The 144179-nt window shown below is 34.8% G+C and overlaps 8 protein-coding genes and 1 long non-coding RNA gene across 11 annotated transcripts; 6 read left to right on the top strand and 3 right to left on the bottom strand.

The window, feature by feature from the left end:
• Positions 1-8187: 8187 nt before the first annotated feature.
• Positions 8188-56016, top strand: LOC142613577 (uncharacterized). Of its 2 annotated transcripts, none has more exons than XM_075785971.1 (35): positions 8188-8495; positions 8958-9051; positions 9947-10044; positions 10160-10668; positions 10792-10984; positions 11109-11420; positions 16134-16287; positions 16429-16566; positions 20596-20677; positions 23183-23451; positions 23570-23683; positions 25032-25294; positions 32753-33001; positions 33099-33254; positions 33849-33986; positions 34090-34335; positions 34730-34857; positions 35261-35384; positions 37875-38036; positions 38124-38271; positions 38363-38463; positions 39024-39185; positions 43352-43399; positions 43769-43876; positions 45213-45287; positions 46504-46554; positions 47637-47780; positions 47878-48008; positions 50628-50715; positions 52359-52418; positions 52485-52725; positions 53810-53961; positions 54385-54455; positions 55056-55212; positions 55575-56016. In XM_075785971.1, the coding sequence occupies exons 1-35, from the start codon at positions 8319-8321 to the stop codon at positions 55737-55739; spliced, it is 5508 nt and encodes a 1835-aa protein (XP_075642086.1). In that variant the 5' UTR covers positions 8188-8318; the 3' UTR covers positions 55740-56016. The 2 variants fall into 2 exon arrangements, with proteins under 2 accessions (XP_075642086.1, XP_075642087.1); XM_075785972.1 differs by having other exon boundaries at positions 34093-34335.
• Positions 56017-64988: 8972 nt separating this feature from the next.
• Positions 64989-66316, bottom strand: LOC142611971 (uncharacterized). The gene is made up of 3 exons (XM_075784113.1): positions 66300-66316; positions 65741-66033; positions 64989-65050 (listed from the first exon to the last, which is right to left on the bottom strand). Exons 1-3 carry the CDS (start codon positions 66314-66316, stop codon positions 64989-64991), a joined length of 372 nt encoding a protein of 123 aa, XP_075640228.1.
• A 6001-nt stretch (positions 66317-72317) lies between these two features.
• On the top strand, positions 72318-77183 carry LOC142613857 (glutamate dehydrogenase 2-like). Its single transcript, XM_075786370.1, has 10 exons — positions 72318-72438; positions 72545-72663; positions 72751-72864; positions 75060-75281; positions 75357-75431; positions 75528-75644; positions 75768-76018; positions 76264-76339; positions 76432-76518; positions 76731-77183. The coding sequence occupies exons 2-10, from the start codon at positions 72556-72558 to the stop codon at positions 76914-76916; spliced, it is 1236 nt and encodes a 411-aa protein (XP_075642485.1). The 5' UTR covers positions 72318-72438; positions 72545-72555; the 3' UTR covers positions 76917-77183.
• Positions 77184-82884: 5701 nt separating this feature from the next.
• Positions 82885-86036, bottom strand: LOC142613403 (light-harvesting complex-like protein 3 isotype 1, chloroplastic). The gene is made up of 3 exons (XM_075785760.1): positions 85476-86036; positions 83432-83569; positions 82885-83325 (listed from the first exon to the last, which is right to left on the bottom strand). Exons 1-3 carry the CDS (start codon positions 85876-85878, stop codon positions 83078-83080), a joined length of 789 nt encoding a protein of 262 aa, XP_075641875.1. The 5' UTR covers positions 85879-86036; the 3' UTR covers positions 82885-83077.
• On the top strand, positions 85972-90783 carry LOC142611972 (protein FAR1-RELATED SEQUENCE 5-like). Its single transcript, XM_075784114.1, has 6 exons — positions 85972-86088; positions 87690-89891; positions 89980-90063; positions 90163-90228; positions 90322-90384; positions 90487-90783. Exons 1-6 carry the CDS (start codon positions 85972-85974, stop codon positions 90517-90519), a joined length of 2565 nt encoding a protein of 854 aa, XP_075640229.1. The 3' UTR covers positions 90520-90783.
• A 516-nt stretch (positions 90784-91299) lies between these two features.
• On the bottom strand, positions 91300-92985 carry LOC142612928 (uncharacterized). Of its 2 annotated transcripts, none has more exons than XR_012840204.1 (2): positions 92576-92985; positions 91300-92252 (listed from the first exon to the last, which is right to left on the bottom strand). It is a non-coding gene; the product is annotated as an uncharacterized LOC142612928 (long non-coding RNA). The 2 variants fall into 2 exon arrangements; XR_012840203.1 differs by having other exon boundaries at positions 91300-92269.
• Positions 92986-96517: 3532 nt separating this feature from the next.
• Positions 96518-111238, top strand: LOC142613605 (ATP-dependent Clp protease proteolytic subunit-related protein 4, chloroplastic). The gene is made up of 7 exons (XM_075786026.1): positions 96518-96875; positions 100727-100930; positions 105236-105291; positions 106519-106645; positions 106953-107030; positions 110755-110868; positions 110950-111238. Exons 1-7 carry the CDS (start codon positions 96627-96629, stop codon positions 111019-111021), a joined length of 900 nt encoding a protein of 299 aa, XP_075642141.1. The 5' UTR covers positions 96518-96626; the 3' UTR covers positions 111022-111238.
• An 11745-nt stretch (positions 111239-122983) lies between these two features.
• On the top strand, positions 122984-125089 carry LOC142612932 (expansin-like B1). The gene is made up of 4 exons (XM_075785105.1): positions 122984-123231; positions 123407-123513; positions 123770-124081; positions 124580-125089. The coding sequence occupies exons 1-4, from the start codon at positions 123093-123095 to the stop codon at positions 124775-124777; spliced, it is 756 nt and encodes a 251-aa protein (XP_075641220.1). The 5' UTR covers positions 122984-123092; the 3' UTR covers positions 124778-125089.
• An 8446-nt stretch (positions 125090-133535) lies between these two features.
• LOC142611973 (uncharacterized) lies at positions 133536-136640 on the top strand. Its single transcript, XM_075784116.1, is given in 5 exon segments — positions 133536-133730; positions 134731-134833; positions 135961-136031; positions 136115-136285; positions 136287-136640. Coding segments are annotated over 5 exon segments (894 nt in total).
• The last annotated feature ends 7539 nt before the right edge of the window (positions 136641-144179 follow it).

A 144179-nucleotide genomic window follows, 5' to 3' on the forward strand; every position in this document is an offset into this window, starting at 1 on the left:
AAACTACTCTACCAAATACCTCATTTTATGTCTCAAAATAAGTATAAAACAAATTTCATCTCAAACAATGTGACTGGTGTGCGCAAAGATGATGGCTTGGTGCAATGGTGATGGTGGCTAGTGGTTGTTGGCTAGGCGGAGAAAAGAAGGGGAAATAGACTTCTCTAGTAGAAACATTTAGAAAAGATTAATGCTAGTGTCACAACTCGCTCATGTGGTAGGCGAGTTGTGGCACTAGCATGGCTCTTTAGAAAATGTAAAAAAGGAGAATTTTGAGAGTTTGGTTATGGAGATAATGTGTGTTTTGAGGTGGCTTAAATTATTTGGTGTATAGGTGATATGGCTTTAAGGGATTTGGTGGGAAATTATTTGGTACACACTATACATATGGACTATGGAGTGTGAACGATGTACGTAAAATATAGTTTGAGAGAACAATTAATCTTGCGTCTATATGTCATTCTAGTGTAATCACAACATTGAGAAGGACAAAAGTGGATGCCACATGGTAGATTAGGATGGGTGGGAGACATTCATTGATAGTTGGGTTTGTCTATACTACTATTTAAGAGATTTTCCTGTTTGAGATCTCATTTTTTTGGATTCAAAACTGTCCCTACACCCATATATTTAAATATGGACAAAACTAGATGACAATCTAGTAAAAATACAACTCTAACTCCCACTAAAATATTACCTAAAAAATAGGGTCACTCTCTTATATTATTTAAGAAAACTAGTCTCATCACACGCAATTCGCACGTGCAATAAGATTTTTCTTTTTTTGGTTTAGTGTTATAATTTTTCACTCATTCTAATTTGAGATTTATATTTTTATTCCACATAAACTATGCATTTAAGACTACTAATATAGCTAGAAGTGTCATATGGTTAGCTACAAAAAATGAAAAAATCCACGCAAAAACATCTGATTTCAATGCTATTTCGATGTTCATTTTTTGTAGCTAACCTTATGACCCTTCTAGCTATATTAGTAATCTTAAATGCACAATTTTTGTGGAAAAAAAAAATGTAAAGCTCAAGTTAGAATGAGTAAAAAATTATAACACTAAATAAAAAAAATAAAAAAAAAAACACATCACACACGCGAAGCGCATGTGATGAGGCTAGTATAATGAAAGGTAGTCTCCTTCTAATTAAACATCTTCTATATAATTTTTTTTTTGGTCTAAATTCGCGCATGCATAGTATATTGAAAGGTAGTCTCCTTCTGATTAAACATAGTCTCCTTCTGATTAAACATCTTCTATATAAATTTTTTTGTCTAAATTAAACACCTTCTATATAAATTTCTGTCTCTAAATTTAACTCACGTGTTTCTTACTTTTTATCAAACAAAAAAATGTACAATTGCAATTGACTTCTAATCATGAAGCAAGGGATAAATTTGCTTTAGTAAACATGTACATGCATCTTCAAGAGCAACATACTTATTTCATACTCACTACACACTCGCTATATTAAAATATTATTCCATTCCTCAAATCCTTTTAGCCGAACCTGTGTACAATGTTCTTGTCAGCACTACCACCTCCATCTCCCTTGAATCTCCCTCACTAGTCACCGCCATAATACTGGGGAAAAAGAACCACAATCAGATATAAAATTTCCTGAGGGGAAAATAAATCAAATATAACATTAGGATAGTGAATTATTATAATGAATAAATTCATGATAAATTCTTTTTTAAACACCCCCCATAAGTAAGTCAATCCCTATAAAACATGTATAGCCTTAGATGTCTTCACAAAAAAGAAAATAAAAGAGATGTATAGCCTTAGGTGAAGAATCCTTACGCTAACCCAGGGGGTTGGCTGAGTTGGTAGAGCTCTCAGTCTCAAAGTGCTTGTACTGGGCTCGACTGGGTGTGCTCCCTAGTTCGAGTCTTGCTACCTGCACTTTGAAAAGAATTTCCTGGGCCAGTGCTTTACCCCTTCGTAGGGCTCTCCCGGCACGAACAGTGATTAGTCTCTGGTTGAAAGCCTTGAGGATACACTGTGGGCAACCAAAAAAAAAAAAGAATCCTTACGCTACAAATTAATATGACTACAGTGAAATAGTAATTTCATAATAATTTTTTAATGTTTCCTGATTAAAAAAATCTCGTGGCCAAGTGAAAATTCAACAAAATTTGGCCATTCAAGTCAAAAAGCTAATTGGGCATATAAAAAATATAAATGAAAATTACATAAAATCATGGTACAAATTTTTTATAAAAATTGTAATATTTACGAAAGCGTTTTTCAAAATAGATTTGTCAGATCTATAGATTAATGGTTTCAATAGCTTATTGAATTTGGTTTCAAAAAAAAGAATTTTTAACCAAAGATTTCAACATCTAAAATTACATCCAATTGACATTGGTGCTAAACTACTAATAACACAGTACAACTTTTTACAATGGATTTGTGTGACCTATTTTCAAGGGTGAGGAACGGAGCAATTAACTGGTGCGGATGATTTTTTTTAAAGGAAAAAAAAAACAACAAACGTATAGTTCCTTCGAAGAAGTGGGTTAGTAGAAGAATGATCCTATTTTTTAGGAAATGTTTTAGGTGATAATTAGAGATATATTTTTACATTGTTATCCTCAAGTTTTGCCCCTACTTAAATGTGTTTGTGTGGTTGTTTGTTTTTTGTTTTTTTTGTTAATGAAAAATATCAAACATGGGTTGCCACTTGCCAATATGGATAATAGTGCGTTTTGAATTTTACAATGGATTTGTGTGACCTATTTTAAAGGGTGAGGAACGAAGCAAATTAACTAGTGAGGGTGATTTTTTTTTTAAGGAAAGAAAAAAAACAAACGTACAGTTGCTTTGAAGAAGTGGGTTAATGGGAGAGTGATCTTATTTTGTAGGAAATGTTTTAGGTAAGAGTTAAAGATATATTTTTACATTATTATCATCAAGTTTTGTCTCTACTTAAACATAGGCTTTAGGGGTATTTTAGAACAAAAAAAATATAGGGAAGCCCTTAAATAGTAGTATAGAAGAAAAATGTTACATCCACAATATTTTCACATTAAATCACAGGTGATTAATTGATATTGGTTCAAATTTGAACCTAATACTAAGATTACTTTTTTGCCCCAACAATAACAAACAGTAACAACCTGCCACTTAGGATTTATTGTAAAAATATTGTAAAATATTGTGAACATATCATTTCTCTAAGAGGAATGCTACGTTCACAATATTTTTACAACAAATCTTATGTGACAATTTTTACAACAAATCTTATTTGACATGTTGTTATGTGTTGTTATTGGTGGGGTAGAAAAATAATTTCAGTAGTAAGTTCAAAAAACCTTGAAAATGTTTATTATGAGTTGTTTTTTGTTGTGAAAATGCTGTGGACATAATACTTATCTTTAAACAAGTGACAAGACTCAAGAAATCTATAATTTCAAGATCTATATTAAATTGAAAACGTTCAAAGTTTGGTTAACTTCATAATATTGTACCACATAAGCATTTAACATACTAATATTATAATATATTTTTAATCAATTGAAAATTTATTCTCTAATTAGATCCTCAATTAGATAATATAGTTTCATAACAAATACTATCATTCCTTCTCAAAAAAAAAAAAAAAAAAAAAAAAACTATCACAATAAATGTCTAGTACTTTTTTTTTATAGAAATAAATGTCTAATACTTTGAATGTATAATTTTATATATAAACACACTTATGAAAAATACCTATTATATAATGGGATAATTTATATATATATATATATATATATATATATATATATTAAGAAGATGATGTGATAAAATATTGAGAGTATTCTAGGAAGTAGAAAAAGTGATAACTAACTTTTCCTGTCTATTAATAGTATATAATATAGTATATTGTGTAGTATATTATTATAATTATTGAATTTATTGTATCTAAATATATATATATATATATATTAAATTTCATATATTAAAAAATATTTGAAAAAAATTATATTATATATTATGTTTTTGTGCATGGTACGGTTATTGACTACAAAGTACTAAGTTATAGGCTAAAAAATACACATGAAATAGTTTTATTCATGTAAGGGGAAATGTCTATTATACATTAAGTCGTAAGATTAAAAATTTTAAATTAAACATGAATACTTTTATTCACATAAAGGAAAATGTCAATCGTGCACATAATCACACACACTCAGGGTGTGTTTGTTTAGAGGTGAAATAGGATAGATGAAAAGTTTTAGAGAGAAAATGAGAAGAAAATTTTTTGGAGTGTGTTTGATTGGATGTGGAGAAATGAAAATAAATGGTGAGGCCTAAATGTTTTGTCTCTGAACCCACAAATTTTTTTTTTTTCCCAACATAGAGAGAAAACTTAGGAGGGGAAATATGATAGCTGAATAACAAGAATGCTTATGTGCAACTTGCACATGGGCTTAACATTGCTACTGCTTTTATTAATTTTTTTAACAATAGCCTTTGGCTTAAGTTGCTGCTTCCTTTTTTTTTTTTTAATAGCAATTTGCTTCACTTGGCGTTTTTTTTTTGTTGTGGCATGGTGCTTTTTTTTTTTTTTTTTTTTTAATTTGGTTTAACTAGACATGATTTTTATTTTTAATATAATTTGGGTGATTGCTTTATTTTTATTTTTTTGGTTGCTTGTCACTTTTTTTTTTTTTAATTGTGTGTCATTTTTTAACAAGGGTATATAAGTAAATTTATATAAACTCACTTTTTCCATCTTTCCATTTTTTCACTCTCACCCAAACAAAAAGGAGATAAACTAAAATATTTTCTGTCGTTCCACTTTTCTATCCTTCTACCATTTTCTATCCTCTCACTTTTCAACCTCTCCAACCAAACGAAACCTCAATATTTTGAGCTAAACTTGCACTTGGTGATTTCCAAGACATTGTTAATCATGTACGAAGCTCCAAACCATTTGTTTTTACAGCAAAAATATGGGTTAATATGGTTCAAAAATTTTCAACAAAATACCACATTTTTTTAACTCGATTTTCTATGTAGAACCCAGTTGCAAATATATTTTGAGTTCCAAAAGTAAATTACATAGAACTTGATTTTATAAATATCAAGTTTCCCGTGACATTTTTTATTAATAAAAGGCACGTCAGGTAGCATTTTTTTATTATCATGGAACTCAATATCAATGAAAATGTGGAACTAAAGTTTTACAAAATCGAGTTCCAAAATGGTGGTGTTCTACCATATAGTTTGCAAATAATGATATTTTGCTAACAAATTTGAAATTCGAAAATGTGGTATTTGGCCGCCCAAAAAAAGTCATAAACCCAGGCTAGATAATAATATTTTACTTCTACCGTGTGTGTGTGTATATATATATATATATATATATATATTAGCTTCTAAGCATGTGCTCACGCGTGTGCTCATAGGCTTTTATATTTTTTTGAATAAAGGTTAATACATAATAATTTGCATCTATTATAATTTAGAATTTTTTTAAAAATTTTTCAAACAAATAAAAATGATAAACTTTAGAAATAAGTACTAATTGTAATTTCTTTTTTGAACGTGAATGAAAAAAAAAATCCTAAAATTTAGTGTACCTTTGACTCCAAATTAAAAAGCTGGCTTATTTTACTATTCAACTTATTTTTGCTACTATTCATGGGTCTCACTGTACTTTTTAGTACTATTCATTAGTCCTAATGTACAACGTATTTCAGTTAACTTTTACCTTTATCTATAGTACTTTCAGCAAAATAAGCAGATCCCAAACAAACCCTTAAGAGTTCTCTTTTTGAATTTAAAATGAAATTTGTTATTTGACATTTAGAGCATTACCATCAGCTCTTCTATCTCAAATGCCATTTTTCACACATAAAATCCTACTTTTTCTATTTTAACACACCATTTTACAATACCCCATTTATCAGATATTCTATTTTTTTTTCCTTTTAACGCATTAAAATAATATATTTAACACATTAAAATTAAAAAAAAAACTTTTACACACATATATATACACACACACAAAATCCTCCACCACCCATACCCATAGATCAACTGCCACAACCCACAACCACCGACCACCCCCACAAAATCAACCACCAACCACCAATATCAACCACAACTACAAAAAAAAAAAAAAAAAAAAAAAAAAACTCAAACAAACACTACAACCAATATCAGCCATTACACCAACAAAAAAAAAACACCATAACATTAACCACCACAACCAATATTGGCGGCAGCGCTGGTGAGACCCATCCACAACCACAAATCTCTCACCCACAACCCACAACCCGATCTGAGACCATCCCAAATTTCAAACCCATCCCAAATCTCACACCCACAACCTGATCAACCCACCACCATCAACCAATATCGGCAGCGACGCTGGTGAGACCCATCCATAAATCTCACACCCACAACCCGATCTCACACCCACAACCTGATCTGAGACCATCTCAAATCTCGAACCCATCCCAAATCTCACACCCACAACCCGATTAACCCACCACCATCAACTAACCACCTACAATCAAAACAACCAACCACCATTACAAACACTGCCACAACCACCAAGAGAGAGAGAGAGAGAGAGAGAGAGAGAGAGAGGCGAGGTGTGGAGAGAGGAGAGATCAACAACTCTTGGCAAGATCGGTAGGCAGCGGCTCCAGGCGAGATCAGCGACACGGCAGCGACTTGAAGTCGGCGGAGTAGAGTGAGGATGAGAAAGGAAGAGAGTGAGAGATAAAAAAAAATGAGAGTGAGAAAGAAACAGGGAGTAACATGAGAGATGGAGACTAGAGAGGAGAGAGAGAACTATGTTGCAGACGGAGAGAGAAAGATATGTGTTGGGAGGAGAGAGAAAACCAAATAATATAAGCAAATTTTTTTTTTGGCATTGATGTCTGTACCATCTTTGAGATGGTACTGTAGCGGTGTGACAAAATTTTTGAGATTTGAAATACCTAATGAAGATTGGTTTTTGGTGTGCCAAATGTCAAATTTTTTGCATTTGGCACACCTGATGGTAGTGCTCTTAGAGCATTCGCAGCTGGGCATGAATATGTCAAATGTAAGATGGGTTTAGCAATAAAGGTCCCAAAAACCCCCACAGCTAGGCTTGTAAAAAGCAAGTATTGCAAAAAAATTTGCAATACCGTTACAGTTGCAAAAAAAAAACTAATATTTTATCAAGTTTTCACTTTATCAATTCCTCTCTCTCTCACCGGTCACACTCTCATCTCCACTCTCTAACTTTTTTTCTTTTTCTTCTTTTTCAGTTCATTCATTCAATCCCTCCCCCTTTCTCGTCCCTCTCTTCCTTTTCATTTTTTTTCCTCTCTATTTTCCCTTGAATAAAGGGTTTGATGTGGTGGCAAATGGGTTTGATGTGGGTTTGATGTAGTGGAGCTCATGGGTTTGATGTGGTGGGGATGGGTGATTGACGGTGACAGTATAGAGCTTGCTGTCCAGCGTGGTGGAAATCGGCGTGTTTTTTTTTTTCTTCTTGTTTCGTCGATTTGGGTGGGTTGATATGGATGATGGAGGATAAATGAATGGAGTTATGTGGAAGAAGGTGATGGGTTTTGTAGTGATGTTGGCGGTGTTTTTTTTTTTTTTTTTTCACTGATCTGGGTGGGTTGATATGGATGATGGAGGATAAAGGAATGAGGTTGTGGAAGAAGGTGATGGGTTTTGTAGTGATGTTGGCAGCGTTTTTTTTTTTTTTGTTTCGCTGGTTTGGGTGGGTGGATATGGATGATGGAGTATAAAGAAATTGAGTTGTGTGGGAGAAGGTGAAAAGTAAAGTTAATGAAGGAGTCTGAAGCGTGTGGAGGAGAAAATTGGGAAAAAACAAGAAAAAAAAATATATTTTATTATGTAGAAATATTATTTTAATGAGTAGAATAGGAAAATAAAAGTTGAGATGTTGGGATAATTGTAAAATTGTATTGTATAATTGATAAAATAGTTTTTTGAGATGATAAAATAAGATGGGATAGAATTTTCAGCTGTGGACGCTCTTATAACTCTATTTCTAAATTAAGTTACTCTTTACCTTGGGTATTTTTAAACCACAAAAAAATTTAGTAGAAAGAGGAGAAATGGGGAATTCTCTTATTACGTACATATTACAGAAAAATTTCGAAATTCGAAAATATGTGGTATATGACCGCCCAAAGCCGGTGCAAATGCAAAACTCACTGTACGGAACCAAAAGAAAAGAAAAGAAAAGAAAAACCCTACACTAGGGTTTTAGGGTTTTTCTATTTCAGCACCGTTTGAATTGAATTACACCGCTTCTTCTCAGAGACTCTGTACACGGATATGTCTACAACAGAGAGCGACTCCATGGACCCTGTAATCGCTTCACTGTCCACGAGCTTCGGCCAAGTGCCTCCGGCGGCTATTCCAGCGATGTTAGATTGCATATTGGCTTCCACGGGCTTATCTCCGCCGTCTCTCTATGCCTCGCTTCTCGATGCTTTCCCTAATCTCATTAAGGTATCACCAATTTCATCAAATACCCAGTTCGTAAAACCCTCTAGTTCTGTGTTTGGTTGCTGAGAAAATGCAATCACAGTAAGATAAGTATTTGCATTTCGAAGGGTTCTGGGTTAAGAATAGAGTAATAATGATATATTCTGCAAAGTAAATGAAAGAAAAGGGCTTAAAGCTTAATGGGGGTGATGGGTTTTCTTTGAATCACCAAGTAAACGTGTTTGCCACCTGGGTTTTATGTAGGCATTTTGAGTTGTTTATATGTTCTTTTTCTAATGCTGTTTGCTATAATTGTATATTTGAATATCTTTTCATTATTAGAGAACGAGGAAATGACATTAAAGTGTGAGAAGCAAAAGTGGGAATTTCTTTTATTTTCTGCACTTTTTTTCTTCTTCTAAGGAATTAAAAACAGGGTGATTGAATTTCGGTTGATGCTTAGTTGGGTTTGACTGTTGTGGATAGGACGTAATAAAGGAGGATGAGAAGTTGGGTTCTGATCGATGTAACTATCTTACATCATTGGTGGGAGCACTTTGTCACCTTCTAAAGAAATTTGGTGAGTTATCATGTGAAGTACAAGCTTGGAAATCTTTTATTTGAAAACGTTAGCGCATTTCCTCGTTCTTTCATACTCTGTTAGGTTGCAGTTACTACCTTTTACATGGAGTCGTTTATGTTCTGTTTGGTCGCCATGACATTACAGGGAAAATTTATTAAATTTTCACTTATAACTTCCATAAATCTACTTTCTTCCTGTGTCTTTTCTTTGATCAGGTTAGCATGTCCTGTCATGTAATCTTGATCTGTACTAATTTATCTTCTTTTGAGCCTATTATATGTAATTATGTAGGAGAATCTCATGTACATCCGGTGTACATGAGGTGTCTCCATTCTAATAAAATCTCATTACTTAATTTTGCAGTAAATTTTAAAATTTTCTTGAAATTAAAAAGGGTGAATCCCAAATAGGTGGGAAGTATAAAAGAGCTACGCAATATAAAGCCTTAAGTTATGGAAATCAAGGAACTCCATAAAGGAAGAATAATTAACCTTCTCAATGTTCTTTAACTAATCAAAAAGAGATCTAATTAAAATGAACTTCAATTGAAGCATTTCTTATAACACACACACGCATATATAATTGGTAAGTTACATACTCACCATTGGTTTTAACCCATGACCTCATCTCCCCATTTGAGCTAAAGCTCTTTGGCACTTTTGACTTTTGAGCTGTATGTGCTCTTACAATTTTGGTTTTCAACTGTCTTAGTAATCTGTGGGGTTATACTTACTATGCATATAAGCCGGTGGTCTTTGAACCAAGTGACATCTCTTTTCCCAATATGTAGGAGCCTAGGAGGTGGAGGGCTTAAACTTGTATGGGTGGATGAGTTATATTTACCTATGTAAATAAAATAAACATTTAAAAGTTGAGTAAATTTCTATTGCAGGGGCCAATAATAATAATGCTTTGCAATCATTTATATGGAGAAGTTTTATTCCTTTGTTGAGGATGGTACATGCATCTGATCGTGAAATGCGAAACCAGGTAGAATGTCTATGCAGGGTGCTGTCATGTTTACTGGGCTCTTATTAGATGTTTTACCTGCCCCTAACTTTTCTTTGATGTGATCATTCTTGGCTTCATGTGATTTTATATTCAGATTGCTGAATTGTTCGTTGATGTTGTGGTTGAGACTAATTCCTGGGCTGTTGTGGAAGTTACCTTGGTGCCGTTTTCTTTAAGATCTGTTGGTCTTTCTGTGGGTGTGCTTCAAAGAAAAGAGTCAGATGTCTTGGAATGCTCAATTTTCCAGGGTTTAACTGACCAGGTAAATGATTTGGGAATGGTAAAAGAACAAATGCTATCATCAGGTGGATCCTTTCCGTTATCAATATCATGTCATATACTAAACTTTATGCTGGATGCGGCCCTTCAAAGCCTGCAAGCAACTCCAACCTCAGAATTGATGGTGGCAAATGGGTGTTATGCTGACAATTTTGTGGGTAATTTGATATGGGATCTTTGTAATGTGACTGAAAAACTGCTTCTACAAAGTTTGGAACATCGTTCCTGCATGATTGGAATTTTTCTCCCAGTTATTTTCAAAGCATTAGTTTTCCATCGCTCTTTTGACATCTCAATTCATGGGCAAACATGTACACTTTCCAGGTGAAAACCTACAACTTTTTCTAAATATGTGAGTCTTACATCTTGGTGTCCTGATTTCATATGCATTCTATCTTATTGATTTAGCTTTCTATAATGGATGTATTTGATTTTCTTTTCTTACAGGAAGTCTTTCCTTATGAAAATTTGGAATTGCTGCAGAGCACTGTTTTCTCTTGGACCTCTAGAGAGAAGAGATGCATATAATGTACTCTCTCTGTATTTGTCTTTTTTCCCTTGTACAGAAGAATGTGAAGATGCTGAAGAATTTGACATAAGAGCTGAAAAGGAATTTTGGGACGAGATTAAAAGAGGATTGGTACTTGAGCTTTATTTTCTACGTTTGTTAGACCACACTGATTTTCAACTGAACATCAAACTTCTAAATCATTCTAATTCTTATTTTATACATTTGGTCCCTTTTTTTTGGTGGGGCTTGTCAGGTTGATAAGGAGGGCTTGGTGAGGAAGCAATCCTTACAAATATTGAAAAATGCACTACACATAAATGGAGGAAGCCCATCCTCTTCTGGTGTTTCAGAGATAAAATTGTGTGAGAGAGAGTCAATACCTCGAGGTATGACAAAGAGGGAACAGTGGGCTGACAAGGAAGCGAAGTCAATGGGTGTAGGGAAAATCTGCAACTCAGATGATCTCCATTTGAACAGCCACCAGCAATGGGAGGCATTCATACTTCTATATGAGATGCTTGAAGAGTATGGTACTCACTTAGTTGAAGCAGCTTGGAATCATCAGGTGTGGCATCATGTTTATTTTATTCTTGATTTCAGTACTGAATCCTAAATTTGGTGTTTGAATGAGCCATTATTTCTTAATGGCTGTGTGAAGTGGCTATATGAGGATTCATTTGCTTCTGAAGCCATGTAGGGTTTCTTTAAAAAAAAAAAAAATTTATAATAATTTTTAACAAACAAAATTATATTTACAATCTTGCTATAGGAATTCTGAATTCTTTTTTGAAATCACTTTATATTTCTTTTTGAGTACAATATGAAGAATATATTAAAAGAAAGAAGCATATAACAAAAGGAGATCTCCAAGGGACAAAAAAGGGGTAGAAAGCCTGAGATCCAATTATACACATCATAGGACCCATGCATCTAAAGGAGTAGCTATCTACCACTCATCCCTTTTCACCATGCTGGTAAGTGTGCTAATAGATTGGAGAAGCTACAATGTGCATAATTATAGGGGGGGATGGGGGAGGATAAAAGGATTGACATGGTAGATTGGAGGATAATATATTTACCTATGAGCATAGAAGGATTGGGTATTAGAAAAGTGAGCACTTTTAATTAAGCATTATAATTGAAATATGGGAGGTTGGTGGTAGTTAAATATGGGGAGTACGAAGGGGGTTGGACTTCGAATTTAGTGAGATCAGCAAATGGGATGGGAGTTTGGAAGGCAATCAGAATAGGATGGGATTCTTTCTTAAGTTATATCAAATTATAAGTTGATGATTGGAGAATAGTGAGCTTTTGTATGATGTATTATGTGTTTATTCAGTAAGCATGGACATGCCTAAAAGCCCAGTGTGTTTGTGGCAGACATGTGTTAGACATTGACATGGCTGGGACATGGCTGCTTGTGTGTTTGCAGGGTGTTGGGAGAAGAAAAATAATTTTTTTTAAAATTTCTTTATGGCATGGTTGCGACACGGTGGCAACACAGCAACATCAAAGTTGAAAAATAAAAATAAAGGAAATAGTGCTGTTTCTGCCTTGATTGTACCTCTGGATCTTAGATCTCCCTCTCTCATTTATTGCTTGCTCTCTTCTTATTTCATTTGTTTTTTTTTGCTTTTTTGCCTTTGCTTATCACTCTCGTTGATCTTCCTTGACGCTTCTTGTCGTTCTCAATCTAACCCACATGCTGGCAGGGTGGGATGGGTTTTGTATATTTATATTTGGTTAATGGCTAGTGGCGTGGGTTCTCTCTACAGTGGGTTAAAACGAAGCAGACATTAGCTTTTTTTAATTTATTTTCTTGGTTTTTTTAGTATATTATTGCTTTTAAACATTTATTATTGCATTTACATTAGTTTTAGATATTTTTTCAAACTTTTTGATGGATTGTTAGTTATTTATAAAACCTAAAATAAATATAAATTATGCCTAAAAGATATATGGAAAATGATTACCTCCAAATTAGTTTGGAGGAAATTTCCTTCATCCCACTACGTAGCGGTTAAGAGGATCATCCACTAGAACTTTTAGTCACATGATTTTTATAATGAGTCATGTGACTTGTTAATACATGTGGATAGCCTTTTGAATTGCCACATAATGAGTTGAAAGAGATTATTCCAAATTAGTTTGGAGGAAAACTTTGTCCAAAATATATATTAATTGATTAACTAACTGTTGTGTCCTAGTTTTTCTATATTTGCTGTGTCGTCGTATCATTTATCATGTCATGTTCATGCTGTGCTTCTTAGGTGCTAATGAAGCATTGGTGTCTTTATAACTTGTAATATTCTGGTTAGAGGTGGATAAACATGTTAAAGTTCATGATTGCATCAAGATTAGAGATGGAGCGGTGTATTGAAATCTAATTTTTTTCAAGACTTGCCCAACGCTAGGAGTTGGAGTCAATTAATGTCTTTTTTGAGCTGTTATAATTAGCTAAGATACAAGGTACAACAGATAGATTTGTTTTCTTCTCTGGTCGTTCATCACTTCATCTAATAAGGCTTTTAGATGGAATATTAGAGTGGATTTTATTTAGAAAGCCATTTGGATAGTGAAAGCTCATAAGGTCCTTTTGCTTTTGTTTCAATTGCAATGTTTGGGAGAAAACTAGTGGTAAGATAATCTTCTAAAAATGAAGAGGGTGATTATAGACTAGTGTTGCATGTGCAAAAATAATAGGGAGAAATGTGGATCACTTACCATTCATAGCTATGGAGTGGTGAAATTATGTTTTTATGGTTTTGGGAGTAGATGGTGATGCCAAAAACGGTGTATGATATACTTCGATGATTGAGGAGAAACCAGTCTCATTTAATAACAGGGTGTCAAATGTAGTTCCTTCATGTGTCATGTGGAACATTTGGAGGGAAAGAAATAGAAGAATGTTTAAGGGGCATGAATTCTCTGTGGAGAGAATAGAGTCTGGGTTTGCTAGTTCTTTATCTTGGATATCCTTAGATGACTGTAGATTCTCTAAGGTTTGAGATTTTGTGGATTCATTATATTGCTGGATTTTTTTCATAAAGGGTAGTTAATATATAGACTGTATATTTAAACTACTGTCCTGAATCATTGTACAATTATTTTTGATTAACACAGTTGTTCCTAGTTATAAAAAAAAGGAAATATGCAAAAAAATCCTTGTACTCTGGATCAAAATCAAATTGACCCCCCTATTCCTTAAATTTGAAATTTGAAGCCCCTAACATCATGGTAATGATCAAATTGGTCCTGTCGCACTTCTATTGGTTAAGCAATGAAAAATGCTATCATGTGATGGCATTTTAACAAATTAATTCTTTTTAAATAAAAATTGACTTTTCTATTGTCTCTCCCTTCTTCTTTTTTATATTTCCTTTCTTTTTTCTCTCCCCTCTCATATTTGGAATTTAGTTTAAAGTTGGTCACTGCGAAGCTTGCCTTGGCTATGAGAACGACAATAATGAAGACTTCCCCTGGTGTTGGTTGCCAAGAGTGTCGCTATAGAACCTGACCCATCTTGGCAATCTTGCACTAGCCCACCACAAGTCAAAACGCACAAATAAAATCCCCACATGCTGGCAGCTACCCTTTAACCAAAATGCTGATCAAACCCTAATAACTACATCATGTGAAATGTACACGACCAATCAACTACAAAGCACAAAGCCATCAATTGGTGGCTTGATGTAATCATGCATTGTGGAAGATAAAAGAAGTGTGGCGTCTTTTAATCAAGCTTTATTAGGAAAATGGCTGTGGAGGTATGGTCATGAAGTTACCCATCTCTGGCGGAGAGTTATTTCCACAAAATATGGTGAGGGACAAGGGGATTCAAGGCCCTGCGTGCTCTACGTCTGGAGGATTTGCGAATCCCTACTTCTTATTCTAAAACTTTCCAAGGTCTGCCTCATGGCATCCAAGTTGAGAGGGATAAATTAAACAAGTATGGCCGCCCCCTATTAGGATGTACTATTAAACCTAAATTGGGATTATCTGCTAAGAATTACGGTAGAGCAGTGGAGTACTAAAGTATGCAGGAGGGCTCATGGACGTGGTCTTTGGCGAAGCATTTATAAAGGGTGGGAGAGCTTTTCTAAGCATTTATCTTTTGTAGCGGGTGAAGGTACTCATATCCGCTTTTGGCAATGTAGGTGGATTGGGGATAATACCCTTAAATCTCTCTATCGTGAGCTTTACGTGTGTTTAGCTGACAATGATGCTTGTATTTTTGAGGTTTTGTGGCTTTCGGAGCGGGGTACTGATAGAGTTTGGAATTTAAGGTTTTATAGAGATTTTCACAACAGGGAGTTAGCTGCATCTTATTCTCTTCTTGAGCTTATCCAATCTCATATTCTTGGGGGTGAAAGGAGTGATACTCTTTGTTGGCGTCTCAAAGGAGATGGTAAGTTTGACACTCTTTTTACCATGTGATTCGGGGTGCTCAGAATTCTGTTTCCTTGGAAGGGGGTTTGGAAACCAAAGGTGCCTAAGCGAGTTGCTTTCTTTTTGTGGATAGCTGCTCATGGTTGGATTCTTACTTTGGATAACCTCATGCTTAGGGGTCGCTCTTTGGCAAATCGGTGTTTTATGTGTCGATGTGATGGGGAGTTGGTGGACCACCTCATTCTTCATTGTCTTGTTACATATACCTTATGGACTTTTATGCTTCTGACCTTTGGTCTTCATTGGGTTATGCCAAGATCAGTGGCGGGATTATTGTTTTCTTGGCATCAATGGCTTGGAAATCATACTCCGAATATTTGGAATTTGATTCCAAGTTGCTTGATGTGGATTACTTGGTTGGAATGAAATCGTCGTTCCTTTGAGGACATTGAGAAGACGTTGGAAGAGTTAAATGTTTTATGCTAGCATAGTCTTTTTAAGTGGTCTCGCTGTTGGGGTTTTACTTATTGTTCCTCTCTCTCTGAGTTTATGTTTTCCCTTAGATTAGTTTTCTAAGTTCCTCTTTTTTTGTAATTTGTCTTATCCTTTTCTTGTAGCTCATCATCATGAACAACTTGTATTTTTCCTTACTATTTTCTTTAGTAATATTTTCCTGATTACCTATAAAAAAAAAAAAAAAGTGTCTCTTGAAGAGCTAGTTTGTTCTATATTTTCTCTAAGCAGCTTAGCTTTCTAAAATAGCCCACCTTTCCACCAATTCTCCATCATGTAAGGATCTCCTTGGATGGTTATTATTGCGGCATACAAATTTTGATATGTCCTCAATTTTATTCTGCCTATTTTGCTTGAAACTATTGATTCCTTGCAGGTATCATTGTTGCTACAATTCTCTATATCACATGTTAATTTTGCTAGCCTTGTCAATGGAGGAGTTCATCAAAACCAGATTCAAACTTCAAGTGAAATCTTTAATTGGCTGTCAATTCTTTGGGAACGGGGATTTTGTCATGATAATCCTCAAGGTACCTGTGACTTCTTATTATAATTATTTATTAATTAGTTTACATTGCTGTAGTTAGTTTACTGTAACCTTGTATTATAGCTTTTCACTGGATATTGCTGACATAATGCATTTTCCCCCTTTTATTTTATATGTAATGCAGTGAGGTGCTTGATTATGCAGTCATTTTTGGGAATTGAGTGGAAAAGTTATGGAAACTATGCAAAATCAGTGCCTGAAACCTTTGTCCTTGGTCCATTCATACAAGGGTTGAATGACCCTGTGCACCACAAAGATTTCGGTTTGTTCTCAATTTGATTGTTTACTACACTAACTTCACTCTTCTACAATATTTGATACTATTGTATTCTATTATAGGCAATTACTTGTGATAATTTTAGGAAGTCATTGATAAAAAGAATGGGCTTGTAGTAGAAGGTTGGAGTAATTTATTAAATTTGTTATTATGTACACTGTACTTGATGCTATGAGCATGACGCAGCACCGGACTTGGCAACATGGCTGTGAAGGTCTAACATTTCCATAGATGATGACTTATAACCATTTTCATGCTAAGTGTTGTGGTGCCTTGATATTCTATCTTTTCTTTGGTATCTTATGGGGTACTCCAGCATGAGCTGGTGCATCAGAAGTGTAGATAATACAAAGTTTTCTTTTAACTTAAGTCTTCACCTGCAAGACCATTAGAAAATATTGTAATGTCCAAATAGTATTAATTTTTAATGTGGCAGTGATTAGAACCTTCAGCTTTTAAACAGTTTCCTATACAAGTTTCATTTGTCTATATCAGAAATTTCCCTTTTTTATTTAATTTATTTAAAAAAATTCATTATTTTTAAAGAATATTGACCTCATTTAATCATTTAATTGAGACTCTTCTGTACTCTCTTCCCTGTACAATGATCTGGCCTAGACAACAATGTTGAATACATATATCATTTCATGGTTTTTCTTTTCTTCCTTAGTCCATGCCCTAATTAAATAATTTACATCAACCTTTTTCTTTACTGTGATTGTTGGTCCTTCATTCATGTGGATGAAAACCATCTTTATTATCTTATGTACCCAACTATATATGCATATTGGAAACTTACAATTGCACCCGGTGGGTTTTGAACTAACTACCTCACCCTTTTGTCGATTGGAGGAAGTGCCATTTGAGTGAGAGCTCATTTGGCATATTTCATCCACAAATAGTTCTACCTCTAGTCTCTTATAGATTCATCGAGTTTAAGTTCTTATATATGTGTGTGCGTGTGCGTGTGCGTGTGCGTGTATGTATGTATGTATGTTACTTATTTGTTTTAGTAATCTCACTCAGTTCTGCTTTTTATTATTATTTTTAGTCTATTATGTTTTACATGCTTAATATTTTAAGAGTGATTAGCTGGTTTTTTAGTTGTGTACTTTTATATTGAACTACTAGATATCTGGTGAAGACTGGGGACTTTAGTGATGTCTTTTTCATCCCATTTGCTTTGATGTTGTTACCGAACATGCTTTGCTTTCCCTTAGTGAAACTTAGATAAAAAAAAGAAGAAGATTTCTATTTGCCATCTTTCTGAAAAATAACTTGTTTTAGAATAATTTTAATAATGCTTACTTTCTGCATATTCCGTTAGTGTCCTGTTTCTTGCAAAATCTTATGGTATTTATGAAGCAACTTTCAGTCATTTGGTATTAATGATGCAAATTTAATCTATAATGATTAGGGAATAGTTTGAAGCATAGTTTCTCGAGGAATGAGTATGACTCTTCTACATCTTTTATCTCTTTTTCAACTCTGAGTTCCTTATTTTCCTCACCTTTCCTATACCTTTCACAAAGTTGTTGCCATTAAAGGCCCCATGCCCGTAACAAGCATACACTAGATATCTACAACCAACAACTCCAGTGCCCCTGCCCCCCTCCATCATCCTCACAATCTGCTAATCCTCCATCATCTACTAACTCCAATTTACTTCGTGTTGCTCTTCAAAAAAGGTACACATTCCTGTTAAGAATCTATAGTTGATCCCAATTATATTGAGATTAAGGCTTGGTTGTTGTTGTATGCTCCAACTTGAGGGGTGTGTGTTAGAAAGAGAGAGAATTGTATCCTTCTAGAAATATACCGTTGGTGAGATGTCCCTTTTTTTTTTTTTGATAGGTAAGAAAAAGTTTTATTGAAAAAGAAATAGCATGAAAAAATACAAGATTCACAATAGTGAACAAGTAGAAAAAAGAGATAAGAACAGCAAACAGGCATTAAGCTATTCTTAGAGACAAAAGAAAATCCGTGATAGTAGAAAAATCTGAGAGGCCCCAACACCGAGACCAATCAAAGAGGGTTCGTCTGCATAAATCTAGCAACTGATCCAATGATTTTGCCATATCCTCAAAAGAACGTCGATTCCGTTCAATCCAAATATTCCACATTAAACAACCCGAAACCTGATTCCAAATATCAGAATTATGTTTCCCAAGTCACTGATACCAACAAAAAATAAGTCTATAACGGAACCTGACATGACTCAATCAATCCTAAACAGCCGAAGCATATACATCCACAAAGAATGAGCAATTGGACAGGAATTAGCAGGTGATCCACAAATTCCTCATTACAGCAACACATACAACAACAATTTGCCAAAGTTCGGCCTCGGAGCATAAAATTATCCAAAGTAAGGATCTGATCATGAGCTGCTATCCACATAAAGAATGCCACCCTTTTAGGAACATTTACTTTCCAAATGCCTTTCCAAGGGAAAGAAGGAAGAGTTACATTTTGAATCTTATGATAAAAAGACCGAACATCAAACTTCCCACTTCCATTAAGGCACCAAGAAAGTCTATCACTACCTCCACCCCTAGGAATTCGAGTTTGAATGAAGTAAAGAAGGGAATAGGAAGCCGCCAACTCCCAATCATTAAATTCCCTATAAAATCTTAAACTCCTTACTCTATCATTATCACCAACTGGAGGACTTGACACTTCAAAAATACAAGCTTCCTTATTGGTTGAAAACACAAATAGCTGAGGATAAAGAGATTTGAGAGAATTATCCCTAGTCCACTTATCATGCCAAAAGAGAGTACGGGAACCATCCTCCACCAGAAAAGGCAAATGCCTAGAAAAACTTTCCCACCCGTCACTAATACTTCGCTATAAACCACAACCATGAGCCCTTCTACAAACTCTAGTGCTCCAACCTCCTTTCCCCTTCCGATATTTCATGGCTATAATCCTCTGCCATAGATGAGTAGTTTCATATCCATATCTCCAAATCCATTTTCCTAATAGAGCCTAATTAAACGACACCAAATTTCAAATTCCCAACCCACCCAGCTCACGAGGTAAGCAAACTTTTTCTCAAGCCACCAAAGGGTATTTGAAACACTCAACTGAAGAACCCCACAAAAAATCTCTCTGAATACGTTCCAATCTCATTGCCACAGCTTTAGGAATAGTAAAAAGGGAAAGATAATAAGTCGGAAGGCTTGACAATGTACTTTTCAACAAAGTGAGTTTGCCACCCTTTGACAAATAAAGCCGCTTCCAACCTGACAACTTCTTCTCCATCCTTTCTAGAATCGGATTCCAAATAGAGGTTGTCTTATACGAGGTACCCAATGGCATTCCCAAATAAATTATAGGCAAACTGCCCACCCTGCAATGAAGAATGTTAACCACATTGTGAATGTTGCTCACCTCCCCAATAGGGACAATTTCGCTTTTCCCCACATTCACCTTCAAACCAATAAAAGCTTGAAAACAAGTCAAAACCAGCCTAATGGATAGCAACTGCTCCCTAGAAGCATCACAAAAAAGAATGGTGTCATCAGCAAATAAAAGATGAGAAATACGAATACCAGTAGAACTAATAGGTCCCACATGAAAACCCTAAATAAGACCACCGTCCCTACCAGCTGCCACTATCAGAATTTTATTTATCATATTTTGTAAATGCTTTTCTAGAAAAGAATACATGTGGTCGACCCTGACTAGTCTGTTAAGAGTCCATGGCCGATCCCACAAAGGCTTGGTCGTTGTTGTTGTATATGCTCCAGCTTGAGGGGGAGTGTTAGAAAGAGAGAGATAAGTATCCTTCTATAAATATACCATCAATGAAGTGTCCCTATTCTAGTCTCTTCTATAAGATACTATTGGTGAGGTGTCTCTACTAGCTGCCACTAGAATGGATTGGGTGAGGGCAATACGGAGAAAACAGCTGCTCCCTTTCTCAATTTCTTCATGTTTGCATCACCTTATGTGCAAAGAATCACTTTGATTATCATGTTACAGTAAGTTTTTTTTTCCTTCTGACAGGTGTAAAAGGAATCTATTCATCGAGGACAATTGAAGGTGCATCCCTGTTTTTACAACAATATACAAGTTGTCTGAATGAGAGGTACATTATCATGTGCTTGATAAAATATAATTTGGATAAAAAGTACTAGCTTAGTGCCGCTAGAATGATTTTTTACTAGAAATCTGCAAATAAAACCTTACTAGGCTGATATGAATGCATCATTTAAAAAATTATTTTTATAGATAAGAGAGGTTTACCTTCTCATATTTTCTCTCACAGTTCTCATATTTTCATTCAGTTGATAGAGACTACAAGCCACACCTAATGGCCTGTTTGGGAGTTAAAAAAAGGAGGGGGAGTAGAGTAAAGGGAGGGAGATTAATTTCATTACCTTGTTTGGAAGTTTTTTAAGGAAAGAGGGAGAGGGATTTGGAGGGATTTAGACTACCTCTAACCCTTCATTTTTAATTCCTTCAAATTGGAGAGATTTGGAGGGAGAGCAAAATAGACAAATTATTGTTCTCCAATATACCCTTTCTAAATTAACAAAATCACAAACCAATATTCTTTTTCTTTGTTTTGTTTTGTTTTTTTTTTTTTTTTTTCACTGTAATCACCTACGCTATAGTGAACTGGTTGAGACTTGAGAGAGATCACTGTGACCGTTAGATATTTTCCAGATCAATGGCCAGCCTTTCGTCGGAGGAAGCCTCTGGCTCCGGTTCCAGCTCCAGCTCCGACTAGGAGCAGAGCGAGCAGTGTGGCAGCTACAGCCTGAGCGCTGACGTCAGCGAGTCTGAGAGCTGTAGCTGTAGCTTCTCATGCCGGCGGTTCGAAACTTCAAGCTTCAAGCTCGATAACGTCATCTCCTCGTCCGGTGGCCGTTAGTTTCCTTTTTTTGGCGCCGGTGATCGAAGGCAAGGACACGGTGGGTTGGGACGAGAAGAAGCCCGAGAAACAGGAAATAGATTTGTCCAGTACATTCTATTTTTCATTTTTATTATTAATTTTCAGTATTTACTATTTATTCGGTATATTCTATTTTTGATTTTTATTATTTATTTTCAGTTTTTACTATTTATTTTTGTTTTCTAAATTACTATTAATTACTATATAAGTAGGTAGTTGAAAATCTTGCAGTGAAAAAAAAAAAAATATATATATATATATATATATATATATTACTAATAAAGAAGAAAAAAAATATTTAAGAGTTGAAATCCTGAATTATTTTTTTTCTTGGCATCCAAACAGGGAAAGAACAGATAGAAACAAAAAAAGATTTTGCTTTATTAATTAGATAAAAAAAAGGTTTTCAAATAAGGGTAAATTTGTCTATTTAAATTATTTCCTCTCATTTCCATCATAATTTTTAAAACATCTAAACAAGAGAAATGACTAATTACTCTCTTCTCCCTTACTAATTTTAAAAACATCCAAACAAGATCAAGAGTAATCATTGCCCTTTACTCTCCTCCCCACTACTCTCCTTCCCTCTACTCCCTTCTACTCTCCTCCCTTCCTAAACTTCCAAACAGGCCATAAGTTCTCTTACACATTCTAGACAGAATTTAACTTCTTCAATAAGTTCTTAAAGAAGTTAAGAGTCTACTAGGCTAGATGGCTGCATTATTGCATTTTCAGTTTCCAGGAATGATGAGACTGTCACTAACTCAAGGCTCTAATCACTAGACTGCCAATAGGAAATTAAACCACCTAGTCTTTTCCAAAAGCTCCTGGAAACTAGAATGACAGGGACACCATCATGAAACGAGTGTTACAAGAATTGCTCCCCTCCCCCTAGCCATAATTTTGATCAATTAGCAACCCAATTTGTGGTATTCTTGCAATCTGGGTCTTCAGTTTTGGCAATACCAATTTATATTAAACTAATTTGATCATAATATAAAAAAGAATAATCATTTAACTTGATTTTAATTTTTTTTTCCTATTCTAACATAATATAGATATATGATTTGATCTCATGGGAAAATATTATTTTCCTTTTTAAAGTAATAGATTTTTAGAATTATCAACTATTTAATATGGTCTGGAAATTCCAGGAAAAATGGAAGGGTTTATTTGAACTTGTCATTTGACTTTTTCTTTTTTAAATTTCAAAAATTAAAATAAGTATCTGAAATAAGGTAGTTGGATATCACAAACATCACCCCTTTTAAGAAAGAATTTTATTTTCTATTTTAAGAGCAGAATTGCAAAACTGTCTGTGTGTGGTACTTGTACATTACAGCTAAATGACCCAAGAATGCATGCCGCTATGTACCATGAACGAGGTAGCAAACCATGCCTACTTCTATTTTGCCACATACTGGGAATAGGAGTGTATTGACCATGATCCCCAAGGTACCACTTTTCTTGGAAGGGACTTCAAAAATGACTTTGCATTGTACAAAAGCTACTTTGATTAGTCTTAAATAAGAGGGCCACCAAATGATTCAGACAGCTCAAACGCCACTCCTGCCAAAAAAAAAAATGAGAAAAGGAAAAAGAAAAATTAGAGGAACTTGTTAGAACTCTGTTTATTGAAAAGTTATTGTTGGAGCTAAGTGGTTGATATATCCTATCCATTCCTTATGGTTACAGGAAACGAATTGCATTTTTGAGCAATTTAGCATCAGTTGCGAAGCAGCAATCTTTCTGTAGAGCTGGGTTGATGGGTCTTGCTGAATGCATTGCTTCAGCTGCCCGTAGACTTGACAGTGAAGCAGAATGGGGTGAAGATGCTTTTCTGGTCAAATTGGAAATTGCTTCGGAAAGTTTTCCTCAACATGATAAAACGACTTTACTGGATGTTTTGAGATTTGTTATTGAGAGCAGCAAACAACATTTCAATCCTAATTATCGTTTTCGAGGTCTCTAATCACTAATCTGGTTAGATTATGTTATTTTCTCTTCTACAGTTAATCTTCTTAGTGATATTATTAACAGGCCAGATCATAACTGACACGATTCCTTTTCTATGTCTACTAGTTTGTGAAAAAGTCCTTGAGGCTGCTGCTTCAGTGGTGTGTACATTTGAAGTGCCCTTGCAGATACTTTTGCACTTCATTTCAACTCTGCCACGAGAATTTACTGATTATGGTGGTAAGTGAAATTACCGTGGCATACTGTATCTACTGCTAGCTTCCACCTTGCCTTTTTGATATTATCAGAAAGAATCAGAGAGGCATTCCCTTCTTAGCTAGTAGTATGCCTACATTTTTCTAAGTTATTGCTTTCTGATTGGTGGTCGATGTGCTTGCGAACTCTTGCTTTTGCCATTTTTGATTTCAAAACTTGGAATTATTTCCTAATTATGGGCACAGAAAGCTAAAAATAAGCCTTAGTCGAGATTTTTATTTTTTATTTTCTGCTTTTTGCAGTAGATGAATCCTTCATTGGAAGAAAAAAGCCTCAGACTTCAGGCATTTGTTTTGGTGACCTAATGAATTGTCCATTTGCTATTCAGTTCTGTTTAGAACCATGATAACTGCTTTAATGAGTTTTCCCTAGAATCAATATGCAATTGATGCTTAAGTCAAATTTCTTAGACAAAAAGTGATACAACCGCTTTGCTCAATCAAACTTAAAATGTATATCTAAGCAGCCCATGTTTGGTTACATGAATAATGTTTAGAGCCAGGATTTTTTGCATACTTAAATATGTACAAATGTTGTATGTATTTCTGCTATCTTTTATAAGCCTAAAGTTGTGCTATAGAAGGGGATGTAGAGCATGAGGTGGTATCTAGTGTTTCGGATGCATGCAGCATCATACTTACAACATTTGGGGCCCACAGATAATGAGCGTGATGCTGTATACATCTGAAACATTTGATACTTTTTCATAGAACAGGGGCCACATGTGCTTTGGATGAATACACAATCATTGCTGTAGTGAACGTGATAAAATGCTTGGCCAAATGCCAATGAGCTCTAGCTCAACTAGCACTCTCTCCTATTGTAAAAGCAAGGTGGAGGGTTAGGTTATGGGTTTATGACCTTCAAGTGCGAGTATAATTTACAATTAAAAAAAAAAAAGAGCCAAACTGCTTGAAGTTGGGTGCATTATAACTTTTTATCTATTAACACCTATTTAGAGCCACTTCCCTTTTTGGATTCCTATTGACCAGATTTGACCGTATGTTCTACACTGACCATCTAACTTCCAAGAGTCCTTTTGCTGCTCTGGAACATTATCAAAACACAATATTGGTGGACTTAGAGATGTAAATAGCTACTAAGACTGAGAAATATATTGTTGTTAGTAATGGGAAGTTTGACTCCCTTAATATTTGTATATATATTTTGTATAAGTTGAAAGTCTTAACCTTTTTTGCGCTTGTGAAATTCTTCCTCTCTATATTTTTATTTAACTATTGGTTGTTGTATGGTTTAACCACTCATTAAATTAACAATCTTTAATTCTCTTTCTCCCCGTCTCCTATCCTAGGTTTTTTAAGAGTGAAAGTACAAGAATGGCTTTCGGGGTGTGGTAAAAAGCATTGTTGTGCTAATTGCTGCAATACTGAGGAGAAGCTTTTAACGAGTCTTCATGACTTCCCCAAAAGGTTTACAAGTTGTGATTATCAGGTTGATGCTGTTCTTACTTATGATGATGAAGATTTGGAAGCATGGGAATTTCATGCAAAAAGATGGGCAAGAGTGCTTTTCCTTGCAAGCAAGGAGGAGCATCACTTTATATCTCTATTTAAGGTTTGCCTTTACCATCTTTTGCTCTAAACTAATTCTCATTTCCTTATTTTTATATCTTGTTGTCCAGTATATTATAATTAGGATAAATGGTATTAGCTGCTACAATTGTGAAGTTGAGAATGAACTTACTATTGGATAAAATAATAATTAGAATATAAGCTTTCTGATGCATGGGAAGAGAACTGAAACAAGTAGAAAAGATCTCAATGTGTCTATTCTACATAATCTTTCTATTTTTTCAAAAAATATCTTATAAGTTTTATTGATTAAGAAGAAATTCCTCAATTGCACTTATCAAAAAGAAAAAAAGAAAAGAAAAAAAAGAACTTCCTCAATTGCACAAAACAAATGTATACACGAGGTAGTTCTAAAGAATTACAAAAGAATGACTACAATTGAAAAGAGACAATCAGTGACATTTACAACATTATGAATCCTGCTAGGACTCAAAACAGAGGACCACTCTATATAGCTTATAAATATGCTCAGCAAAAGTATGAACTGATACGTATGATGACATAATGGTATGTAAAGACATGAAGCTGCCTTAGTCTGCAGCTTTGGGAGAGTGATTAAACATAAGTTAAGACACAAAACAACAATATGGGAGAATCAGTTTGGTTTTATGATAGGATGATCTACCATGAAAGCTATTTCTTTACTTAGAAGTCTAATGGAAAAATATAGAGAGGCTTGCAAAGATCTTCATATGGTTTTTATTGACCTAGAGAAAACATATGATAGGGTTGCTAAAGAGTTATTTCGTGGTTTTTGGAAACGAAAGGAGTTCCTATAAAGTATATTAATTTGATTAAGGAAATGTAAACCCAGTAGTCTCTACTTCAACTCCTTGCTGAGGCATTTCGTGATTTACCCGATGTCTACTCAGTGGGGTGTGTAGGCATTCGGGGTTTTACCCCTCAAGGGTGGACCCACCGGCCCATACCTTGAGGAGGTTCCTCGTCTTAAAAAAGATAAAATTAAGTTGATTAAGGATTGGTATGATGGAGGTGTAATTAGTGTGAGAACAAGTGTAGGCATCATAGGTGAGTTTCCTATCACTATGGGTTTGCATCATCATCATTAAGTCCATATATCTTTGCATTAGCAATGGATGAATTCACTAAGTCGATTCAAGATGAAGTCCATTGATGTAGACTTTTTGCAGATGATATAGTTTTAGTGGATCTGGTGGGAAAATTACCATTTTCAAGGGACTCCTAGTTTCATTCTAGCCAAGAAGTTGACTGCCCTAAAATCAGACCTAAAGAAGTGGAACGAAACAGATTTTGGCAATATTACGGTCAAGAAACAACAATTATGGAGTAAGTTGAATGCTCTTGATGTAAAAGAGGACAGTCAACCTCTAATAGAGGAGGAATTATTGGAAAAAGCATTCCTTTGCGCTGATCTTGAGAAGGCAGCCTTGTTAGAGGAGATTAGCTGGAGACAAAAGTCCAAAGTGTTGTTTTTAAAGGAGGGCGACTCCAATACGAGGTTTTTTCATAGGATGGCTAATTCTAATAAAAGAAGTAATTGTATTGAAAACCTCATGATTAATGGGGCTTTGTCTTCCAACCAGGATAGGATTGTTGACCATATTGAACAATTCTATATGAACCTATACTCTAAGTAGCAAGAGCAGCATCCTTTCCCGGATGTTTTGGATTTTCCTAGAATTTCTAGGGATTATGTGGATTGGTTAGAGAGACCTTTTGAAGAATCTGAGATTTTTGATGTCATCAAGGAGTTTAATGGGGATAAATCTCCTGGGCCTAACGGTTTTTCGATGGCTTTCTTTCAAGCTTGCTGGGGAATTCTCAAATAAGACATTATGACTGTGTTCCACCATTTCCATGATACTGGTCAGTTTGAAAGAAGTTTGAATGCGACCTTCATTGCTCTCATTCCTAAAAAAGTTGCAGCAGTAGAAGTAAAGGACTTCCGGCCTATCAGCCTTGTTGGGGGGGGGGGGGGGTGGGGTTTATAAAATTCTTGCCAAAGTTTTGGCTAGTTGTCTTTGCATGGTTTTAGGAGAGATCATCTCAGCTCCTTAGAATGCCTTTGTTCTTAATAGGCAAATCCTTGATTCCGTTTTTATTGTTAATGAATGTCTTGATAGTAGATTGAAGTCTGGTCATCAGGGTTGTTATGTAAACTGGACATAGAGAAAGCCTTCGATCATGTGAATTGGGGATTTCTTACTTGCTTGAGCGTTGTGGTTTTCCTAATAAGTGGAGGCGTTGGATTTCTTTTTGTGTATCTACGGTTCGTTTCTCTATCCTTATTAATGGTACTCCCCATGGGTTTTTTGGAAGTTCAAGGAGGTTGCGGCAAGGTGATCCTTTGTCCCCGTTGTTATTTGTGTTGGTTATGGAAGTCGTCGGTAGAATGTTGGATAAGGCTGTCCATGAAGGTCGTTTGTCAGGCTTTAGTGTTGGTGTTTCTGCTGGAAGACCTTTGATGATTTCCCATCTCCTTTTCGTCGATGATACTCTTATTTTTTGTGATGCTAATATTGATCATTTGCTGATTCTCCGTATGGTGCTCATTTGGTTTGAGGCTGTGTTGGGTCTGAAGGTAAATTTGGGTAAGTCAGAGCTGGTGCCTGTGGGGTCAGTTCAGGATATGGATCTTTTGGTGGCTGTCCTTGGCTGCAAACAAGGGTCCCTCCCAATGAAATACTTGGGCCTTCCTTTGGGGGCAAAATTTAAGGACAGGTCCATATGGAATCCAATTCTTGAAAGGATGGAAAGAAAATTAGCAAGTTGGAAAAAATTATATTTATCCAAGGGAGGTAGAGTCACTTTAATTAAAAGCACTCTCTCTAATCTTCCTACTTATTTTCGTTCCTTATTCCCCATTCTTGCTTCTGTGGCCAAATGAATTGCTAGACTTCAACGAGACTTTTTGTGGGGTGGTCTAGGAGATGAGCCCAAATTTCATCTGGTTGATTGGTCTTCGGTGTGTACTCTGCTCTCTTCAGGTGGGTTGGGGATTAGGAACCTGAGAACCTTCAATGTTGCCTTATTTGGGAAGTGGTTATGGAGATTTGGGCAAGAAAGGGATGCTCTATGGCGTCAAGTGATCGAGGTGAAGTATGGTTGTGATTGGGGTGGTTGGTGTTTTAGCTCTTTCTCTGGTCCATATGGAGTTAGTTTGTGGAAAAATATTAGACGAGGGTGGCACTCTTTATCTCGCTTTATTATGTATGATATTGGAGATGGATCAAAAGTGCAGTTTTGGCTAGATCATTGGTGTAGAACTTCTTCTCTCGCAGACCGCTATCTTGAATTATATTGGATTTGCCGTAGAAAAGAGGCATCTGTGGCGGATCTAATGGGGTTCACCAATGGAGTCCTCCATTGAGAGTTTCAGTTTTGTAGGGGGGTGCATAATCGTGAATTGGAAGCTTTCAGGAGCTTCATCAATTCCATTTATAGCACTCCAGTAAGGGGGATCAGGGAGGACAAGAGTTGTTGGCTGCCTTGTAAGAGTAAGAGGTTCACGGTTAGTGCTTATTACCATCTTCTAGTTGGCCATAGTGAACAGTTTTTCTCTTGGAAAAGCATTTGGCAGCAGAAGATTCCCTCTAGAGTGGCTTTCCTTGTTTGGACCGCAGCCTTGGAAAAATGTCTAACTATTGACAATTTAAGGAAAAGAAATGTTTGCATTCTAGATTGGTGTTATATGTGCAAGTGCAATAGTGAAAGTGTTGACCATCTTTTCCTTCATTGCCTGGTTGCCTTGGAGTTGTGGGATATGGTTTTCGGTTTATTTGGAGTTTGTTGGGTTATGCCAAGGTCTGTTGTTGGGCTTTTGGCTTGCTAGCAAGGTTGTTTTGGTCGCCATCGTAATGGAGATATTTGGAAGGCTGTTCCTCATTGTTTGTTGTGGTGTATTTGGAAGGAGAGAAATAGTAGGTGTTTTGAAGACATCGAGAGTTCCATGCCTAATCTCAAGCTTCTTTTTTTCCGAACCTTACTTGACTGGTTTTCAGTGTGGAGAAATCATCCTTTTTCTTCTATTTTGGATTTACTTGACTTTTGTAATGTTCGTATTTGATTTGTTCCTCCTTGTATACTCCCTGTGTACTTGGGTGACTTTTTTTTTTTTTAATATCAATGAATCTTTATTACTTATCAAAAAAACTAGAGGTGGAGTTAATGTTGAGTTAGAAATTTGGTGAGACATTATAAAATATAAAGGCTTTTGATTAAGTATGACTAAAGTGGAGTACATGGAACTTAAATTTAGACAAGGATGAAGTGATAGTAAGGCTTGATGGTGAAGAGTTGTAAGAGAGCAAGAGCTTTTGATTATTGCCTTGATGGTCAAGAGTTATTAAAGAGTGAGAACTTTTGATATCTTGGATCAATAATTCTAATGAGGGAAAAATTTAAGAGGATGTGAATCATAGGATAAGTGCAAGGTGGATGAAATGGAGAAGCATATTGTGTGATTGTGGAACACCTATTAAGTTAAAGGGAAAATTATATTAGATTACTATAAGATCGGCTATGCTCTATGACATTAAGTTTTTTTTTGATAGGTAATAAGAGTATTATTAAACAAACTGTAAAACTAAAGAAAGCAAATACAAGGTGTTCATGATGGTGAACACAAGGAAATGCAACAAATAAACAATCAGTATCAACCTACAAGGAAAAACTTAAAGTGTAATACTAAGAGAAGAAATAAACTCCAAGATAGTAGAACAATCCGAGAAGCCCCAACACCTAGACCAATCAAATAAAGTCTTTTGGCATAGATCTTGTAATTGAACCAAGGATTTCTCAGTATCCTGAAAAGAGCGCCGATTTCTTTTCGTCCAAACAATCCACATCAAACAGTCAGGAACCATATTCCATATGTTTGAATTAAATTTTCCCAGCCAATAGCTCCAACAATACACCAAGCTTACCAAAGAGCCTGGCATGATCCATTGGATCCCAAATATCCGAAACATATATACCCACAGTGAGTGAGCTACAGGACAATGGAGGAGGAGATGATCCACAGTTTCCTCATTACGATGGCACATACAACACCGTATCACCAAAATGCACCACCTAAGCATTAGATTATCCACCCTCTTAGGAATCTTATGAACCGCTGTAAGGATCTGCCTATGAACCGCTGTCCGCACAAAAAATGCCACCCTCTTAGGAATCTTAACTTTCCAAACACCTTCCACAAAAAATTGGAGGCAGATGCACCCTGAATGTTATTGTAATAGAACCGAGTATCAAACTTACCTTTCCCATTGAGACACCAATGAGAAGTGTCACTCCCAACATCCCTAGGGATCCGTGATTGAATGAACTCAAAGAAAAGGCAGCCTTTAATTCCCTTTCATGAAAATCCTTATAAAATCTCAAATTCCAAATTTTATCATTTTTGCCCTCTTGGTAGCATAGTACATCAGAAATGCAGGCTTCCTTGTCATTAGAACACGTATACAACTGAGGAAAGAGCATTTTTAGTGTGTTATCCCCAACCCACTTATCATGCCAAAATAGAGTATGAGTTCCATCACCCACCACTAGGGCCACATGTTTGGAGAAACTCTCCCATCCATCATGAATACCACGCCACAGACCACGTCCGTGGGCCCTTCTACATACTTTAGTAGTCCACCCCCCTAGACCCTCTCCATATTTAGTTGCAATAACCCTCCTGCAAAGATGAGTGCCTTCTCGTCCAAACCTCCATAACCATTTCTCTAATAAGGTTTTATTAAAATGCATTAACTTCCTGATCCCCAAACCACCAATTTCTAATGGCAAACACACTTTCTCCCAAGCCACCAAAGGATATTTGAAACACTCCTCTGAAGATCCCCATAAAAAATTTCTCTGAATATGCTCTATGACATTGAGTTTGGCAGTTAAAAAGTAATATATTCATAAAATGAGAAAGTTCAGATATATGAGTGGTAATACATGAAAATATTGGATTCAAAGTGATGAAATTCACTTAAAGATAATGGTGGTGACTCCTATTGATGAAAAGATGAGGGAGAGTTGCTTGAGATTGTTTTGTCATGTTCAAAAGAAAGCAAATAATGCACGCTTGTGAAAAAGAGTAAGTTGATTCAAGTTGAGGAAACAAAAAAAAAAGGTTGAGGAAGACTAAATATAACATTAGTAGAAGTAGTAAAGAGGATATGTCAAATAAGGAAGTAGCATAGAGTATGGACTTGGATGTAATAGAATGAAGGATAATAATAAATGTGGAAACCTTGACTAATTTGTCGAGGACCATATCCATGGCTGACCCGAAAAAAAAAATGTGAGACTAGGACTTGGTTGATGTTTTATATTTTTCTTGTTTGCTAGATAAATTTATAGTCAAGCTCTTAAATTTTTGTTTTGTTTTTTTTTTGTTTTTCATAATTCTTATTCCATTGGATATTAGTTTACTATCCTTCACAAATATATATTTTTTTGTTCATAGGTTGCTAGTGGAATATTATAAACTTTATAAATAATAGTCATGTTGAATGTGAAAATGAACAGCAGAAATGCAACATGAAGCTCATGGAGAAAAACCTTCAGATTCATTTTGTATCTTGTTGATATATCTTTTCGACATTCTTGATTTCTTATTTATTGATAAGTATAAATATATTGAAGCCACAAAAGGGGGTGACTTAGTTAATTGGGCGTATACAAAAGGATAACCCCTGGAAATAACAGAAGGAAATGGAAGAGTACATATCAAATTCCAAAGTTTACAACATCAAATTCATCTTCTAATCCGTTTTGAATTAATTTTCTTACTAAACTTCCCTCAAGACAAGTTTATTGGTGCTCTAAAATTAATAATATAACTCTAATGTCACATATATCCTTCATAATATAGAAGCATAAACATTAGATTGACTTAAAATGCTGAGCCACACAAATCCCCCAAATTTTTAATCTCTGAGTTATCGAGTTCTAAAGATTTAAAAAGTTTGGATGTGCTCTATGTGAATGGCTCAATAAGTTGAATCCTAGATTTGAAAATTTGATTCTTCAATTGTAGTCCCTTTGTGAATGTACATCATATTGGCAACTGTATTATCTGATGGAAGAAAGTTATTAGCCTACTTTTTCTAAAAATCCCCCCCAAACTAAGAGAAATATACTGACAACTCCATAGTAAAATAACGAAGTTACCCAATCAAAGCATTTTTTTTTTCTTGTGCATGGATATTATAGTGTGTGAACAATTATCACTTTATAGGGGCATCAAGTCTATCAACACATCAATGGTTATTTTCTTGAATCATGAATATCTAATGATTTTAAAAATTTTAAGTCTCACTCTCTATCCTTGTTCAGTTCATTTTGGCGTCTATATACTCTGCACAATGTCTATTGGATTTTTCCAGCTTAACTGCATCGTGGTCCTAATTTGCTGTAGTTAGGTTTTGTTGTCAAGCTTCTGATGGTTTAGCTATTTGTGCAGTTTATTCAAAATTATGGAACTGATATTTGCAAACAAAATAAAGATATGGAGTGGATACCTGTGAAGTTTCTCATCATAACCTTGAGCTTGGTTCTGGAGCTTCAAATAATGCAGGAAAGAGCAGCTGAATGTGGTACCAAAGTTCGAAGCAAATCAGAATTTAGCATGCTTGAGACAGTGGTTCGATTGAATAATGGAGAAGTGTCTATTTTATTTGAGAAGTTTGTCAAGACTTTTCTTCATATATTGGTATTTAGAACTAACTGCATCAAGTAAACGTTTCTGCAGTATGTTATGTGCTTGTCATTGATGTTAATGTAATACTGAAATTATATCTGTCTTGCAGGAGGAACTGATTTCATTTGCAAACATGTCTTGTTCCATATTTTCATCTAGCATTATGATGGAGGACGTGACTCTGCCTAGTTCTGTGAGAGGAAAACTTGGAGGCCCAAGTCAACGGCGGTTGTCATCTTCAACCACCACTGCTGTTCTGCAAGCTGTATTAATCTTTCTGCACTTTACTTATCTTGGGTTTATATACTTGATCTAGTATGAAAAAGAATGTACAGTTACATTTAGACATGCCACATGCGTGGTAACTTGATATTTTTTTTTATAAGTAATATTTCTTTTTTAGCCATTTTATATATTATTTATGTAGTAATTAATCTTGTCAAGTTTCTATATTTAGGTACCATATGTTGGTAGCTCTAGTGTAGTTTTATTTTTATTTTTATTTATTTAATATAGATTTTCAGCTTATGCATATTATGAGTCCTATCTTTTTTAATGATGATCTCAACAACATTGGTCATTGTGTTATGGGAAAAAAAAAACCTTAAATGCATATTTTTGTTCAATTTCATCTGACGTATCTGCTGATACTTCTTTTCTATTTTGCTCTATGAAGGTAAGTTAAGAAGTTATATATAAATTGGTTTGTTTTCAGTTTTGTACATGCCTGTGTCTTTATGTAATTTTTTTTTAACTGTTGAATCCATTGCCTCTTACATTAATATAACTTGCTTTTATTGAGTGCTCCTTATTGGTCATTTATTTTTTGTTTTTGTCTTCCTTCTGTATGCATAAACAGGTAACAGCCATGAAGTCTGTTGCAGCTATCTCATCATGGTGTGCAAAGTTTAAGAGTGATGTTGTACTAAATTTTGCTTTCAGCTTTTTGTGGGAGTTCTTCTTAAAAACTATTTCATCTCCATCTTGTGATTTGGAGGTATTTTGCAATTTTTATAGATTTTCTAATCTAAAGTGTATTCAGGTTTATGTCATAAAGATTTAGTACATTTATTATGGGTGATAATTTGTAAGCTCCAAAGCAGACTGGAGCAGAAATCTGTCTTGCAGCATATGAAGGATTAGCTCCAGTTCTCAAAGCACTAGTGTCCATGTTTTCTCCTCAACTTTTGGATACCATCAGGGAAAATGATAAATTCCTGCTACCTAAAGTAGAAGGCACACCTCTATTAGATTCCTTGGTTCTTTCTTTTCTTCAAAACATCAATAATCTTCTTACCATTGGAGTTTTGGCAAGGAGCCGTCGGGCAGTTCTAATGAATTGGAAGGTATGGATCTGTCTTCTGCTAAACTATTGTTGTTGATTATTGCCTTTGTTGTTTATTTCTTTTTGCATTCCCTAAACTGTTTGTCATAGGATCTGAAATTTGAATTGTAATAAAGGGGGTTATATGGCCATATTGTTCTTGTTTGTGTTAGACTTGCATTATTGATTCATTATTATTATTTTTTGCTGTAATTGTGATCAACTTGTGCACTCCCTTTCATTGTTAACGTTTTTTCCCACTTTTCAGTGTCATGCATATATTATGAATTTCTATGTGTATTGTTAATTTGTGTTAGGTAAATTAGTTTGCACACAAGAAGAATGCATTTTTCCATGTGGATATGATGTCATAGAATGATGAAAAGTTGTTAACTTATCCATTGTGACTTGTTCAGTGGCTTTGCCTAGAATCTCTTTTGACAATTCCAAGCTATGCTTACGGGGACGGGTTTAATGTAGAGGACAGTATCAGCTTTTTCTCAGATGCTACTCTCAGATTGATTTTCACTGACCTTGTTGAGAGGTGAGAAATGATACAAAGGTTACTTGCACAACTATTAATTATTTTTATCTTCTTTTAAATATTTGTGCTTGTTGTTTTGTTGTAAGGGGGTTGGGGGTGGTGGGTGTAGTTATTTGGGCAATCCTCATTTCCATTTTCATTATTTATGCAAATTCTTTGTTTTTTTATATATCTTTTCAAATTTTTTTTAGCACATTCGATTATCCTTGCTTTATTCTTATAAAATATCTACCTGGCTTCTCTCATTAACAGGGAATTGGTCTGCATCTGCTGTTAATTAATTTCCAAATTTGGCTTCTAGATGAAATTTTTGGTTACAATCACTGCTATTCTGCAAGGTTTTGTTCTGTTTTGGTTTTTTTCCCCTTTGTTTTTAACTCTTCACCCCAAAATAAATTTGCAGCCTTGAGAATGCTGGGGAAGTGTCTGTTTTACCCATGCTGAGATCAGTCAGACTGGCTTTGGGGCTTTTTTCTAGAGGAAAGTTTGGTTCAGTTGTTTCCTCATGCAATGGTGTGGATGTCCAGGTTCACTCACAACTTCCATGCTGAATTTGGGATTATGTGCATGTTCTTCTATTATTGATGCTTTGATGTGCATGGACTTTGTTTGTGCTTTGATTGTTGATCATGCAAGTTGTCTTATGTTTGTGATTGCCCTGATGCAGCAAGGTTGATTTCCAGTAACAAATAGTAGAGTGTGGATGTCATTTATGAGTAGATTGATTAACCTGTATGAACCAATCTTGACGTCCATTAACCACAAGCATCTCCCTCTTTTTGATGATTCAATGGTTGGGGAGGGGGTTTTTGAACCTTGGATGTCTCTATTAGAAACGCCAGAAAATGTCAATTGAGCTAGAAAGCTCTTGGTTCATTTCTCAATTTTACACCAATACCATGTCTCCAAAAGTGACCCCCTCCTCAACATAACATAGCTATTTTCCTGAAAATTCATGGTTGAAAGCACTTAGATTTCTCTTATATTATGAGGAATTTCATAAATTTAGATGGGGTCTTTTGATGAGAGAATAGCTGAAAAACATAGAGAGGCTTGTTAAGATTTTTATATGGTTTTTATTGACCTAGAGAAAGTATATGCCTAGAGAGGTTATGAGGTGGGTTTTGTAAAAGAAAGGAGTATCTCGTAAAGTATATGAAGTTGATGGTACTGTAACTAGTGTGAGAACAAGTGGAGGAATCACAAGTGAGTTTTCTATCACTATAGGTTTGCATCAAGGATCAACACTAAGTCCATATGCCTTTGCATGAGTGATGGATGAGCTCACTAAATCGATTTGAGAAGAAGTCCCTTAGTGAATGCCTTTTGTAGAATATATAGTTTTAGTGGATGGAACTAGAAGTAGAGTTATGCCAAGCTAGCAATTTGGCGTGACACCCTAGAGTCTAAAAGCTTTTGATTAAGTAGGACTAAAATGGAGTACATGGAATCTAAGTTTAGTAAAAGTAGAGACAGATATGAAGGGGTAGTAAGGCTCAATGGTCAAGAGATACTAAAGAGTGAAATCTTTCGATATCTTAGATTAATAATTCATAAAGATGGAGAGATTGAAGATGATGTGAATTGTAGGATAAGAGCAAGGTAAATGAAGTGGAGATCCGCATCTGGGGTATTGTGTAGTCATAGAATACCTATCAAGTTAAATGGAAAATTTTGTAAGACTGTTACAAGACAAGCTATGCTCAATGGAATTAAATGTTGGGCTGTTAAGAGGAAAAATATTCAGAAAATGAGTGTAGTTGAAATGATAATGTTAAGATGGATACATAGAAATAGACGGAAAGAGAATATTTGAAATGAGGAAATTTGCTTATTTATTAATGAAAAGATGAGGGAAAGTCAAGAAGGGTGCTAGATCTTCTATTTGGATGGAGGAGTTGGTTGGGGAAGCACTCGTCTTATATTTGAAATTTGACATTGTTGTGTTTAATGTGGTGCATTTGGAGCTGCACATTTGAGGATGTGGAGAGCTTGGGAATCAGCTTCTTGCCTCGTTTATGGGCTCTTTGTTTGATTGGTCTCGGGCTTGGGGCCTCACATCTAGTGATTCCCTTCCGATGTTTATAGACTCACTTCTTTCTTGTATATAGTTTTTGTTATTTCCTTTGTACTTTTTGGCTGCTTTGTGATCTTTTGAATGAAATAGTTTTTTTTTTTTTAATAAAATTTTTCTTCTTAAAAAAAGAAAAAAGAAAGAGGGTAGTGGAAGACCAAAAATAGCGTCAGCAGAAGTAGCAAAAAATGACATGTCAATTAAGGAAGTAATAAAAAGTATGAATTCAAATAGAATAGAATGGAGGAAAAGAATACGTGTGGCTGACCTTGACTAATTTGATGAGGATCTATAGTGGACTCCAAAAATTTGTGGCTAAGGCTTTGTTGTTATTGTTGTTGCATAGAATATATACTTTATGCTATATTCGTTTGGTAGAATAATGCGGATGCCCTGCTCAACTTAAAATTTTGAACTTTATTGAGGTTGAACTGAGTCCAGCTGTCATGGTGGGGACTCAATTTTGCTGTGAGGGTTGTTGGTGGTGGTTGGTGAAAGCTTCTTGGGTTAAGATTTCAACCTTTATTTGTTTGGGTATATTCAGTTTGAGTGATTTGATGGACAAAAGTAGGTTCTCAAGCCCACGGCATATGCTTCTCTTTGATTGTAAAAGTTTTGCTTCTAATGGTGTCAAAGGTGGATTAACGCCTATGGACTTTAGAGGATGCTCCCATTGATGGTGTGTATTGTTATTTCGTTGACAGCTTTTCCCCTGTTCATGGCTTAGATCACTTGTGTCTGGAGACTTGGTCCATTGGCGTCTGTCTCTCTTCCAATAAAGTTGTAGCATCTCATCAACAAAAGAAAATTAATAGAATATCAACCAGTGTCCAGTGTCCATCTATAATTATCACTTCAATCTTTGTTGCAAATTATTTTTCTTCATTTATTTGCAGACCTTGTTTATGAATCATTTTATGATTCTCAATAAAATATGATTCAGATGATGTGGCATTTGGTTCGTGCCTCCTGGATATTGCATGTCAGCTGCAACAAGCGGAGGGTTGCACCTATTGCTGCACTTCTGTCTTCTATTTTGCATTCTTCTGTGTTTAGTGATGAGAGCATGCATGTAGCTGAAAATGCACCTGGTCCTCTGAAGTGGGTGTGTGGTCCCTCTCTCTCTCTCTCATTTATGGGTGTGCTAATTACCTACAGGATTTTTACGACTGTTATCTTGTCTTTGTTGCAGTTTGTTGAAAAAGTTCTTGAGGAAGGTAAAAAAAGTCCTCGTACAATTCGCCTTGCAGCATTACACTTGACAGGGCTTTGGTTCTTGAACCCCAAGACTATTAAGTACTACATGAAAGAGCTGAAATTGCTGTCACTGTATGGTTCTGGTGTGTTCAATGCTTATCTTGTCCATGTCTTATGTCCATAGTTTTATAGTTATCCTTGCTTTGTAACATAAAAAGTGAATTTCTATTACAGTTGCGTTTGATGAGGAGTTTGAAGCTGAATTAGCAGACAATTTTGATGCGAGGACTGAAGTATCATTATTGGCAAAAAACCCTGACTTTGAGCTGACTGAAGTAAGCTATCCAATATATAAAGTTATCTGATACACTTTATTACATGTTGTGCATCATTCTACATTTGAAGTGAACTACAATTGATCATGACATTATTCTGTTGGTGCTTTCGGGATAACTTGGAAATGTCTTCAGTAAATTAGGTTTTCACCTAAGAGAGACTACTGGATAGGGATAACAAAAAGAAAACAGAGACTTACCCTTAAAAATAAAAACTGGACCACTTATGTGGAGTTGTTGGAGACCTTAGTGTTTATCTTGAAAGAAAACAATTAATTTTCTTCCATTGTTGTCTTAAATAATGGATCACATTGAAACGGTCATAAGACTATAAGCTGTGGGTTATATTTAAATTCAAAACTGAAAGGTGTGTTATATACTTATATGGTTGGGTTGGGTGGGACGAGGTAATTAGCTTCTTGTAACGCAAATATTTAAGTAAGGCAAGTTGAATGCTTTATTGATGCTGGTGGTTACTTACAAATACATAATGATCCAACTTAGATTTCTTTGAAGAACTTCTCAAATTTGCAATATGACTTGGTAGCTTTTCTTGTCAGGCATTTATCAACACAGAGTTGTATGGACGTGTGTCTGTTTCTGTTCTATTTCACAAGCTAGCTGACTTGGCTGATATGATGGGATCTGCAAATGAAACTGAAGATTGCCTTGCTGCTTTGGAGTCTGGAAAATTATTTCTTCTGGAGCTTCTTGATTCTGCGGTAGCTTCTTGTTTTGCATTTTCTAATTGCTAATGATATTTTGTTTTGTCTAACGTTCTTTCATTCTATAATTCATGCACTCTTCCCAGTCTCTTATAAATATTATTTACAAAGCTAAATTGTATTTTTAAAATTTTTTTGCTTAGAGTCTAGCTTTGAAATCTTTTTCTTGTTCTTCTCTTTTAGATATGTTTGATCGTCGTTACCTGAGAGGTTGATTATCTTGTACCCATATTATATCCCTTGTGTGCTTGGGTTTATTTATTTTTTAATAAAATTTGTTACTTATCAAAGAAAAACTATTTTTGAAATTTGTGTCTATGCTTATGGGGGTCAATGTTTGACACTTTGATGGATCCTTTCTGTCAAAGGAGTGGATGATCTTTCTAGCATTGCCACTTCAGTGTCTTTGTGTTTCTTCCCTCCTAAGCTACATGTATAGGAATTCATGTAGCTTAGGAGGTGCATCTCTTGGCATACGGCTTAGCTGGTTTTGTTCATTTTAATTAGTCAACAACTCTGAATTTGATTTGCATTATTGGCGGTCTTTAATTTCTTCTTTGGGTTATCGTCACATTCCCTGATGTAGTAAATCCAAATTACATTTCACATATGCACCCTGGAGATAATATACTTATTGTTTGTCATATCTGAGTTTAGGGACAGTGTTGTTGCCTCTTATTGAGGTTGTTGAGTGATGGAGTTTGACACTGGTATACCGGTTTGATGCAGTCATTTCCAGAGTGGGAGTTAGGCACGTTTGATTTTTGATACTCTTAACTCAAGTGGATGTAGGGATGAATTGTGTTGGAGGCTAACAAAGGAATAGAAGGTTTGTGGTTCATTCCTTCTACAAAGCATGATAATAGGGACTATAGGTGTGAGGAATCCTAAAAGAGTATATTGAGTTAAAAGGTCCCAAAAGCTTTTTATTGTTTATTTGTTTATTTTTGCTTGGACATCTGCTTGGTAAAATTTTGATGGTTGAGAATCTGATGGAGGAGAAATTATTGTAGTCTGGTGCTGGTGTGCTGCCTGTGCAAGGGAGGTGATGCGACAGTAGCTCATCTCCTACGATATTGTATCCTGGTGGGAGACTTTGGTCACTATTGTTATCCTTGTTTGGCATGCATTGGTGATGCCTAGAATGGTGGTGTTCATACTTGTGTTGGAAGTTTGGCTATCATGAGAGTTGTAAGGTCTAGAAAACTGTTCTCCTGTTTTATGTTAGAGAGAAATGCTCAAACTTTCAATGATGAACTAAATCTGAACTCTAGCTCTAATAGTTCTTCCTGCTTTCATAAAAAAGGGGTAGAGAGTGAGCAAGTTTAACATCTCTTGCAGCCAGCTATCTTGAATTGTTTAGATTTTGCCGAGATAAGGAGGCAAGTGTGGCTGAGCTTATGAAGTTCACTAATGGGGTCATTTTTTGGGATGCAAGTTTCTTTAGGGGTGTTCACGCTCGGGAATTAGAGGCTGTGTTGAGCTTCATGGATACCATATATGGCTCCTCAATAAGGGCGTTTGATGAGGATAAGATGTGTTGGAAACCAAATAGAAATAAGGGGTTCATGGTTAAGGATTATTATATACTACTAGTGGGCTCTAATGATAGTTTTTTTCCATGGAAAAGTATTTGGAAGCGAAAGATCCTTTCTCGAGTGGTTTTCTTTGTTTGCACTGCTGCTTTAGGGAAATGCTTGATGATTGACAATTTACAAAAAAGGAAGGTTTGGATATTGGATTGGTGTTATATGTGCAAATGTAATGGTGAATCGGTGGACCATCTCTTTCTTCATTTTCTGGTTGATATGGATTTGTGGTCTATGGTCTTGGGTTTATTTGGAGTAAGTTGGGTTATGCCGCAGTCCGTCATGGGGCTCCTAGGCTGCTGGCAAGGCAGTCTTGGTTGTCATCGAAATGGTCATATATGGTTTTTGTCCCCCATTGTTTAATGTGGTGTCTTTGGAGGGAAAGAAATAGTAGGTGTTTTGAAAATAATGGGACATCCATACCGGATCTCAAGTTATTTTTCTTTAGAATGTTATTGGATCATTTGGTTGCTTTGCAAAACCAATCATTCACCTCTTTCCTTTATTTTCTTGATTCTTGTAATTTTTGTACTTGATTGTTAACCCCTGTACACTTTCTGTGTACTAGGGTGTCCTTTTTTGATATCAATAAAAAGGATTACTTATCAAAAAAAGAGTGAGCAAGTTTTACACCCACTGAGTGTCTGTGTAGTGTACCAATAAAAAAGAAAAAAAAAATTCTATACTCTACTACACTGGTTTAAGTTGAAGGTCTAAGTATGACAAAGACATATACCTACATACATTAATGTAAAGAGATATATAAAACAAATATTTCATCTTTTGCAATATACATTCAGAATATATAAACTGGTGCATTAATAATGATTTGTTAAGCATCCAAAATAATTTGAATAATGCATTGTTGAGCAATAAGGTTCTATTTCTGTGCATTCTAAGCATATCTTCAATGATTATGTATTTATGTAAACTTAAAAGGCTTCTTTCCTGATGTAGGTAACTCAAATCCTTGTTTGCTATTGCCTTCATTAAATCATCTGCACTTTGCCATTTCTCACTACCTCTCTTTGCTTCCCCCACCTCCCCTCGTTTTTTTTTTGTTTTTTTCGTCTTTGTAGCTCCTCTGTCGTTAATCTTGAACTTTTCCTTAAAGTTGCAATTGTTTGTGCCCGAAGTTGATGATCCTCTAGCTTATTGTGAAAGCATTCATTTCTTCTTCCATTTTTTGTTATGTTGCTACTTATCTTCTCAGTGTCACCATTGATCAGTTTTATTTAATGTTGCTTCTTAACGATGTGTATACTACCCTTCTATCCTCTGAAAATCAATTTAATTGCTTGTACCAGTTAGAATTTTATACTTGATCTCACTTGGAGTTAGAATCCTTGGTATGGTGTTGGTGATCATAAGTTGACTTAGGCAGCTTTAAGGAGTTTTGAGTTGAAGTTAAAACTTGCTAAATGGTTTTGAGAGATATTGGGAGTGGATCTTTCCTCTGAGGAGCATTTAGTAGTTAAAACTCCATGAAGAGTGGCTTTTTTCAGTTGGACAGCTGCATTGTGAAGATTTTAACAATGGAAAACCTTAGAAAAAGGAGAATTGTTGTGATTAGCGTTGCATGTGCAAAAATGGTGGGGAGACAATGGATGATATTTGTCTTTGCTGCAATATAGCTAGAGCTCTTTGTTGTTTTCTGTTTTGTTTGTTTGGGGTTAGGAAGGCTACGCCTAGATCAGTGGCTAGGATTGCTGACTGGGACAGTGTGATAGGAACCCTAGTGGTATGATTTTAAAGGTTGTTCTCCGGTGTATCATGGGGTACATTTGGATAAGAGAGAAATTCTCGGACTTTTGAGGGTTGTGAGATATCAATGTTGAAGTTGAAGCATCTTCTCTTTCATGCTCTTCATGATTGGGTGACTACTTACAATTTTTTCTCTAATTTGTTATGGTTCCTTGAAATTTTGCTTTAGGAGCTAGGACTTTTCTCTTTGGGTGTGCCCCTTTGCATACTGCCTATTTAGTAGTTTCTCCCCTGCCATTTTATCTAATATTAGTCAATCTTGTTGGCTATGCAAGCGAGCAAGAGATTCCTGGGGAAGTCTTTCAAAAAGGAGAATGAGCGTTTGCCCTAGCAAAGATGCATGGGAGAAATTTGGCTAACTAGGGACATATTCCAGATGACAGCTTGGCCATTTAAAGAAATGGTCCATTTCCATGTAGAATATTCAGCCATGTCATCATCCCATGTGGAAAAGTTGGCCAACTCATCATGCCCATGTACATTATCTGGCCATGTCAGCATGCATGTGTTTTGTGGAGTAGTCATGTTGAAATTTCCTACATCAGAGAATTTCATCAGCGTTGGTCATTGCTTTTATGAAATACTCTGTTTAATTTTCTTTAATAGCATATCTGTTTTAGACTGAATTACAATTGTATGCTCAACGTTCAGCATACACTAAAGTAAGCGTAGATTGATAAACTTGCTATGGATTATTATTGTTACTTTTAGTTCATTTTTCATGTCAAGTTGCCTGCATGCCAGTTTCCTTTTGCAGAATAGCACATTTCTTTTAAGGGTATTATAGTGTTGATTTATTGGTTGATGTAGGTAAATGACAAGGATCTTTCAAAGGAGTTGTATAAAAAGTACAGTGCGGTGAGCAATCCTTTTCCTTTTAATCCTTTAAAGTGGGGAGTTGAGATTATTCAGAGCTTGAATAATAAAACTTACGTAAACCTTCAAGATCATATGCTAAATAAAGGGAGGCTTACTTTAACACAAAATCAAAATATTATAGGAGAATATGAAAATATAAGTGCAATTTTGCTTTAGATAAAAGATGCTTCAATTAATAAATTGAAAATAACAAAAATTGAGTTGTATTCAGATAAAAGTTTGGAAAAGTGACCTAATTTTAATGAAATGAGTTCCTCCTACCATTAATTATAAGTTCTCCTTATGTACATTTTTATACTGAACTTTGCTATATTTTGAGATAATCATTTGTACTTCTACTATTAACAGATTCACAGGCGCAAAATACGTGCTTGGCAGATGATATGTGTCTTATCACGATTTGCTCGTCAAGATTCACTTGGGCAAGTTACACAAAGCTTGCACAAATCTCTATATGTGCGTAAATTTTGCTTCAGAGCAATTCTAGTTCTCTTTATTAAATATTTTGTACAAATTTAATTTGTTTCAGGAATTTGGTCTTGCTCTTGGAATAACTGTTTCAATTATTTTTATTTTTATTATATTTTCTGTATTGTTTATATGATTTGTTAAATAAGTTTCATTTTTGCTAAAAAATTTCATGGGAGCCCTCTTCAGACTTATTTTCCATATATCTGCTAAGGGTTAATATCTTGTGGCCAAATGCATATGTCATGAGATCCACTTTTGTGTAATTCATTTTCTGTCTTTGCTAGGTTGGAGTCTCTTAACTTGCTATAGAGGCAAAATGCTTGAAGATTTAATTTGTATTTGCCATTCCCTATAATTGTGCTAGCGTTTTACCAAGTGTTAAATTACTGATTGTCCCAAAAATTCAAGCTGTTAGGAAATGTTGAATCATTTGACCATAATTCTTACACTTCGCTTCACACATGGACCTAAACTCCCCCTTAATAAGTGGGGTCCAACATATGAGATTTTTAACATTTTAAATGAGAGTTAGCATGGAGACAAAAGTTTAAGCTGTTAGGAAATGGTAAAGTTAATTATTTAAACATAATTCTAACAGCAATCATGCTTTCAATTTGGCTTCCCTCTCTCCCTCCTCCTCCTCTCCCCCCCCCCCCCCCCCTCCCTTATGCACACTTGCTGATTTAAACAGCTTTATCGTATCCTTTCTAAGGCTTCTCATATCTACGATTTTCTCCTCAAGGAATGTGAAAATGGGTTATAAACTTTTATGGGTGGTGTCTGACTATTATGTGATGCTTCTCGTACACTGCTCATCTTATATATATTTGAAAAAAGTTTTTTTTTATTTTTAAAAGCAAGCAATGTAAATACTATTTTTTCATTGTTTTCCAATGGCAGATGGTCATTTTCAATCCTAGAATGATGTACAGCTTACACTACATGCACTAACTAGTCTTTGTCAATTTCAAAATTTATTTTTTGGTTTAGACACAGTCTAACCTTCGTGAGCGAGGATGTGATTTCAAGAGTTGGGGTATTAAGGGTTGTTTGACTGGAAAATATTCATCTCTCTCTCTCTCCCTCCTTTTTTAACAATAATGTGGTTACCTAGAATATCATTACCTTGGATTAAAGAAGAGCCAACCTGATTGATAATGTTAAGCTTGATGTGTGTTATATATCTGCCTGTGATGGGAGTTAAAATGCTCATGCATGATTGAAGCTGCTGAATCTGTACTCTATTATGCTGCAACTATCATCAGTATTGTTGCTGAAGAATTGTAACAATTTTACTTTGTTATTTGGCTTCTTCCTGCAGAGAAACAATTTACCTGCTGTCCGGCAATACTTAGAGACATTTGCAATAAATATTTACTTGAAGTTTCCTCCATTGGTAAGGAATTTTCTATTGCATTGATAAGGCAAATACATCCAGCCTTTTTCATGGGTATTGTGAAAGACGGGAAGGGAAATCAGCTACCTTTTTTTATGAAGGCCTGTCAACTTTTGAAGCTTTAGTTTAGCAATGTTTTTTTGTGTGCATGTATCAAAAACTAAAAACCAAATTTATATTAACTATTTGCTTATATTGTCTGCACTTAACTTGTTCTTCAGTTTTGTCTTAAAAAATTTTTGCTTGGTAAATTGACTCACACCCTGCAGGATAGAACCCATGACCTCTCACCCACCCCGTGGGCCAGTTTTGACTTAAAAGATTAAGAAAGAGCACTTTCTTTAATGTTTTTTGTTGACTAACAGGGTTGGCTATTTATTTTGCACCATTCTATCATATCCAAAATTAAGCCTTAGTCCCAAAACTTAGGGGTCGGTTATGGATCCTCAACAGACTAATTTGGGTCGGCTATTTCATTTACACCATTCTATCCTACCCAAAATCATACTCACAATAACCTTCTTAATTGACATTTCCTTTATTATTACTCTACTGACGGTATTTTAGGTCTTTCTCTATTATTCCTTTAACTTGAATCAACTCACTCTTCCTCATTAGTGCATTAATCACTCTACTCTACACATGATCAAACCATCTAAAACGACCCTCTCTCATCTTTTCATCAATAGGGGCCACCTCTATCTTTAACAAAAAAAATTTAATTCCAAATCTAGCGTTTCCCTGTATTTTTACTTATCCATCTTAACATTTTCATTTCAGTGACACTCATTTTATGAATATGTGGCTTCTTAATAGCCCATCATTTACTTAAAAAGAAAATAAAGAACATTATTTATTTTATGTTAAGCAGGTTGTGGCTTGTGTTAAAACTAGCTTCACTGATAGAAAACTGTGAAGCTATTGAAGTGGCTTGTGTTAAAGCAGGTTTTTAATCCATCCCACATCTTATGTGATAGAAAAAAAATAGATTTTTAATTCTTTTTATGTTATTACCAAATTGTGAATGTCATGTTTGTAGTGTTTGTGTCAATGAGTTGATTTAAGGATGTAACTCTCATGCCTGCTTAGATTTTTAATTTTTGTGCTTACATGGTTTTATGGACAATGTTTTGGCACCTTTAGTTATTGTTTCATCACTGCCTTTATAAGATGAAGGCTTCTCTTATTAATTCTTGCATTGTTATTTAAATGACAGGTTGGAGAGAATTTAGTTCCTATACTTCGAGATTATGACATGAAGCCCCAGGTAAATATTGTGTTGGGACATTATGTGATCATAAACTAAAATATCCTTTGCAGTTTATATGGTTGGATGGCAAGCTACTTTGCACTTTCATACCTTTTGGATTAATAAAGTTTTTAGCGTAATTTATTTTTATCTTTTTCATTTTATAACGTTGTTTCTCTTTTGTAGTATCTTATGTGATTTGGTTGCATCCCTGGGTTTTTCCTTATAATTTTTACTTGTAAATTTTTTTTTATTTTTTTATTACGAAGATAATAAAATGGCAAGTATAATGACAATAAGAGAGATGAGCCCTTCAGCAAGGACCGCAAGGCATCCATCTTTCTCTTACGCTTGTTTGGCTTTGAAAGAGTGTAGAATTTATTCCTTAAATGTACAATGCCATCATGATGTCATGAACGGCCAAGTGTTTCCATATGACTATTTGCAGTATGAACACTTGACGCCTTTCCTTAATATTTCCAGTTTCATTGTCTTGATTTAATTAAAGAGAGAGTTTGAGAAGGATAATTTCATTGGAAAGTGACACCAACAGAGTTTTAAGGACCAAGGATGTCAGTGATGATCTTAAACTTCACTCTGTGATAATGTATGTGATATTAATCATATTACTATGATGGGCTCTAGATATGACCTAAACTCAACTTAATGAAGCCTTAATCCCAACATTTTGGAGTTAGCCAGATCCTATGTAATGAATAAGCTATAAAGTATCTTCTCTCTCCCCCCCCCCACCCCCCCACCCCCACATTTTGGAGTTAGCCAGATACTAAGTAATGAATAAAGTATCTTTTTTTTTTTTCCATGCACTACTGGTTACTTCATTTTTTCTAAAATTATATTATTGAAGAAAATGATGTTTTAGAAGTGCTGGTTTTCAGAATGATACCTAGTAGGCTCACTGTATTCAATATGATTTTCTGCTGTGGCTTGGAGCAAATTTTAATCCTGACTAACTTCATATTTATATTGTTGGCTGAAATGGTGCTGTCATTGCTCAGCGTTATTAATTGCTTGAATTTTAGTAGTCAACATTAATTGTGGTACTCAACATTATCATCCTTGCTGGACGTCAAATGCAGGCACTCTCTTCTTATGTATTTATAGCAGCTAATGTCATCCTCCATGCATCTGAAGCAGTTCAATATAGGCATTTGGATGAATTACTTCCTCCTATAGTTCCATTATTGACATCACATCACCACAGCTTACGTGGTTTCACCCAGGTCAGTTTTTGTGAAGCTGGTGAATCTTCTGTTTTACAACTTTAGGGGGGTGGGGGTTGGAATTATTATTTATGACGAGTCTTTTTTGTTCTTGCAGTTACTAGTATACCAAGTTCTTTGCAAACTGTTTCCTACTTCGGGTTCTGGAGCCTCTCAAACAATGCCTTTAGAGAAAAGATGCTTTGAGGATTTGAAATCATACCTGGCTAATAACTCTGATTGCAGGCGGTATGATATTTACTAATAGTTTTTGGACCTTATGTTTCTGAAAAGAATATAATTTGTTAGACCATGAACTTTGTGTGTTAGCATGCATTTATTAAGTAACTTTTGAAAAAACATTAATCTTTCACACTACATTTTTTGTATGATAGCATTTCATTTGATCAATTAACACATACCTATTTTTGTCAACAGTCCAACACATGCTTAATTTTTGCGTTTTTGTCTTTTTAAATCACTGTCCTTGGCATGATAACTTTATTCATTTGTTGTACTTTGAATGACATTGGCTTCATGGGTTGTGCTAAGGACGGTGATTCAGATGATGGACTTTTGGCAAGGAAGATTTTATTGTCAGGAGAACTAAGATTTGGAAAACTATTCCCTTGTTTGTAATGTGGAAAATTTGGCGTCAATGGACTAGCTAAACTTGGGTGGTGTTGAATGTCCTAATCATGTCATCAAAAAATCAGTGTTGAGAAGTTTATATGACTGGATGGCTGCCGTGGGTGGGCAGAATGCATTTGAGTTCTTTTATTTGAATTTTTAGATTTATTGAATTTGAGATCCTAAGCTTTTAGGAGTGGTTTGGTCTGTTTGTTGTATATTGACCTATATCCTCTTCTAAATAACATTTGAAAAAGAAAATTCTATTAACAAAAACCTTAATAGACACATGACCGAGCCTCATGCCTAATAAAAATCCCACTCAACCTGAGGTTTCTTTTATCATTTTATATAATTAGATTTCCATCATAGGAAATTTGAGTTATTTTTTATGTTAAAATTTTAGGTATGGTCATGATTCTGGTTTATATTGGGGGAAATGTGCATAGATATTTAGTTGTTGATCAATATTAATTCAAAATATTTATTAACGAAATTATTGTTGAGACCAAGGGGTAACAGAATTGGGTGGGTGACCACATCTCATAAAGCTGATGTCACCAGTTTGAATCCCTCCCCTTTGTCCTCCCTTGGGGTTAAGACTTGATTATTAAAAATAAATGAAAAAATTATTGTTGAGCCTGGTTGGTGTTTATGGTGGTAGTGGTTAGAAGTTGGCTGTGATTTTCCAAATGGTAGTATTGCATAATAAGCAACAATCTGATAAGTCCGGATGATGCATATTTTGGAATCTAACAATTGTTTTAAATGTTTGATTCAATGGAGATGCTGCTGCTAGAACTACTTAATTCCCATTTTGATGTAGTAGAGTAATCAAATAAAGTGACTAGGAGTCCTGGAGCAAAATTTTGTATATTATGCATGGAAATTCATGTGATAGCTTACCAATAATCCAGAAAACTTAAGCTGATAGGAAATTCAAACTATTCTAAACTCCAACTTTTATATGGGCCCAAACTCCCCTTCAATAATGATCCCCAACACATGGAAATTTTTAATTTTTAGAAGAGCGGTTGGGCAGAGACAAGTTTTGAATAGAAGACCACCTGGCACCTACTCTGATAACATGATATAAAATATCACTAATCCCAAAATTTAAAGTTGATTGGAAATTATGAATTTAATCACTTGACCATTGTTCTAAAAGGATAAATGGTTCCATATCAACAACAGAGAAAATGAGCCTAGTAGAATGACCCAAATTTGTATTTCATTATGTATTAGCTTGTTTTGGGTAGTTTCATTTAGGTATGTGATGTGGATTTGGTGCAGTCTATGAGGGTCAGTGAGAATGATGTCTGAAAGTTTGTAAATGGAAGTATAGCCGTTACGTAGCCAGCAGAATTGCAGTCCAATTGTATGTGCTATGAATGCGACTTCAATTCCAAAGTCTTCATTTTTCTTTTTGGAATCAGATATTCTTGTTTTTCGAAATTATATATATTCATCTTCCATAACCCCAAGGGTTATCACAATCGACTGGGCACCATGTCTCATGAAACTGGGGTCACAGGTTCCAATCTCCCCTTCCCCCTCCCTGGGGCCAAAACTTACTTATAAAGAGAAATACTTTTCTTTTTTGTTTTAAGTGCTATAGAATATAATGTCAATTTATAAAACATGGTGGACCTATGTCAATTGCAATTTTTAAAACACAAGGGTATTCATATATTTTGAAGAACTCTAAGCAAGGCCATCATTACTGTCATGCATTAAATACATGGCAAAAACCAAGTGCCTTGTCCATTTCTTGTAGTTTTCAAATTATGATTCTTTTGCATTTTTCAGTGTAGTCTTTGACTTTGGTGGGTTCTTCAGATAGATTTCTAGGAAGTCACAGCCTATAAGAGAGATTTTGGTAATTTGCTTGTCCCAAAAATATAGTTGAATTAACTAATGTTGTTATTGGTTATATGTTCCAGAGTTGTATTGCTACACCTTACTTATAGTTATGTTTAAACTAGTTGGCTTCTTTGGTTTACTTGTTAAATGGGAAGAGAACTAGTTGTTCTACTATATCTGATAAATTGGCAGAAAAACTGATGTGTAAGCACTTCTAGCAAACAGTGTGAACATGTTTGTTACTGCTAGTAGGCAGAAAAGCATAACTTGAGCCAATAAAAGCATAGCTGATAGGCTCTTTTGATTTCATGCCTCTAGTTATACATATGCTTTGTAGAAAGCTTGACATAGTAGCTTTGTTTGATTCTATTTCAGCTTACGAGCATCAATGGAAGGATATCTTGATGCCTATGATCCCAAAATCTCCGTCACTCCAGCAGGAATTTTCATCAATCGGGTTGAGGTCAGGGATTTCTTTGTTTAAGTTTGCAATTTTAGCCTTTTATAAAAGAAGCATAAATAGGAGGTATGGAGAAATTATGAAACCTTTTATGATCCTGTAGGCCAATACTGTTAAAGAAAAGGGAAAAGAAAAAACCCGTCAACACTGTAGGCAAACATGAAGCAAAAAGAAGTATAGCAAATAGTCTCTATGGTTGTAGTAATAGGAGAACTTAGAACACAGTTGCATGTGTTTGAATTACCATGCAAGCAGTAATGGAATATTCTTTCCTCCTTGTAATTAGTAATGATGGTTCTGGAACTTGAAAACTATATCAGGTAAAATATCTTACCCCCTAAGGAATATATATGCACCAAAATACATTTTTAAAAATCCAATAAATGAGGCTTCCATCCTAGATTTTAACTTCTGACATGTTTTTCTCTTATATGATTTGTTTCATGAGGATATGGTACCCAATATCACAAATGTACTTTTCTGTTCTCTTAATTTAAATATCTAAGGTACTTTTAATTTGAAGGACATTTTACCTTCAAAAAAGCAATAGATCTTTATTTTTGTTATTATTATTTCTTTTTAGAACTGTAAAACTGCTGAGAGGGGCAGTTTTATCCTTTGAGTACAAATCTGGGTATATACTTTATTTTCATATTGCTGAACTATATGAATTTTTGTTCAGGGGTTTTCTATAGTCAGTTCATGTTATACAAATTTATTGTTCTTTCAGAAAATTCGAGTTATAAGTTTAATGTTCAGAAAGAAACATTTGATTAACCCAGTACATGTAGGAACAAAACACCAATAGCCTGATGTCAGCTTCTACGGCATTTGCTTTAAAGGAGAGAGCTATCAACGCTAATAATAAACATTTCATAAGAAAATCTTTTTTCTTTTTTTTAATCTCAAAGGTATAGGTGAAATTTGGAAACCATCATTTCAATCTTTTTCTTCCAATTCTACATGGCATCATATGTACAAACACTTCCATTTCCATATTAAATTTTCATGTTTGTATGATGATGTCCTCTGATACCTAATTCCTAATTTCCTGAAGCCAGTCAGTAAAAATTGATTGAAATGTGTCAATATTAGGCATCTATCAAACATTGCAAGTGAGTCAGCATTTTTTTCTCTACATTCTGTCTTGATAAATTCACTAAATGGAATCCATTATTGATGCTATTATTTAAGGGGCTTACCTTGTTTAGATTCCTGACTTTTTTAGTTCAAAAATGTCCTTACCCTTATGTTTAAGTAGAGACAAAAAAAAGGACAATTCAGTGAAAATGCAACTCTAACTTCCACTAAAACATTGCCTAAAAAATAGGACTACTCTTCTGCTAATTTTCAAATTGTTTTATCCACTTATAATTAGATTTTCAAAATAAAAATTATATATATAAAATAGAAATACAGATTTTTTTTTTTTGCTAAAACAAAGCCTCATCGCACGTGCGAAGTGCGTGTGATGAGACTAGTTTTTACTAATGCTGCTTCATGGCTTTTGAGATTATTCTCTACATTTTGTAAATAATAATTTCCAGGACCCTACACCCTACTAAGTGGGACCAGCATTTGATAATATCCCTTTTAATATTTTATGTCTCTAATTTTTTTTTTCTCTCTTTGGGTCTATGTTAAAGGAACTTGAGTTCGAATGCGTCCCAATATCCCTTTTGGAGCAAGTACTCACCTTCCTAAATGTAAGAGCTTGATAACTTTTTACTGCCATCTTTTTTGGGGTTTGTATCTCATTTACAGTGTTGCAGGATGTCAGGGAAGATCTTAGATGTTCAATGGCAAGGGATGTGGTGACTATCAAGAATGAGAGCTTAGATCCTGACCGCATGGATCTATCATCTAATGCCAAAGGAGAAAATTTGCTTATCCAGCAGCCTAAAGATACTTGTTTGGATTTTCAAAAGAAGGTTACTCTCTCCAAACATGAGAAGAATGAAACCAGTGTCAGTTCCTTCTTCGGCAACAAAGAAATTTATGAACAACTTGTCGGTATGTATAATTTCATGAAGTTAATTAGAGGGATGAAGAGGACGCAGATAGTTGTACTATATTATTGTTTGTTAATACTCAATTCATTCAAGCAGAAGCACACCACCTATCTACTTTGTTATAGACATCACCCTGCATTAGATAATAATATTTTACCATTCTAGCTGTCCTGAACTAAACTGCTTAATATATTTTCCTCAATAAGATCTAGATAAAGATCTTAGTCATCAAAGATGGGCCTTGTTATTGCTTAATCTTCATCATCATCTTCTGGTGTGCTAACTCTTTGCTTCCCTTTGTGGAGAAGAATGAAGAATCCTGGTGAAACCCAGCATGAAATGGGTACGAGTATCCTGCCTAGATATACTCCCACACAAGATACTGTTTCCCATTCCTTGTCATCCACTGTTTGTGCTGTGTTAGTGGAAGCTTTGAGACCAAACTGTTTAAAAAAAAAAAATGCAAAACAATAAAATATCAAGCAACACATGGCAGAAAATTCAACTTGGCTCGATAAACTCTATGCCTATATCCACGGGCAACGCCAACAAAAATCCACTATCAATAACTTAAACTCTCATTATCCTCACAAACATAAACTAACTCAAATCCCCAATACACCCACAGGTTTTCTCACACTAACAGACTCTCTAACTAGACAAATTTTTTCTTCTAACTCTCATACCCCCCAAAGGTACACCACCTCTCTATTTATAGGGACTACCACGTTTCCCTACTTATCAATTTAGGACTACCACTTTTAATAGGATCACTGCACCTCTTTAATATTCTTTTAGCCTACGTGGAATTCCCAAACCAATAATGAAATCTCTAGACTTCTGTCATAGGCTGGACTTGATGAATTTCCGCCTCCATCCCTTGAGGGATCTTCACTGGTACCGGTGCTCTCTTTGAACCCCTTTTGTGGGTAGAGGAGCTTGCCGCGCTCCACCCTGTCCTCATCAAGAAATGCAACAAATCGTTTTGGCAGTCTAGAAGTTTTAAGTGTTTCATAACTGTATTGCAAATGAAAATTGTTATCTTTCTCTTCTAACGAAGTTCTCAACTGCACTATGTGAAGCAGAAATGGAAAAGGATGATCAGCTTCTAGATCAGCTGTTGCAGTCTAGAAGTCTGGCTATGGAAAGAGTAAAAGCTAGTCAGCAAACTTTTATCCTGGTAGCATCACTGCTTGATCGTATACCTAACCTTGCTGGATTGGCACGAACATGTGAGGTATGTTATGGTGCTCATAATACTAGGTTTTTTTTTTTCTTTCTCTACCCCCAGCACCCCCTTTTTCTCCTCTCTTGAGTTGTTTTAGAATATTTCCTAATAGTTTAAGCTTTTGGGATAATCTGTAATTTAATATATAAATAAAACAGTTGATCATAAGTTTGAACCTTGCGTTCATTCTCCCTTTCTTTTTAAATGTCAGAAACCCATATCCTGGGCCCCACTTATTAAGGGGGAGTTTGGGTCCACATGTGAGGGGGTGTGTTAGAATATTAGTTAAATGATTAAATTCATTATTTCCAAATAGCTTAAGCTTTTGGGACAGTTGGTAGTTTATCAACTTATACTTCTGCCATTTCATGTTTTGGCGATATTAATTATCTCACTCGTCTTCTTTTTTATGCCAATTGTTATTCCTTGCAGGTGTTTAAGGCATCAGGATTGGCCATTGCAGATGCAAATATATTAAGTGATAAACAGTTCCAACTCATCAGGTTTGATGATAGTCCACTACCCTACATTCTATACCTACATTGGATCTTAGTTGTATCTGAAATATAATCTCTACATCATGTTTGATAAATGGCAGCTTTCTCATAGAGAATCTTTCCTATAAAACTTATTTGAAATTTAAGGGTTGAGTACCTTTAGAATTTGAATTTGTGTCAACTAGCATGGGGTTTTTCATAATGAAGTGATTTAAACTTAATAAGGTATAATAAAGCAGCAGTATAGCAGTTTCAGATGTGGGAGAATCACCTAATATTGAAAATTCATGTGATTTGGTCTGTTCTGTTGAATATTTATGTTTTTTATTATTATTTTGGGATAGATACCTCTTCTGTTGAATATTTAAGTTATAAATCAGATACTTACATTGCCTCTCAGTAGTCTCAGGTACAAGCTAACTCGCTAGATATAGTCTTTTTCTAATCTGCTATATTGTTCAAACACCCTTACAAAATCCACACATTTGGTGTTTTCTCCCCTCTCACATCAAGGTTTCTATATATTATTTCATATTTATAGGTTTTGAAGTAAATATTCTTACAATCTTTCAGTCAGTCATTTAAGCCCATTGTTATGTTTTCTAGTGTGACAGCAGAGAAGTGGGTTCCTATCATAGAAGTCCCTGTGAATAGTGTGAAAGTTTTCTTGGAGAAAAAGAAACGAGAAGGCTTCTCTATATTGGGATTAGAGCAAACTGCAAATAGTATTCCTCTTGACCAGTTTGTCTTTCCCACAAAGACAGTAAGTTGTTCTGCAAACTCAGACCTTCCAGTTCATTTAATATTGAAAAAGTCAGTGGAACTTGATGAAGTACATTACATTCATCTCTATTCGTCTTACATTCTTATTGTAATGATAGTAAAAGTAGGTTCACTTAATCTGTGCTCATAAAAGAGGGGGGGGGGGGGGGGGGAGTTTAGTTGGGTTCTGTTGGTCAAGAGGAAAAGGGAGTAAACTTTGCCAATTTCTTCTCTTCCTTTTCTCAATTTTCCAGTTTTAATTTTACATTCGTGGAAGTGCTTCCAATTAATTTATTATAAAATTGAAAATTTTATTCAATTCTCTGTATATTTATTGTTATGGTCATTTCATCATTTTGTCAGGTCCTCGTCCTTGGGCGGGAAAAGGAGGGTATACCTGTGGATATAATACATATTTTAGATGCTTGCATTGAGATTCCACAATTGGGAGTCGTTAGATCTCTCAATGTTCATGTCAGTGGTGCCATTGCTCTCTGGGAGTATACTCGGCAGCAAAGGTCCCGATAGATCTTCATTAAACACAATGTTGTCTTTCAATTATAGTCAGGGATTTTCTGGATCTAATGCCTCAGCAGCAAATGATTTTACAAACCACATGCTTCCTTTTATTTGTATTAGATTCATATATTGATCCATTTTTGAATATTCTTTGATGGCGCTGTTCTCATTGTTGGCCTTTTTGACAAATAATATGTGGATTAAACAATGGTAGAATGATGGAGATGTAACAATTAGATTCCATTCTTTGACTTTGTTTAATAAAATTCCTGTTTACTCATCAAAATATATATTGCCAAAACCAATTCAAGTGACTAATTGATGTTACATTTGTTTTGATACGATGTTGCTTCATGATACTATCAATAATATGGTCCAAATTATTATTGTTGTCATTGTTGGCCTTTTTGACAAATAATACTTGGATTAAACAATGGTAGAATGATGGAAATGTAACAATTACCTTCAAAAAAGAAGAAGAAATGTAACAATTAGATTCCATTCTTTGGCTTTGTTTAATAAAATTCCTGTTTACTCATCAAAATATTTAATGCCAAAACCAATTCAAGTGACCAATTGGTGACACATTTGTTTCGATATGATGTTGCTTCATGACACTATCAATAATATGGTCCAAATTATTGGATAAATTTTATTTTTTAAATGGTAGAATTTTCCTTCAAACTAGTTTGGATGAAAGTTTCTTCTACCTATTACATGGCAATTGGGAAGACTATACTTTTAGTTGAATGACTTATTTAAAAGTCATGTGACTTGTTTAAATGATTTAATAAATCATAAGATTTAATACATAACTAGTAAGTTACTCGTGCAATGCACGAATAATATTGTAATATTTTATATAAGATGATTTTGGAGAATGTTGTATATGTATCATAGCATAGTTGTTATAAAACTTTATTAGTAATGAGTTCATCAAAAAAAGTAACAATTATAAATTGCATACACATATTCATTATAATTATTCAATTGAAGTAATGAAAAAAAAAAAAAAAAAAAAACTTCGGAGAAAAATTATAGAATAAAATTTCTTATAGAATATGTCTTTCTCTATCCTTAATTCTAAAACAAAATATACATCTCAAACACCCACAGTTAATCACATCATTTACAAAACCCACAAATTTACAACATTGGACGTTGACATCAAAATCGTAATCACCATTGTCACTCAATATAAAACGCAAATCCTTCTTCCTTGGTTGTAGCCAACTCAAACGGGGTAGGAGTAGATGAAGCAACAATGTTAGAGTTAGGTAGGTGTCTTGAAAGATTGAAGGTAAGTGACATTATTTTTTGTCTATATGTATTTGTCATGGGATAGCATGAAGGGCAATAGATAGGTATATATAAAGGGCTAGAAGTGCAAGAGGTGAAAAGAGTGAATTTTAAAATGCAAAGTGTTTTGTGTGTATGCGTGAGAGATGAAATGTCTTCAAACATTGAACCAAATAATACAAAGAATATCTTTTTTTAATTAGAAAAGTCTTAAAACATTGAACCAAATAAAACCAAAAGTCAATAATTAATTTGTTCTTATCTCTAATATGAGTTAAGGTATTTCAATTCTCTTCATAAAGTGTGCCATATGGCAGAATCTCATATTCTCCCGTATGAGGTTTCTGCTTTTATATATATAGTGACGATGTTTTGGAGAAGATCCCTACAACATAGTATAGAGAACAACTTTGTCCGTGTCCTCAGGTTTTCTGCTACAATATCCATCACAATGTCAGATACCTATGAACGCATGTTTGTTTCTTATCAAGTTATCATCAGCATATGTGAGAGAGTATTATTGCGATGGTCAGTGAATCCCTTCTCTGCGTTGATTTCTAAAAGTTTATTGCATTTCTGTGGGCACTGAAATTTTTGTATCTTAAGTTTCTTTAGCATGGAATAGAACAAAATTCACAAGGCAAAAAAGAAAAAGAAAAAAGAAAGTGGTTTTATTGTATATTATGGATCACATAATCTCTAAACCTAATGAAAAATTCAATTCTGACATTTTTTTTTACTTCCATTCTATTGAGTTGCATAATACACCCTGTAGATTTGTATTCATATAAATGATGCTTCACCTATTCTTTTGTAATGTTGAAGACAGTTTTGAAATAAATCCCTGCTTCTCTAAGCGTATTGCTTTTTGACCCACGGTGTTTCTTCTTCTTTCTCTCTTTCCTAGCTTTGGAACATATCAAATATCTGAAGAAGTTTGGAAGCAAGATTTTCCAAATGCCAAGGCAAGCTGGTGCTCTGTCTTGTTTTCGCTTTCTCTGAAAAGCGGCAATCTGACAAATCAAAATTGAAAATAAATACTCAATTACATCCAATGTTAGCATCTTCATAAACAAGAAAGCTTATAGAAACAAGTAGGATATTGTAGGGTATCAAAATGGTTAAGTTGACATTCTTCATTCTCTGTATGAAATATTACAAAATTCTATATGTAAAATTGGCCGAAGGGCCTAATAACTTAACTGACACTTCCTAATATTTCTAATTGAGACGTTCAAGGTTCAAATTCTTCCTCCTAAGGTGTCGAATGATTTAAAAAAAAAAAAAAAAAATCCTTTCTGTAATGATGCAAAATATTTGTAATTAAAGTAAAATGGTAAATGATGCAATCAAGGATTTAAATGCAGCCTGGCTCAAAGATTAGGTATTATAAGCAATAATTATGATGCCAAAAATCTTGTCCTAGCTAGCACAATATATAGTAAATGATTTAGGATTTGCGGTGGGGTTGAAAACTTTAAATTAGTCTAACTGATAAATTGTAACAGTTGTGTGCACAAATAAAATTGACAAAAGAAAACACACACACAAAAGGAAGCTTTGATAAGAACGCTCGACCAAGTATATACAATATACAATAAATGTAAGATACAAGTTTGTACTTGGGTTGAAGGTTGCTGGTTGCTGGATGAGGTTGGCCTTAATGGTAAGGGTGTGGTTGTTGCTGATTGAGAAGACTCCCGTAGATGTTTAGAGTACTGAAGCAGCTGGGCTCTCCTATCATACCCTTTATTACCAGGTCCATGAGCACCATGGTTGACTTGGGTTACCCCTCTTTTGGTGGTGTGATGAAGATAATGATTATGGTGGTGATGTTGATGTTGATGTTGACGATGATTTGTTGACACCTTCCTCTTTCTTGGACGCTCCACATAAACTGTTACTAATACTGCCTTTTCTTTGCAACGTGTTGCCTGAAATTTAGTACCATTTCAAACATATGCTATTAGAGAGAGAGAGAGATGATTTACCATTTTTGTTAGAATGTTGGAGAGGGTGAGAGTGGGCTTAATGGATTGAACAAGTATATTATATATATGTTTTGAGTGTATTTGTATATAATGTATGCATAAATGGATGTTTATAAAAAATAAAAATAAAAAGGTATATGTGTGTGTGTGTGTGTGTGTGTGTGTGTGTGTGGATGTATAGTTGCATGTATATTATAATGCAGGCACAGGAAATATTATATCCGGATTGAAATACCAGGCCAAACAGAGAAGGTCAACATGACACCATTGATCCAATCGAAACCAAACACATTACTACATGTAAAGGAGCTTTCAAATAGGCAATTCCACACTGATGCAATCTACATTCTTTATTTTATTTTTTTGGGGTCAGACTTTCTCTTGTCTAGGGCCAAAGAATCTAGGACACTACAAAACGGGTTTGTTTGTTATAGGAGTTTAAACATATGTTTTCAGTGTTTAAACAATATTACACACATTTCTATACACTTTTTTACTCACACATATTTCCAAAAAATACAAACAACGTTACCAAACGAATTAACAGCCACTATTATACCCGATTCGAACAACAAATTAATTTATATATAAAAGCATAGATCTCATGTAAGAAAGCATGAGATTCTGTCAAGTGACACATTTTTTGAAACTCTCTCGTTTAGGTTTTCACCGCATCAAAGTTGGAATTTATGTCAATTTTTTAGTTCACTGAATATATCAATGAAGTAAATACACATTAATAAGTATAAATAAGTATTTTATATGTTTTTTTTTTTTTAAAATTACCACCGCTCTCCCTTGGTGCGGTAGTCACTCTACAAGTATAAATGCTTGTGGGGTGTGGAGGGCAAGGGCCGGGGTTCAAGTCTCCAAGAGGGAGCTTCACACACATATACACTTAGATTAGGCTAGAGTAGAAATTCTATCTTGTATAAAAAAAAAAAAAATTATATTAGGAAGCAAAAATATCATGTGAGAGATTATGCAGTTTTGCCATTGCCATGTGATGATGCTTTGTTAAAGTAATTTTTCATTTAACTTTCCACCCCACCTTCTTTACATATTACTATTTTCACTTAATGTTTAACATACCACTATCATACTTCAACAACATAAATGTGATATCATAAATTTTGTATGATATTTTAATAAGTCAATTAAACATCAACATGATATTACAAAAAATTTATACTAACTTCAATGCACTAAAGAAACAAAAATTATGATTAAAAAAACAATCAACTTATTAGTTACACCACATAATAACTAATTTCTAATTTATATGACATTTACTCTCTAGTCTAAATTCTTCATCTCCTTAATTTTGTATTACATCATTAATTTAACAGATTCCTCTTCATATTATCGTAACACTACTTCATGTTATTACTTTAAAATATTTTGAATATTCTATATAATCCTTTCACATAGCAATTTGCAACACTACTTGTGCATTGCGTGGGCCCATTGCTAATTTTATTAATGAGTAGTATTTATTACACACCACTTAACACATATAAATGTACACATATTATTTTTCTTCTCACACTAAGTAAATACCTTTTTTATAATTTATTTTAATTTTTGTTTGAAGTTTTCCTTGGGAAACAAATCATATTGAAATTATATTTTTCAAAATTAAATCATTATGGAATAGATGGAGAAAAAAATACTTTGAAACAGATCATAAATCCAAAACTAATTAATGTTAGAATAATTATAAAATTATACCATCAATATTAGTCTTTATTATGTAATTAATTATAAAAAAATTACCAAAAATTAAGGATAAAATTTTCTCCAAACTAATTAGGAGGAAAGTTCTTCAAAGTTCAAACCCACATCATGGCAACTCAAAAGACTATTCATGTGTACTTTTAGTCAAATGATCTACTTAATAGTTATCTAGCTTGTTTAAATTATTTAATAAATTATGTAATTTTATACATATGATTGATCTTTTGACCTATCACAAAATGAGTTAGAAGAATCTCTTCTAACCCAATTTATAAAAAAACTTTGTCCAAAATATAATATCAATATATGAATTGTTTGAACTATGAATCTACATGTTTAATTATAATAATTTAGTATTCCTTTGTCTTTCTTTTTGAATACTTTTTATTTGATTATTCAGCTACAATAATTTAAAGAAAGAACTTAATTTTTTTTTTAAATCATATTTTTGTTTAAATATAGATTAAGCATGTATGAATTTTTAAAAGAACTAAAATTTTAATGGAGTTTTGTCTAGATTATCAAATTATGATTTTGGAAATGGACTGAAATAAAGACTATATAACTTCTGAAGAATTAATTGAACATTCTAACTATGATTTAGACCCATCCATTGGGTTATACATTGGCACAAAAACTAGTTTCTTATGGGGCATATCACATAAGGGGTGGCGTAGTGGTAAGGATCCTGTGCGCATGTGCAACGATCCTTTTTTCGAACCCTAGCGGGTACCAGGGATGGGAGGTGGGAGCACTCATGCGTTGCGCCTTACTGCTAGCTCTTTTGGAGTGTTAGGGTGAGGTCCGTGGCACTCCAGTTACAGTAGCTATGACTCAATCTAACATTCCCTAATAGGGGGTGCTCTTATGGTCACGCCCAAGGGAGTGAGTCACGCATTGTCGCCCCCACTCCCTTTTGTTCATCAAAAAAAAAAAAATGGGGCATATCACATGCTTACTATGATTTTGGGGCATACCATGGGCCTAGTAATGGGGATGTAGTGTGACCCATAGGCATAAACTGATAAAAGAATAAGATTTGTTAAGAATTTTAAATTGGACTGCATATGATCTTTGCTTTCAAGCCCAATGAAAATACGCGCATACATATTCCAGAGAGAAGAGATCATGTGGGTTGAGAAATTTGTCATCCTAAATTCTTTAATCAAATTTGAACCTTTTAAAAGTTTTGGTATCACAAAATCTTATCAATGCCTTTTGTATACAACGCTTAACTAACAATGAACTTTTTTAAAGTTTGTACTTTTTAAGTTTCAAGTTTCAATTGTTATGGCCAAGAATTTTATAGTTTAACTAACATTTCTTGATATCATCAAATTCTCCTTCACCTTTATTGTAATTATTAAATTAAGTGAGTTTTAGCTAATTCAATTAATAAAGTTTTTTTTTTTTTGTAAAATAAAAATTCAATGATAATAAAGAACAATTATTATGAACTAAATGTCATAAGTTAAAATCTATTGTATTTAAAAATAAATAAATAGAGTTACACCAAATGCTCTATGGAGTTCCATCTCACTACATATAGTATGAAACTTGCATAGCGGAGTAGGATTAATTAATGGTAATTGGCATTTGATTTACTTTAATTATTCTTAGGTACAGCTGCTGAACATCTTTTTATATTAGTATCTGACAATGTCACTGAGTTCCATGCGGAAAAGCTGCAACGGAAAATTTAATGGTAATAAATAAATGCCTAAACAAAAAGGCCGGCCTTCTTGATTACTTAATCAGGTGCTTGTTTTTCAAAGCACTTTTTCTATCGGATACAATTTTTTCAAACTAATGCACATTTTTTTTAATAAGCCACTTTAGCAAGTTGACAAAAAGTTTTCTCCCTAATAAGCTTTCTCTGTGCAAAAACATTCCTGAATCTTGATTTTCTTTTGGCCTTTGGGCAGTAGATAATTGAGTTTGGACTTATAGTTGTTTTATTTGTTTAAACGCCAAAAAAGATTTAGAAATTTGTATGAAATTTGATATGCATATTATAAATATAAAGTAGTCAACTACGACTTCTATTTAGTGCTCGTGTGTATACAAAATTAACATGTGGCTGATTTAGGACTTGCATGGTGCTCGCATCTTCTCCGATCACAAGAACAACAAAAGTAAGCCACACCCAATATAATGAATATATAAATAAATAGTGAACTTTTTTTGAGAAACAAATAAACATGAACTAAGCGAAGGTTTTATAAAATTAATTTGATAAAAAATATATTAGGTAGTATAATATACTAGGTACAACTAAAACTCTATTATTATTATTGAAGAGTAAATAAATTTTTTTTTTAAACAAGAGTACATAATTTAAATTAGAAGGTTTTTTTTGTTTTTGTTTTTTTGTTTCAACAAGTGGAAAGGAAAATTAAATTCAAACCCTCTTTAATATCCTATCCATCCCAAATTGTTTGGCCTATATTCCATTTTAGAATATCCCAAAATAAAATTTTCTTTCTAAAATTAACATATAAAATTCCTAATATGTCCCTTACTTTATTTAAAAATTTAACGCTCCTTTTTCACTAAAGGTTAAATTAATGAGGATAGTTTTAAAAAGAGTAATGCTACAGTCATATTAAATGATGTTTCTTTAAAATATTTTTGAAACAAGTCAAACAAATTGGGAAGGAAAAAATAGTTTTTTTTTTTTTTTAGGGGGAAAAGACTGAACTTTATTAATGTAAATGAGCTAAATCAGCTTGTACAATAGACTGAATGTGTGGTAGAACATCCTCCATCCACACTAAAAAATCTGATATGCTTAAAACATATTTCGCCAGATTATGAGCTACAGCATTGTCATCTCTTTTCGTATGAGAATGTAGCAATAATTCAAAATTTTAGGAAAACCTCCTAACATCCTCAAGCAGTAAACCCGAAGGTGTTAAGGACTCTGTTTTATCCCGCAAAGCTTGTATTACCTCCAATGAATCTCCCTAAAAAATAATGCGCCGAAAACCAAGGTCTGTTGCAAACAGGGGCAGAGCCAGGGGGTCGAGGGGGGCACTTCCCCCCCGGCCCGCCAAAAAAAAATTAGGTACTTAAGAGATATCCTAATTTTGCATTGTGATGGTTTCATTTTTTTTTCTTCAGTCCTAAACGTATAGAGTACATGAAGAAAACTTGATCTAAACTCCAGGAATGAGACCAACACTCTTGTGACTACTGGGTATTAAATTCTTTGAAAATTGAGCTATATTGTCCTTGTGTTACACGTCTGTTTTTTTTTTTTTTTTTCCTTTAGTGCAACATGTCTTAGTCTCTTAGGGTATTAATATCGGTTAGCAGGTAGGCTATGATATGCAGTTCTATAGTATACTCTATTTTTTAAGAAGTAATAGTATTATTCTATTCTTTTATTTTAAATTATGTAGGTCTTATTACATTAAAATATCACTAAAATATGTGTATTTTTTTTTTTTATATCGACTAATATACATATACATGTCCTAATGAATGTTCATAGTGTATATAAATTTTGCCCCCCTTAAAGTCAAATTCTGGCTTCGCCACTGGTTGCAAATGATAGGGCCGTGGCTGCTGCCAAAGACTCAATCTCCGCTGCATTGTATGATTGGTGTTTCTTCTTCGTGCATGAGGCTAGGACCATGCCATTGACATCTCGAACAACCACCCCTATACCAGATTCTTTCTTCTTTGAGCACGTCGCACCATCGAAATTAATTTTAACCACATCCATTGGAGGAGGAAGCCAGTGGCTTTGAGTTGAAAGAACACCCCTTCACCTCTAAGACTCCCTCCCTTGTATTGACCTGTGAAAATCAATCAAGCTGGTTTTTGCAGCGTAAGCTACCTAATGAAGATCACTGGAAGAGTCTTGTACCCAAGCCCGATTCCTTTGGTTCCAAACTGCCCATGCCGTGATTGCAAAGAGATCCAGTTGCTTACCCTTTATTATTATCCATGAAACCAGGCCTTGAAAGTCCACAAAACCGGTGGAATTTCGAAAATCCCACATTGAGTGGTCTGCCCAGACGGTGTCAAGCTTAGTACAAGTCCACAATGCATGAAGAGGGTCTTCAACTTCAGTTTGGCAACGCTCACATATAGAATCACCAATGATTGTTTGTCTCAACAATGCATGTTTCGTCGGCATGGCATTTTGGCAGGCCCTCCATATGAACATTTTAACCTTATGCGGAACTTTCATCGACCAAATTTCGTTCCATACATGTTTATCTCAAAGAGGTGGAACCTGGTTTGTGACTTCCATTTCAGCTTCTTCTTTGAGGAATCGGTAACCTGATTTGCATGTGTAGACTCCATTTTTGGTGTACGGCTAGAATAGCACATCCTCGGCTTCAAAGTGACCCAGTGGCACTGACTTGACTAACTCTGCATCTTCCTCCGCGAATAAACCATCCACCAAATCTGCCTTCCATTGCCTCGTGGTTTGATCAATCAAGCAGGACACATTTGAGTTTTCAAAGTCTTGTATGGGGCAAATGGGAAGATATGGTGGGTGTTTTGTTGGTAACCATCGCTACTACCATATATTAATTTTCTCCCCATTTCCAACCCTCCATCTAGCTCCTCTTTGAATAATATCCCTACCTCTAAGGATACTCTTCCATGCATAGGATCCCATTCTTGAGTTGGCAGCTTCCATGATTGTAGTATTTGGGAAAAAACGGGCCTTAAATACCTTGTAGAATAGAGATGTTTTGTTGTGCAATAGTCGCCACGCTTGCTTTGCTAGTAGAGAGTCATTGTACATAGCTAAATCGCTAAAACCCATTCCACCCACTGTTTTGGATTTTGTCATTTCCTCCCACTTAATCCAATGAATCTTTCTATGGTTACCACATTGACCCCACCGAAATTTTTTAATTAAGACTTCAATTTCATGACACAAGCCAACGGGTATTTTAAAACAACCCATTGTGTAGGTGGGGATAGCTTGTATGACTAATTTCAGTAGCACTTCCCTACCTGCTTCAGAGAGCAATTTACCTTCCCATCCTTGTAACTTTCTCCATATTTTCTCTTTGATGTAGTTGAAGCTTACTTTTTCCCCTTTGCCCACAAAGGAAGGGAGACCCAAGTACCTCTCATACTGCATGATCTCCGGAACACCAATAGCCACCTTTATTTCATGTCTCATTTCTCTTGGGGTGCATTTGCTAAAGAATAAGGCCGTTTTATTTTTATTAACTTTTTGCCCCGATGCCTGCTCATACATATTCAAAATCTCCAAAACCTTTTCACATTCTTCTATAGTTGCCCTGCAAAAGAGAAGACTATCATCTGCAAAAAGTAGATGGGTTAGTTTGGGCCCTCTCCTACATAGTGAAAAACCATGTATTTCTCCATTATTTTCTGCTCTCTTGATTAGCTCATTTAGGCCTTTAGTACATAGTAAGAAAAGAAAGGTGATAGTGGGTCACCTTGTCTTATCCCATGGGTAGGCCGGATCATACCACAAGACTCTCCATTCACCAACACCGAATATGAAACAATTTTTACACACCCCATTATCAATTGGACCCACCTTTCATTGAACCCCATTTGTCTCATCAATTTTTCCAAGAAACCTCACTCTACTCGATCATAAGCCTTACTCATATCCAATTTTATCGCCATAAAACCATGAGTAGTAGACTTAAAATTTTGCAAACTATGAAGGGTCTCAAAAGCAACAAGGATATTATCTGAAATTAATCTATCTTTTGTAAATGCTGATTGGTGCTCAGTGATAATAGAGGGTAATAATTTTTTCAACTGGTTGGCCAAAACTTTGGAGTAAATTTTGTATAGCACATTACAAAGACTAATGTGGCGAAATTGGTGAGCATATTCTAGCTTATTTGTTTTTGGTATGAGAGTGATAAAAGTGTGGTTAAGGGGGGATGGTAGAGTACATGAATTCAACCATGTCAAGATGGAGGTAGTGACATCCTTCCTTACGGTGCCCCAAAAATGCTGGTAAAAAAGGGGGGGCATTCCATCTGGCCCAGGAGCTTTAAGTGGTGCCATATGCTGTAGAGCTTTCTCCACTTCTTTCTCATCAAATTCTTGGCTTAGGGTGGCATTCATCTCATCATCGATAATAGGAGGTACACATGATAATACATGTTGGGGCATAATGTGCTCAATTGAGGTAAATAGATTTTTGAAATAATTTACCAAAACTGTGGAAATATCAATTGGTTGGTCCCTCCATCTATCCTCCTCATCTCTAATTTCCTCAATCAGATTTTTCCTATATCTCCTTGTAGCACAACTATGAAAATATTTGGTATTTCTATCCCCTTGCCCTGCCCATAGTACCCTTGATCTTTGGGCCCACATAATGGCTTCTCTCTCCAACAACACCTCAATCTTCCTTCTTAACTGCCTAACTCGATAGTTGTTGCCACTAACCATAGCTTCAGATTCGGCCTTAGCTAAGTTTTTCTTCAACTGGTCCAAATCCTTCCTCACATTACCAAAGACATTTTTGTTCCACCAACACAAATCTTTCCCACACTTTTCTACTTTAGCTAGAATAGCGCCTTCAGACCCGAAATCACCCACACTAGTCCATGTAGCCTGCACCACCTCCTCACATCCCAAATGTGATAGCCACATCTCTTCAAATCGAAATAGTTTTTTCCAAGTAGGTGGATCAATTCCCGAAAAAACAATATGGAGAGGGTTGTGATCTGAAGAGTCGCATCTGAGATTATACACTTTTGTTCCTGAAAACTTCAAAAACCAACTATCAGTTGCCAAACATCTATCTAATCTTTCCCATATTGAACTCCCATTTTCGAAGTGTCTACTCCAAGTATATTTTGGACCCACAAAGCCCAAATCCATAAAGCCACACTCTTCAATCACATCTCTGAACAGTTGCATCTTGTTATGGGATCAAGGTGCTCCTTACAATTTTTCATCTTGGCGAACAGTTTCATTAAAATCGCCACAACATAGCCATGGCCTCTCTAGACTTGAATTCAAACTCCTAAGCTTATCCCATGCTTCAAACCGTCTTGCTGTTTCAGGTTCACCATAGAAACCTGTGAAAATCCATTCACTTTCCAAACCTTTGTCAATAACAGCATGAATAAAATTTTTATCTGATCCTTCTATAGTCAAATTGATCGATGATTTCCAGTAAAGAACCAGTCCACCACTGTGCCCCACTTTTGGTACTACCCATCGATGATCAAAATTGATACTATTCTGAACGAACACTAGCCTTGCTTCATCTGTAAGTGTTTCGGCTAAAAACACTACAGAGGGATCTTTTACTCGTATTAATTCCATGAGCTCTCTTCATGTACGTAGGTTCCCAAGCCCACGACAGTTCCATACTAGGAAACTCATTACTGTTGGCAGGGCTGACTTTCAGCCTCCACCAATAAAGAAATTGTTTGCTCATCAACATGATATACTTGAATGCATTTCGAAGGCACCCCAAGTTGACAATCTGTTTCATCAGTTGTTCTTTTTTGCCCTGAAATTTTCTGCCTTGATACTAATCCCATTGAGCTGTCCGGTCTGTTTCTGTGTGTCCATCTATGAGTGCTGCGTTCTTTCACTGGAATTGGTGAAGCCCTAGAAGAATCTTGATCAGCATGTGATTTGTTAAGTTGTGGATTAGTGTCTTTTAAGTGATCACGTGAGCTAGAATCCTTGATTAATTCAGCTGCTGAGTCACACTCCTTTTCCATACAAAACTCTTCATCAATATTTCCTTGCATTGTATGGACATCATTACGGCTCTTAAATGCTGCTTCAATCACATGATTAGCTGGATATGATTGAGGATTTTCAGTTTCAGTCGAGCTATTAACTCCAGAGAATCCGTTGCACATTAATGGAGAGTTAAAGTGCTCCACATAACGTTCGTCATCGTTGCATGCTTGCTCCTGCCCTGATCCTCTCCCTTGCTTCGACGGCTTGCTTGAAGTTTGGCCTGCCGAGGTGTTAGTGCTTGCTTTCTTCTTCTCGACATAATACCCAGGGACCTTGATAACAGTCCTCTTTGAAGGAAAAAACGGTGGTGCTCTCAGCTGTGGACCGAATTCCCTTTGATCAATTCTCAAAGTCTCTTCGCTCTCAATCCAAATATCGCAATCCCTATCGTCGTGAGTTAGCCAACCACACCAGTAGCAAATATTGGGCAATCTTTCATATTTGAAAGAAACCCAAATCTCTTTTCCATCATGCAGTGATATAAGGCGACCACGACACAATGGTAGAGATATATCAATGGACACCTGTAGACGAATGAAATTACCAGAATCAAACAATCTAGCTTCCTTTGGCTGAAACACCTGGCCTATAACCTCACATATTTTGATCCCCACTTCCATGCTCATGTACTTGACTGGAAGTCCATGCACTTGCACCCATATGGTCATCCTCTCAAACCTGATTTCATTCAAAGGTTTATCACCTTCATAACGTTCCATAACTATCAAGTGTTTGTCAAAACTCCATGGTTCACTGCTAAGAATTCTTTTCACATCCTCCTTGTTATCAAAAGTGAACAAATTTTTATGGTCGTCAAACTTCTGAATCTTGAAACCACTCCTAGCTCTCCATAAGGGTGTGAAAGTTTTAGCTATTACATCCACACTGAGAGCTCTCCTTGTCAAGAATTTTGCAGCAATGGAAAAATCCTTAACACCATCATCGTGCATGAGACTACACCCCGGCCCTTCTCTCTCGGAGAGGGTAAGGCTGTTCCAAGAGTTTGCCAACTCATCCATGGTCGTGTACACCCAAACTATTTCCCAATCCCCTGAAAGAGAACCCAACAAGCCTAGAGATAGTTTTACTATCCCAAGGATACTATCCACACCTCCACTGAAGTGACAATCCAATTCTACAAAGCTAAAGAAGTTAGACCAAGGGTACTGACTTCTTAGACCATACCACATACATATAAAGCTTTTGGTGTAGAGATATACCAAATATTGATTAATGATATAATAAAGTTCATAATCATACCCCTTTCTCAAAAAAAGAAAAACAAGGTTCATACCCCCCACAAAATCCCACTCATAATAGACTAACATAATTTTTCACTATTTTTTTTAAAATTGTTATTAGATTATGAGTTATTTTCTAAAAAGCATTTTCTATAAAACTATTTTATTTTTCAATGTTTGGTAGCAACTTTAAATGAGTTGAAAAACAACCTCCTAACTTCCCTTATTTAGCTTAATGTGAGATAGAGTTGTTTTCCAAAAAAATTAATGGAAAACAATCTCTAAAAATAAGCCATACTTTTTATGTTGACCAAAGATAGTTTTCCTTTGACTCATCTTTTTTTAAGTTACCAAACACTAGAAAATAAGGAAAACTATCTTTACACAAGATTTTCCATTGAAACAAACGGAGCATATGAGACCATCATTCTAATTTCTAATAGACAAGACATTAATTCCTTTATTATTAGAAGGGTGTTATTAGACCCCTCGTTTTTTCTTTTTCTTTTTGGGTACATGTAACTCAACTAAAGCATTAGGGTCATCAAACATAGTAATTTTTTTTTTTTTTTAATAGGTAGAGTTTAGTTAAAAATTAATTTGGTTGTTGTAATCTCTAGTTACAACTAATAATAGAAAAATGACACGTACCACCGCGCACCCTTGGTGCGATGGTCACTCTACAAGTATAAGTGCTTGTAGGGTGTGGGGGGCAAGGGCTAGGGTTCAAGTCTCCAAGAGGAAGTTTCATACACATATACACTTAGATTATGTTAGAGTGAAAATTCTATCTTATAATTATGTGCAATGCACATAACTCTCTTAAAATAATTTGTGTATGCCTTAATAAAAAATTGTATTCAATTATTAAAGCATGCTTTAGTAAGGAACACATATCTTAGATTATAGACAAATTTGTAGCTAATTTTTATCTTTCTTTTATATATATATATATATATATTGAGCAAAATCACGAGGATTTCGGCCTTTCTATTGAAAACTAGCTTTTCAAGGAGGATGGAGGCCTTTATAACATCTCAAGATGAAAAGGGTAAATTATTTTTTTTCCTGCCCAAATGTTTATCCGCAGAGAAGTGTCTGGCACAGGTACATTGATTTAATTATCAATTAGAATCAGACTACGCAATTAAAAAAAAAAAAAAGAACTAAAAGAAAACTTATCAAACCTTTTAACGATATCTTGTGCAAAAATTAGAACTCATCAAATCAATAAGAATCTTTCTTTGTTATCAAAAAAAAAAACTTTATTCGCTGAATCAATCAGAATCTTGCTATTTATATATGAGTAGTAACATACCGAACATAATTATAGCTATAAACTCTTTGTTATAATGGGAGACCTTTTCCCCCTCCCATAAATTGAGAAAACAAAAACCCACTTCTTTTTCATTCACAAATATTATTATTATTGATTAAAAATTAAATTGACTTTTGCCACGTTACTAGTAGATTATTATAATTAAACACAAGTTGTCACCTGTAGAATAAAATAATTGTATAATAACCAATAACTTTTTTTTTTGTTTATTGTATGCCCTAGCCTGGACCTAGAGTTCACAATGCCATATAATTATAAAGACCAAAATATCAGCTAGGAAAATTTTTTCAAGAAAACAATTAGCACCTTCTCAAAAAAAAAAAACAATTAGCAAAATTGTGTTAAAGTTTGACAATAAATTCTAACACAAACATATTAAATAAAAATAATGCTAAGAGCTTTGTGGATCAAATGCTTAATTAATTTGTTGGCACTTTGTAGTGTTATCATAAGAGACATTTGAATTATTAAAAAAATTGTATTTATATGTGTGTAATGCAAATCTTCAACTATTGTATTATAGGTCCTATTAATACGTGCCCTTTGGTAGGGGTATAGAGTGGGGCCCAAGGCCCTTGACTTTTTCAAAAAATGTCTTTCCCCTCTATTTATTGAGTCCAATCTTATGTCAAAAATTCAAAATTTTGAATAAATTTTTTGAATGATTTTTTAAAAAGTATAAATACTATTTAATTTATTGTTGTCTCATTTATTTTCCTTTTAACATTGACCTTTTGTCATATAGTATAAGTCATTAATGAGCATTTAAGTACAGGTTTATAAAAAGAAGTTTCTTAAGTTGTAACTCTTTTGTTAATAAACAACTTTAAGAAAGTTTTAATATAATTTTTATGAAAATTATAAAATAGAAAAAATAGAAAAAAAATTTATTTTTTTTTTCTTCTTTCATAAAAATGTTTTAAAAATATTTTTCTAAACCAATTGTTTTAGGACAATCGTTACCTTTTGCCTTGTATTATTCAATGTTCATGATACATGCACCACACGTATTTGTAGTTTGAACAACAACGTGAGGGCTTGATGTTATGGTAAATGTCCCAAAACACTCCCCAATCCACGGGAGAGGAACTATATATATGAGTCATTTCAAATTGAATATATATCTCCTTCCTCAAATGGAAAATGAGTCAGATTAGTGTCAGCGTCCATGTTCCAACTTCCAAAGTCTACTTTGCCATTTTGCATGCATTAAGAAGCACTGCCAGAATTTTTTATTTGAAAAATCAATTCTATATAAGGCTATATAAGCTATTCTCCCTTAATATCTGTGCCTCCTTGTCAAAAAAAAGAAAAAAAAGAAAAAAAAAGTATATATCCGTGCCTCAGATTTCACCTACCCCATATCAGTAAGACCCAGTTTTGTTTTCTTTACATTTGGTTTTTGGGATTTAGATACCATTTCAGTTTCTGGGTCCTCACTATTTCATTGGGTTTACTACTTTACTTTGTTAGGTGAGACAGCCATGAACGCCCTTGCAGCCACCAACCGCAACTTTCGCCATGCAGCTCGCATTCTTGGCTTGGATCCCAAGCTTGAAAAGAGCCTTCTCATACCCTTTAGAGAAATCAAAGTAACAATCAACCATTTCTACACTGTTACTGTTAGTGTTTGATTCTGTGTGTGCTTTGTTATTGTTTGAAATGTTTGATCTTTGCAGGTTGAATGTACGATTCCAAAGGATGATGGGACTCTGGCTTCCTATGTTGGATTTAGAGTGCAACATGACAATGCTCGTGGCCCAATGAAAGGCGGAATCCGTTACCATCCTGAGGTTATCTTCATTTTTTGTGTTCTTTCCATTAATGAGATGATTGTGCATGTTGATATATGTAATGCATGTTGAAGCTATTTTGATTTGGGATTTTGGGTTTTGGGTTTTGGTCAAGTTCAATTCTTTTATCTGTTTAAGATAAATGTACGGCTTCAGGTTGTTGTTTGGACCATTTGCTTTGTGATATGGAATTTTTTTTTTTTTTTTTGGGGTGGGGGTAATACCATGTGAAATCTGGATTCTTACTGTTTGAGTTTGTGCATGATTAAGCAAAAATGGATATGAAACTCATATTTGTGGCCTTTCGAGACATGCCTGGTTAAAAATATCAGGATTCAAATTAGTTTCAGTTAGATCAACCTTGATGACTAGAATTTTGATGATCATATCTGAATTTAGTTTCAAATTTTCTTACTTGAAATCAAGTAATCAACCTTGATTTACACAGTTATTATGCCAATGGCTTGCTTGAATGAAATGTTTTAGTAATTTATCTCCATATTCTGTACCAGACTTGATGTAATGAAGAGGATTTTTTTATCTGTCATGATTGACAAACATAAACTGGAAAATTGAAGCTCATAACTTCTTAATGTAACAATGTAATGTGAACAAAAGACTTAATGGTAACTTAAAAAGTAATTTTTTTTTTCTTTTCAAAAAGAAAAAGAAAGTAAATTAGGATATTCAAAGCTGACGGTTTGTTTGTGCAGATGATTCAAATCACATTGTAGCACCTGATTGTTTGATCAAATTAGACAGTGTTTGTATGCTGTGACACTAGCTAGTTCACTGAGGAGGAAGAACGTTTCATTCTTAAATGCACTTCTATAATGATATTAATAGTGTTTACATGATATGGTAGCTAAATTTTATTTTAACTTTGTGCATGCTTGTAAGTTTGGTGAATCAAGTGTTATTTTGTTGTTTCATGGTTTTATTATGTACAACTTTGGTTTTTTTTTTCTTCTTGATTTTTCCTATTCTAGTAATTCTCTGTATCAACTCATTTTTCCTATTCTAGTAATTCTCTGTATCAATGCAGTTTACAAGGAGTCGTGAGGTTGTTGAGAAATAAATATTACACAAGGTGGATAAAAACAACATATGATGAACTATGTTATGAACAAATCATATTGCCCTAGAGGCCTAGATATACATTCTGATATGGCTGCTTTCTGGAATTTTTTTTTAATAGGTATATAGTGGATTGGGGGAGGTTGGGTTCAAAGCTTTCTAATAATTTTAGGACTATATGAAAATGCACCATGTAAAGTTTTTCCTTCATATGCTTTTTCCATTATTATTTGTTTCTGTCTTCAATTTGTTTGAATGATCTTGCGATTTATTATAAACTTACATTAATGCTTATAAAAATTATAAAACTAGAGCATTCATTTATAGTTCTTGGGTTCTATTTCAGGTTGGTCATGACAATAAGTTATATCTGTAGAAAAATCTTGATATCAACTTGTAATCTCTGCTTTGTAATTGTGAAGTGTAGACAGGGACCCCAAATATAAGTATTAGCGTGCAATATATCCTTGTTCCATTCCATTATTTTTCAGCGCTAAAAATTATATATATATATATATATATATATATATATATATATATATATATATATATATATATATAAGCTGTCTAATATCTTGATGTATGAGAGACAGCAATAACTGTCTGTTCTTTGCTTACCAAATGAAACCATGGAGAATAGAATTGATACACCTGCAATTTCAGAGGAAGATGCAGGACAAATGGTTATCAATAACTGGCACAGGGCCATCAAGGAAGGGATCTAAGGGATTTCCGAACATTCCCTCAACTGCTCGAACAAGCTGCTGATGCTTATAAATTACATTTTAATATGTCAGATATTGTTTGTCAGCTAAATTATTACATGTTTCAGATTTCATATATTATTTTCTGTTTATGTTAGAGGAAATTTTTTTATAAAAATTTCTTAATAAACACGTAGAGTCCTCTAATTTATTGTACAACCAACTATGAAACTGATGCTTAGTATAATGAAACTAAGACCCATCATGGTTTCCTTTAGAAAAATCTCCATTGTGGCTTGAATTTTAAGATTATTGCCTGGGACCATACTTATAGGTTGGCATAAAATAGCTCCCTTATCTTGCAAGTTTTATAAGCTCAATTGAGTACTGAACTTTCAAAGTCTCCTGTGTAAGGTTGACCCAGATGAAGTGAATGCTCTGGCTCAACTAATGACATGGAAGACGGCTGTAGCAGACATTCCATATGGTGGAGCAAAGGGTGGGATTGGATGTAACCCGAGGGACTTGAGTATTAGTGAATTAGAACGTTTGACTCGTGTGTTCACTCAGAAGATCCATGATCTTATTGGAATTCACAGGGATGTTCCTGCCCCTGACATGGGAACTAATGCACAGGTATCTTGTTTCCAGTCCCGTGACTAAATGAGTTTTGATTATCATAAAATGCTTACTGATTTTCAAATTGTACAGACAATGGCATGGATTCTTGATGAGTACTCGAAGTTTCATGGGCATTCACCCGCAGTTGTGACAGGAAAACCTATTGTAAGTAAAAGAGAGAGATATAAAAAATGTGGACAATTTAAATTAAGGACATACGGAATTGATTTTTTTTTTTTTGGGTCCTTTTTATCATTTTAGGATCTTGGAGGCTCATTAGGAAGGGAGGCTGCAACAGGACTTGGAGTGGTTTTTGCAACAGAGGCTTTACTCGCTGAAAATGGGAAATCAATCTCTGATATGAAGTTTGCTCTACAGGTAGCATGAATGTCACAAGTAAACCTGCCTTTTTGGGGGCTAGGCAGATTACATGAATGACCTTTCTGTTTTAGTCCATTTAATTAGTCTCTTGTAAATTTTTTTACTGAACACTACTTGTAGGGTTTTGGAAATGTGGGCTCATGGGCAGCAAAGTTTATTCATGAGAGAGGAGGCAAGGTTGTTGCTGTTAGTGACATCACAGGTGCACTTAAAAACCCAAATGGAATCGATATCCCAGCTCTGCTGAAATACAAAGATGACAACGGAACTTTAAAGGATTTTAAAGGAGGCGATTCTATGGACCCAAATGACTTGCTTGTATGTGAGTGTGATGTCCTAATCCCGTGTGCCTTAGGTGGAGTTCTCAACAAGTATGTAATCTCCTTTTTTATTACAGTCAGGCTGCTGATCAACATTAATTCTATCTTTTGCATTATACAACCTAGGAGGAATTGTTTGTCAAATTTTCAGAGAAATTGCAATGTTAGACAACTACCTTAGGACATGAAGAATCAAACATTTTATGACTTTCCATTTTTGTATTTCGACCATCCTGATTATTTCAAACAAATACAAGCTAAGTCATTTACGGTTTACTTGTATCTCTCATTTCAAGGGAAAATGCTGCTGATGTTAAGGCAAAATTCATAATAGAAGCTGCAAATCATCCCACTGACCCAGACGCAGATGAGGTAACAGTGTAGATGTGTTTTTACCAATTTGGCAAGGGGAAATATTTGCTTATATCACAAAATTTATATGAAAAAATATATCTTCTCTGCAGATCTTATCTAGGAAAGGAGTTCTTATCCTCCCTGACATATATGCAAATTCTGGCGGTGTGACTGTGAGCTACTTTGAGTGGGTACAGGTAAATTTAACTGCCAGGAAACCTGCCTCCCTCTACATAATTATTTTTCTTTTTGGTGCTGTCCTCCATATAATGGTAAACTATTTTTTGTTATTTAAATCTTAACCCTATATGGATTTATGATATTTTGGTATGTCCTCATATTAAGCTGATTTTTTTTTACTGGTGCTTAAATCTCTCTCTCTCTCTCTCTCTCTCTTGCCTGGCTGCAGAATATTCAAGGATTCATGTGGGATGAAGAGAAGGTGAATTTTGAGCTTAGCAGGTACATGAGGAGGGCTTTCCATGAAATCAAGGCAATGTGTAAAATTCATGACTGCAACCTGAGAATGGGGGCCTTCACTTTGGGGGTGAACCGGGTTGCACGTGCTACCCTCTTGAGGGGCTGGGAAGCCTGAGGCAAGCTCTTATTTTCCTTACTTTGTCCATCAGATGCATCCAGAGGTTATCATCCAAGAAGTGAAAACAGAAGTTACCAGCCTTGTTATTATTATTATTTTTTCTCTTCTATTTTTCCTGTTTTCTTTGAATCTCACTGTTTCAGTAATGGAATTTGAGTGTCGTTTTTGAGGAGTGGTATTTCTAGGTGGGGCACATAAGGAAAAAATTGAAGATGAATTAATAGCTGCTTAAAAAAATGAAGTATTAACTTGAAAATTGTTTCTTCGCCTACAATATTGTGTGCTTCCTGCGACTCATTGATAAATATCAACATCCAAGCTTTACATCATTTACTAATAAATACTTCTCTGAGAACCTTCTAATTGATGGGGAAAAAGTAGCTAATCTGTAATAGGATACATGTATAGGAAATGACATTGTTAGTTATAAAATGGAGTTAGTCTTTGGATTCACATATACTCATGTCGCCCGTATGTTGAGTAACCTTCAAATAGCATGACTGTCCTGAAGGGCAAAGACATTTTTATCAGGTAATGCATCAGTCTTGGCATGGAAGATGATAATGTCAGAAATGGGAAAAAATCACACCTCCTTCTGACGGGTCGCTTTTATTCTAGTAGAAAGCGCATCTTTCTCTTCCCCAAATTGGGCCTCAAATCCCGGGCTTCTTTGTTTGATTTGATACTTGTCATACTAGTCTAGTGTCATTCAGGGACAATTGGGTAGCTCAATGTTTTGATCCACTTTAGATTAGGAAGGGAGCATATCACTTCACATTAATTGTAATGGGAGGTTGTTGGAGCACAGTAAATGTGGAGAACACTGCTATTTTATACGACTGACGCTTCTTCCATATCGAAATGATGGTGACTTGCCGTTATAAGCAACTTTGGCCAGGCTTGCGCTTTGCGCTAGTGTTGCATGGCTTGACCCTCTACAGGTGTAATGCCAGGTTTTGGATATGAATTTGTGTGTGTTGATTGTCTGCTTCTAGATAGACATGTTGTGTTCAGGTTTTGTCAATTTTAAAAATCATGCACCTAACAATAAGAGCGCAAGAACAAGGGTTGAACACTGAGTTTCAAATGGCATAAGGGGGGCATGGCAAGAAACTAACTGCAGTTTGAAAGTTGTCAAATAGTCTGCAGCAGAGAAAACGGAAATGTGACTCTTTTTTCCCCTTTTGGTTGGGGATCAAGTAGCTAAATTAATTTATGGAAAATAGAATGCAAGCTAGCTAGCTGGAGCTAGCAAACATATTGACTAGTGAAATGGGTACATTTGATTATGATAAAGCTAACTTGAGAGTTGAGAGAATGGATTTATGAACCAAAATAACACAATCATCAATTTCTAGAACTTGTGAGACAGGCTAAAAGTATACAATGGACTGGAATTGACTTCTCCATTTCAAAGGCCACCTTCGGTGGACAAATTTATAAAGCTGTTAGTTTTTCATTAATCTTTTTCGAGAATTAGCAGAAAGGGAGATTTGATAGTAATCTCCTAAGAGATCTACAATTTTTTTTTTCTTTAGATTGAAAAGACATTTTAGGGTATTTCTTCTATAATGCTTAAGGGGTTAGTTCATAAGTAATTTTGTAGACCACTACTTATGAGCCAGGTTAAGACCAATGTTGCATTTGTTGTTAGGGATAAAACATGGCTTTGGAGCTCTTGCCAAATTCGATCAGCTTTTGGAGATTCAAAGCAGACTTCATCTACTCGACTTGAAAGAGGACGAAAGAGCTTTATGATATTCATCCCAGCATTGTGTGCTCATACTTTCAATAAAATTGGAGAAAAGGGTGGCGTGGTGGATTTCAACGAAAGCTAAATAGAATTCCAACCGAAACTAAAATGATCCAATGGGCTTGGTTGCATTGAAGATAGAGCCCATTTCTTCACCTTAAGGAAAAATGTATTGTGCAAGCTAAGGGTGTACACGGGTCGGGTAGGTTTGGTTTTGGACTCAACCCAAACCCAACCCACTTACAATGGGTGGCAGGTGGAGAGAACTGCCACCGATTGCCAACACCAACAAGTCGAGTTGGTTTTGAGTTTAAGTGAATGTCTGTTGGTAGGTAAGGTTGCTAGATTTTGCTGAAACTAGTTGGATTTGGGCAAAAATCACTGAAATTGGTTGGAATTTGGCTAGATCTCGTCAGATTTGGTCAAGATTTCACTAAATCTAGTCAATATCTCACCACATTTAACTGGCCAGGCCAAATTTTGATCTCACCGGATTTGGCAAAGTTTATGTTTATCATTGGTCAGGTTGGATGGCTTAGGTTTTGGAGAAGGAAACCCACCACTTTACCCACTAGCATCGGTTCTTGTTGGCAAAGACCTATGGGAAAATTTGGTTGAATCTACTGTGCTAGCTACTAGAACTGGAAGCTCTTATGGTTATGGTTCCAGTTCCAAGAATAGGGATCGACTAGTGGTTCCAATTCCGAGAATAAGGCTTGGCCAATTTGCTCTCATTGTGTTTTGAATGGTCACATAATTAAAGGGGAGGTCAAATGCATCGAGCTACTACAGTTGTTATGGTTGCTAACCAAACACTTGCATCTAATACTCCTAAACTCACTCTTTCATAGCTACAATCACAAAGAGTTAAGAGTTGATGAAACATGTATCTATTTTAAGTTCTCAACTTGCAGAAATGGGAACTACAAGAGTTAGTTAGTCTGATATCTAGTTAGTCTGATATCCACGTGTACAAGTCGTTAGTTGTTAGTTTTTATTTCCCTCCTCCAGTTAATTACATTCCTTCTTTCTCTCTAAATTTTAATTTCCTCCAAACATTGTGATTCTTGATAGGGAAATTGTTTGCATTTTGACATATTTTATGATAATCAAGCCACTAACTTGTCATTAATTTCCTCCAATATTTCAATAATTTTATCTGTGAAAAATTGTAATATTTCTTATTCTATTTCATAGACAAAATAGAAAATAATAAGAGTGTTGTAATGATTTGATCATACGATATGTATATACAAATTTAAAAGTTTCATGATATAATGACTTACATAGACGGGCATGTTTCATGCCTATTCAAGAATGCAATTATCATTTTGATAAAAAAAAAAATACAAATATCCTTCAATTGTTTTGTTTTTTGTTTTTGTTTTTTTTTTTTTTTTTTTTACCTTCTTGATTGTGTATCATTAAATTATTTTTTTTCTTTTGTTGGACTTTGTTTCAATTATTGCGAAAGCAACTAAATCTGAGCAAGAATACCATATTTCAAATCAATTGTTTCTCATATAAATCTTAGAAAAATGACATCAAAATTTCATTATATTTGTTTTGTATAATTAACGCATCACTTAAAATAATTAATATAACAAAATAAATGTAACTATCCTATTGTATGCTTTTTAATTACATAAAATAAGTACTTTAATGTGGGTTCAAAACACACATATCGCTATAAAAAGTTAGGAAATCTAAATGATTAAGATTATGTTTAGTGAATTGACAAATATAAAAAAAAATTTATAACTTTTGTGTTAATTGTTGTCAAAACTACTAAACATGAGGAAAATTTTTATATTATTAATTTTTTATTATTATTACAGATAAAATTAGTTTCTTATATAAATAATCATACAAATTCCTTTAATATAAATAATTAATGCATAACGATAGATAATTAGTATGAATAATGCTAGAAACAAATTATTTTACAAAAAATTTTACAAACTGCTGATGTGTTGAGTGATTATAAAGTGGGCTTAGATGAAACTAGTAAGAGATTGGTCACATCAACATTTTGTAAAAATATTGTAAAATAGTTTGTAACTATAGTATTACTCTGTTTTATTTTATTTTATATATATACAGGATAAAATTTATACTCTAGTCTAATCTAAGTGTATTACTCTATTAGTATATGCATTTATTGATTTTTTTTTTTTAGAAGTATGCATTTATTGATTTAGTTCATCGGCTAATTCAATAAACTAATATTTTGATATAAATGCTAAACTTTGTTGACCTTAAATAAATAAAATCTGAATGAATGCATTACATGGCAAAATCTTGTAATCTCTCACGTGAGGTTTCTATTTATATATATTCACACCATTTTTTTACTAAGTCAATTCACAATATTCCAATCTATAGTCGAGATGTTCCTACCAAGGTAGTCTATCACAAGTTATTCGTAGTCCAATTCATTTCTTGGACAGATTGGGGGTCTCACCCATCTCTTCTTAAAGACCTCCCAGGTCACCCAGTTCAATTTTGCTACTATGATTATATAGAAGCATGATTTAGAGTAATCCTTTACCAGAATGGGGCCACTCTCATTCCTGGTTCATTAATTTTGACAAGAAGTTCAGAAGCCAAATTCCTTCATGGTTCCTCAGATGGTGGACCATGCATGGCTCCATCCCAAAATGCCTTTCAAAAGCCTTGTTAGACCAAATGAGGTAATTTCTCGTCAGAATACCAAGTACACCAGCATAATACCCAATTCCCGACATTGCTCCATTTCTACAGTAAATACAAAGTGAACTTGCCAGGAAATTAATGCTTCAAGTCACCCAAATGGGAGATGATCAAGAAAATGCTTCTCCGGCTTCTTTAGAAGCATCCTCCTCCAGTCAACAAGCCAGAAGAATTGAGCCCAACCCGTATCTCAATTCACCACACCAAGATTCCTAATATCCCTATGATCTTGTAGAAGATTGAAAAAATTCCTCTCACAAAAGTTAAAGTTGAACAATACCACCAAGATCAAGACAAAAACATTGCCACTATTCAAAATGGTACTCAACAAGTTACTATCCATGGACAGTTAGTCGTCAACATCAAATCTACTCTCAGTATAAATAGTAAAGATTTATAGTCAGTTAAAGTATTTCTTTACAATTAAAAGAATCCGCTTTCGGTACAAAGTAGTTCAATAATCAGGAATCAGGAATCTCTAACACCTAAAAACAAAGTAGACCAACAAGAATCCCAGGCACCCCGAGATGAAACAATCTAAAAGCCAGGAAGCCCTAGCACCATGAAACATGAAAAGTCTATATAAGTTAGCATTTTCAGAGGAAGAAGTTATCACTCATTCCATTACCTAGTTTCCCATCTAAGTTGATAACCTTCTTAGCAAAATTATATTTTATTTTCTAATTAAGCAAAATTATACTTTAGTTACCTTGCACTAGTAAGTCTTTTGAGTTATTTTAGTTATTTCAAGTTTGCATTTAAAGACATTTTGAGTTATATTTCAATTTATATTCAGTCAAGTTATATTCAGTTTATTTTTGCATTCAAAGTTACAGTATTCCGTTTATATTCAGTTTGTTTTTGCATATATATATATATATATATATATATTTATTTATTTATTTGATGATATGTGGAGTCAAAGAAATGCTAGCATCCATGCAAGGAGAATCTACACCGAAGAACAACTTATTACAGTCATCATGAAAGATTTTTAATGACCAATTGAGGGCCAAATGTCATTCAAAGGCTCAATCTTGAACAGTGTACAGTGTTGTAGATGGGGGATCAATGCTGCCCTGTTATGCAGTCTTGGTAATTGATCGTCTATAGTTTGTGTTGTAATTAGCTCACTGGTGCTTGTTTTGGTTTTGTTCATGTAGAGATTGGTGCTGCGGGTAGTTTCTGCAGTAGTGTGGTGCTGTTTTGTTTCCTGTTGGTCTGTAATGACTGGGTGTTGGTGTTTTGTAGTCACTTCTGCTAAGTGTTCTGTATTCTATTCTTTGTTCAATGAAATTACTGATTCTTGCAAGTAAAAACAAGCTCTATGCCCTCAATGGGAGAAAGTACATGTAATAATCCTAAAATTGTATCTACAGACGTGCAGCTGGGAATAATTATCAATTTATCACTGAATCTAGAGTTAGGTCCACCATGATTTTTTTCAGACTCAATTCAAAAGAAAACACGTTCAGAGAAATTCAGAAAAGAAGAAACTTGTAACTGGAAAAGCACAAGAACTAATAAATCAAAAGACTAAATTACAAGGATGGGAATTTAAATTCAACATTCTTCACTAAAACAGAGTAACTACAATAACATGAAATGGACAAGAACATGCTATGTTTTGATAAGTAAAGGAGGTTGCTTGTTGAATTTGAAGGGGCAAGCTCAGGAATAGCAATGTCACTACTCAATTCTTAGAACTGCCAGGCTTCTCGTCCTGCCACGTTGCCTGCCATTGCTTGTCATAAAAGGTTGTCTCATCCAGCAGTTTCTTTAAATTCTCTAAATCTTCATTCTTCCGGATCAGAAGGACTCCAACAACAGCTATAAACAGTAGAGTTTTACAAAAGAAGTTGCCCATTTGGTCAACCAAACCCACCCCAGTCAAGCTATCAACCAGATAAGCCATGAAGAAGCCTATCATTGCAGCGCGGCCTGCATAAAACACAATATACAGCATAGACAGATTAGTAAGATATAGCATCTTATATATATACACACACACATTTCATTTAAGAGAAAACAAATGCACTGAACAAACCATTAAGTAGTTCTGCTTCAGGTAGATGGAACCGTTTTATCCATGCCCACCAAGGTATGATAGATGTGTCAAAAACTATGGGGGCATCATTACTGGATGTTTCTGGGTTACCCTCAAGCCATTTTCTTCTCCTAGCCTCTGAAATGAGTAAAAAGGACGTCCATTAGAAATCAAGTAATCACTAAGGTATATGGAGGAATACAAATAAATTATTAAGTAATTATAATTTAATTCCATCTTCAACTCATCCCATCCTCTCTTCCCTTTAACAAGACAAGAAAAAAAAAAAAGCAAGCATCCAAATTTCAGGCTAAATATAAGCAAAGCACAAATTACAAAGATCTTTACCGCCATGGTTCATTCAGAAAGCTCATGTGAATATATTGCGTTTAATATTTTGAAAAATAGCACCATTCAATTCTTTTTCAGACCAAAATTTTATATGCAAGTAGCCTGTGTGAAACTTAACCGACAAAGAATAGCACATCCATGATAATAAAGTAAAACAAGAATTGTCATTGCCATCCTTATGCATAATAGAGAGGGGGGGAGGAACACAAACTAAACAAAATATGACTGACATATACACACATTGCTCTGTAAAGCAATATAAAACCAGTAGCAGACACATAGGATGATTGCACCTCATCAAAAACACACAATATTTGACATGACATCCGCTTGGAACTCAAAAACAGCAAGAAAGGGGAGATTGAATCTGCAAGAATGCCTAAGATAGGAACCAATAGCCTTACAGATTCTCTCTCCTTATTTACAAAGTCCAGACTAAGTCTTAAGCATTCATTACAGATTCCTTGCCTTGGTTCTTTCCAAGATAAGGGCTGGTTTTATGCTTTACTACATTGTGGAAAACAAGGGATGGAGCACTAGATGTCCTAATATTGTCCCATGAGTAGTTGAACAAATTTGTCCAACTACAAAAATTCGGTAATAAGATAGAAGTATTGTAGAGTGACATTTATTTTGGTTTTGGGATAGAAAGTAGGATGTTCTGCCGTAATTGTTAATTTCAGTTTAAGCTATTGAATCTCCTTGTGCTGTGGAAGATGAAAGACTCCCTCTGCACCCAAAGTTAGTGGATGCACCAAATGATTTCAATTCCAGTCACATCCATGAGGTGACAAGGCTTGAAATTATGGTCACCAGACAGTTCTGTGTTCCAAGTATAGACACATCCACTTCTGAAATCCCTGAAAGCATAATCACACCTTGGACTCCAAATTCAGAGTGCAAGAAATAAACAATCACAAGTGCCAGTCAATATTAGTTCGAAATTTCCAACGCTTCTGACCGCATGTCAAGACTAGACAATGAACACGGATGCGAGGTACAAAGAAACGTCTAGTATAGCAAGAAATGAAGGGAATCTTCCTAGTAGATGCCACTTGCTGCACGAGATTGCCAACTATGGCAATTGGTTGTGACCAATTAAAGCAAGACAAATATTTCAATGATCTGAGATTACAGACACGGAGTTGCTCAACAAATCCACAATATTTCAGTTAAGAAAACCTTCTTTGTTTAGCAAACTTGCAATCTCACACTGGTTAAATCTCATTTTGGTTCTGTAGCTACCTTGCTATGGTTCCATCATATATTGAATGCAATTGCCAACTTTAATTTCAACTAGTTTCCCAACTCCGTTATGGTCATATAAATCTTTTTTTTTTTCAGAAATTTTCATTCTGTTCCTCCTAATTGCCAAGCAAACAGATTAATGGGGATAAAGATCACTGAAATTTTTTAATTTTTGAGTTGCAAGTTATCTTAGTTTCCAAGAGAAACTGGAAATAAAAACAAAACAAAATACTCTCACCTCAAGTCAAATTACTCAATTAGGGAAAGTAAAGATTATTGGCCAATTTCTATGACCCAAAAATCTGACCACATTTCTTATCTTTCTCACCACACAAGCAATGATTTTTATGAGTGGAAGAAACAAAACTCAAAGTCAAATCCAAATAAAGGAAATCCTATATCATAAAGAAAATCGAAAGAAAAAACTATGAACTCAAAACCTCACCAGCATCAATAACAGCATCCCAGTCAGTCTTTCCATCTTTCTGAAACTGGCTCAAGTCCCAAGTCCCACCAACCCATTTGGGGTCCATAAACTGACTCAAAACATTATCTTCTTCAATTTCCACTGCCCCCGCAGACCCATTGGCTCCAACAGAGCTCTCACCTTTCTGAACCACCTGCTGGCGAGTTTCAGCTACCTTCTGGTCTGGTTGTATTTCAAGTGCAGTAGCAGCTGAGGGTGAAGTTCCAGCACCATTTTCAGCTGAGGCCTTGGTAGTGGTGAGGAACTTGGATGGTCTGAGAGAGAGGTGGGGCTTAAGAGTTAGGTGGGGTTTGGAAGGGGAAGAGGAAAAGAGGGGTAGGGGTTGGGTTGGAGGAGAAAACAAGGCCAAGGAAATGGACATGATGGTTTGTTTGGTTGCAATTTGCAGGGAACTGTGTCTCTTAGAACATGGGTGCTTCTTCTCCTTTGAGCTATCCTTTCCTCAGCCTCAGAAATGGCCAAACACTGGGTTTGTACTTTGGTTTACTCCGTCTCAACTCTCAAGCATGATGATATCGTGGTCCGTGGAGGGGTAAAGACTGTAAAGTACACTGAGAAGTGGAGTGATTTGGTAAGGTTGTTAGCATGATCTATCCATGCACCTTCATGGGTACACTTTTTTTTTTTTTTTTTTTTATGTGATATTTTTTTAGGACATGGATTTCCTCCAAACAAGTTTGCAGCAATTGCTACAAACAGAGACAAGTGTCAATTAAATAATAAGACACCTAAACAATCACTTAAGTAAGGGTCATGTGCATTGCACATGACCCATTTTAATTGGATTGCTGTTAACCCTAACGTTAACAGCGTTAGGCAGCCTTTCAAAGAAAAAAAAAAAAAACAGTGTTCTTCTCCCTCACGCCTCTCCCTCTCATCTCCTCCTCCACTGTGATCTCAGCAAACTCAGACTTCTCTTTAATCACGCCCCTGCGTTAGGCAGTCTTCTCTTTGAAACCCCGCCAGGCCAAAGAATTACGGCCACATGCAGAGCCGCCGTCGATTCCGCGTTCACCCCCTTCCTCTTCGCCGATTCCTCCTCCTCTGTGATCTCGGAACTGAGACCGGCGAGAGCTTGGGAAAGGAGAATCAACGGTGGCCAAAGCCTAACGTTAGCAGCGTCTCTCTCTCATCTAAACCCAGGCCCTCTCTTTCTCCTCAAACTCTTCAAACCTGCGTCTCAACCTTCTCGCTTTGTCTTGGAGGCAGAATCTGAAAGCGGCCACATGCAGCGGCCGCCGATCTCATCGCATATCTCCATTCCTCCTCTTCACCCGCTTCCCCTCTTCCGCGATTCCACCCCATTCACTTTCTCACTCAACCGATGCCGCTCCCATAAAGTCACCGCCAAGGACCACCGCTCCTACCACTCCATCGTTTCTCCGCATTCAACCCGACAGTGACAAATGCAATGTGGCCCAATTTGTTCAGGTCTGATTTTCTTTAAAAAAATTGTAATTAAAAAAAAAACATTGTTTTTTTAAAGATAATTATTTCCTCAAATTGGTTTCTAAAATTGCATTATATTTGAAGTTTGAATATTTGTCCTTATGATCATTATCATTGCTCAGTTCTCCTTTCAATTTTAACAATAGATTATCAATATATAAATATATACTCAGACGTTAAAAAAAAAAACCTAGAGCAAAAAACATATAGCAAAATCATTGTCAACAAAAAACATTACTAGAAGCATAACTAAGAGAACGCTTTTCATCCACCTTTTCTAGGACTCCAATCAAACCAAGGTACCCAATCACATTGCCTTTATAAGGCAACCAAGTTGATAACTTTCTTAAAGAGCAATACAAATAATATTATCGAGGATATAGTATATACCATGACAAAGTTGTATAGTGTAGAGTAGAGCTGTAGAGTCTAGCTTTGCTTAGAGGAAGGGGTTTTCTTTGGCTTCTGTGGCTAGGTACGAAAAGTTTGGAAAGCGTAAAAAAGCAAAAGGGTGGGTCGAATTGGGTAGTCAGAGTAGGTTGAATCTTTAGGTATTTTGAGTTTTGATCATTGTTGTTGTTGTTGTTGTTCCTTGTGACTATTTGCAAGACTATAAACAACTATGATTTTTTTTTTTTTGCTAAATTTATTAAAAAAATTATATATTATTTTTCATACTGAATATTCTTAACACTATTGCTTTTTATTGGTTTTTGGACTTAGGAAGAAGCTCAAGTCAAACCTATTGATGGCAGTCCAAACACCCCAAGTAAACACAATAAGGATATTAAGGCACCAATGATTGGAATGAAATTTGATTGTGATGATAGTGCATATGAGTTTTACAAACAATATGCTCATAGAATGGGTTTTAGTGTAAGAAAACAGTATGTTAAGCGAGGAAGTGCTGGACATATTAAGAGGAGAACATTTTGTTGTTCAAAACAAGGTGAACGAGCTATTGACAAACGTCGTGAACAGGTATCTTTCCATCACCCAATTTCACGAATTGGTTGTTTAGCACAAATGACTTGTCAACTTCAAAAGGATGGTATGTTAGAAGTTGTTTCTTTTCACGAACAACATAATCATGAGTTTGCTCCTTCTCCAATGAAACACATGTTAAGATCAAATAGGAAAATTACACCTGCCCAACAAGCTTTTGCGGATGATGCAGAAAAATCTGGGGTATCAATAAAACAAACCATAGATTTGTTGAGCATGCAAGTTGGTGGTTATGAAAATCTTGGGTTTCTGAATATTGACTATAAAAATCATGTAAATTCCAAGAGGAGAGAGGCTTTAAAGAGAGGAGATGGTCGTGCTGTGATGGATCACTTTAGAAAGATGCAATTAGAAGATCCATCTTATTTTTATTCTATACAACTTGATGATGATAATCAAATTTTGAATATTTTTTGGGCTGATTCTAGATCTATAGTTGATTATGGACACTTTGGAGATGTTATATGTTTTGACACCACTTATCGAACAAATTCATATGGTCGACCCTTTGCTCCATTCATTGGGGTTAATCATCATAAACAATCAATTATCTTTGGTGTAGCTTTACTTTATGATGAAACTATAATGTCATTCAAGTGGTTGTTTGAAACTTTTTTGAGTGCAATGTCAGGGAAACAACCAAGAACTATATTTACAGATCAATCTGCTGCAATGGCTAATGCAATAGAAGATGTGTTTCCTGAATCAAATCATCGTCTATGTGTGTGGCATATTTATCAGAATGCTGCTAAGCGTCTACATCATATATTTAATTCATCAAGCCAATTTCGAAATGATCTTAGTAATTGTGTGTATGATTTTGAAGATGAAAATGAATGGATAGTTGCTTGGAATAACATGCTTGAGACATATGATCTAATTGATAATCCATGGTTGCGTGAAATGTTTGATGTGAAAGAGAAATGGTGTATGGTATATGGTCGACATATGTTCACTGCTGATATGAAAAGCACTCAACGCAGTGAGTCAATAAATGGTGTGTTGAAGAAATACTTGAAGCCAAAATATGGTCTTTTGCAATTTTTTGGACATTACTCTAGAGTATTGTCTGATAAGCGAAGTCAAGAACTACAAGCAGAGTTCAAAATGAGGCAAACAACACCAGCTTCACTATTTGATTTTGAGATGTTGAGACATGCTGCAAAGTTGTACACTCCAGAAATATTCAAAATGTTTCAAGATGAATATGTGAAGATTGTGGATTGTACTATTTACAAGGCTAGTAAATCTGATTCTATCACAGAATATAGAGTGAAATATCGAAACAAAACTCAAGAGCACTTAGTCAAATATGAAGCCTCAACAACGACAGTCCAATGCAGTTGCATGAAGTTTAGTTTTTTGGGAATTCTATGTTCCCATGCTTTGAAAGTTCTTGACAAGAAAAATGTTAAGAGAATTCCAGCCCATTATGTATTGAAAAGGTGGACACAAGATGCAAAGGTTGGTTCTATCAAGGACTATCGTGGCATTGATATTAAAGGTAGTGCTCAAGAGTCAGTGGGAAAGCGTCTTTCTTATTTAAGTCACAAATGTCTTCAAATTAACACATTTGCAGCAGAGAGAGAGATGATGTATGAATATGTTGATAAATGTTTTGACAAATTATTGAAGGATTTGCAAGAAATGAGAATTAGATGTTGTTTGTCCTCTATGGAGGGTGAGGTCCATGGTGAAGTTGTTCCCGAGAATGTTTTACAAGGTGATGGTGGATTTGAGTCACATGTGGACATTTCTCAAGACATACGTGGGATCAAAACAAAACCTACTGTAGGTCGACCAAGAGGAAGGTTGAAAAGTTCATTAGAAAGGAAAAAAAGAAAATCTCAAAGTAAGAACGATCAACTCAAAAAGACTAGTGGAGCAAGACAAGTTCAATCACGTGGTGGCTTAAATAGAGTAAGTTCATTTACATTCCATTATAGAACATGAATTTGTAGGTTCATAAATTTGTTTTATGTGACAATTGTTTTTTCTTCCCACATAGGTTGATTCCTCTGTTAATATTAATTCTCACAAAGAACATAGTAATGTTGAACAACCATCACAATTAGTAGATAACATAACTCAGGTATGATGCTCCTATTTACATTTTTTTTTCTTCTAATATCCTATTAAACAATTACTACTATTATAAAGTGACATAAATTTATTTAAATGTCATATACAGGAATCTTTCAGTTGTAGTAATTTGGTTGGACAAGACAATGTTGTTGGGTTAAATGGTCTGAATCAGGTACACTTATAAATTTTGTCTAATATCCGACTACCTAGTTACTTTCATTAGCATAGAAAATGAAATGTTGATTTGTTAAAATGTTATATGTAGGAATCTTTTGATTGTGAATTTTTGGTTGGAGAAGATCACGTTGGGTTATATGGCTTGAATCAGGTGTGTATAGTCGTTATGAATTTTGCTACAACTTAAACTTATATTTTCCTTTTAGTTATTTTTTCCATACACTTATTTTATATTTGGTGGCATATTTTACAGGTTTCAGGAGATCCTGATATTGACAACCATTGAAAAACACCATATTGGCTGTTTTCCTTGTGTTTTGCACAGTTTTTGGACAACATATTGACTGTTATATAACATCTAATGGACAGAACTTCGACAGTATTTTTTGGACAGCACATCTGACTTTGACAAATTTTTGGAGAGCATATCTGACAATTTGGATAGATTTTTTGGACAACACAATTTGGACAGATGTTTTAGACATCACAATTTGGACAGATTTTGAATAATTTCATATGCAATGGGAAAGTTTATTTTTATATTTTTGTATTTATGCATTTGCATATTTAAACAGGGCAGCTTTAAATGAATGCAATAGAATGATATGGATGAAAATTTAAATTCAGGAACTTTAAATTGAGCAATAGATTTGTTGAGCTTTTCTTTTTATTTGGCTCTCTTTTAAGATTCAGGAAGTTTAAACTTAGATATGGATTTGATTGGCAGAAAATATTTCAGGTGAAACAAATATAGCCTGAATTGCAGAAGAAAGCAGCAACTTTTGCGGTAAAAAAGCAAGCAAAGTTTTTTTTCCCCTATTTTTGGAGATGGTTTGTGCACGCAAAGCTAGTGGTGCAAACCTTCTATGTAAGTAGTGGGGATGTTGATGATCAGCAAAATCAGGCCATGGAACATGCTTATTTCTGTTGTGAGCTAGTTGCATGTGGTACATGATCACATGGCCCACTACAAGAGGTCCATAATCTTCAATCACATGTAACATCAATTAAACAACCAAAATCTAAACATAGGGAGAGGAATAAAGAGTGGTACCACAGTGTGACCTTTATAAATAAAGTAAAAGAACATATAATAATTCTTTTGGTTGGCAAGGAGCTAATAACATTATGTCAAAACTCAATTTGATGTAACAAAACCATATATGATTCTCAGAGCTCTCCCAAATAAATATTACAAGAATTGTAATGTAACATTTTACTAATACAAATGACAAAATCCATATCAGCATCCTTTGCCAAGCAAAAACAATCAGCCATAGCGGCTACTGTATGGCCTCTATTTGTGTCACGAGCAACATCCTCATATGTGCTCTGGACTCCAATCTCCAATCGTGTACAACCAGACAAAAGCATTTGCCGCAAGTGAGGTCCAAGGCAATAATCTGGCCTCCTAACAGATTAAACAAGAGCAACAGTTAACAATTTATTTTCATCAAGGAAATGACACATTCAAGTTTCTTAGAACTACAACAGAAGTTTTAATTGTTATGATTACTATTGAAGCAATTATTATCTAGACAATTAAAATTTATTACTGCAGCAGGTTCACAATCATACATGTGAATCCCTGTAACTCGCTAAATTAACCAGTCAAGGTTCAATACTGATGCTTCACCTCAACCTACAATTTGCCTTTTCCTCTCAGCATGAAGCAGAAGAAAACAGTTGCTTCACTTGTGTCAAGCCAGACAGAACATCAACTATCTTGGGATAATTTTGATTTTTTCCAAAACTCCAGCTGCTACTGATGCACCATTTTGCAATTTCACCAAACTTTGCCAACACCATGATCTTGCATTTGTCTTTCAGAATATCTAGCCGCTCATCAAAGGACTCCTACCACCAACAAGCTCATTTATCTCTTCCATGCTCCTGAAATTTTTGTAGCCATCTCGATCTGCTATAGGCTTCCCTTTTAGTAGCTCAAGTAACAGAAGCCCAAGACCCCAAACATCTTCAGCCATTTCTGATAGTTGGCCAGGATTTGTCCTGTCATTGCTGCAATAATTTGCAGACTCCAAATACATCATAAAATACATTAGGCCCTAAAATAGCAATTTCATTGTTATTTGTCTGTAATGTTTCCCAGACTCAAATTGTGCATCATACCCCTAAAGCACATCACCAATTTCATGTCAAATTGACAAGCAAGCTGAGATAACTTTAAGTTTTTTTTTTTTTTTAGAAGTAATAACTAGAAGATTATCTACGTGCACCAATTCTTATCAACTCAAAGAAAATCTCCATTACGTGCACTGGGTACAGCTTTTTTTCAGGACAAAGTGTGAAAAAACAAAGCAAAAAGAAATACTGCAATATACCTTCACTTAATCAAAGTCATCCTTCCCATCATCAACATTAGGTAACCCTCTAAATGACCGATTCCATGTAATCACACGCATCACTCAAGCAGAATGATCAATATGTCCTTGGCGGCGAATATATAGGTGCGAGATGGGAATGGAAAAGAGAGAGAAGGTTGTTAGGGGCGGCAACGGTTGAGTGGGAAAGGGAGTGAGACGGAATCGGCGAAGAGGGAAGGGGGTGAACAGCCGGAATCGACGGCGGCCTCTGCATGTGGCCGTGATTCTTTGGCCTGACTGGGGTTTCAAGAGAAGACTGCCTAACGCAGGGGCGTGATTAAAGAGAAGTCTGAGTTTGCTGAGATCACAGTGGAGGAGGAGATGAGAGGGAGAGGCGTGAGGGAGAAGAACACTGTTTTTTTTTTTTTTTCTTTGAAAGGCTGCCTAACGCTGTTAACGTTAGGGTTAACAGCAATCCAATTAAAATGGGTCATGTGCAATGCACATGACCCTTACTTAAGTGATTGCTTAGATGTCTTATTATTTAATTGACACTTGTCTCTGTTTGTAGCAATTGCTGCAAACTTGTTTGGAGGAAATCCGTGTCCATTTTTTTATAAGGAGGGCAATTTATATCCAACATGCGGATACCCAGACCGGCCCGACCCTAATGGGCCGGATTTTACCCGGCCCGATAAAGAATAAAGTCGGGTATGAGTTTAAAAAAAACCCTGAAGCAGGTCCAGGTCGGGTTCAGGTTTTATCAAAAACCCAACCAGAAACTCGAACCCAGATATGACACGGTTATCTTGAAATTACTAATAACCCCCTTTTCATATATATATATATAGTTGTAAACCCTAAGTCCTTAACCCATCCGCCTCTCATAATCTCATTTCAGCTCACGCCTCACGCCCTCACCCTAACCCTCAATCTCTCTGTCATTCACGCAGCCACGCACAAGAGCACGCCTCGGCCTCACTCTGACTATCACTCACACTCATGGAGATGAAGTGACTATGAGCGAGTGGCCCTGAAACATGGTTGGGATTTCTGTCCCGTATGGGAGAGATTTGAGGGTTTCGAAAGACATTGGGATATGAGAGAAGTGGAATTGGAAGAGAGGGAGAAAAGGTTGGTCGGAGGCCATGAAGGCGGGGTCCGAGGGAGCGAAGATGGTGAGAGAATGAGAGTTTGGAAACAAGGTATCGGAGACGAGCTCGAGAGTTAGAGACATGGAGAGATAGCTTGTGTCGATGAAGATCTCAAAGGCATCGAGAATCGTCTCAGTAGAGAGAGGGGAGGAGAGAGAGTGAAGAGGAGTGAAGAAGCCATTGATGGAGCTTTTTTTTTTTTTTTTTGTTACAGAGTTAGAGAAAAACAGAGTGCTCTATTTGTGAGTGGCAATGGCTTAAATATAGGCAAAAAATCTTAATGGGCTTTAATTCTTTTTTCTTTTTTTTTGGGTTGGGCCACAATTTGGGCCGCCACTTGGGCCCAAATCTGGTTGGGCTAAGCAGGGCGGCTTTGGACCCCGGAAAAAATACGTTTAATAATTGAGCTGGGTCCAGACCCATGGGTTGGGTTCGGATATGCAAAAACCCTGTCCGAACCTAGCCTGTTGCCATTCCTAATTTTTTATGTGATATTTATTACTATTTATTAGTTATTGTTTGTTTATGTACCATTTAGCCTACTTTGTCTTTGTTTTTCAATTTCTTTTTTTGACTTTTAATATATATATATATATATATATATATATTATCATAAAGTTATTGTTCCAAAATACTACTATTGTTTGTTCAATTTCTTTATCATTAGACCAAAACACCAATCAGTTTTTAGTGTAGGCGGGAATTGAACTCCAGATCTCTTATTCAACCATAAGAAATTTTACTAATTGAGTATTTTACTAGTTGAGTTAGCTGGAACCTACATTAACTTCCTTTTTAAAATCACTGTTTTCATCGTATCCTGTAGCATGTTATGTCCTTGTACATATATATTTGCACTTGTATTTGTCCTTATTAGATGGCAGTCCTCTGTACTCTTACCATTGCATTGGAGAAGATATTACACACCTTTCCACTAATAGCAATAGCATATGGATTATATTCTATAACAAAACTTTCATGCCATAAAATTGTAGATGCATAAGATAATTATTAAGAATGCAGTTAAAGGATCTCATTCTTTTGTATTATAACTCTAACCAGTGTCTTTAAAACTTTATCCCCTCTTCCATGTGTGTTAAAAAATACTTAGTATTCTCAAAAAAATAAAAATGATTAATATTTGTAATTAGAAGAGAAAAAAGTACTGGATCCATATAAGGCGCTATGGTCAATCAGTCACAATCAAACGTGTGAATATAGTCCTACAATTGCTCCACAAGTCACAACCCTCCTAGGCCACATCATATTTTAATAAGACCATTAGCCACATCATATTTTTCCGTCCACCACTTAGCGGTAAGGATCTTTTTGACACAATATTAAAAGGTTAGTGACTAAATTAATACATTCGAAAGGTTAGAGATCAAATTGACAAACAACATAAAGGTTAAGGACCAAATATGTAGTTTACCCTAATTTTTTTAAAAATTGATAAAGTAATTTGAAAATCATGAGGAGAGTGCTTCTATTTTGTAGGCAATATTTATGTGGGAGTTAAAGAAGCATTTTTACCAAATTTTGCCTCTACTTAAACTTAGGTTGTAGGGGTATTTTGGAACAAAAAAAATTCGGTTCAAACAGAGGAAGCTCCATAAATAATAGTATAGATAGATAACAAAACTTTCACCCTGTAAAATGTTAAATGAATAAGATAATTATTAAGAACGCAATTCTGTGAAATTAAAGAATCACAATCTTTTTTATTACAACTCTAACCTGTCAGTTTGTAAGTAGAAAAGAAAAAAAGGATATTATTGTATACTCTCGGAATACTATAAATGCGTACTCCCTCCACTCATATGAATATGAATAGTGGGTTCCACTAATTAAATTAATAGTAAGACTCATTATTCATGTGAGAGGGAGGACTACACATTTATGGTATTCCGAGAGTACTTAATAATTTTCCAAGAAAAAATAGTAGATCCATGTAAGGTGCTGCAACAATCAGCCACAATCTAATGTGTGATAAATGATATACTCCATTACTCCTACAATTGCTCCGCAAGTCACAACCCCCAAGGCTCAAACCCTGAATTTTCTTTCCAATTAACCTTAGATATTAAATAATTTTGTTAGCTGTCATGTTTCAAAACAATATGAAAAATTAGCATCTCGAGTTTTAGAAACTCGAGTTCTAAGATAAAACTCGGGTTTATAAGTCTCGATTTGTAAGCTAGGGTGGCTGATGTGGAAAAAATATCCACGTGGAACTCGAGTTTTTAAGATTCAAGTTCCACCATTCTATTTTTCCCTTCCTTCTTCTTCCTCGCGTTTGTTCCTTCTTCATCTTCATCGTTCGCGTTTATTCGTCCACCCAGTTGCTGGAAATTAGATCGTCCACCAGCATTCTTTTCCAACTAGATCGCCCACTCAATACCAGCTTCTTCAGTGCTGCGGATCTCCAACCAGATCGTCTTCTTCGGGGTTGCGTCTTCAGGAACGTTCTCCTTCAAGGCCGACAAAAATCGAGTTTCAAAGACTCGGTTTTGCTTTTTAGAACTCGAGTCTTATAAACTTGAGATCTTTGTGGCTAAATTGCTCACGACAGCAATAGAACTTGAGTTTGAAAGCGACGATTTTCATCATCGATCTCGAGTTTTTAAAACTCGAGATGCTAGTTTCCACAATTCTTCTAACCGTATATTAACTTATTATATTTTTTCCTCTAACTGTTGTAACCTGCAAAATCCCTCCTCAAACCCTATTCATCAGCCCACAACAAGAAGTGAGTAGATGTGGCCTAAGTTCAAAGTGACCTCACTTAACAATTTGGGTTTGGTTCCTCTAAAATTAGAACTTAAAGCCAGCCCACTAAGTTCATCATTTCTCTAATCTTCTCCGATTCGTTCCGCTCTCACTACTCTCTCTCTCTATCTCTTACACTGCAAGCTATGGAGGTGGCCACAGCAGCTTCGAGCTTAGCGCTCCACCGGCACACGTTAGTAGCACCGCCCAGAACTTCGCGAAACGTAAATCTTAACCGCAGCTTCTCTCCTAGAGCCTCTCTCTCCACCAACTTCGTCGCTCCCTTCGTCGGAGGCAGCGTCTCCTCCGACTTCTCAGGCCACAAGCTCCGTCCCTCCTCTCTCAATCCGGCGTCGTTCCCTAGCTCCAAGCCCAAGCGAGGCGTCGTCACCATGGTATAACTCTCTCTCTCTCTCCAACTTTCATATTCTTTGCCAACTTTTCCATCTTGCAATTTGGGGAAATACTTGTGATTTTATTATCAACGATCTTAGGAATTTATAGGATTTATTTTCATAATGTATGTGTGTGTGTGTGTGTGTGTGTGTGAGAGAGAGAGAGAGAGCTTATACTTCGAAGTCGCAAGCTGAAAAGAAGAAAGAAAATTCTAGTGTATTAATAAACTTTTAGAAAACAGCAAGTAGCAATGGAGGAATTCATGTGTACTGTATGGTAAATGTCACGGTTGTTTGTTTGGGGTATGAACAATTTTGGATTTTTAACATTGATGCCTGAGGGGAAACAGTTGGAAGAACCGAAAAAATTCAAAATGGTTGGTGTTGAAATGAAATCTGAGTGAAGATGAAGTGGAAAGGGCTAAATATTCAACCGAGAGACATATCAATGCCTAGAGTTTGATTAATTGCCCCAAAATGAGTGTGATATGGTTAAATGATGAAAGCCTGAGGACATATTTCAAGCCCCTTTAGTCCTTTGATATTATCTTGGGACTTGCTCTCTTATGGGGAATGAATGAGTTTGAAAAAGGAATTGAGTGTGAAGATTCACTCCTTGAGATTAGATTGCTCCCCAAAAGGCTTCCTTTTGATGGAATGCAGAGACTAACACTAGAATGATTTTCCTCTCCCACTTTTCCTCTTTGATGAAAGAAAAAGTTACTTGCAAGGTTATAATCGTACCGGCCACACAAAGTAGGATTTATAAAACTTCGTTATTTCCTTGCTGCTAAGTGATTTCATTGTTAGGTGCCAGAAACTCAATGGCCAACTGCTGTCACTGAAAGGAGACTAAGGTACTTAAGAGCTAGACTCACAAACAACATAAACATCCAGGGCAGCAGGTTTATTTGTTTATTATTATAATTAATAAGTTTTATTGATATCAAAAAGAGGACACCCTAGTACACAAGGAGTGTACAGAGGGGTCAACAAATCAAGTACAAAAATTACAAGAATCAAGAAAATTAAGAAAAGAAGAGAATGATTGGTTTCGCAAAGTAGACAACCAATCCAATAAAGTTCTAAAGAAAACTTGAGTTCTAGTATGAATCTCTCATTATTTTCATAACACTTACTATTTCTTTCCCTCTAAAGACATCACATTAAAAAATGGGGGACAATTATCTATATATGACCATTTCGATGACAACCAAACTGGCCTTTCCAGCAAGCTTGGAGCCTCACAACTGACTGTGGCATAACCCAACTTACTCCAAATAAACCCAAAACCATAGACCACAAATCCATGGCAACCGGACAATGAAGGAAGAGATGGTCAACCTTTTTTTTTTTTTTTTGTCACATGGTACATGGACAGGTCATAATTTTGAAATTAATTCAGATTGCATAGTTTATAAATGAGAAGGCAGATTTTAATTATTTCCTTTTGAGATGGAAAAACAAAATTTGCCTCTACCCAGTGAGAATCATTGGAGTTACATAATTTCTTGACCCTATCACACTGCACCCACCTAACTGTTTTAAACAGGGATCTGTGTGATATTCCTTGTGATTGTATGAATAGAAACTTAATTGCCATCACTTCTTTGAATATATCCTAGCTAAAATGCACTTGTAATGGTAGTTGTTGTTGTTGATTGGGTTTTATTTAAGAAATATGTGGTCTCTCTCTCTCTCTCTCTACAAGTAAAATATGTGGTCTTTCAATAAAATAAAACAGTCTAGATTCCCTTAATCTGATTTCTTGTGAGAAGTATTAAGTTGTTTTATTTCACATATGACATACGAAAAATGGGCTCTAATACCAATCACGTACGATAGTCATTTGTGGGCTTTACAGATATTTTCTTGAAAGGCCTTGAATGACCAATAGCAATATATTCAGGGCTGGGTCTTATGGCTGCAAAGATTGATATAGGCTTGAAATGAGTCAATGAATGAATCATGAAGAGTAACTGGTGATGGTAGTTTTGTTTGCAGGAATCGTCCCTGGCAGCAGGTATTTGAGGGGAATTGGGGTTGTTTGGGTTTTGGGCGGAAGGGGCTGGAAAAAGAAGCTGGGTTAAGGTTTGGTTATGGTTGTTAAAACGATTGGTATGTTTGGAGCTCAAAACAGATGAAAAAAGGAAGAAACAAAATCAGATCAGGTTTGTAGCTGTGAATTGGAATTGTAGCAGATCTGGTTTTGTGGTCCCTGGCAGCAGGTATTTGAGGGGAATTGGGGTTGTTTGGGTTTGGGGTGGAAGGGGCTGGAAAAAGAAGCTGGGTTAAGGTTTGGTTATGGTTGTTAAACCGATTGGTATGTTTGGAGCTCAAAACAGATGAAAAAAGGAAGAAACAAAATCAGATCAGGTTTGTAGCTGTAAATCGGAATTGTAGCAGATCCGGTTTTGTGGGTTTGGAGGCTAGTAGTATGTAACTTCTGTTGGGTTTCTATTGTAGGGATTTTAGAGTTATAAGGGTGAGAAATCAAGGTTGGATTGTAGTTTTTGAAGCCTGGATAAATTTCTGGAAATTAGAGAGAGAAAGAAGATAGATCTATGACTCGCATTTAGTTTCCCTAAGCTTTATATTTAGGATTTCCTTGGTATCACAGTTATTTATATTAGTATACATCTTGGAGAAGGATTACATCACACAACATCAACAGCATAATTGTTGGGAAATCTCATATGACTTGTTCCCCCCTGAATTTTAAAATTAGTATTTATAGAAAACCAAAGCTAACCTAATGTAGGACAACCCCAAGCTTCACCACCCAGAGTAGCCTGAAACCTTAGGCTTCACCATCTAAGGGTGCTTGGAATCATCACCAAGCAAATAATTGGACTTCTCACTAGAATAAATTATTATTTCAATGATAATTTAATTAAAATACCTCATAGAGCCTTTTATAGGGCTTCTAGGGATACCTTTGATGAATCCCATAAAATCCTCAACAGAATTATCCTGAAGAATTTGAAGTACTCCCTAACTGAAAATGATAATGATAAATCTGAAATAATGTCATAAAATATTATGAGAGCCTAAGCTGTAAATGATGCCTCAGTGGTAAGGGTGAGATCCTAAGCTGTAAGCCCAGACAAGTTTGATCCTTAGCTGTTGCATTTGAGTTGCAATTACCTGATGTGCAAGCTTAAGGGGGGACCCACATCCTGAGTTTTCTCTGGCCACCATGAGTCCAAAGGGCACGTGTTGGGCAGGTCTTGGTTGTCCAAAAAAAAAAAAAAAAGAAAACTCATAATATATCATTTTGTCTGTGCCATAACCCTTATAGGACTTAATCTCAAGTTTGGACTTAAAAAAAACCTACATATAAAAGTCTAGTAACATAATAAAACCCATGGTATGATCCATGGACTACAAATAGTCAAATACAACTTGTGCCTGAAAATATTGAAATTGCAGAAATGCCCCTAGCACTTAAAACTGAAGAGAATAAAACAATACTAAGCCAAAAGCTTCCTAACATAAAGGAACCTAGAATTTGACTCAATAGCAGGTAATCGAGCCTATGGAGGTTGCCAATGAGCTTTAGCCCAACACCTCCTCCCCTTATTAGTACTAGGTGGAGGGTGAGGTATTGGGGTTAAGATCCAATGGGGGTGGGTAATTTACCAATCAAAAGGAAATATAGCCTATGGAGGGCATCAATTAGGCCCCAGATCAAAATTATACTGTAATCTTGAATGGTATTTGCCTTTAAGCTTGCCTTTTCCAGGAGCTTCTAGTAGCCTTTACCAAACTAGTTCTCTATATTTCACACTAAGATGTCATCTGTGTTGCCAAATTCTATGAATGCAGTCCTCTTATTTATTTGTGAACAGGTCATTCCATTTGTAAGGGGAAGTGCAAGGGAGCAGCCTCCTCCAGACTTAGCATCGTACTTGTACAAAAACCGAATTGTTTACTTGGGCATGTCTCTTGTTCCTTCTGTCACGGAGTTGATACTAGCGGAATTTCTGTACCTTCAATATGAAGATGAAGAGAAGCCTATCTACCTATATATAAACTCCACTGGAACAACCAAGGTTAAGACCTTTCCTTATTCTCTTCAGCTTGCTTCTGAAACCCTCTTTATATTCTTTGTGCATGTCTATTATAGTAATACAGGAGTGTGTTTGGTTGACAAGTTCCTTGGTGGTTTCATTGACATTGTGTTTTTGCTAATTAAATGTTTGCACTATCTTATATAAATAAATTATAACAAGGTCTGCGGTTCAGAGGGTTCTTAATTTTTGTTAAAGATAAATCCACTGCTGGTTTTGTTTAGACAGCTCTTGATATAGAGGTTGACAAAAACAATTTTTTTTCCCTAATTCAACAATCATATAGACTCAACCTTGGAAACATTTACATGTGTTTTGATTTTAATTAGAGAAAGGTAGGTGACTACAAAAGGACTGATGAGAAGAGAGTTAAGTTTGTAGTACATTCTTTTGTTTGGTAATAGAAAAAAAGAAAAAAAAGTGTCCATTGAGGTTGCAAAATATGCTTTGTATGTTGTACATGAACACTTCCCTTGACTTCTCACCAAATCCATCCATTATTGCCTGAGAATATTATGGGTGCCAATTTCCTTTCATCTCTCAACACTTGTCAATAAAATCCAAACATGAGAAGTTATTAAAATTTTATCTTCTTCACTTCTCTCAATCCAAACACATGGTTACTCTTTAGTATTAGGCTTCCCTCTTCCCCTACCCTCTTCTCCAAATGTAAAACAATTTATTCAAATAAAAAAGATTATAGAACATTATGAAAATATTTGAAATATGCGATGCATTGATGTTAAGATGATTATAATTTGCTCCAAAGCATGAGCATAAATTGCTTAGCCCATTAAGGTTGAATGCCCATAGAATACTCAACAACTAGTTCTAGCTGGTGGAGTTAATTGCTATGGGTTTTACCAGTGTTAGAAAAAGCCCAGGCCGCACTTAAGCGCAATGGCCTCTTGGAGCCTAGGTGCAATGCACAAGCGCGCCCTTGATTAAAGTGAAACACACATTTTTAAAAATTAATTAAATTTTTTTGAGAATAATTATTAATGGGCAATACAACAATAAAGCGATCAAATAATCATATAAATTGAAATAAAACATTTTATATAATTCATATCACACTTAAAATTGCAAGTCAAGTCAAGTCAAGTCTTTTTTTTTTTTTTGGATTAGCTAGATATGAGTACGTTAATGCAATATACTTTATTGAATCTCATGTAGCCATAATGCCCTATGACTAATGGATATTATTACTTAATGATTTAAGTGCTATTTTCAACATCAACTACTAAAGTAATTAAAAAAATTATCACAATTAAATGATACCATACTTTTTCTTCTTCATGAATGAACTAAGAATTTCAGGACATAGCAATTTGATAATTAGTACCAAGCAGAAAATCAGAGGGAAAAAATAACATAGGTAGAAACTGAACATGGGTAGCTTACTGTTTTGGGGAGAAAAAAACCAAGAAATAAAGAAAGAGAAAAGTTAACAGATGCCCTAAGGGCATTGATTTAAGAAATATTTTTAGAAACTTTTTATGGGAAAATAAAAAAGTAACTTATTTTTTTGTTAGTTTTTTATATTTCCCATAAAAGTTATATCAAAATTTTCTTAAAGTAGTCCATTAACAAATGCCTAAGGGCACCAGTTAACTGTACCCATAAAAAACCCTAAAAACTAAAAAAGGATTAAGGATTAGGGGTTTATGGGTTTCAGGACAAGTTACAATAAACCCCCACCCCAAAATAAAAGAGAAGAGAAGAGGGTGTAGGTTTGTACAAGAGAAGAAAGGGAGGGGGTGTTAGTGGTTCCAGCCTTCCAGGTTGCACAGTAAAACATTGAGAGAGAGAGAGGGGAGAGAAGAAGAGGTAATAGTAGTAAAATATTCAAAAAGTTTCAGGTTTGTGGGTTTTGGAATGAGGAAAAGTTTCAATGGAAGAAGATAAAGAGAGAGAAACATACCTGGTAAAGACAAAAGAAGAGATTTATCAATTCTTCCTGGTGAGAACATGAGAACTGTGGTGGACTGCAATCCCAAATGTGTTTTATTGAATTTGCAAAGTTGGAGGGGTTGGGTTTAAGTGCATAGCAGTGTACCATAACATTAAATTTTATATGCCAAATCAATTGTTTATATCAATAGTGTTAAAATCCTATGGCTACAATTCAGTTTTTTTTTTTTTTTTTTTGAAAATATAAAATAGTGCACTTCCATGCTTATTGAAAAAGCACTTAAGGCTTCTTTGAATGCGCCTTGCTTTAGAGGCGAAAAGTGCTAGAGCCTTTGTACTTTGCGTGTAAATGCGCTTTTGCTCACACTAGGTTTTACTAACTAGAGGCGAGTTCAAATGGCACTTCTTTAGAAAGGTTCCCTACTTTAAAAAAGAAATGATTATAATTAAACTTAGAGCTTAATTTATGTACGTACACCAAGCAACATAAAGTGCAAGGTATGATGAAGAAAAATGTATATGCTCATTGGCAAAGGCTGATGTGATTGCGTTTATTGGCAAGTGGCTTTGCCCTTGAAGGTAGTGAGATTAATTGTAGTGGTTGTACTTTAGTGAGAAAGAGTGAGTCGATTCAAGTTGAGGGAAAGAAAAAAAGTAGAGGAAGACTATAAGTAGTTAAAAAGGACATGTCAAAGAAGTAACAGAGGCTATGACTTTGGATAGAATAGAATGAAGAAAAAGAATACATGCGACCAACTCTTGCAGCTCAACTGGCACCTCCTAGTGTTTTCAACAAAGATGTCTAGGGTTCAAATTCTCCCTACCCATTGTAACTATCAAAAGAAAATATATGTGGCTGACCTGGCTAATCTTGTCAAGGATCTACTGCTTGCTCAAAAAAATTGAGACTAAGTTTTTGTTATTGTTGTTGTTGGTTGCATTTTAGGGACAATGACATCAGACAGCCTTGAAATATTAACAATTAAAGGCAATCTTAATTCTTGTGAAGGAAAGACAGCAGGATGGCTGTAGATTGCTTTAAGCTGATGGGAAATTTGTAGAATAGGGTGTTGTGATGAGCGGTTTCTCTCAAAACAGCTAACAGAGTGCTATTGCTTTGTGAGCAGAAGTGAAAACTGAACACCTTTCCAAAAACAATCAATTGATCATTAATCAAAATAATCAAGACTATCATTAATCAAAACTATCATTAATCAAAACAATCAATTTATCATTAATCAAAACTTAGGACTCCACCTTAAAGAGAAGGTAGATATATAGAATCAAATTCGAAATTTGTGGCAATAAAGTTTAAGGTAGAAAAACAAATAAAGGATTTACCAAAAGGAAAGAGAAAGGAGCCATGAGGAGACACATAGGGTGAGCATGGGTTGGGTTGGATTTGGGCTATATATTTATAAATGAAACCTCCATCCCATTAAAATTCAATTGTTCCTCTCCTTCCAATGCATTGTTCCTTCACTTTGAGAGAACCCCCCCCCCCCCCTCTCTCTCCTCTCTTTTTACTTGTAGATGCACAGCATAAAACAAGAATGAAACACTTCCAAGCCAAATTACCTCCTCACCTCGTAGGTGGCAAAAAAGGGGGAAAAAGAAGGAAAAAACTGCATGCTAAGTGCCACACATAGAGGCCTGATAACTAACTAGTCTCACTACTATCAAAAAAATGTGTTGTCAAGCAACTGCAAAAACTATCAAATACCAAGCTTCATTACTTAAATAAAAGTTAACTTTAAAACTAAAATAAGATATTAATAACTCAATGAATAATCCTAGGCACTCATACATGAAGCCTGAACTTTTAGATTATGAGAGCCCATAGCTTTAGCTTTATGCATCCAAATTGGATATTTCCAACAATAAGAATTACTCCATCATATGGTTGTGACAATGTTCTATGGATACAATGGCATCTCTACTTTAAATAAAATGTAGAGGTTGAGTTCATGGCAATCCCATATTATTGCCTGTATTGTGTCATATTAATGTCATTGGTGTGAAAAGTAGAGAAGATTTTGCTTGCATGAGAATAGTTTTCTTCTTCAAATAATAAGTGCCCCCCGCGCCCCCACCCCCCAGAGGGCCGCTGCCCCTATATTTGCTTTGCCTCTTTTTAAAAAAAAAAAAAAAAATTGCTTGGGCTTTTTTTTTTTTTAGCATATCTAAGTTTTTTATCAAATATAAATTATTTGGCTTTTATCCTTTCGTTTTTGTTTTTTTTCCCCCATTTGTTTGAAAAAAAAAGGGGGTGGGGGAGATCTTAGACAAGCAACCAAATTTCTAATATGATGGTATGGAGGTATTTTCATATAATGAATCATACTTTGATAAAATTTTTCCACTTTTTTTCAGGGTGGCGAGAAGTTGAGTTACGAGACTGAGGCTTTTGCAATTTATGATGTTATGAGGTCATCATTTTTTTTTTCTTCATAGTTGTGTCTCTTTTTTTTTAAATTTTAAAAAAGGAGTAATTTCATTAAAAATCACATAGTTATGTCACTTACTCCCCTTGCAATTGCTAGGTAGAGGGTGAGGTTTTGAGTTCAAGACCCACTTGGTGTGTGTGTAACTTACCAATAAAAAATAAAGCTATGTAATTTATTTTGAACTGTTTAGATATGTTGTGCACTATATTTTCATTTGTGAATTTTAGCGATTTTTTTTGTATGTACTTTCTTCTCAGCACTCTGTTGTCAACATTTTGATTGGTAAGGTACATATGCAACCAATGACCCAACCTCACCCTTCATCCAAAAATTGTGGGAGGAAATTCCACTTCAGCTGGAGCTCATTGGCTCTCTCATGCAAATTTTGAGTTTAGATTTATTATCAAGAATGTTTCAACCAATTCAGATGGCACCTATTATGTATTTTGTGAATCATGCTGAGGCCTTATAATAACTTGCAGAGTTTTCTATGCAATAAATTTTACTTTGCCTTTACTTATGCCACAAGATCTGGCTGATGTGATGAAATCTCCCCAAGTTTCATGTTCCAATGTTTCATTTATTTATTTATTTTTAAATATGAGCTTTGTTGCATGCATCTTGGGAAACAAAGCTGATTCTGCACTAAATGATGAATCGTGACTTCTAAACATTCTTACATGTATAATTTCTATTTGATTTTCTTGTAATTGCTTTAAGTATTTTGTGTTCATCATCATGAACATAGAACTTTTTCTTTATCAATAAAATTTATATTACATATCAAAAATAAAATCAGATGTATCCCAAATCTGGTCGGCCAGGGAAAGACAGATGTTAGACAGAAGTACTGCCACTGAGAATGTCATTGCATCCTAGCATAAAATGTATCATAAATGTTTCAACTTTGCCCTTGATTTTATTTATACAATGTTCTTGCACTGCAACAACCCTGGCTTATCAGTGTACTTAGTTTTAGCCATACACATATTTACACAGATCCTTATCTCATTTGCTAATTTTTTGCGTATTTGGTGGAATTTGTATCTTCAGTTTTAAAGGTTAGCTTCTTCTAAATGGTGTAAAATAAGCTTTGCAAAAAATTTTATGTTTGTAAATCGGGTTTTGGTCCTTTATTTGCCTATACAACTGGATGAGTTTACGGGCCGGTTGTTACGTGTATGACTGAGGTATTTTCTTCCACCGCAGGTACGTCAAGCCACCTATATTCACTCTCTGTGTTGGTAATGCTTGGGGAGAAGCAGCCTTACTTTTGGCCGCTGGTGCAAAGGGAAACCGTTCAGCCTTGCCATCATCCACAATAATGATAAAGCAGGTTATTTGTGACCAGTGATATCTAATACTCTTTAAGGGGTTTTATTTTTTTTTATTTTTTTTAATTTTAAAATTTTTTATTTTAAAGTAATAGATTTTGTCAAAGAAGGTATGCCACCCTGATAGACAGGAAGTATACGATATCTAATACTTTAACATGTTTGTTCTTTCCCAATGTCTTTGCCTTCTGTGTCAGTCTTGTTTAGCCTTTGCATGCTTGGGATGTCAATAATTATTTAATTTAATGGTGCATATACATTAATTAAACTCTTACAAACTTGTGGTCTTATTTCTCAATGAATCTGCAGCCAATTGCCAGGTTTCAAGGTCAGGCAAGTGATATTGAGCTAGCAAGAAAAGAAATAAAGAATGTGAAGGCGGAGTTGGTAAGTTTAGTGGTCAATCTATATATATATATATAAGCTAGAACCAAGATGCTGCCATGTGGCGCATTTTTTGAGAAGGAAATAGAATTTTCTTCATTTATCATTCCACCTCATCAAATCTTTGCATTTATGTTAAAGTATTAATTCATTATCATGTGTTAATGAATAGATACATTTATTTCTAAGTTTTAAAAGAAGGGAATGATTGTTTTTGCAAAGAAAACAACCAATCCAATAAAGTTCTAAAAAAGAATAGCTTGAGGTCTGGAATAGATTTCTTAATATCTTCAAAACATCTACTATTTCTCTCCCTCCAAATACACCACATTAAGGATGATAGACTATATATAACCATTTCGATGACGACCAAACCTGCCATGCTAACATCCTAACAGCCCCAAAACAGTATGCGGCATAACCCAAGTGACTCCAAATAAACCCAAAACCATAGACCATAAATCCATAGCAACGGGACAATGAAGGAAGAGATGGTTAACCGATTCACCATTACTCTTACACATGTAGCACCAATCCAAAATCCACACCTTCCTTTTTCGTAAATTATCAATCGTCAAATATTTCCCTAAGGCAGCAGTCCAAACAAAGAAAGCTACTCGAGAGAGAATCTTTTGCTTCTAGATACTTCTCCAAGTAAAACCATAGATGGTAGGGCCAACTAAAATTCTATAAGAATCATTAACCCCTTATCTTTGCTAGGTGTTCAACACATCTTATTCTCACCAAACCCCCTTATTGAAGAACCATATATGGTTTCCATGAAGTTTGACATAGCCTCTAATTCCTGAGCATGCACACCCCTAAAGAAAGCTAACATCCCAAAAGAAGACTCCATTAGAGGACTTCATAAGCTTAGCCACACGAGCCTCCTTATTCCTGCAAAATCTGAATAAGTTAGGATAGCTAACAGCAAGAGATGTCTCTCCACACTAACGGTCTTGCCAAAACTTCACCCTAGACCCATCACCAATATCATATAGAATATGGCGTGAGAAAGAAGGCCATCCCTGACTGATACTTTTCCATAAACCAACACCATAAAGACCATTAACAAATCTGGTACACCAGCCCCCCCCCCATACACATCCATATTTCATCTCAATCCCAAATCTCCATAGCCACTTCCCAAATAAAGCTTTATTGAAAAGTCTTATCTTCCTTATCCCTAAGGGCAAACTCCAATCGGAACCATTTCTGACTTGCCCAAATCGGGAAAGACAAGGAGGTCATCTCTTTTGTTTTGGGCTGCCAGACCAAAGTGGGCTTGGGTTTAGAATAATTTAAATGAGATGGGTTGAGTGGTTTAGCTTTAGAGAGTGTAGTAGGCCTAAAGACAACTTGTGTGGGCTCAACACCAGATGGACCTCGACCCACTTCCTGAATGTTGGAGCACTTAACTTCCCACTTACAATCCAGCTCACGCTACAAACTTAAAGAGACTTCTAGCAATAAAGGAGCTTTAGTGCCATTAAGAGCGTTGTCTTTAATCTCAAGCACGATTTCACTATGAAGCACGGGTGTGTTTCCAGATTCGGGTGCAAGACTTGGCAATTTTTGAAAAAGTAGGGTGCGGGTGTGGCGGGGTGCGGCAATTAAAAATTTATTAAAAATATTTATATTTATATTTTTTGTATATTGTTAAGCATACTTTTTTTACATTATATAAACATATACCAAATTTAGGAGCAATAATAAATGATAACTAAAACATAATGTTCACAAATTAAATATAATCCACAAGTTTGAAGCTAAAACATTGAAATTAGAATACAGGGAGGGAGGCAAAGAGGCAGGAGGTAGGAGGCAGTGATGGTTTTAGGGTTTTTTGTTTTTTGTTTTTGGGTTTAAAGATGTTTTTACACTCTTTAAAAAAAAAAAAAAAAATTCTTGAATTTTGGCCTGATTCAAAGCTAGTATCGTCCAATATCGGTCTGAATTGGCTGATACGGCCTGAATTGGTTTGTTGCGGCCGGCCGATATGAACCGATTCAACCCGAATCGGTGCAAATTGGCCTGAGTCGGCGCGAATCCAGAAACTTAAAAAAAAAGCACCGATGCGCGGGCAGTGGTGTCACCCACCGCACCCCGCGTTGGGCCGGGTCGGACGCTGGCGCGGCACCCCTGTAGCTGCGCCGGTGCTTTCCTGTGATTTTAGCCCCAGGTATCGCTCTTTCCTTACCAACACCCCTATCTCACGAATCATGGTTCTGATTGCTCAAGCTTGTTTTGTTTGAATTTTGAATATTAGGCATTAATTGCTTTCCTTTTTTGCTTCCACCATTGTCTTTCCAATCACCATCCACTGTTGCCGACAAAAAGGATTTTTGTTGTTTGAACTTTTCCATTGTCGGGTTCAAGACAGATTGAGATGGCGATTTGACGACAAGTGTGTCAGGAGCAATAGCCTTACGTAGATGAAATCCAAACCCTCTCCACCCACTACCCAGCTTGCCTTTCGGCACAATGATGAAACCCTTCTGACGGCCATGAACAAGTTCTGAGATCATAAGAAAGCTTACATGTGCATTGGAACCCAGTTGCAAAATAAAAACTTTATTACCATCCCTGAACGTTCTTGCAAATTTTCTAGGAGGTATATTTGACATGAGATCCTCCACATTAGTTAGCAAACGTTTAACACTTTCTTTACTCATGAAAACTGACCGGAGAGAATCCCTATTTCTTTCATATATGCGTAACATGTAATAAGTACCTCCCTCCTCAACCGAAAATTCAAACGTTTTGGACTTGACAAAAAAGAATATGGAACCTCCCATGATAACTGAGCAAAAGAAAAAGACCAAAGAATTCTATGACTAATTTTGTGTTAATTGGATGCTATTTACTATTTGATATATAAAATTTATATTTTCTTTATGATTTAAAATGCAAAAAACTTAAATGTATTCAAAATCACATGTATCCTTTATTTTCAATGACTTGTAATATAATTAAAATTGATTCCCCAAACATTATGACATATTATGAGTATTATAAATAAGTCATAGAAATAATTTCTTATTAAATTTTTTAAAATAAACTTATTTAAATATGCATCGCAGGATATTGGCTAGTTATATTACAAATATTCTCCCCTTGTATGTTTCATGGTTGGGCAGCGCTATAAAGAAATAATTTTAAAAAGAAGAAATGCTGCCGAACACAGTAGGAAATAGAGATAAAAAGAGGAACAAAAGTAACAACAGAACAAACACTAGGATTCACCACCTAGAATCTGCTTGCAAACCCTAGGCAGCACCACCTAGGGGCGTTTGGCATCACCACCAAACAGAGAAAACAAAGGTGGAGACATATTCTCAACTCATAGTAATTAATCTTAGTCAAATTCTTCTGTCTTTTTCAGGATTGCAAGAGCACTATTTTAATAGGGTTTAAGGAGTACATTGATATGGAAAATGCCTAGTCAAATCCCTTAAAACCCTAAAATAAAAAACTAATTTCAAATTTCAAATTTTGAATCAAAATCTTAAATGAATTTGGTTTTAATGTTCCCTGCATCAAGAAGAATTAAAGAAAAACAATGGTATCAAAATATATTATCTACCTGTTAACAAATCTGGGAAAGAAGAAAGAGAAGAAAAGCAATAGCCAATATTGAAGATTGTTGATTTAGATCTGCATTTAGATGTGCATTTAAGCATGACCTGATATACTGCTTGACATGGTTATTTAATTTACGTTCAAGGTTAATCTCCTCGCAAAGCATGTTGGAAAATCACCTGAGCAGGTTGATGCAGACATCAGGCGCCCAAAATATTTTAGTCCCAGTGAAGCTGTTGAATACGGCATCATTGACAAGGTGCCTCCAGTAGATGGAGTTGATTTAGTTTTTGGTCTAATTCTATACAACACTAAACTATCATTTCCATAACTTTCTCAGGTACTATACAATGAAAGAAGTCCTGAAGACCGGGGAGTTGTCTCTGACCTGAAAAAAGCAAAACTTATTTGACTGTAGGAATACATGGATTGATTATTGTAAGGAATATTCAGGTAAAGTGCGACCACAAGTCATTGCCCCATTTTAAATTCTGTAATGATTAAAATGCTTTCAATAAATTTTGTGTTATATAATAGCTCAGGGATAACAATATTTCTCACTCTTTTCACTGTCACTCTGTCAAAGATTGTTCTTCTTATCCTTTATGGCGCTTGTGATTTGTTATGCACTTCTGTTTGTGCTGTTTAACAATTTTAACATAAACTCTGGTAGTTTGATGGTCATATGGGACCTCAAGGTGTAACAGGTATCTTAACATATCAAGACATAGATAGGATGGTTTCTCAGCTTTCTTAAATGTAATGTTTCACCACTTCATAATTATTATTAAGAAGAAGAAGACAAAAAAAAGGATTTCACCACTTCACATGCATTGATGCCAACACTGTTATTGGTAAATGAATGAAGAGCCTATTACAGAACAAGTCAAGCATCATTTGGAAACGCTTTTATGAACTTTGCACCCACTAGAATCTGGTCTCATATCATGTGCCTCTGAATTTTGGCGCCTAGGATCTCACCAGTTTTCATCCTGAAGCAATCTGTTGCTTTAGTGAGGAGGATAAGTTGATTCTGGAATTGTAAAGTAATTGCTTGTTCTTTTCATTACCATGTCATCTCTAACAAAACTTGGAGTAATTTGACACCTGGCAGTGGGTATTAGCTAAAGTTTCTCATTGTGACTGTTCGTTAACTCTTGCTTGACACCTTTCATTTGTTTCTCGATTGTTTTGTTATGATTGCTCAAATTGAGACTGAAAGTACTTTAGAATTAAAAATTGAGATTGAAAGTGATTCTGGAGAGGCATTGGTGGTTGGCGGTTGGCGGTATGCCTAGTTGCTTTGTAGTTTTAGTTTCATCTCGCACCAAATGACCTTTTCTCCCTACCTTCTCATTCCAAATCACAAGTGTAGGAGAGGGATGAGAGGAATTACAGATCTGGAGATGTGAACCATTCACGCAGTCTGGTCTGTAGTCTCAACGTTGTCTTTTCCATTATTTATTGGTATGACCCGTTTATGGAGAGAGTTGTCATTGTCCAAGCCCATTATAGTGATTCACTTGCTTTTAGTTGAACTTGAATCTCTCTCTAAACAATCATTTTGCAGGTCTGAACAGATTAATAATATGTTTTTAAAGGTCATCTTTCGTAGGTAATCTTTCTTGCTTTGTGAATTCGTTGATTGCTATAGCAATGTAAATCAAAATGAATGGAGGATCTAAAGACGAAGCGCACAAATTGTGCTTTTGATGAGTTCACATCAGCACCGTAGTGTCCTTTGGTGAGGAGCAAGGCAGAAATCCCAATTCTTTAATACTAGTAAGTTGTCCATGCGATGCACGGATAATATTGTAATGTTTTATGTAATATAATTTTGGAGAATGTTGTATGCATATTATACCATTATTGTCATAGAGCTTTGTTAGTAATGAGTTAATTATAAGACGTAACAAAAGCTAAACAAAATAATGAAATAAAGATGAAATTTAGAATTTAAAAAAAAAAACCTTGATGAACCAAATGCTAAAATCCTCGATTCATACACTATTAAAATTCATAGAAAAGAAAGCACACACAACATATAGATCATTATACAATTACCATTAAACCAAAACTCAAAAAAAAAAAAAAAAAAAACAAAAAAACCATTAACCCAAAACTCAATTTATTTTAGGAAAAAATTCAATATGTATTTTTAATTGAAATATCAAGAGACTTACTCGAGAAAGAAGCTTTGGAGTCTAAAGAATGTAGATTAAATAGTCGTGTTGTTTTTCCTCTGCAAATTCAATTGCCATTGACTAAATCACCTCCACCCTATTACCGCACATCCTTAGTGGGATGGTCACTCCATAAGTATGAGTGCTTACGGGGTGTGGTGGGTAAGAGCTGGGGTTCAAGTCTCCAAGAGGGAGACTCATACACATATACACTTAGATTTGGTTAGAGTAGAATTTATATCTTGTATAAAAAAAATATAATAAAATAAAAACCCCTCCACCCTAGATGATAACTGCTTGATCCCTATAATCCAATTTATGATTTACAACAGGTTTAACTTTTGTTTATTTTGAAAAGATCAGTCTACTCAAGTCATATGTTAAGATTAAACAATCTTGAAAGGACAATGACAATGAGACTTTTACACTACAATAAACAATTATCGACTTCTCAGTTCTAGATTTCAAGCATCTTTTGAAAATCGATATATACAATAACACAACCTATAAAAGAAAATAGCAAAACACAGAATCTCACGATCTTAACCCTACCGATTGTAAGTGAAGAACTGAATTTTTGAAAGTAACAAAAGATAGCTTGAACTCATACATGTCAAGGCCACTTAATGTGCGATGAATAGCCACTTGCTACAACAAAAGATCACAAGAGCAATAGGTTTTTTCTATTGGCCTGGTGTTTTAAAAAATTGTGAGTATGGAAACAAAATTTGAGAGTAGCAGTAGTTTAGGAAATTTAACTATTAAAGGTTTTTTTTTTAAGAGAAAGAAAGTTTTTTTAAGAGAGAAAGAAAGAGAATGGAGGCATATAGTTAAAGTTGAGAGGGGAAGGCAAAGCGTGAGAGAGAGGTTGGGGAGTTAAAGGTTTAGAAAATCTTACATTAATCATTATAGCAAAATATTGATAATGTACATTAAGTGAAAACAAAAAGGCAAAAATCAAAACGTCATTTTGGAGGCTAGTTGTGATTAATGCATTTACACAATCATAGAGGTAGAAACTTTTTATATAACTAACATAAAAACTTGCGGTACCAAAAAAAAAAAGACTAACAGAGGAGGGAGACTTTGTTTATGAGATGTTTGTATGTAAATTAATCACCATAAAATAATAAGGATTCCCATAGAATAAAATAATAATGATTATAATAAATAAAAGATATGAATTTGTGTAATTTAGGCTACAAAAATGCTAGAAGATTATCTATCTCAATCTCATTAGTTATTAGTATCCCTTTTTATTAATAAAAAAAAAAAGCTGAAACATTTGGTATACTAAAAGATATGAAGAAGAGAGAGAGGTGTGGTGTAAACTCAGGCAATTAATGAGAGAGTTGAATGATTGTAGAGAAACTTCATAGGAGGTGCCACTTGGCAAAAGCTTAGACCCTCACACAATGAGGTCTCTGCTTTTATATATATATATATATATATATATATATATATATATATATTGATTGATTGATTAATCATTATAGCAAAGTATTGATAATGTACATTAAGTAAAAACAAAAAGGCAAAAATCAAAACGTCATTTTGGAGGCTAGTTGTGATTAATGCATCTACACAATCATAAAGGCAGAGACTTTTTATATAACTAACATAAAAACCTGAGGTACCAAAAAAAAAAAGACTAACAGAGGAGGGAGACTTTGTTTATGAGATGTTTGTATGTAAATTAATCACCATAAAATAATAAGGATTCCCATAGAATAAAATAAAATAATAATGATTATAGTAAATAAAATATATGAATTTGTGTAATTTAGGCAACAAAAATGCTAGAAGATTATCTATCTCGAACTCATTAGTTATTAGTATCCCTTTTTATTAATTAAAAAAAAAAAAAAACTGAAACATTTGGTATACTAAAAGACATGAAGAAGAGAGAGAGGTGTAGTGTAAACTCAGACAATTAATGGGAGAGTTGGACGATTGTAGAGAAACTTCATAGGAGATGCCACTTGGCAAAAGCTTAGACCCTCACATATTGAGGTCTCTGCTTTTATATATATATTGATTAGTGTACAATGTGTGTGCAAGTTATACGGGTTGGTAAATTGGATGTATACATAAGCTGGTTGTACTCCATTATACTTGCCACCTTTATTATCTCTTCCTACTTTAAACAGATCGAAGATTATACCAAGATTAGCTTCTAGAGAGTTGGAACAAGAGTTACACTAAATTCGGATATCAAGTGTTTACTCGTAATTGGTAATAGTATCACCAATGAGAATCTAATTACAGTTGAGGAATTCATAAACAATTGATAGGCTGCATCTATTTCAACCCCAAAGGATTACCAATGGTTTTCTGGTCTGATGATATCTATGTTGATGTCTTGTTCAAGTGTGTGTAAAAACAGAGTCTAAATGTTGTGTCAGTTTATGTATTAGACTAATTGATATGAAACACCCTCTCTCTCTCTCTTGTAAATTTATTCATGCAAGATAGGATTTGAATCTAAATTGTGCCAAAGATTATTGACACATGGAATTGCATTCTAAACATCTTCAATATTTTAAATGAATCATAGATTCCAACACGATACATTGTGTAAGAAAGAATAAATACTGACGAGGAATATTTCTACAAGTACTCGACACCTACATGCTCATTTGTACCTATGAGGAGTATTTTCATCAGTCAGCTTTCACTAACCAGCCTTCATTAGTCAACTTTTTGGAACTGAAGCCACAAGCTAGACCCATTAGGCAAGATTATCCCTTCCGAATTGGTTAATTCGTCCGCTTGGTCTAATTTAGTTAAATCCATCTAATTGAGTAGCCTTACTTCAATACTCTTCTATTATCCCTAAAAACGGAAGAGTAAAGGCATTTATTTGTGATGGAGCACTTTTTTAGCTAACTTAAAACTACAAGAGCTACTCGTCCGAAGAAGACCAACTCGTTGGAATTGATAGGACTCATCTGTCATTACATGGCAAACGGTCGGGTCGAGTTGGGTTTGGGTCGGGTTATTCAGGTTGTGGATTGGGTCGGTTTGACCCATATTTTTACATTTAAAATAAATAAAAAAATAAATGTCAATTTTTTAGAGAGAATAAATCAAATCAAATAGTTAGACTATTTGTTACTAATTTATTGTTATACATGACATGTGATGTGAAGGGAAAAAAAATAGACAAATCAAAAAACATAAAGATTTCCATATCCTAGCCATTCAAACAGTTTTGACTTTTGAGCATAACTGAAATTCTTTACATATATTAAATTCAAAGTTCACTAATGATATCATTCCCACAAAAGAACCAAAATAAATAAATAATAATTACAAAACTAAATGTTATGGATTATGTCAAGTTATGAACTTAACAATTTAAGTAAAGAAGAACAAGTAAATATTTTATAAGAATTATATCTCAATCTACTCAACATTGGTAGTAGATTTAGCATTACAAATATTCATACTTGTGAATTGTAGCTCAAGTTGGCAAATTTCATCAATATTTTTATCTACAATACAATATTTTAATATAACGTAACTGTATCATGAAATTAAATCAAAGCTTATCAATAAAGAGTTAAAAATGTATAATTTATTTGACTCTATTAATAAATTAAAATACCTTCAAATCCATATAAAAAACTTTTAGTGGACAACATAGCTTCCACATTCTTAGGCAAAAGACGTGATCGATACGGAATAAGAATTTTTTTCCTATGCTAAAACTTGATTCAGATGTTTTTTTTTTTCTTGTGCTTTTGAGATCTCGTGCCATTAAAGAGAGCTTTGGAAACCGGTTGTAATATTGTTTCCACCAAGGGAGAACTTCCAACTTTGAATTTTGCTTTTTACCAAGTCTAGGCTCTTTTAAGTACAAGTCCAATTGAGATATTTTTTTTTTGTTTTGTTTTGGCATTATGACAACTTTCATAATGCTCAAATTCTTAATCATTAAAAAAAAAAAAATTGAAATTATTTTGTTTGAGTCACTATTGAAGTATTTTGTTTTGTTTACTATTTGTCACTTTGTCAATTGTCACTGACTCACTGTGGCCAGATTTGTGGCTTCGTGCTAGTTATATACTTAAATTAGATAGACATTAGTATATTACATTATTACTATTAATACTATTAAAATTAAATAGACAAACTTGGATAAAAAAAAAACTTGGACATGTAGTCAGATACTTAGATAGATATTAGTATATTACTATTCCTTTTGCATATATTTTTCCCTTCCATTTAACTTTTTATTTTTTTTAGTAAATAGGAGGCTGCTAGAATACACAAGTTCATTGTGCATTTAATAATAATATTATGTACTTAGGAGTAGTCTAGCACATCTTGCCATAATGCCATATAGTTTTTAAATATATTTTAGGGGGAAAAAAAGTTAAAAAAATGGATGGGCTGCAGGTCGGGTCGGGTTGGCCCACAAAAAAAACGGGCGATCTGTGGGTTGGTCCATATTTAATTCGAAACAAAATGGGAGAGTTTGAGCAGGTTGAAAACGGGCGGGATCGAGTCGAGCCAACAAATTTCAGCTCGTTTTACTATGTCTCACCCTTAAAAGACAGATGAGAGAAGATACTTATGTGAATACCAACCCTACTGAATAGATTGACTCATCCCAAAATGGTTAGACTCGTTTGTTCTATGTAGGACTTGTCCTTCACTCCCACTGCGGCTTTCCTCAAACGAATGTGCTATCCATTAAGCTTGATGTCTGTCTGTCACCTTTGACAACGGACAAGTGAGACACATACAAGTCCAGCTTAGACACTCATCCATCGCCTTTCAAGATTGACGGGTGAGGACAATCGTTTGAAGCGAATTACCCTACAGTGAATGCATAAAAGCCATTACACAAGATCCTCTAAAATTCTCGCAACCACAAGCAAAGGGATAACTCTCATCTCCTATAATTTTATGAGAGGTGCTATGTCCACAATATTTTCACAACAAATTATAGGTGTAAAGTTGTTATTGGTTATAATTTGAATTTAAAACTTAAATTACTTTTTTATCTATCTGTAACAACCAATAACAATCTACCATTTAGGATTTGTTATGAACCATTTAGGATTTGTTATGAAAATATTGTAAAAATGTTGTGAACATAACATTTCTCATAATTCTACTGAGAGATAGCTCGCTGCTATAATTTAGGGAAGGTAGTTTTTCCGCACCCTTATCACTCCGCAACATTGATCACTAAAAAAGTGCATACATTCTCGACAAAGAGATAAGCTCTAAGCTACTATATAAAAAATTATGCCCCCTCCTAAAAGGGTATGTAAAAATCACAATTCTCAGTCTCTAATACTTCTAGAGTTCTTAGAAATTTTGTGAAGTACTGATTTAATCATCGAAGGATTGTCGGCCAATAAGTCAACCCCACACAGATACTCTTTGAGAATGTGTTTATCTTTACAGGCCTTTTGATGCTATCCATTTGGACCATCAGCTTACCGACTATTTTTTATTATGCATCATCAAATACCGAAATATATGAATAAAGGTCATGAGAATTGTGTGTAGTTTATCAAGGTCAATGGACCAAAATGGACGTTTGTGATCAAGATTCACCTACTACCGCAGTTGTGAGACTACATAACTTTGGTTTTGTGCACTTCCTCTCCTATTCGTAATTTACACTTGGCTTGTATTTATCCTCCACGAATGCCGACACCAAATGAGTCAAAAAAAATTTTAAAAAAAATTCTAATAGGTGTGTTTGGATGGGACCGGGTGTGTCAAAAGTTTAAATCCAATTGAAGCTCCAAAAGTTATTGTCCAAGTTGTTTTCGAAATCCTAGTAACGGGGCTATGACTTATTATTATGAGTGCTACTGCCCCAAATCCACTAACCCAAACTGTGACACGAACACGAGTCCTCTAAAAAAAAAAAAAAAAACTGTGACACGAGGAAACGTACCTATGAGTTATATATTTATATATAGGTAAAACCAGACCATCTTAGTGCGTTAAACCTAATGATGGCTCTGGTGGCTGTGGGTTGATCCAGTTGTTGAAAGCCAATAGCTTTTGCATTTTAGTTTCACAAATAAATACAAAATTTTCAGATATCTATAACATGTCAAAGAATAAAACACTTCCAAATTCTCTTTTTAACTATGGAGAGAGATTGAGAAACTATATTGATGTATGAAACGTGGGTGGGGTTGAGACTTGGGGCTCAATCTCAATCCCTTTCTTTCTTTGGTTACTAGACCATTTACTTGAATTTGATAATGTTTAGCGTGATTTTAGGTTGTGCCATAGTGTATCTCTAGGTATCAGTAGGTGGGTTCAAGTGTATATAGAGAAGTAGATGATTGAGCTTATTAAACAATTGTTTTGCAAAAGGTTCAGATGTTCAAAATAGTTAATTCAAAAGTTTGATTCTCTAACTTATTGTAAATGATCATGCTGATTTATCTTCAGGTGAAGCCTATTTTTGTAACTTCGTTGGTGTTTAATCTGCAATGAAATCAAAGACAATGGTTGCAGTGGAGAGGCCCGTGGTAAGGGTTGATGGATTGGGGTTTGAAATCATAGTTATCCTCTTGCAAATTCTGGGTTTGGGAGTAAGAACTGAAGAACCGTGTAGAAACAAAAAAAAAAAAAAAAGAATTTCTGAAACGTTAAAGGAATGGTAAGAAAATTAAAAGAAAAAATAAAGAAAGGGAAAAAATTGTTAAAGAAAAGAAAGGTATTTTTAATTAAAAGTTGATGCAACTTATTTTGCCATACTCTAATTTTTACAAGTAATCATTATATTTAATTTTTTAATATTAGACATGCCAACTACAAACGGTTTGCCATGGATGTATTTTCTGTTAGTGAGGTAATGATAGGAACCAAATTGACTGCGAGTAAAAAATAACAAAGACTAAATTGATTACTTTCAAAATATATAGATCAAATTGATTGTACCTTCAAAATGTAAGGACCAAAATAATGTTTTCACCAAAAATATATCAGAAGTACATCCTAATGGAAAAGGATAGTAAAACAACTGATTTTATTGATTTTTTTAAGGAAGAATTCAAAATATCTATGAAGTGACATGTTTGATAAGATCCTATCATTTACAAATGACAAAAATGAAGAATAAATGACAAACATTTGTTAATAAATATTTATATGGTTGTAACTAGGGTGCACATATACTTAATTTTTGCTTTAATACCCTTATCCGATATGTATTGTACCAAATACCTTGCATATATGTCCCATTCCGTTTTTTTTAATAAAAGAAATGACAATACGTCTAGGATATGCATGTAATACGACTTGGATATGGTTGAAATCCAACACCTTAATAGTGAAAAATAGCCCAAACTTGTATGAATTTTTTTTTATTTTTTTTATTTATATATATAGTTTTTAATGTTTTATTTATTTATTTTTATTTTTTTTATACCAGATAGAATTTTACTCTATTCTAATTTAAGTGTAAACTTAGACACTTATGTTTTTAATGTTAAACTTGAACACTTAAATCTTTGATATTCTATGTGTTATGGCCATTAATTAAGTTGTTTATCCACTACTCTTAAATTAATATATACTTAACAATATATAAAAAAAACTTATCAAAAAAAAAAAAAATATATAAAAACATATATTGAATAAGTAAATTAGTGCACATATTCCCGCAGTATAGTATCCTATTTTTTCAAAAACCACCATATCTCCATATCTCATATCGTATCCTACCAGTACCCATACTTTTGCATGTTAGGTTGTGAATCAGATAACTTGCTTTTGTCACTACTTCAGTCCTCACAAGCGGTTGCTTGAGTTTTCTCTCAATTTGAAGATGTTTCGACTCTTTTACGCTGAAATATATGTATCCTTCAAAAATTAATAAAGGACAAGAATGTTGCTAAACGTACGGCCCAACCTATTGTCAAATAATTAATGGGGTAGGAGTAGATTCCTCCACATGCCCGAAACTTCTCATTAGCTTCTTCCACATCCTGCAAAAAAGGTGCAGAGCAATCTCTGGTTTGATCTCACTGTTTGCACTTAATTGGATTTTCTTAATTATTAGTTTAGGTCAGAACCATTTAGCATGTGTTTGGCATTACGATTTTACTATAAATTGCGTTATTTCAAACGTCAAATATTGCGTTTTGAAACTAAGGTGCGGGATAACTTTTTGAAAAATTTCATTCAAAACGCAAATCACTCTATACATTTTAAAGTTAGAATACCTAAAACACCCTCAAGTTTTTGCTAAATGACAAAAACACCAGCTAGCAAATAACCTCACTGGTCACCCTCAAGCTACCATGACACCGCCCCCCTTGCTTCCAAAAAAAAAAGTTCAAGGTTAATGTAATTTTAGCAACTTACCTAATCTGCACCATCATATAGTTGCAGATAGCACTATCTTTTGCTTGCATATGAATCTGGGTAGGCACTTGCTAAATAAGCAGTCTTCACACTTTTCTTAGCTCATCTCCTTTAAATCTCCAGCATCCTAATTCTTCTACCTTTTTTCTTCCAGTTCTTCCAGTTCTTCTTTCTTTACTTCTTGTTTTCTTCCGTCATTGTTATGAAGTAGAGAGAGTGACTTTTTGATTTTACCAAGCAACATTTATCAATTACCCATCATACCTCCACCATGTGTGTGGTTGAAACTAGAATTGTCAAATTTTAGAGTCCCTAGGTGGTCAGGTAATGGTATGGCTCATAAACTCTTTTATGACTTTTCTTTTTCATCTTTATTTGTTAAATGAACATAACAAACTATTATTGTGGAGTGTGGGGTAAGGGTTGGGGTTCAAGTTTCCAGGACGGAGCTTCATACACATATACACTTAGATTAGGCTAGAGTAGAAATTCTATCTTGTATATATATAAAAAAAAATAGTGGACAAACCAAACGATAAGTCCTTTTTGGTAATTTGCACCGACAACAATTTTAGATTAATGTTATTCACAAAGTTTGCCAAACGTGTTATTTTGATTTTTAAAATTGTGCTTTCAAAATGTTTATTTTAAAAACGCTATTTTGGAAAACACACATTTTCAAACAACTTATCCAAACGGATCTTTAATCTGCACGAACTTTTTGTTCACACCGATACATGTAACAAATGAAAGAGAGAACTTGGAATCCAAGTTCTCTTCATTGGAGAGAACGGAAAATGTTACTGAACAATAAGAATTAGCAAACAATTACTAGTTAAGGTTTTAGATACAAAGGAAACTACAGGTGTAGGCAGCCTAGCCAAAAAGTAAAACAGGGAAAACGTCGGTATAAGATTTCTTCTAAATCATTTTAGATACAATTAAGTCCTTTATAGAATGGTCTTAAGAGGGTGTACCGTGTACATGTAAAATCCTTAAAATATAATCTTGAGCCCCACTTCACATTCTCTGGGCTGTCCAACAAACCTTGAGGCCTAAGGCAATATGTTTAAATGAAGCTTTTTTATTACTGCTTAAATAATATTTAACTAGTTTTTAATGTCATAATTTTTTTATAACAAAAATCCATTATTTTTATCTTGTAATATGCTTTTTTTTTTGGTTGAAGAAATGCTAAAGCTATAACAAATTTGACTACAAAAAACTTACAAACAAGGTATCAATGAATGTGATTAGTGACACTTTAAGAAAATAATAAACAAGTATTAGAATGAATGATGTTAAAGATATTACAATTTTTACAACATGCAGCTTATAGAAATGTATCACCAATTATAAAAATTAATTTAAAAATGCATTTAGGTTGTTGATGTTCACAAATCATATTAATTATCACTTCAATTTGTAAAGGTTCTAAACTAAAATTTATAGTATTTCTAGCATTTTCTCATTTGAATTATTTTTTGTGATTAGTGACCCATATTTGTTAGTCCTATGTATTTAAATTTGTATTATCCCTAGCATTACTAAATTTTTTGGGACTTCTTAAAAGTAAAGGAAAAATGTAAAACTAATTTTTTCCTTATATCTCAAAAAAAAAAAAAAAATCTTTAAAATATATTTCAATTTTTACCCCAAAATTTGGGGCCTTTCTCTAATATAGAGCCTTAGGTGATGCCTAAGTGGCCTAAGCCTAGGGCCGCCCTGACATTCCCCATTCCCAAGTGGAAGAAAGTAGCTATCGCTGCCTCTTATCTCAACACATTCCCTCAGGACCTCGACTATAAATATGGGATTGTTATTTCTTGGCTTCCCATCTCACAGCCTACCTCATTCTCATATATATTCTTCTGCTTCTTATTACTGAAGTCCCATTTTCATAGTATCTTCCTAGCTAGTGTTAAGAAACTTGGTCCCTTAAGACATGGGATTTGCACTCAAAAACCAGGTCTTTCTTCTTTGTGTCATGGTACTCTTGCTTGCAGTACTGTGTTACCCTCAAGACACTTTTACCCACTCAAGAGCAACCTATTATGGTAGCCCTGATTGCTATGGGACTGCAAGTACGTGCATTAATTTGTTACGTCTAGATATTATGTAAATGTGTGTGTTGGACTTCTATTCTTTTTCTAAACAGATTTCTATTGATTTTTGCTCGTGAGAGAGAGAGAGCAAGAAATTAAAAACTGTTTATTTTATCATGCTATTGTTGAACTCATAATATATATGGTGATATAGGTGGAGCTTGTGGCTTTCGCGAGTTTGGAAGGACTATCAATGATGGCAACGTGGCTGGAGTGTCTAAGCTGTTTAGGAATGGAACTGGTTGTGGTACATGCTATCAGGTAAAATTGAAGCCGCTTAATTATCTTATAAAATTTATTTATAAATACGATGGAATTTCAACTTAGAAAGATGTAATTATTTTTTGTTTATTATTTAACTACAAGAGACAGTAGAGAACTAAACTATCTAACGTTCCCCGTACGATTATTATATGAAGTTCAAGGGCAATAATTGTGTTAGGCACTAATAAGAAAGTGACTCCTTTGCTGTAGTATCCATAATCATACTCGTAATTGTTTGTGAATGAATCATCAGGTTAGGTGCAAAACACCAGAAATTTGCGCTGATGAAGGGGTGAACATAGTGGTGACTGACCATGGTGAAGGAGACAGAACTGACTTCATCCTCAGCCCAAGAGCCTATTCAAAGTTGGCACGTCCCAACGATGTTTCGAAGTTGTTTTCTTACGGTGTGGTTGAAATAGAATACCGAAGAATCTCATGCAAATACTCTGGTTACAACCTCATGTTTAAGGTCCATGAGAATAGCAAATATCCTCACTACCTATCTATAGTATTACTGTACGTTGGTGGACAAAACGACATCACTGCCATTGAATTGTGGCAGGTACGTTTACTTCAAAAAGAGTGATGTTAAGAATATAACAAATTTTATTTCTTTATTTGATTAATTAACTTCATGTAACAGTTTATTGGTTTATTATTTGAAAGTTGATAAAGGTACAGGTTTATCTAAAATAAAAAATGAACCTTTTCAAAAACTATACACATGTAAGTAAACTAAAAATCTAATCCTTTGAGATTTTAATAAATTAGTTTTATATTAATCCTTTTTAAGTGCTATTAATATAGTATTATTTGGTTATTAGCATTCAAAAGGTAATAATGAAACTATGAAATATAGCTAAAATGGTGTACATATATAAAATTATTAAAAGGCTAATACTTCTTGTGCAAATAGGACACACGACTTGAAATAACTCAAATAATATTAATGACTTTAAGTCGTGATTTCAGTTATTTTGGATAGTATGTGTACGCACACATTATATGTAATAAATACTGCCATTATTAAAATGATGGATCTTGTTGGTTTATGGTGCAGGATGGTTGGCAGCAATGGAGGGCCATGCGCAGGGCCTACGGGGCAGTGTGGGATATGGTTAACATGCCAAGAGGTTCAACCAAATTGAGGTTCCAAGTGTGTGGCAACTCGGGTATAACGTGGGTTCAGTCGAAAAATGTTCTGCCTAGTGATTGGAAGGCTGGGGTTGCTTATGACTCGTTCATTCAGCTCATTTGAAGCTCTCTTTTTTAGATTCCAAAGTGTGATAAATAATGGAGCAGTTTGATAATGACTTCTTTTTAGTAACTATGGTACGGTATTGGAAGCTTTCTCAGCACAAGTGCTAGCTCTTAATTTGCGTTGCTCCATAAATAATAGGATGGTTGTTCATTAGATTCCAACATTAATATATGTTTGGAACAGTTTGTTAATCATTTCCTTTTAGTTACTAGTCTGGGGATTGTATTGTATATATGCTTTGTCAGCACAAGTGCTCTAAGTATTGCTATGGACTAGTTATAAAATATAAATAAAGCTTCACTTTGGAAATACTTTGGCTATTCCTTATATGTACAAATCAGGAGTGGAACTACAAATTAATAAATTATGCAACTTGATGGAGGTGTGTGATTTCATTCATACTACGTCGTAGTGACTCATTAGTACTAAAATGTGACTCCTACGATTTCTCTACTTTATATACCATTTGGTGCTGCCATCAAGAATGACATTTCGTTTCAACTTTCAAAGAACATGCTTTGGTCAATTATTTGGCCACTCAACACTCTTTAAATGCTTTGCAGCCCGGGTAGATTTTCCTTATCCGAAATCATTCATATACAATTCCTTTTCCAAGTCCAAATATTCCAACATCAATGCTTGCATGAATGCATGCTACATCCAAAAACCTTCAAGGTCAAAAGTTTTAATTAGTCCAAAATCCAAAAGTTGTAATATTTATCTATGATACGTGCCGTTAACCAAAATCCACCATTTATAATAAATATTACAACCACTCTCACAAACAAAAATTAAATACAAAATCTAATATAGCCAAAGTTGCCCTCCCATTAACACACCAGAGCCTTAGTCTCTTTTTAATGTAGCGGAATACCTATGAGAAATAGAACAAGAATATTTCAAGATGCAAGAAACAAAAACATTTACTTTTAAGAGATAACTTCGAATCCACAAGAGTTTTTGAATTAACAAAGAGAAAGAGGTCTAGAATCCACCACTAAATAATAGAGAAAAACACTTATTTTTATTAAAGTGAAAGTGAGGCATAGAGACCTATTAAAAGGCTTTGTGAAACTTAACATGCAAGAAAATATGTTCTAAAATAAATCCTAATTAATATCTAACCATAATTTGACCTAAAAAGCATTAAAAACACTTTACAACAAAATGTAATTTTGGTAAGGAAAGTTTCATTCAAGAGAGTCAATTTTGTACCGGAGATCGTTTCGGTTTGGTTAGTGAAACGATATATTTCGGTACCGGTCAATATCGGTGTACCGTTTTGGGTTACCGTTAAATATAATAATAATTTTTTCATTGATGTTTAAACAAATAATTTTAAATAAATAAATAAATATATATATACACACACACACACACAAAACAAACTTTTACAATACCAATCTTAATCTTTTAGTAATTATTACATTGATGTTTAATATAGTTTCATTTTTTTTTTTTAAACCATTGGCTAATACATTAGGCAACGAACCCAACATTCTTTGCTTTAATATATATATATATATATATATATATATACCTATATCTAATTATAATGCTAGAGATACAAATTATTTTACAAATTGCTGATATGGTGAGTGATTTTTTTATTTTATTTTTGAGAATACTAAGTATTTTAACACACACACACATGGGGAGAAGGTTTTAAAGAAACTGACAGTGGTATATATCCAAAATGAAAAAGTGATATTAATTGTAGGTCTAGATGAAAACCAATAATAGGTTGACCACATCAACATTTTGTAAAAATATTGTAAAATAATTTGTGTATGTAGCATTACTTATATCTAATTGCTTCTTCCTTTGTTTGTATCACCTTGAGTTAATTTTCTTTCACACCTTTTTTTAATGCTCCACAGGCAGGCCTAATATATTGATAGCTCTTCCTCTTTTGTTTTCTTTTTTTCGCCTCCACATCACAAGCCTAGCCTAGTTACTTGACACCTACCTCCAATTTCCAAGAACGCTTTATCTTCACAAGTTAAACTTAACTTTTTATTTTTCCAATAAACTCAGCATCCATTTCAATACAAATGTTCTCAAGGCCTTCAGTGGTCAATTTAATGCTTGAACCTCTCTTAACTGAATGTAAGAACCTGATTCAGACATTCCCTAACTCCTCGGTGGCGCACGTGTTCAGGGAGGCAAGTGGTTGTGCTAACCGACTAGCAAGGATGGGAGCTGAACTTGATTTAACCGATTTTCTTTTTTTGTTTAACCCACTGGATATGCTGGCTAGAGATAAAGCTGGCCTTGTTTGTTGTAGGAGACTTATTGCTATTTAGTTAATTCCAAGCGTCGTTTACAAAAAAAAAAAAAAAAAAGTTTTCAAAGTTCATTTATTTATTTATTTTCACTTTTGATTAATCTCCTTTAAGTTTCACCTCACCTCTCTCTCTAGTTTCATCTCCTTTCTCAAGGAGGCATAACCAACCAGCTACTTGTTGGCGTTGCCTCTCACCGTTAGTGTTAAGGGAAGAACATATGAAGAAGGTAGAAAGTATAAATGAGCGTGATGAGAAGTGGAGAGAAGCGTTTGTGTGTATAAGTTTGAATCGATCTGGTATTTATTTTCTGGCCAAAATTCAGTATATATGCCGATAAGGCCGAAATGACTCCGGTATGTCCAATATTTTAACTGGTACAAAATACGCTCGTTTTTGTGCCAGCCTAGTCTCTAGTACAGTATATACTAGCTATACCGGCTGGTATGGTACGAAATGGACTCCCTTGGTTTCATCATCAAAAGTCCTAATTTTCGTCGCCAATGACTTTTGGCTATGAAATTGGTTTCGTCGCATATACCACATCACCAAAAGTCCTGGCTACGAAAAATTTCATCACCAAAAGGTCCAACCATTTTTTGAAAAAAAATTTTGATGACAAAATTATTTCGTCACCTAATGTTATCCTCGCTTAATACATTATTCAGTGATGAAATAGTTTCTTCACCAAATGTACACCTAAAATCAAGCAAATAAAAAACCTAAACCTAAAATTCCAAAAATTACAATTAAAAATCAAAATTAATAAATAGCAAAAATCAAATTACAAATTTTGTCATACATTAGACCCCTCCACTTGAAAAAAAAAATCCTCGAGTTAATAGTTGAGATATAAAATCTTTTATACCAAGCGAATAAATACTTTTGAGTACTTCATCTTCTTAGTCTTCTTTAAAACCTAAAAGTCATCAATTGATCAACTTGAACTTCAAACCCAATAAAGAGTTAACGATTGCATCAAACCTTTCAAACCTAATAAAATCAATAAACTTTGGTTCGATACCTTCCACCAAAATTATGGAAGCTCAACTCATGCAATCAACTAGTTTGACTACATTAAGATCTTTAACAATTTTAAGTTTAATTTCTTCCTTAATAGTCTCTACCTTCTTGACTTCAAGATATTTCTTTATAATAGGATCTTCATTAATCTCCTCCAAAATCTCAATTTCCTTATCTTTTTTTATAATGAGATCTTCACGAGATTCCTCATAAACTGATATATTTTCTTTAGAAATTGCATGCATCTTGTCAACCCTCAAACCCTTTTCTTTTCTTGACACATGGAATTGGATGTCATAATTTTGGTTTTATGGTTGGCCTTTCATGTTTTGAACATATTCCTCTTCATATGAATATATATAGATCTATAATTCACACTTGTATAATCTAGTATATCTTAATAATAATTGTGAAAACCATAAATCAATTAACACTTTTTCATTCTTTGCTAAGAGTGAATTGGATGTTTACCTCAATGCTTTATATCAATTTGAATGTCTTTCCACTATTCCTCTACTTCATCATCTAATTATTAAATGCAAGTCGTGATCTTTCTTCATCACAAATCTTCCAAAAATTAAATACCCTTCCAAATCAAAAAGTCAATCAATAAATTCCAACTTACTCATCATCCCATCAAAAAATAGAATGTACTTGTATTTAGGAGTGTGTCTTTGAGTATATTGATCCGTGTTGTCATGGGAGGATTTCCTAGTAAGAGGGGTAGTGACTAGTGGCTATAGTTCGCGTAATACTTGTTAGACATCTTACTAAAGTTGAAGGAATTCATTTCTAAGAACTTATGCTTTAACCAAAATTTACAATTAAAAATCAAATTTAATAAATAACAAAAAAACGTGGCCTAAGACCCACGTGTTTTGTAGTGTATCTTCCATCCCTTAAACAAAACAAAGTTACTCCTTGCGTTGTACATGCCAATATATATGGCTTCAAAGCTTATCCTTTGGTGATTAAGGAACACATTTCTTTATATATATAGAGAAGGAACACCTTTCTTTTGACAAGGAATAAACTCTTCTTATACACATAGAAATTTCAAATAATTAATCAAGTTAAATTAAATTCTAAACTATTCATGAGCTGGACTTAACAATTCTCCACCTCCAGCTCATGAGGTTTCTTCACTTGTGCCTCTTTAGATATTCTCTTTGCCGACTTTGTGGGTAGAGCCGTAGAGGTCCCCCGGCCCACACCTAGTCCTCAACAAAACATAGGCTCAATAATGGAGTTCAAGCAATGCTTGAACTTCTTACACGATCGAACTTAGCTCCACAAATGTAACTTTCTTTTACTCATGATTACCTTTCATTTGTCATTTGTGGTGTTCTAACCAGAGACTTCTTTTTGTCTTTGCTCCATTTTTTGTCTTTGCTCCATCATTTGTTTCACTTCAGCTCTCACACCAACCAACTAGTACGGATTTTGAAACTTTTCTCTCATTCCATCACCACCTACAGCACAATATTGCATGCGCTGATGAAGTGGTGACTGACTATGGTGACGGTGACAAAACAGGAATCATTCTCAGCCCTAGTGCCTATGCAAGGTTAATTGGCACGTCACAATGTGGCTTTGGAGTTTTTTTCTTACGGTGTGATTGATGTTGATTACAGAAGGATTGCATGCAAATACCCTAATTATAACTTAGAACCTAACCTACTGTACAAGTCCATGAGAATAGCAATTATCCTCACTACCTAGCTAGCTATATATAGTGGTTATATATATGTTGCTGGACAAAACAACATCCAGTAATACTAGAAATCTTCTAATTTTATTACATAAATCTTATAAACATGTCACCAATCACAAAAAAAAAAAAAAATTTCAAACATTTATTTATTAGGCTATTAAAGTCTGCAAATTAATCATTTTATAGTCGTTCTAAGTCTCTTAACACTTTCTATGATTTTATATGGCTGTCCTATATGCAATTAGCTCACTTGTACGTTCTTATTAGTTAACTTCTTGTGCTTTTGTGTTTAAACCTCATTCTCTCTCATTTGTACATGTGTGTGTTTGTTTCTAACTAAAAAAAGGGGGTTAAATTCTTTTAAATTTTAACAGTTTATTTATCTATTTGTTTGAAAATAGATAAATGTACAGTTTTACGTAAAGAAAAAATAAACATTTGAAAAATTATACACATGTAAATGAACTAAAAAATTATTCCAACTCACACTTAAACCAATAACTTCATGAATCACACGAGACTAAAAACTACTAAACTATTCCTTTGGGATTTTAACATATTAGTTATATATCCTTTCAAGTGATACTACTAGGTATTATTTTGGATAGTAGTACTCTTTTTCGTTTTTTCTTTTCTGGTTAATAGTATTCAAAAGGTAGTAATTGGAGCTATGAAATGCTAGCCAAAATGGTGTACTATGTACATATGAACCCCGTGTGAAGGTCTAGTGGTCAAACACCTAATGCACCCCGCTATAACGTTTGGGTTCGAGTAGTGTGGAGCTCATTAGCACCAGTGCTGCAAGCTAATAATGGCATCTCATGGTATATTCTGCTTGGTAGAATGTGATTTACCTCCATGACCCTACCTTTTTTTTATTCAAAAAAAAAAAAAAATCGTGTACACATGGAATTATTAAAATGATAGATGATCTTGTTGTTTTATGTTACCGAAGGATTGTCAGCAATGGAGGGCCATGCGTAGGGCCTACGTAAAAGTTTGGGACATGGCTAACCAGCCAAGTGATTCAATCAAATTGAGGTTTCAGTAATCAGGCTATCGATACCGGGCATCCGGCTGTATATTAGTTACTACTAGTCTAGCGATTGTTTTGTATGCTTTATCAGCACAAGTGCTCTATGTACTGCCATGGATTAATTAAAAAAAAAAATTGTTTGTTTTGATGAAAAATCTTATGTAAAGATAATTTTATGTGTTTTTTGTAGTTGGTATTATCATGAAAAAAAATTGAATCAAAGGAAAATTATTTCTTAATTTTCTGTATTTAGCTTAGCATGAAATAAAGTTGTGTTCGGTTAAAATTTTGTATAAAATAATACTATCTCACACCAAGCTAAATAAAGAAACTCAATAAATAGTTTTCCAACTCATTTTAATGTCACTACCAAACATTGAAAAATGAGATAATTTTCTAGAAAAATTATTCATTTTCTAAAAAATATTAATGTTAAAACAAACATAGCAAAAGTTTCACTTTGGCCATTCCTTTTAATTTACAAATCAAGAGTGGAACTGCAAATTAATAATTATAACCTCAGGGTGGGAGTTTAGTGGTCAAACACCTCGTCGATCTCGCCTTAGTGCTTGAGTTTGAGTTGTGAGGAATGCCTTAGAAATGGGGTTAGTGAGACCATCTAACGTAGGAATTTAACTCATCATGGGAAAAAGGAACTTGCTCCCAAAATTTCACATGTTTTTCATTCAGCCAAAAAAAAAAAAAAGAATTATGAAACTTGTTAAAGAAGAGTATCACATCATTCATACGTCACAATGACTTAGTAATATTAAAATGTGACTTCTACAATTTCTCTAATATATATAGACACACACCATTTGGTCAATTACTTGGCCAATCAACGCTCTTTAAATGCTATACGAATCTAAATCACAATTTGACACCACATAGATGAGTTTTAACCCTATCAACATCAAATTTTCCATGACAATGTTTGCATTCAAGAAATGTTTATCAAATTTCCCATAAACCATTTGTCTAGCTTCCCCGATAGATAGCCTACAAATCACTCAGACAACAAAGAACTTCAGATATTCTAACAACCAAAGTTCTCAGATATTGCAACCTGTATGAAATGTAAGTGGCCCGATAACTCTCCAAGAATAAGGAATTAAAGGATATGGTTCGTAGAATGTCGTCAATTTCTGTATTGTTGAGATTCAAGTGAAAATAGTAGACAGAATTCTATTTGCTGCTTATATCCATGGGTACCACTAACCAAAATCCACTAATAACTAATAACACTTATTACAACCACACTCACAAGTCTCACTAATTCTCACAAACAAATCCTCCAAAAAAAAAATCTCACAAAAAAAAAAAAAAATTAACACAAAACCCCAATGCATTCTGATAAATTATCTATTGTATGAATTTAATTATTTAATCTAGTATTCTCCTTTCACTTGATATCTTACTCTAATACCATGATAAATTATCAATTATCTAAAGAGTTTAAGTTATTAGGAAATTAAGAATTTAATCATTTAATGTAAGACACCCAAAGGTGCCCTGATCTCATTAACACACCAAACAAGGCTTGGTCTCTCTCACTAGACAAATCATTGTTCTCTAACTCTTCCAAAAAACAGAGTTACTCCTTGTGTTGTACACGTCTATATAAGGCTTCAATGCATATTCTTTAATGGATAATGAACACATTTGTCTTCTTGATAGACAATGAACACTTTTCTTAGTAAGACAAGGAATATAATTTACCAGGCCAAAATGGGCAAATGCCCTTTTCGTTCGAAAAAACCAGCGTTTTACTATCTTTCTCAAACTAATTAAGGAAATGCCCATCTTTTGTAACTCGATAATGGCAAAAGTGAGTTTTGTGAAGAACTCGATCCTTGTATAATCGAGTTAGCCTGAGCTTTGTGCCGTGCTGGGCCAGCCAGCGTGGTATTCTCTTTTTTTAATCCTTGAATAACTCGATTATCATAAAATCGAGTTATATAACCGACCATATAGATATCGAGTTATGCTTGTGTTATAGCTGTTTCAAACTGTTTTGGTGTAAGGCGTAGCTTGTCAAAGTTTTAATATAACTCGATTACTCTAATGTCGAGTTATAAAGCAAACTTGCACTCCCCAAAATCGAGTTATTCTCGTATGATAGCTTCACTTCTCCTCTCATTTAGAGTGTCTTGCTTTCTGTCTGAACTGAATTCCACTTTGCTCCACAAATCCACAGCTGCTTCCGGACTCAACTGAAATTTGTATCACCTTAGGTAAAAAACTTACACCAGAATTTTATGGCAATAGTATTTTCATTTAATATTGTACTGAATTTTTATTTTTTTTGGTTGAATGAGTGTGAAGTGAGTACATTGGTGTGATTTTGGTTGTTTGTTGTAGTAAATTTTAATCACAAGAGAATGAAATCTTTACCATAGCAACAATTTGTATTGCACATAATCATCATTGGTCACAATCATATAGAGGCGTGTACATAATCATCATTGGTCAAACATTAATAACAACATTTTGTATTGCACACAACGTGTAGACGTTCACAACAACGTCTAATGTTTATGGTCAAATGTGAGTGTTAGTATTTCATTTTTAGCATGTAATAGTACACAAATTTATGAATGTCTTTGTCGTGTACCATCTTATGCAGAATTACATTATTTACCAACAGTTGATGCACACTGTTAACTTGATCATTTGATGTTATTGTATTCAGCGTCAATGTCTAGTTCTAACAACCCACAAATCTATAGGCCTTGCGATGTGTTCATTGTTATGGGTCGTTGCTGGGTATTGGAAGATGAGTCCGGCTATCCAATCAATCCGAATCTACGAAATAGTGCTTACATTCACAATACCATGAGACAAGAGTGGGCTTGGTTACTACGTGAACAGGAAATGTTTTATGATGAGTTGGTTGGTTATAAGTTGTTAATGCCTCGGCGACTCGCATCGTAGATGCCAAGAGACACGATCGACAAACTTCGTAAAGCATTGAACCGCATAAGAGAAGAAAATAATCGAATGAAGATACGTCTTAATTGATATCGAATCCAAGTCGAGATTCGACAGTCAATGGAGTGTAAGTTGTACGAGCACGCATAATACATGCAATCACTTCTTGCTGATCTCATTTATTAGTTAGACGTAGAGATGTCAGATGAAGAGTAATCGTGTCGTGGTGTAATTGGACTTTATTGGAGAACTATTTTGCTTAACTATGTTTTATATGTATGTGTCACTGTTGTTGCATTTGTACTATGTAAACCTTATTATTGATTGTGAGGAGCATGTACGTTATTCGTAATCTAGATTATTCCCACATAACGCATAAAAGTTAAATTTTCCCACGCATTATGTTTTTCAATAAGCACCTATTACATAACACAAAAAACTTAAAATAACTTACATGATGCCACCAATATACATGCATCGCATATTGAACACTAATGCTACTAACATTATTAACTTAACCCTAGACATAACACACACACCACATAGGCATTCATTTTGACAGGTGATTCTCGTAGTTGAGGATATTGTTACGTTTTGCCGGAGTGAGTTGCATGTTGGTTGCAGCAGCTGCACCTACGACATAACACAAAAAACTTAAATATTCTTACACGATGCCACCAATATGCATGCATTGCATATCAAACACTAACACTACTAACATTATTAACCTAACCCGTAGACATAAGACACACACCACATAGGCATTCATTCTGACAGGTAGTCCTCGTGGTTGAGGACATTGTTACGTTCTGCCGGAGTGAGTTACCTGTTGGTTGCGGAGGCTAGCTCTTCCGCAAGTTGTAACATGTGATACTTGCGCCTATGGAGTATCATAAGATTGTTCTTCTTTTTTTATTTTAGTCACTGCACGCTCATATTGGTGCATGTTTCGCCGTGGCAGTGTGAGCGAGATACGGTCGACAAGAGGCACTCTGAGTCGCATGAGATCATTGTGCAGAACGTTGGACTCGTTCACGCGGAACTTCCATTCCCGCCGCAGTCCGGCATAGTTTTCCCTTTTGTCGAAATCTCTCTCCCTCCTATAGTTATCTAGAAAATGAGGTAGTATCCAATTGCGCACTGACATTGGAAAATGTGACTTCAGACCGGTATGTGTAGATGTTTTGCAAGGGTAGATGTAAATGGGACTTTATATAGGATTTTTGCAAGGGCAAGTATTCACATGGATGTGACTACATGTAAGGGTAAGTATTCATGTGATAAAGATGATATGACTCGACAGTGTATTCTGCAGTGGCGAGCTGTTGAGCAGCACATGCAGAATTGCGAATATGACTTGGCTGAATAGTGGCGTCTGTTGGTACATGTGGTTCACTGAGGTAGCTGTTTGATATGGCTGCCGCTTGTGCTACAGCAGTGGGCTAGTGATGTGTACTGCAAAAGAGATTGCGTATTTATTCACGTGAAGACTATTCAGCATTCCTGTGCTTCATCAGACATGACTTGACGAGACAGTGCCGAGTTATGTTAAATGTATCATAAGCTTTTCAGGGATGCTCTGCATCCTTGAAAACGGTGCATTGCAAAAGGATGCATATTTGTGTATTGACGTGTGTGTAGGTGATATGACTAGACAGGGTTCAACAATGCGAAGCTGTTGAGCAGCACTGCGAACATCTGTGTAGCAATGATGGACAACTCACTCCCAAAATTGATTCATAAACTTTTTAGGGATGCTCTGCCTCCTCGAAAATGGTGCATTGCAAAGGGTTGCACATCTGTGTATTCATGTGAGTGTGGATGGGTACTTGTGGTCAGGGTTCAACAGTGTTGAGCATCACATGCAGAACTGCGAACATTAGTGTAACAATGGTGGACAGCTCACCCCCAAAATTTTACTTAAACTTTTGAGGGATCCTTTACATCCTTGAAAACAGTGCATTGCAAAGGGTTGCATATCTGTGTATTCATGTGAGCGTGGATGATATTGCCAAATATTTTTCTCAATAGGGGCAAAAGCCTAGAATCTTCGGAGATTCTAGGCTTTTGCCCCTATTGATCAAAAGCCCAACTGGAACTGACTTTTACACATCATGGTGTTTATTATCCTTGGTCATTTTCAAGGATGCTAGTTAAAATGCTCTTCCCATCATTCGTGTCTACCGGTTAGAAGTAATAGCCAGGAGACCCTCTCAATTCTTCAAGATTATACTCCCCTCTGCTATGCAACACATGAAACTAGTAATGTACCCTCCACTAGTTATATAGTACTATACCATTTTACATCACAATTACAAAAATGTAACTTTATTTGGTGGCTGCAGAGGATCCCTGAAAAATTTGTGATGGAATTTGGAGATGAGCTATCCACCGTAGCTACACTCACTGCTCCTTATGGTAGTATTTGGCAAGTGGGATTGAAGAAAGCTGATAACAACATTTGGTTTTGTAATGGTTGGCAGGATTTCATTGAATACCATTCTATTTGTTATGATTTTTTTTTTAGTCTTTAGATAAGAAGGAAATTCAAGCTTCCATGTCCTTATACTTGATAAGACTGTCACTAAGATTCAATATCCACCCAGCAAGAACTGTAAATTGGAAGATCATCAGGTAGGAATAATAGACTTAGATGAAGATGATACAAACATATCTCCCTTAGATGATTTGCCCACAAAACATGAAGTCAGAGAAAAGTTTGTAAGGAAAAAATTTTCTAGCATGTCCAAAGGAAGAGAGAGAGTAATCCAAGGAGCCAAAAAGTTCAAGCCTAAAAATCCTTCTTTCATGGGTATCTCGTGGCACCATATAAGAGCCTTTAGACATAATGTGATCATGATGTTCTCCTAAATATGGCCTTGAAACATATATGCTTTAATGAATTCATTCAGACAAGTAATCCTTGTAGTTGATGACATTGTTACATTCTGCCGGAGTGAGTTGTATGTTGGCTGTGGCGGCTGCACCTACGACATAACACAGAAAACTTAAATATTTTTACACGATGCCACCAATATGCATGCATTGCATATCGAACACTAACACTACTAACATTATTAACTTAACTCGTATCATAAACTTTTCAAGGATGCTCTGCATCCTTGAAAATGATGCATTGCAAAAGGATGCATATCTATGTATTGATGTGCGTGTAGGTGATATGACTAGACAGTGCGAAGTTTTTGAGCAGCACATGCAGTACTGCAAACATCAGTGTAGCAATGGTAGATAGCCCACTCCCAAAATTGATGCATAAACTTTTCAGGGATACTTTGCCTCCTCGAAAACGGTGCATTGCAAAGGGTTGCATATCTGTGTATTCACATGAGTGTGGATGGGTACTTGTGGTCAGGGTTCAATAGTGCCAAGCTGCTGAGCAGCACATGTAGAACTGCGAATATCAGTGTAGCAATGGTGGACAGCTCACCCCCAAAATTTTGCTTAAACTTTTGAGGGATCCTCTACATCCTTGAAAACAGTGCATTGCAAAAGGTTGCATATCTGTGTATTCACATAAGCGTGGATGATATGACTGGATAGGGTTCAACAGTGCCGAGCTATTGAGCAACACATGTAGAACTGCGAACATGACTTGGCTGAACAGTGCCAAACTGTGTTAGCCTTCTCCAACCTCATTTGCCAAATGCTACCATTACAAGTAGTGAGTGTAGCAACACTGGAGAGTTTATCCCCATATTCCCTTACAACTTTTCAGAGAGTCTTTGCGGGTACAAATTTGAGTTACATTTTCTCAACATTAATGCAAAATTACATGAAGAAAACTATGCTTCCAAGGTTTACATCAATGGCTTCAGATCATCACAATTGCAACATTAGGGAGCTTTGGAGCAATGCTAAAGCAAACCATTAACCAAAACATGAAACATTTTAGAGGCTGATCAAGCTTTAATCCTATTTCTAAGTAAACCAAATATCGTTGTGACAGTTTGTTGTGTGAGCCATATGGATTTTCAGTGAATGAGTGGTTAGTCTGGTTTGGATGAGTCTGTATGTAATGTATCTATATAAAGTAGTACATTAGCAGAACTAAGATACATGGATACGGGTATATGATACAGCGACTCAAACAACTCATATATGTAACTTAGTATTATTGAATCATATGTGTGGTTGGTTTGTGTGGTTTGGATGAGTCTGTATGTATTGAATCTATTAAATTTTCCTACAAGTAATATGTAATAAATCTAATTTTGGTGATGAGTGTTATGTGTGTAACATTTCAAATTACACAGACAGAATATTGGAAATATCAACATATCTAATTGGAGGCATTTCACTTCCTAAGGTTTTTCCTACATTACAAAGTAGAGGAAAAACTCCAACCAAAGTTTTTGAATCATATGTAGCAACAAAGAACAGCAGGGAAAAAATGAGAAACTGATTTCATATAAACTTAGCCAAAACTAATGAACAGTTAATCTTTAGAGTTGCAAAAGTTGAACGTACATAATCATCATTTGTCAGACATTAACAACAACATTCTGAATTGCACAGAATGTGTAGACATTAACAACAATGTCTAATGTTCATAGGTAGAAATTTTTGAAAATCATCATTGCTTGAATTTGAGAAATCTGAAATATCTCTTTCATCATCTAATGCAGTAATTTCATTAATAGACTTCATAGCTCGCTCTTGCGCCTTCTCCTTTAGATGCTTCCTAGCTTTTTGGATTACGTGAAAATGGTCTAGTCACATTTGCATTTGATTGTTCTCTTGTTCAAGACGAGCAAGTATGTTGGCAGGTTCATCTCTAGGTAACTCGGCTAAGCGTGCCTTAGGAACTCGTAACTCGTGCCATCGACAATACACCTCCAACTCACACATCTTCTCGTATAGGGTTGACCATGGTGGTTTTGCTATGGTGAACTCTATTGCAGCTGTATCTGTACTTAGTTTTGTAAATTTGCCGACCATGATGTGTCCAACGCTTCCAAGACTCTCGTATGTGTATATTGGCATATTAATGAAATTTCTTTTCTTTCTAACCCATTTTTCTCCATAATGGTCTGTGTATGTCTGTAGTTATTAATCTATTGGAACTTGTGATGATCCATTTGTTGAAGTAGATCCAAACTTGTTTTGCATTGTACGATTTGATGTTGAGGCGTTGCGACTCATAGCTTAGTCAATCTACGAAGTTAGTGGGGTAGAAAGAAGGTCATTATTGTGGTGCATTTATAACCTCATTTCATGGTCCAAGCATTACAATTTCAGTTAATAGGGCTTGTCATGTCAATACAGGCTGGAAAAACACTATATGAAGATGATTTTAATTGTTCCTAATGTCACATAAAAGGTGGGCGATATTCATAACTTTAGATGTAAATGGGACATTTGTGCATCCAATTGCACAACTGTGTATTCACGTGAGTGTGGGTGTGAAACAGTGTCAAGCTGTTAAGCAACGCGTGCAGAATTGCGAACATGACTTGATTGAACAGCCCCGTCTGTTGGTGCATGTGGTTCGTTGAAGGATTTTGATATGACTATAGTTGGTAGTACAGCAGCGGGCTAGTGACGTGCCTTCAAAGTTTGAACTTGGTCATCTTGAAACGTCACTATATTAATTGTGTTTGGTCTTTCACGCCGAAATTTCGCTATATTAATTTATTAATTGTGTTTGGTCTTTCACAAAACATTAAACATCACGGTGTTTATTATCTTTGGTCATTTTCAAGGAGTTTAAACATCACGGTGTTTATTATATTTGGTCATTAAACATTTAGAGGTTAAAAGCATCACTTTGCTCTCAGGAACCATCACTCGTACAAATTACGCAGTCCCACAGCCTGAAACACTGAAATATCTCTTGTAATCGTAGCCAATTAATGTGACACTGCAGATTTGGAATACAAATTCACTTGACTGTTCGATCAAACATCGTGGTCATATACGTTTGATTATGGCAGCTAAATCAAAGACTCGCCAGTCTGAAGTGAAGCCCAACTGGAACTGATTTTGAAATCTATTATACCTTTGATGTCAGTGGCTTGAGTTGACTGTTATATCTGTTTAATTGTGCTTGGTCCTTCACAAAACATTAAACATCAGGGTGTTTATTATCGTTGGTCATTAAACATCATAGTATTGAATGTAATTTTAGATTGCTAACCCTTTTTCTGGTTTTTGGGTTATAGATTTGGTGAGCAATTTGGGTGCAATTGCGAGGTCTAGACCAATTGCAAGCTGGAGCGAATGTGTGCATAATTGGTCAATTTGGGGTTGGGTTTTAAGGGAATTAAGCTGCTTGAAGTGGTAATTTATGCTACTTTTTTTCTACTGTAATTTGGACAAGGAAAACCTTTCTTTTGACCAGAAATAAAGTATTCTTCTATACAAAGAAAACTCAAATAATTAATTAATTTAAATTAGGAATTCTTAAACTATTCCTTTTATGGGCTAGACTTAACAAATCTTTGCCTCTAGCCCATGCTCCCCTTTTGGAGGTGTGAAATCAAAATGCTGATTTGACTTCTCAAATTGCTGTTCAAGAAAAAGAAGGGCCTAGTTGGTACTCCGATGCTTGGTCAAAGTGTTAATCAACACTTCAATCCTAGTTTTCCAAATTTTTTTTTTTTTTTTGTACCCAATACGAATTTATTCTAATTTTTTTTTTTTACTATTTAAAGGATAAGTCCTTTAAAAAAAAAAAAAATCAAAATGGACTCTTCTTTGAATGAAATGATTCCAATTGGATTGGCCCTTCCAAATTATAAATCTAATTACTATTTTTGAAAAATGAATAGATAATTTTTATCATAAGAAATTTCACAATTAAGGCCCCATTTGGTTGGGGTGATTTTGGGGGATAAAAAAGGGGAGAAAAAAAAAAGAGAAAATAATTTTTCGAATGTTTGATTAGAGTGATTTTAGAAGAGAAAATTAGTGGGGCTTGAGTATTTTCTTCATGTGCCCAGAAAAATGTTTTCTTCCCAAATCAGGGAGAAAGCTAGAGAGAACACTATACAAAAGTTCTTGCCCGTGTAGACCGAAAAGCCCATATGCAATGTTCACATAGATTTTGTCGTTTTCTTCTTCTTCTTCTTTCTTCTTCTTCTTCTTCTCTCTCTCTCTCTCTCTCTCTCTCTAGATTTTTCTTTTTCTTCTTCGTCTTCTTCTCCTTCTTTTTTCTTTTTTCTTTTTTCTTTGGTTTTCTTCTTTAGTTTTTTCCTTTTCCTGGTAATTCTCATCCCTTTTTTCCATCTATTTTGGGTTTAATTTTTGGTTCATCTTTCTTTTTTATTGCTAATTTGTTGCTTTTTAAAAAAAAATTATTTAATAGGGGCATAAGAGTAAATTTCTTATCCATCCACTTTTCCACCCCCAGCCCAAACACTTTGAGAGAAAACTAAGATTTTATTTGACTTTCATTATTCCTCATTATGTGTGTGTGTATATGTGTGTGTGTGTGTGTGTATTACAATGTTTGGGAATTAGGGAATTTAAACATTAGATTTCTTTATTGGAAACACTAAAAAGTGTCAACCATTTAAGCTACGAGGCTCTTGGCCATTACTCCTCTTAAGAACCAATCAAAATCAATCAATTTTAATTCCACACATTTAAGCTCACTTTAAAATCATTTTAACCATTGAAAATCATATTTTTTGTGACGTGGTCAAAACTTATGATTTTATGACCACTTTGTCATTGAATTCCATAATGACCCATTATGATAAGAATTTTTACTCTAGATTAAATTTACGCACATGTAAATGAAGATTTTTAGCCTTGGATGCATAAAATGACCATTTTGGCCCTTTAAAATTTTCCTATGATTGCAAATGAAGGTATCCGTATCTACAGATATGTAACTTAGCAAGGTCCAATATTTATATCTCTTTCAATACCTAGGGGTGCTAACCCAAACCCATTTAAAATTTTGAAGTCTAGGGTTCTTTTTTTCTTGAATGAAAAAATATGTCTTCGGTGTGGGCTCATCAACTCCACGTCACGTGACGGTAATGGGTAATACTACGTGTACCACACGGGTCTTATTAGGACTATCGCTTGTACCGCTCTTCTCTGAGTGCTGAGGCAAGAACTCCTACCATCAAGCCACTCTCCATGTGATAAGTCTAAGGTTCATTTAAATCTTATAAAAAAAATTACGAATAATGAGCTTCTTTGCCTCCCTGCTTTTTCCAACAACCACATACTTCCACTTGTGAAAATAATTAAGTTACATGCTTCACAACAAAATGAATTAGAAAATGAATGAGTTTCTTTTTTACTCATCTTTTAGTTAATCTTTTTTTTTTTTTTGAGAAAATCTTTTAGTTAATCTCAGCACACAATTGTCCAGTTTGATTTACACTTACAGAATTAGAAAATACATTTATTTGTATCTCAAATTTTTGTAAAGGACAAAGTTTAACTCCAAATTTGATTATTGACAATGGTTACAATTTCACTCAATATATTTTTATTAGATGTAAATTTTGACAAATCACCATAAGATTACATTTTCTTCTTATACTCTTCATATTTGTAAAATTTCTAAAAGATCAAATATCAATAGCTATATCATTAATTAAATGTTTAAATTTCAAATTTTTATAGTCTAAAATTATGCATAAAATATAAATTTATGGATCGAATAGTATATAACATCTAATTGGCACAAAAATTGACATACCTATTAAGGACATAAAGATCATGCACTCCAATGGTTAGATTTTCAAAATATATGTAGCTATATTGATTTCTTTAGTGGGAGTTATTGTCAACGACTACAACCAAGTTCATAGCCAAACTTTGTCATTCTTATAAAATATTTTTATATATAACAAAATATATAATATGCAAAAAGGTTTTTATTTTTTATTTTTAATCATCATAGTTTTAATTTGACTCCCTTAAAAATGAAACCATGGCTCCGTTTTGGCCATAATGTCCATATCGAAAAGCAGAGAGAACTTCGGCGTACTTATGTATCGGTATCCACAGGAAATGCATAACTCCTGAAACAAATGGCCTAGAATTTCTTGTTTGGAGATGGTGCCACAAGGCCCACAACCATCGCCCTTGAACCCAACATGTTGGTTAAACAAAAGGTCTAACCAATATCTTCTTGTAACACCATCTTGCATATCTAGAACCTTATGCGTATAGTCTCTCACTTTAATGATTTCATTAGTCCTACTCAAACAGCTTTCATGAGTAACTGAACGTGCAATGCTTGGTCAGGAGCTTGTGAAGAATTGTCATAGAGAAGGGTCTTCTGCGAGGTCTACTACTAGGACGTATGATTCCATTTATTTTCTATACTTTAGAGACTATTGGTATGCCTTTACAGATTCAAAAATAGGGTCAAGCTTTGTATTAGTTTTCAAAAAAAAAAAAAAAGTACCTATTAATGGCAGTTTGGAAGCCTATTTTAATGGCAGGAAAGGTCTACTCCAGGGTGATCCACTATCAGTCTATCACAGTAACTGCTTATCAATGGTACAGAGGTATTTTCTAAGCTTTATCCAGCATCTGATTAAACTTTAAACATAACTTAGTTTTTTATCTATAATGTCAAAGGCTTAAACTTTCCTAATTGTGTTTTTCTGTTCATAGTGCTTCAACTTATACCATTCAGTTAGTTTTTGTTAGAATACAAATCACACAACTTCAACAATGGTGGAATGAAGTTGTAGTTTAGAGTGAGAGAGAGAGAGAGATTGAATGCATTATTTTTGTATTGAATGAAAAGGTATATACAGTAATATAGCTCAGCCCCTTCTATATACATAGACTTGGGCAGAAAAACTGTAACTAACCTAACAACTTGACAGCTGTATTCAACAACTAACTAACTAGCTAAACTACTTGTAGCTTATCCTTGCTAATCCTAATATGTACATAAATGACCTGTAGCATAGTCACATACATAGATATACAGATACAGACTCTAACACTCCCCCTCAAGAGGAACTGTAGATGTTAATCAAGTTCATCTTGGACAAGAGAAATATAAATTACTTTTGGCTGAGGGGCTTTGTGAACAAATTTGCTAACTAATGCCTTGTGGGCACATGAAAAGTCTTGATTACTCCAGCTTCTATCTTTTCCCTTATAAAGTGACAATCAAGTTCAATATGTTTGGTCCTTTCATGAAACACTGGGCTGGCAGCAATGTAGCTTTACTATCACAATATAGAGAAACTGGATGTTTGTGTGTGTGACCAAAGATTTTGAGTAAAGCAATTAACCATACTATCTCACTGTTCACAATAGCCATAACCCTATATTCAAATTTTGCAGAAGACCTTAAAACCACTTGTAACTTCTTGCACTTCTAGGAAATTAAGGAGTCTCCCAAGAACACATAGAATCCAGAAATGGACCTTCTAGTATCCACACAGGTAGCCCAATCTA

The sequence above is a fragment of the Castanea sativa genome, chromosome 10, assembly GCF_040712315.1.
Source record: "Castanea sativa cultivar Marrone di Chiusa Pesio chromosome 10, ASM4071231v1".
Lineage (NCBI taxonomy): Eukaryota > Viridiplantae > Streptophyta > Magnoliopsida > Fagales > Fagaceae > Castanea > Castanea sativa.

Coding starts and splice junctions, on each gene's coding strand:
- LOC142613605 (XM_075786026.1), top strand. CDS start 96,627: ATGGAGGTGGCCACAGCAGCTTCGAGCTTAGCGCTCCACCGGCACACG. Junction 100,931..105,235: donor ACTCCACTGGAACAACCAAG/GTTAAGACCTTT, acceptor ACTTTTTTTCAG/GGTGGCGAGAAGTTGAGTTA. Junction 107,031..110,754: donor AGAATGTGAAGGCGGAGTTG/GTAAGTTTAGTG, acceptor TTTACGTTCAAG/GTTAATCTCCTCGCAAAGCA.
- LOC142613403 (XM_075785760.1), bottom strand. CDS start 85,878: ATGTCCATTTCCTTGGCCTTGTTTTCTCCTCCAACCCAACCCCTACCC. Junction 83,570..85,475: donor GGATGCTGTTATTGATGCTG/GTGAGGTTTTGA, acceptor TACTCATTTCAG/AGGCTAGGAGAAGAAAATGG. Junction 83,326..83,431: donor TGAAGCAGAACTACTTAATG/GTTTGTTCAGTG, acceptor TGTTTTATGCAG/GCCGCGCTGCAATGATAGGC.
- LOC142613857 (XM_075786370.1), top strand. CDS start 72,556: ATGAACGCCCTTGCAGCCACCAACCGCAACTTTCGCCATGCAGCTCGC. Junction 72,664..72,750: donor TACCCTTTAGAGAAATCAAA/GTAACAATCAAC, acceptor TGATCTTTGCAG/GTTGAATGTACGATTCCAAA. Junction 75,282..75,356: donor ACATGGGAACTAATGCACAG/GTATCTTGTTTC, acceptor CAAATTGTACAG/ACAATGGCATGGATTCTTGA.
- LOC142611971 (XM_075784113.1), bottom strand. Junction 65,051..65,740: donor TAAATTGCTCTCTGAAGCAG/GTAGGGAAGTGC, acceptor CATGCAAATCAG/GTTACCGATTCCTCAAAGAA.
- LOC142611972 (XM_075784114.1), top strand. CDS start 85,972: ATGGCCAAACACTGGGTTTGTACTTTGGTTTACTCCGTCTCAACTCTC. Junction 86,089..87,689: donor CTGAGAAGTGGAGTGATTTG/GTAAGGTTGTTA, acceptor TTTTGGACTTAG/GAAGAAGCTCAAGTCAAACC. Junction 90,385..90,486: donor GGTTATATGGCTTGAATCAG/GTGTGTATAGTC, acceptor CATATTTTACAG/GTTTCAGGAGATCCTGATAT.
- LOC142612932 (XM_075785105.1), top strand. CDS start 123,093: ATGGGATTTGCACTCAAAAACCAGGTCTTTCTTCTTTGTGTCATGGTA. Junction 123,232..123,406: donor TGATTGCTATGGGACTGCAA/GTACGTGCATTA, acceptor ATGGTGATATAG/GTGGAGCTTGTGGCTTTCGC. Junction 124,082..124,579: donor CTGCCATTGAATTGTGGCAG/GTACGTTTACTT, acceptor TTTATGGTGCAG/GATGGTTGGCAGCAATGGAG.
- LOC142613577 (XM_075785971.1), top strand. CDS start 8,319: ATGTCTACAACAGAGAGCGACTCCATGGACCCTGTAATCGCTTCACTG. Junction 39,186..43,351: donor TGGAGCTTCTTGATTCTGCG/GTAGCTTCTTGT, acceptor TGGTTGATGTAG/GTAAATGACAAGGATCTTTC. Junction 45,288..46,503: donor ACTTGAAGTTTCCTCCATTG/GTAAGGAATTTT, acceptor TTTAAATGACAG/GTTGGAGAGAATTTAGTTCC.